Source organism: Myotis yumanensis, unplaced genomic scaffold (genome assembly GCF_028538775.1).
Source record: "Myotis yumanensis isolate MYYU_CA2020_CCGP unplaced genomic scaffold, mMyoYum1.0.hap1 SCAF_2, whole genome shotgun sequence".
NCBI classification, from domain to species: domain Eukaryota; kingdom Metazoa; phylum Chordata; class Mammalia; order Chiroptera; family Vespertilionidae; genus Myotis; species Myotis yumanensis.
The window spans coordinates 168,344,186-168,488,364 of NW_027223753.1; the positions used below are offsets into that span (position 1 = coordinate 168,344,186).

General features: G+C 39.0%; 3 protein-coding genes and 1 pseudogene across 6 annotated transcripts in view; 1 reads left to right on the forward strand and 3 right to left on the reverse strand.

The window, feature by feature from the left end:
* Positions 1-1,816, reverse strand: part of CCDC50 (coiled-coil domain containing 50) — an 85,105-nt gene extending 83,289 nt beyond the window's left edge. The window contains exon 1 of one of the 4 annotated variants that reach the window (XM_070406572.1): positions 1,478-1,816. In XM_070406572.1, the coding sequence (XP_070262673.1) occupies positions 1,478-1,526 (49 nt within the window). In that variant the 5' untranslated portion in view covers positions 1,527-1,816. The remainder of the gene's footprint in view (positions 1-1,477) is intronic. The other 3 variants (XM_070406570.1, XM_070406571.1, XM_070406573.1) reach the window with 3 other exon arrangements.
* Positions 1,817-14,487: 12,671 nt separating this feature from the next.
* Positions 14,488-15,774, reverse strand: LOC139002214 (phagosome assembly factor 1 pseudogene; annotated as a pseudogene).
* Positions 15,775-29,773: 13,999 nt separating this feature from the next.
* UTS2B (urotensin 2B) lies at positions 29,774-37,541 on the forward strand. The gene is given in 4 exon segments (XM_070403775.1): positions 29,774-29,891; positions 31,199-31,230; positions 33,803-33,896; positions 37,486-37,541. Coding segments are annotated over 4 exon segments (300 nt in total).
* A 5,242-nt stretch (positions 37,542-42,783) lies between these two features.
* OSTN (osteocrin) lies at positions 42,784-85,203 on the reverse strand. Its single transcript, XM_070403597.1, has 5 exons — positions 85,121-85,203; positions 70,667-70,765; positions 69,526-69,740; positions 49,897-49,993; positions 42,784-45,484 (listed from the first exon to the last, which is right to left on the reverse strand). The coding sequence occupies exons 2-4, from the start codon at positions 70,763-70,765 to the stop codon at positions 49,909-49,911; spliced, it is 399 nt and encodes a 132-aa protein (XP_070259698.1). The 5' UTR covers positions 85,121-85,203; the 3' UTR covers positions 42,784-45,484; positions 49,897-49,908.
* Between the last annotated feature and the right edge of the window lie 58,976 nt (positions 85,204-144,179).

Here is a 144,179-nt window from a genome sequence, read left to right on the forward strand (position 1 = left end):
TTCACATGTTAAGGTTGTGTTGGAACTTCAGTTGGCATTCTACTCATCACCTGCCCTCAAGGAAGCACTGCACAATAAACAAGGGTCATTTTCCTTACAGCAATGACATAGGACACATACACACAAACAACTCAGACCCAAAAGGCTAAAGACAAGTGAAAATCTCCAAGACTTTCCAAGTGTAGATTTGCCTTTCCTAATCACTCAGGCTAGTCAATGCAGTGAAAACTACATTTACATGTGAATGCCATAATCTTCACCAAAGCCAGGCTGGGAACTAAAGGTTGAAAAATACTACTGTTAAGATTTCAGGCCTAAACTCTAATATCCTTCAGGAACAAGAAGACAGGCCCAGGCCCAGGCCCAGCCCCATTAAAAATCCCACTTAAACCAGCCGCTCGGTCTCCTCCTCGTGTTTGGATCTCTGGAAAACAAAACAGTCAAGCTTTCTTGGGATTTTGGAGTCTGACCCGAACACCCACAAGACCATGGGAGTCAAGTCAAGTTGGCAAAGAAACACGCAGTTTCAAGAAAGCAAAGGCTCTTCTTTTCAACTCCACGTTCCCAGGACACCTCAGGCCACAATGCTCCCTTGAAGTAAATGACAGCCACAACAAAGACAACCTTTGCAAACCCAGATAGCACGCTGGAACTTCTATGCTTCCAAGGGCCAAAGAACAGCCAAAAACCACGAAAGGTTAAGGTGACCCAGCACCCAAGATCTCCATTTTAAAAAAATCCTAGGTGTTGGGGCAGGTGATGAAAACAAGGGAAGTCAAAGGGCTACTTGCTGGTAGCCAGGCCAGACCAGTCCTAATCAAGCTTTATTTTCCTGCACATGAGTGTAGTGAGCCATTAAAAAAAAAATCAAGGTCACCAGTAGGTCCCCCGTTTCCCCTCGCTCAGTGCTTTTTGCCAGAAAATGCTTAGAGCAGCTCCCCATATGCCATGCCAAGGTGGGCAGTGCCAAGCCTAAACTTTTAAACCTTGGGGAAGGTGGGAAAGTCAGCCAGCTAGACGCTGGGCTAGAAAAAGTCAAGAGAAGGAGGGAAAAAGAGTCAAGTTTCAAAACAAAGGCTCCACTGAGAAATGAACGTCAACCCCTTCCCAAGTCCTAGCCTTCCAGCCCGCTAGGCTGGGCCTGGATTTTTAAAAGAACTCAAGACAAGTCGGAGAGACCCAGCTCCTGGCTACCCAGGAAAATATTGGCACAACCACTTGATGAGGGTGGTGCTCTCCACCCCGCCACCCCCATCTCCTCACACAGGAAAACAGCGAGGCTGAGAACCCAAGTGATCTGCCCCAGGTCCCACGGTGGAGCCTAAATTCAAGCCCCTTCCCGGCCGGGGCAGGCCTGCCCCAGGTGGGCGCCAGGCGAGGGCCTCGGGGGGGCCCCCAGGACGACGCCCCTGCCCGCGGGGAACCCTGGCGGCGGGAGGAGAGGGGCCCCGCGCTCGCTTCACGCCCCGGTCCCTACCTTCCTTGACTCCCGGCAGCTTGGACTGGTCGATGCTGACTTCAGCCATGTCGGGCCGGGGTCTCGGCGGCCCCTGGCCACCCGCTTCGCCGCCGCCGCCGGCCCCGAGCGCGGCCCCGCGCGCACCAGCAGCGCCCGACGCGGCGCAAAGTCCGGCCGGCAGCGCGCGCGGCCGGGGAGGAGGGCGAGGGCCGGGCGGGCGCTGGCGACAAAGGCGGAGAGAGACGGGCCCGGCGCCCCCGGCTGCCCCGCCGCAACCACCTGCTCCCACGCCCCCGGCCCGGATTGGCACTAAATCCCCGGCTCCCGGAAATGGACCCGGGCCGTCCAGTACGGCGGGAGAGAGGAGACAGAAAGGCGGGCGGGCGGGCCGGGGTGGGGAGGCGAGGGGAGGGGAGCTGCAGGTCTGAAACCGCAACGGCGAGTGGCTGGCGAGCGGAGCGCGGCTCCCGTGGCCGCCTCCCTGCTGTCTCCTTTGTGCCTTGTGACGCGTCTGAGGCCGGGGGGGAGGGGGGGGGCGGGGGGGGGGCCCCTGCGCCCCCCGTCCCCGGGCCCCGCCTCGCTCCCAACCGAGGGTCGTGTCTTTGGAGGGGGGGCTCCGTGTCCTGGAGGCCTCAGCAGAGGGCCACCCGGGTCACCAGAATAGAATCGTCACTGTCAGCGGTGTGGTCAGCATTCTGGGGCCATTTCCCCAGATGCTTCCTGTGTGCCTCTCTCCGCACCCTTGGCTTCCTGGGATTAGAGGGAAGATAATACACGTGCATTAAAAAAAAAAAAAAAAAATCTCTAATACAACTAGAGAGCAGCTGATAAAAATCTGGGCCAATTCACACCAGCTGGGGGAACTGAGTCATTCATTCATCAAAAACGCAGGAATGTCTACCCAATGTGAAGTTAGGCACGGGAGCTGATAAAACCATGTGTCAGAAACCTCTCCCGTGGCATGTCTCATTGTGACTTTTGTCTCCCGGAAATAGGCAACATCGCCTGTCTGCCATCTCCTGGCAACAGAATGTGCTCTCTCAATGGGAACCCGCCTCAGTGGTGGCTCCTCTCCCAAGCTTGCTTAATCTTAGAACCTCTAGCCTCCACCACTCTTCCTTCCTCTCCCACCCACACACTTGCAGCTAAAGATGGGTGTGTGCGACCAAGACAGGTCAAGCAGAATACCTCCCTATGTTTATTACATGAACTGGGACAGATAAGCATTCTCTTTCCTGTGGGGAAGGTTTGCGCTCACTGCTCACTAATAGGAAGTGAAGCTAAACTGAAGACAGTAATGAAGGTAAGAGAGAGATGAAGATCAGGACCTGTTCTATGATACCACAGTAGCAAGCCAGGAGGTCCCTGGAGCAGCTGGGGTTCCTGCAGTTCCTGGGTTCTGGAACCTACAATTTAAACTAGTAATTTTACTATCTTAAGAGGGTAAAAGTTGATTTTTCTGTCACTCACTTCAGAGTCCCAATATGAGAGGCCACATGGAAGAGATTTTATTTGGACCTGACATTGAAAAAATAAGCAGACCTTAAACTAGCAAAAATGTAGGAGAAGACTTTCTAAGCCAGAGGGTAGCAAACCATGGCCCACAGGTCAAATCCACCCCATTGGATTTGAATGATTGCTTGTCATGTGTTTAACTGGTCATATTTTAAGTGATTATATAGATACAACATAATATTTTCAACTTTGCCACTTAGGTCTCAAAGTCTACAGTATGTATTATTGGACCCTTTTCAGAAAAAGTTTAACAATCCCTGCACTACACAGAAAGAACACCCAGTAAAATGTGTTAATAGGAAAGAGGTAAGACTTTTAAAAGGTACTTTTATGGGGATATTTAAGCCCCCTGCCTTCTAGTGACTATTTTTTTAAACTTCTTGTGATCATAGAGAGTATTGTATTTTCCGTTTCCCTTCTCAAATCCATTGTCCACTTCTCTGTCATGCTTGGCCCTGGGAGGCTCATATTTATGAAAACATGACCAGGGCCTCCTTGCCTTATGGCTTCCTGTTGAGTTCCACGAAGGCAAAGCACTGGCAGAAGATCAAAACAAGGAGGAAAGTGATGTCAACCTATGTATTCCATTCCCCTCCCCCTGATGCTAGGCTAAAAATTTGGCCATACCGTGTTTTGTTTTGTTTTTTTAAATACAATGCCTGTCTAAATGTCTCTCTTCCATGGTTCCAGCTCTCATGGGTCTCTAATATCATTTCCTTCCAGTGCCCTTTCAGGCCTAAAATGGTAATGGCTTTTTACTCTCCCAGCTTCCCTTAACGGTACCCACACCTCTCTAAATAGTCCCTTCATTGTGTTCTTTTCAGTTAAATCATATTGAGTGTGGCTTCTATTTCCTGTCGAGACTCAGACTGATATCATAAGATATGTCAAAGAGTTGCTGCTTTGTTTTCCTAAACATTTGCCCTCATTTCTTATGCTCTCCATAAGATCTTAAGACATATTCACTGATTCATATGATATCTACTTCCCACTCTCCTAAACCCATTCCAATCATACTTTCTGTCCTCACCCCAGTCCAAAGAAGTTGTTTTTATTGGCATTAACAATGACCTCCACGTTGCCAAATTCAGAGGTCAATTCTCAGCCCTTCTCTTACTGGCTAATTATTACCATGTAATAGATATGATCCTACAGGCCTTCTTGAAATGTTTCTCTTTTTTTTGTATTATTGCTTATCTTATTTATCTCTTGAGATGATTGGCTACATTGTTAAAAAGTACCTAAGCCAATGAAAGTTCAATTTGGGGATTTTTTGAACAGTGGTATCTGCCAATTTTTGGAGATATTTATAGACCAGCAATTCCAACCAAAATCTCCCTATCAGTTTATAAAGAAAGTAAGCCTGAAACCAAATATATATATATATATATATATATATATATATATATATATATATATCAACAAGTAGGTATAAAAAACGTGATGAAACCTGCTCTGAAAACTTAATGAAGTCTCAATATCTTATTTTTTATGGGCTCTGACTGTATGGTGCATAAGAGAATCATGCAAACAGAGACTTTATTTTGGAATCATGCTTTGGGCACCATTACAAAAAATAACATATGACTGACATCTAATCAAAACAGATTAGATGTTTTGTGCACCAGAAAATAATAAAAACAATCAAATTACAGAAAATAGTAAAATTACAACTTTAAAGTAATAACACTTTCATGGACACTGGCAGAAAACAAGATTCCTGGGTTAAAGACTAAAGTACTTTATTACTCACAAAAACAGCAGTAGACAGAGCATCAACATTTGTACCAGTTCCCCAAGTCCCAAATCACACAGGATAATGCATACAGGGCCAGGTGATTCTTTCATAGTCAATGAAGTGTGTTATGAGAGAGGAACCTGGTGCTTAGGGATCCCTCTTCTTGACCTTTGCCTGATGGGAGATATTATCTTAAACTGTACTGTAAACAAATCTACCATTTGCTCTGAATGGACATGTTTTCTCTGTCTTCCAAGGTTGTTTTCTAAATAAACATCCTTTGAAAGATAATCAGTCTAGAACAAAAGAAGTCAGTGCTCCTACTCACAAGATATGCTGAAATGTGGGATACCCATTGAGAATTGACTCCCATACTGAATTGGACAAAAAGTAGTAGATTCTGAAAATATGACAAGGCAAAGGGGTTTGGAGAGGGTAGTTAATTGGATAGAGAAGTGGCTAGAAAGATACAAGTTATTTTAACAAGGTTTATTTTTATATGTTTCTCTCAGTAATGAAAATGTTATTTTTTTCTGGTATAGGGAGGACATCTTTCATTTGGGAGTTTGATCTCCTGCTTTTAGGAGGAAAAAGGGGAAGTCAGAGAGTCCTTACTGCACCTACTGTTTGTCAAGTGTCTTTAGATCAAAAATCCTATGTCAAAGTAGCATATTTTGAGGCAGCAATCTTCTGCCATGCTTCAGTACCCTTCAATAAAGCATTGGCATGTAATTTTGCCTCAGGTTTCTTTTTTACTAAAGGACTCAGGGTATAACACAGTGTACTAGATAGGATATGAAGTGCATGTGGAACACAGTCAGCAAGAAGACTGTAGAGATAGGTTGAGGCTAGAGATCATGAACAGATTTCCATGTCAAGCTAAGGATTCAGTGTAAGCTTAGGTTCCAAGAATCAATGTTACTGTATTCACATAGTGTGGTAGGAACAGAATTCTGCATCAATAATGTGACTCAGGTCCTGTCCAGGCATTCATTAGCTAATTAAACTGGGGAGTCAAGGGTTCTGATTCTCTCTTGTCACATAGTTTCTATGAATCTCTTTCATTTAATTAGGTGGGCTGCACTCTTGTTCCTGTCAGGCCTATCTTTCATGTGCGGGGGGGAAAAAAGGTCTGCCAGAGGTGAACCAAAGTGTTTTCAGGGAATTGATTAATGAGAAATCCACAGCAAATCCAAGCATGCAAATTTTCCCTTCTTAGCAGAGGAGACTCCCAAGCAGCTTAAGAATCCCCAAGCAGGTCTTCTGTACTATTATCAATATCACTATGATGCTTTAGGCAAGTTATGAAACTAACATGGACTCTGGTTGCTATTGTATGTTTCTGACAATTTTTTGGAGGGGAAGGTTAAAACAAGAATAGATATGAACTAATAAAATACATGGCAAATACATTATTTGCAAATTGTAAAATGTTCTATGTTCAATCATCATTATGCTCAATTTATATATGAAACCAGTGAGCAAACTCAATATATCACTGAACTTAACTTGTGCTTTGTAGCTTTTGAAGCAATGCAGTCTTTCTTTATCTTATAGGGAAACTGAGGGAAAATATAAGTGACATAAACATACCTACGTTTGGTGAGTTTCTTCTGTACAATGGAGCTTTGAGATTATAAACAAGATGTGAAAATTATATTCACATGGTATTAGAGATGTCTTAATTTGTTTTCTGCAGAGGCACACCTTGAGACAAGGATTCAAGTACAAGTAGTTTATTTGAGAGGAAGACCAGAAGACATTGATGGGGAGAATAGAAGGGAGCCTGGGAAAGGAAACTAGCCAATAGAGTCTGTTATCAAGCAAGTTACCACTGTGGGCAACTGGAGCATAAACTAAACTACTGGGGAACTTGGAGTGACGATGAAGAACACCCTTCAGAGTTGTCCCAGTCAAGGTCAAGGAAGTCAGCATAGTTTTCAAATCACTGTCTTTTATTGCATTATGGATGTTTTAGGGAGCTCTACTAGATTTCCTTTTAAATTCATTATCCAATTTTCTCTTCCACAATACATTTTTCTCCAGTAAAGGATCTGTTACCAAGTTGCATCCAAATGAGTGTGCTCCATCCAATTCTATGTCTGGCTACTCAGAAAACTATAACCCTAAATGACTTGGGTGTGGGTCAAAATCATGTATGTAATATTCCATGGGCAACTGCTTATTGTGCCATTAGCCTGAAATACCATGAAGAACACTGGCTGAGGAGGCAGTAAAGTCAGGACTCACCAATCATCATGACATTCATGAGCAGAGCATCACAGATTGAATTTAGTCATTATAAATTCTGCTAATGGGCTCTTTTCATAATGGAACCCAGCTTCTTGAATGTTATCCCTTATATCACTTAGCTCACTGATGGTCACATCTTTGGGGATAAATAGGTACTTGTGAATTAACTGTGAGATTTTTTTGTGGCTTAACTGTGAGATTTTTAAAAAGGAAATGGAAATGTGTTTCTAGACATAACTCTACAAATTCTTGTCTTAAATTTTCCCTTCCCAGAAAAAATCATTTGTTTAAGGTATGTAAGGGGTACCTGATGGAGATGTCTCACACCAAAGCTATGTATGGAGTTGAATGAATCCCAGCAGCCAACAAAATTGATTATTCCTACACCTGTTAACAAAGCTCCCAGAGGTGCTAAAAATCTGAGTTCATTCTGTTGTAATAGTTAATGGACTCACGAAGAGCTGAGCTAAAAATTCATACCCAGGCAGAGTTACACATTACACAAGTCAGGATAAAAGCTTCATAAATATTGACTCTGCCTAATGGTTTCTGTCAGAAGGGGGGAACAATCTCATTAAGATAATGGTATCTACCTAAAGCATGGCTCTTTGGACTGAGGATCTAGAGATGTATTTTTATCACCAAGAATTTAGTTAATAAAACTAAATTGTTCAATATCTAACTTCATTTATTTCTTAATGTATTGATAACATTGAAGGTTTCTCACAGTGAAATCTTGAAAAATATTATGGCGAGGAATGAAGAAAAATTTGTGGAAGGCACAGTAGTATTGTACATCAACTAGAACTAAGCAAAAAGGATTATATGAAGCAAAGAATGATTGAGCAACTTTATTGTTTTCGTTTAAATGTTTAGGCCATCATATAGAATGAAACAAATTTTCCTGTTGGTTTGACTAAGGCTTATGTAGATTCTTAAATATGTTTGGCCATGCAAAAAAACTTGCTGGAATCCATGTAAAGAAGAGGAAACAAACAAACAAAACAGAGGAAAAAAAAGAGGAAACACTTCAATCAAGAAGAAGGTGACATATTGTGGGTAAGCAATAAGTTACTACTATATATGAAAGAAAAGGAAGTAAAAAACTAGAACACATTTAAAAAAAGTTTACAGAGGTAAAAAAAAAAAAGGATAACCATTTCAAGTTAAACAAAGCAGTGACTTTTTCAAAATTCAAAAAAATTAATTTTTCCTGAGGCTACTGTGGATCTGTTCTTGTACTAGATACTATGTTAGGTGTGAAAATGTATGGCAAGAATTTTGAATTATCTTTTTTAAAAAATGATTATACATGCTACAATGAGAGAACAGTGAGTTATAAGAAAGTGTTCAGCAGAATATTGCCACAGACTGTTCAAGGGAAAAGGATATCAGATATAATTAACCTCAACATCTTACACATTAGAGACAAAAATCCAGAGCTGGCAGTCTGTTATATGGAAGAGACAGAAGGTGTTAATTTTTTTTCTAAAGTAGGTGACCAAAGAACATTTAACTTGGCTGAATAACAATGTAAACATTTCTTTAAGTGCATTATTATGATGAATAATGTTTTCAAAATTAATTTTTATATGAATAGAAAGTGTTTAAATTAGGATAATCAATGGTGGAATAATTATTCACTTTACACACGAACAATGTGGCAGATGCTAAGCTAAATTTTTACATATTATTTCTCCCCACAGACCGGAAAGTATATATTACAATGAAAAATAAGAAATTACTATCCTTGTCCTCAAGAACTCAAATTTAGTGGGAGACCCATACACTGACTTAATTAGTAACAAATATAATGCAACAAATGAAATAATACAACTTATTTATGCTAGAAATATATGGAAGAAGAAGCAACTACTTTCTGCACTTAGGAGAAGATAAAGGAATTCTTATGTGAAGATATAATCTTGGACTTCTGACTTTTTAATGAGGTTTCTAGGTAGACTAAATGAAGGATAGGAATCTTCTAGATAAGAGGATCTATGTGAACAAAGAAATAGTCTCTTGAAAGTATTCTCCTATCTTCACTGCATAAGTGAGGCACAGTCTAACCCAGCTGCCAGGATAAGAGAAAGGGAAAAGCTGAGCTTAGGGTCAGAGAAGAACAAAAAGACTCCAGAGATTAGTTCCTAACAAGAGTAAAGTTGGGAAGATGGCCACACCTAGATGTATTAGTCTATTACCTAGATACTCCCAAGGGAAAACTTTTAGATTAATCTGCAGTCCAAATCCAAAAGGCACACACAAGAAGAAAAGGTGCAGAAGTTATAGGGATTACCACAGAAAAATGCTTTTGGCTCTTGAGTTCCTCAGGAAGAAGCCTTGATTCAGACCCTAAGTGAATAGGCAGGATGCCACCCAGTTTTCTTTTCTGACATCTCTTGGCATCAGTACTGTTCTTCCTCATAGACTGACATTCTTTCTCAAGCACAACAAGCATCATTACAGTTTATTGCCTGATCTATACACACATTAAGTGTTCACATATTATGAGTTAATTTTCCTATTAAATCCAAGTCATATTTGGTTTTCTCTTCACCTCACTTGCTCAATGCCAGTAAATTCCTCTACTTAGGAGGAAAAAAATATGCCAACTTTTGCTTTTTTTGTCTTTTTTTTACTCTGGGCACCAAGACGTTGAATTAGAAATCTCAGTCCTACCTGTTTTAGAGATACTTTCCTTCCACTTTTCTTGAGAAGCCCTCTTCTGCATCTAGAATAGTCAGGAACCTTCTTTCCTTTAACAGGTAGAATTTGAATTGGTCATAATAATGGGAGGAACCCAAGCACAACCAGAAAAACAACTCTATCCTATTTATTTTTTCATTTGTTTAATCATTAGATATTTTGCAAGGAGCTGTTATCGTCCAGGGCCTCTTTTGGTTGATAGGGACATAGTTATGAACAAAGCAACCATAAACCATTGCATGTTGAATCTAATAGTGTAATGCAGACAGACAATGCATAAAAGCACACATAAGCAATTGACTTGAGATTTGGGACATGAGCTCTTCAGGAAATGTACAGGGCAGTGATAGACGGACCCACCCAGTGTGAAAAAATCAGAAGAGATTTTGCTGAGGAAATGACAATTTTAAGTGAGGCTTAAGATGGAGAGAGAGAGAGAGAGAGAGAGAGAGAGAGAGAGAGAGAGAGAAGAGTGGAGTGTGCCTCCCTACAGGTGCAAAGTCCTTGAGGGCAGAAAGTAGCTTCACATTTTTAAAGAACTGTAGCTACAGACAGATAACACAGGACCTTATAAACCATTGTATGACTTTCAATCTTTATCCTAAGTGTAACAGAAAGAGATGAGGGGTTTTAAGTAAGAGTATGTGCAGTTACAAAAGATTACTCTTAAAGCTTCATGGAAAATAGCTCTAAGGAGAGCAACAGTGGGTAAAAAGAAGCTTGGGAATCAGGGCATTTCAGCAGTGCCGATGGTAGCTTCTTGGTCTAGAGAGGTGGCAAGAAAGATAGAAGTGAAAAGATTTGAAAAATATTTGAGGATAATTGAAAGAACTTTGTAATTGGTTGGAAACAATGGGGAGTAAGGGCAAAAAGGGGGTTTCTTGAATGAATAACTGGGTAAATGGCCATGTTACTCAGGTAGTAAACATTAGAAGTGAAGTGAAACATTAGAGTGAAATGAGTGGTTCCATTTTGGGTGTGGTTGAGAAGCTTCTGAGAAATACAGGTAAATACTCAGAAGAAGGGTGAGGACCTAGGGAGTCATTTGGGAATCACTGGCATGATAGTGATCACAGTCATGTATTTCCTAGAAAAGATTAAACATGATATGAAAAGAGAAACTAGAATCAAAACCTAAGAAAGTTCATCTTTTAAAGGTCAGAAGAGGAGGAAATTATAAAAGAAAGTAAAAAAAAAAAAAAAAAAACTTAGCAAAATTGGAAGAAACCAGGGAGTTTTTCAATGAGAAGAGCATGGTCAACCAAAGTGATTCTGCAAAGATAGCCACAAAAATGAGGGCTTGAAAACTGCAGGACAAGATCCAATATCAATTTAGATGCAAAAGCCTTCAATAAAATACTAGCAAAATGAATTTAATAACTTCTTCAAAGGATCATACACCATGACCAAATGAAATTTACCCCAGAAATACAAAGTTTGTTTAACATATAAAAATCAATGTAGTACACCCTATTAACAGAATAAAAAACAAAATAGTATTATCTCAATACATGAGGAAAAGCATTTTATAAAATTTAACACTCTTTTATAATAAAAACACTCAACAAAGTAGGAATTGAAGGGGATTTTATAAACTTGGTAAAGGGCATTTACAAAAAATCCAGAACTAATATCACACCAGAAGGTGAAAGGCTGAAAGCCTTTTTTCCTAAGATCAGAACAAGACAAGTCGCTGTGCCCTCACCATTTCTACTCAACATTGTACTGGAAGCTACACACAGAACAATTAGGCTGAAAAGGCACCCAGACTGGAAAGGAAAGAGTAACATTATATTTATAGATGACATGATCTTCCATATAGAAAATCCTAAGGAACCTGAATACAAACAGAAAACCTTGTTGGAGTTAATAAATGAATTTAATGACATTGCAAGATATAAGATCAACATAAAAAATGTTTTTCATATCCTATTAATGAACAATGCAAAATAAATTAAGAAAGCAATTCCATTTATTATAGCATAAAAGGTAAAAATGCTTAGGAGTAAATTGAACAAAATTAGAGTAACACTTGTTCACCAAAAACTACAAAACAGTTTTGAAACAAATTAAATAATTAGGCAGGCATCCTTTTTCATGAATAGGAAGAGTTAATATTTTCAAAATGGTAGTTTTTCCTAAACCCAGCTAAGTGAATGCAATTCCCATCTAAATCCCAGCTGCCTCTTTTACTGGAAATTAGCAAGTTTATCCTTTATATATGGAAATGCAACAGACCCGAAAAAGCCAAAACAATATTTAAAAAGGACAAAGTTAAAATCTTATACTTCCCAATTCCAAATATTACTATAAAATTACATTAATCTAGAGTGTGGTGCAGTCAGAAAGATAGACAAACTGATCAATACAATAGAATTGAAAATCCATAAATAAAACCTTATCAATTGAGCTATACAAACAAATGGTGCTGAGACACTAAATATCCTCATCTGAAAAAATAAAGTTGGATAACCACCTCAAAGCACATATAAAACTTCATGAAAAATAGATCAAAGGTCTACATTTTAGAGCTAAACAATAAAACTCTAAAAGAAAACATAGGCATAAATCTTCATGATTTTGGATTAGGAAATGGTTTCTTAGATATGGAAATAAAAATACATAAAACAAAAGACAAAATAGATAAATTGGACGTGATCCAAAAAAAACTTCTGTGCTTTAAGGAAGTGCAAATACAATCCAGTGCAAATACAATTCAAACATATGTATGAAAATTATATATCTGATAAGGAACTAGTCTTCAGAATATAAAGAACTCTGACAACAATAAAAAGACAAGTATCCTGTTTATTAAAAATGTCAAGATCTTCCTATATAATACAGAGCTAATATGCTAATTAGACCGAACAGCAAAATGACTGTCTGGACAACCTTCCGGACAACCTTCTGGATAAAGCCAGGGCGGAACTGTGAGGGCAGATCCCTTTGTACGAATTTCATGCATCGAACCTCTAGTATATAATAAAAGTTTAATATGCAAATTGTCCCCTCAACTAGGAGTTCGACCAGGAGTTTGACCAGGAGTTCCACCAGGGGGTGGGGCTGGCCAGCCAGCCAACCCCCATGGCCCCTCCTCCCAGCCGGTCCTGCCCCTACTGGTGGTGGTGGCAAGCAGCTGGGGGAAGGGAGGCCCTGGCAGGCAGCCGACAGCCACTAGGGACCCTACCTGTGCACAAATTATGTGCACTGGACCTCTAGTATTTACATAAACATTTCTACTTTATTTTGACAAATATAATTCAGAATTCTTTTAAATGAAAAAAAAAATCTTGTTCTGGCTTGGCTTTTGGCTTCTTCCTTCTGCCTGCTACTTTCATACACTCATTTAACTATGTTTTAGGAATTCTACTGAGAATTAACAGGGTCAGAGAAAGGTCAAACTATAATTACTCTTTTTTTTTTTTTTTTTTTTTTTTAGTAGAAATGGTGATCCTTTGCTGAGGGCATAGGTTTTTATTGGAGAAGAGGTGTGGGCAGGACATGAGGAAAGTTCCCCCATTCCAGGGGGATGAGATCAGTCCTGGCTGACCCATTAGTGTGCTGTGTGGGGTGTCTCTGGCCAGGCTACAGTCCAAATGGGAAGACACCAGCCAATCACAAAGTCACAAGAGTGCGACACAAGCCTGGATGTAGGCCCAGGAATCACATAGGAACCTGGGGCAGGTCCCTTGCACATTCATCATTAAATTATACAAGATGAGGCTGTTAATGAATTAATTATAAAAGAGTCATATTTACAAAAATCTGTACACACAGTTGAAAAACTCACAAAATTGTCATCTATGTATCACCAGTTGCTAGACCAAAATATTAAAAATGGGATAAGATTATACAATTCACTTCTCAATTCTTTTCAAAAGTTTAATATTTTTAAAGCACATATGCTACTTTCCTTAGCAAGACCCATGAAGAAACTGAGCAGCCCAGCTTTCTTGAGTCCCAAGAGGCCTTGAGCCATGAATAGGCCCAGCCAGGAGACAACTGCCCAGGGTTGGGGCAAGTGAATCAGGCCACAGTGCAGAACAGAATGCTGAAACACAGCAAAGGAGGAAGATGCCTTTGGCTAAAACTTTGACATTAAATAAAAGAGGCAAATAGGGTGGAAACATGCAACCCTGCCAGCCAGGTTGGGGCCTAGTAGGATAGAGGCAACATTGAAGGCTGGCTCCAAGAAGGGTGGGAACCAGGCTTGAACACATACCTGGATGAAAGCAAGCTGTGTTTCAATCAGTTGGATATGTCTACTGGGCCTGACAGAGATCGCATGCAAGAAAGAAACAGGAAGGGCAGTTGGGCCACCCTGGCAACAGCTGGCTCAAGTAACTAAAATGGATGTAATGCAAAAGTTGCAACCAAGTACTATAGACATGCTACCTGCTTGCCTTAAAGGTCATGGGGCAATGTTGGGCCAAAGACAGGGCATTGTCTTTGTCCTGGGTGCCTGTATCCCCAGCCACAGTGTCCCAAGTTTTCCAATGTGTGTGGGATAGGAGAGACAGAACCCTGCCTCCTTAAGTGTTGGTTGAAAGCTCCTGGGTCCAGATATCAAGGCTCAAAGTTTGTGCTTCTTTGTACAGTCTGTGTTCCCTGTTGGCACCACCAGGCTAAAGATGGACAGAAGAATAGCTGAGTCTCTCACCCCATGGCAGAGCACTCAGCCTGAGCTCCATCTCAGAACATCACAACATCCCTTTAACACTGGCAAGGTGTCCAAGAAAACCCACAGGTGTCACATGAAGGCCCCCTGAGCAGGATGTGATGCACAATTCCATGGAAGAACTGGGTGGTGATGTCCCTAGGGAAGCTCTGCTGTTTTCAGATGGGCACCAGGTCTTTTCCCGGGGCGGGGCGGGGGGGGGGGGCATACAGGGTCACCGAATCAATGTGGTTATTTTGCATAACCTCCAAGACCATCAGCTGAAGACCAAAGCAAAATGTGGAGCTAAATGGGTTGGTGTTGTTTGGGGAGGAGGACCTGTGAAGGACAACAGGCTTTTCCATAGGGTGACCCAGGAGCTCCTGGGTGTTGTCTCACTTGCTATAGGTTGTGCATGTTTCTGTCTGACCATCTGCATTTTCTTTCTTTATGGCTATTGGGATCTTGACCTCACAACGGTGATTAATGTTAAAATGATAATGCCCAGGATAATTGATGTGAAGGACAAACTTCTTCACTTTGTGTGTATTTGAGTCAAAGAGGATGTCCACTCTGAGAGTGAAGTCATTTAATATGTAGTCATTGCACTTGGATGGAACTTGTTTAAGAGGGGAAGGAGAATGAATGTTCATCTTGTCTTTTGACTTATAGAACACCTTGTGTGGAGAACCAAGCATGCTAAGAATGTCTTGGCAAGAATCACCAAAATACACTGAATGTTCAAATACCCACATCTTGGCATCTGCTAACAGGCCAGGTCCACAACCTGCAACAAGTAGGCAAAGTCGTAAGCCTTAGGGTCCAGTTCCATCTCAAAGAACATTTATACTCTCAGCATACACAGTGTTCAGGAAACAGCTCGGGGTCATCATGGGAGCCTTGGTCTCGTGTAGGCTGTTTCCACTGTAGATGTTCATTTATTTCACAGTTGCTCTGTGGGGAATCTGGAGAGAAGCCAGACCATGGGCAACATTGGGCTCATACTTGGGTGCCTCTGTCTGCAAGTCTAACTGAAAAGAGGAAGACAGTCCTCTGAAGCTGAGTGGAAGAGCTGCTCAGTGGAGTGGTACACTCCAGGATGGGTTGCATCGAAAGACTGGTCAATCTGCTCCATGGTGGGAGCTATGGCCTGAGAGTTAAAATGTATCCCACAATATTTTAACTTTATTTTAGTCAAATAATATACTTCAATCACCTTAAGTCTCTGATTGAAAGCATCAAACAGTAGTTTGATCCCATCCTCTCTCAGGTTAAGGATGAGGTCATGGCTTAGAGGAGACTGTTCACTGTAGAGAACATGGACATTATGATGATGGGACAGTGCTTCTGAAGAATGGCTACTGCCTGAGCCAGAGAAATTCTCAACATGAATTTCCATTGCTCCTTCCCCAGAGAGCCCTTGGGCACCACCACCAGATCCAGCATTGGATTGGCTTTCTGGCTGGGGCAGAGGGACCAGAGCTCACCTCACCAACAGCCTCCTTAGTAGGGGCAGTGGCAGCAGTGGTAGCATCTCTCTCAATTTTTCTACTTACTGGAAGAAAACAGCTTAAGTGCTTAATAGATCCAAGAAGTAAGTATTCAAATGTATTTGAGGCAGCATGGATTCACTGTATATGGACCCTGGTTATCTGTGCTTTTCTTGTCACTCATTATGAGAGTTAAGATGCAACTGAATCTTAGTGCTATCTGCAAATCTATAATAATAAAAGCATCATAGGCAAATCGACTGAACAACTGAACAGCAGAAAGACCATCCCTACGACCTTCCGGATGACCTTGCTATGACATACTCACACAGGGGGCCTTGTCATGCCCCATGATCACCCCAAAGAGGTAGGCCCAGGCCACCCAGCTGGCAGCGCTGCGGCGGGTGGGCAGGGCCTCCCTCTGCAGGGCGATCAATCTGGGGACCCTGCGATCGATGGCCCCACAGAGGGCCCCACACCGGCCAGCGACGCTGTGGCAGGTGTGTGGGGATGGCCAGCAATCGCCCCACAGAGGGAGGCCCAGGCCAGCCAAGCGATCGCATCCCATGCCTGTCACCCACAGAGGGAGGCAACTGGTGGCAGGGGAGGGGGGGGGGGGCGGCAGTGCCGCACAGATGGCAAGCAGTGGCAGTGGTGGGGGCGGGACCAGCTGCTGGCAGCCCTGGGAAGGAAAGCCCTAATAGGCCCTGACTGCCGGCCAGGTCTAAGGACTCTACCTAGGGGTCCCAGATTGCAAGAGTGCCCAGGCTGGGCTGAGGGATACCCCACTCCCATGCACAGATTTTGTGCTCTGGGCCTCTAGTTGTACTACAACTTGATATTGTCTTCATTTACAAAATTGAAATCTTTATATGCTATAAATGAAATACAGATTAAGTGATCAAAAAGGATTGCTCTTAAATATGTGAAGTTAAAATATTTGTTGTAAATTTTCTTTAAAATTGGGGCATCTGTTATTGAGTTAATATTTTCCAACTCTACTTTTCCCCAATTATGAGCAAAAACAACTTGAGTTAAAAGTGTGCCTTTGCAATTGATTCGATCTAGGTTTCAGTTTGGATCCACCAAATTTTTTTTTTTTTTTTGTGGTAAAAGCTGAAAAAATACACACACACACACACACACACACACACTATAATTGTGAGGGATCGTTGTGAGAATTAAGTAAAATACTAAATATAGAACAAGGCCTGGCATGGGCTAACTGTTCAATAAAAGGTAATAATAACCTTACTATATAATATTACCATGTATACTAAGGGCTCTAGAAACAAATACTCTAACTTCATTATCTGTCTTATACAATCAATATTGAAAATGTGTTTTTAGTTGAACAACTTATTTGGTTATACACTCATGAGAAAAACTTGGTAAAATAATTTTATTATTAAGAAGAAACAAATAAAAGATTTAATAAAAGGTCTTTGCAGGTTTTTTTCCAGAATGGAAATGGTCATGAATAAGGAACTTATTTTTTCAACATTTTTCCAACATCAACTAAAATATAACAGAAAAAAAAAATCAAGACATTGCGTCAGATTTCCTGAAATAAAAGTTTGTGGAACAAAAGTCTTACATGTCATTTTGTTTGGAAATGAGTCATCAGTACCCAACCTTATCAGATAAGGCATCTGAATTATTTTTCCTCCCTTAAAATAACAAATCCCATGAAAATTAGGGCTCCTTGTGCTATTTAATAGCAAAATTAAAAATTGAACAATCATATTTATATATATATATATATTTTAAATTAAGGAACCATGAACTTTAATGTTTTTAAATGTCTTAACTATTGACTCATATTTAACATTACCATGTCATTGGGTAATTTATTCTCATTTCTTCATTTTGGATTATTAGATTTATTATCAATATATTTTATATCTTATTTTTACATTTTCTTTAATATTTGACTTGTAATTATACTATTTTTCATCATATGTATATATTTTTATCTATCAAATGATACTGATTTGTCATTTTCATACTGATAGAATTTTTAAAATAGATTTGAAAAAGCTAATCGGCCGGCGTGACTCAGTAGTTGAGCCATAGACCTGTGAACCAGGGGGTCACAGTTCAATTCCTGGTCATGGCACATGCCCTGGTTGCAGGTTTGATCCCCAGTAGGGGTCATGCAGGAGGCAACTGATGGATGATTCTCATTATTGATGTTTTTATCTCTCTCTCCCTCTCCCTTCCTCTCTGAAATCAATAAAAATATTTATTTTTTAAAAAGCTAATCTAAATAACTTATTAAATAAATAATAAGAGAGCATCAAGGTATATTTAAATGAAGGTTTTGAAACACTGTAGTGTGATAAACTTCGAGGATCAAGTTTCAATGACATTGTTTATTCTTGAATTTTTAGGGTCAATGAAAAATAGGAACATAAAGAACTGCAATTATTCTTTCCACTCGTGTATCTTTAAAACCAGATAACAAATTTAAAAACATTACCTCATTTTTGCCTTTAAATTATCAGAAATTTCAGTTACTATTTATTAAAAATCAAATATGTTTTCACTTATTTTTATTTCAAATCACTCTGATACTTGCAAATAGGGACAGAAGTGATTATGACAGTAATTGCTCTCAAAGTATTTGAAATTTAATAGTGGAGGTAGAAATACAAACACATACTGTAATGAAAGAAAGAGAGGAGAAAGAGATTAAAAAAACTAGATGACTAAAAGGAGCTAGTATCATTTGATTAAAGGCTTGAGAGTGAGAAGGTAAAATGCTGATGTAATAAAGGAGTCCGGTTATACAGAGATATGTCAACAAAGTTCTGCTAGTGAAGAAAGTGAAGGAAATATTTAGAAATTAATACCCGCCCCCCCCAAAAAAATACAGTTTAAAAAAATGGGCAGAAGACCCAAATAGATATTCTTCCAAAGCAGATATAGAGATGGCCAATCTATCTACACTAATAAAAGAGAAACATGCAAATTGGTGTCACTCCGCTACCCATCCCATTGGCTAATCAGGGTGATATGCAAATTAACTGCCAGCCAAGATGGCGGCCGGGAGCCAGGCACCTTGAAACGAACATGAGGCTTGCTTGCTTCAGTGACGAAGGAAGCCAACGTTCCCCGCCTGCCGCTGCCGGCCTCTGAGCTTGCAGTTTGAAACATTGTTAAAAATATAGAAGCTAAAAAAAAACCCAGAAACCTGCTTTCAGCCAGCCTGGCCTCAGAGCTGGAGTTGAAACAGTGTTTCGATTATAGAACCCAAACAAACCAGATACCTGCTTTCAGCAGCCGAGGCCTAAGAGCTGGAGCCAAGCCTCAGAGCTAAAGCTGGCCCAGAATAAAAACAAAAAAAGAAAAAAAGGAGCATTTGGGAGCTTCAGTCACCCACCAGCCTGAAAACAGCCCTCAGCCCCTCACCCAGACTGGCCAGGCACCCCAGTGGAGACCCCCACACTGAAGGGTGTGTGACCAGCTGCAAACAGCCATCATCCCCTCATCCAGGCTGGCCAGGCACCCCAGTGGGGACCCCCACCCTGATCCAGGACACCCTTCAGGGCAAGCCAGCCGGCCCCCACCTGTGCACCAGGCCTCTATCCAATATAGTAAAAGGGTAATATGCCTACCAGCACTGGGATCAGCGGAGCCGTGAGGCCTCCCGGCACCGGGATCAGCATGACAGGGGGCAGTGCCCAAGCCCCCTGATCGCCCTGCAACTCTGTGTGTGACAGGGGGCAGGGCCACAACCTCCCTATCCACCTTGCTCTGTTCGTGACATGGGAAGGCACCCCAACCCCCTGATCAGCCCTGCTCTGTGCCTGATAGGGGGGAGCTCCCCAACCCCCTGATTGCCCTGCGGCTCTGTGTGTGACAGGGTGCAGCGCCCCAACCCGCCTCCCCGCCCCCCCATGGGCCCTGCTCTGTGTGTGACGGGGTAGAGCCATAACCTCCCCATCGGCCCTGCCCTGAGTGTGACAGTGGCAGCACCCCAACCCCCTGATCGGCCCTGCTCTGTGGGTGATAGAGGGTGGCGCCCCAACCGCCCCCCACGGGCCCTACTCTGTATGTGATGGGGTAGAGCCATAACCTCCCGACCCACCCTGCTCTGTGCATGACAGGGGGCGGCGCCCCAACTCCCCAATCGGCCCTGCTCTGAGCCCGACCAGGGGCTGCACCTAGGGATTGGGCCTGCCCTCTGCCACCTGGGAGTAGGCCTAAGCCAGCAGGTTGTTATCTCCCAAGGGGTCCCAGACTGCAATAGGGCACAGGCCGGGCTGAGGGACCTCCCCCTCCCCCGTGTGCACAAAATTTGTGCACCGGGCCTCTAGTATATATATATATAAGCCAAGTGACCAGAATGACCGGAATGACTGGAATGACCAGAATGACTGGTTGCTATGACACACACTGCAGTGGCCAACTGGCCTGATCAGGGCCCCTATCTCCCCCCCGCCTTCAACCTTCCACGGCCCCTCCCCTTGGCTGGCCTGGCCCCTAATCAGCCCCCCTAACCCTGATTGAGGGCAGGCCAGCCAGCCAACTGCCTGTGGCTCTTCTCCTTGGCTGGCCTGGCCTGATTGAACCCCATCAGGGTGGGCTGTCCAGACCCCACCTGTGCACAAATTCATTCACTGATCCTCTAGTAGACATATAAAAAGGTGCTCAATGCCACTAATCATAAGAGAAATGCAAATTAAAGTCACAATGAGCTATCACCTCACACCTGTCAGAATGGTCATCATCAATAAATCAACAAACAAGTGTTGGTGAGAATATGGAGAAAAGGGAATCCATGTACACTGTTAGTGGGATTGTAAATTGGTGTAGTCACAGTGGAAAACAGTATGGAGTTTCCTCCAAAAAATTAAAAATAGATCTGCCATATGACCCTGCAATTCCAATTCTGATTATTTATCCAATGAAACCCAAAATACCAATTCAAAAAGATATATGTACCCTTATGTTCATTGCAGCATTATTTACAATAGACAATTTTTGGAAGAAATATAAGTGTTCATCTATAGTTAAATGGATTAAGATGAAGCAGTGCATATTTACAATGGACTATTAATTAGCCATAAAACTAATGGTAGACTAGAGGGTATTATGCCCAGTGAAATAAGTCAGAGAGAAGCAAATGCCATAGGATTTCACGTATATGTGGAATTAAAAAAAACAAAAAAAAACAAACCCCCCAAAAAATGGACAAACAAAATGGAAACAAACTCATAGATGACAGAGAACAAATCAATGGTTGGCAGATGGAAGGGTGGTCGGGGGGAATGGGTGAAAAGGGTGAAGGGACCAACAAGTACAAACTGGTAGTTACAAAATAGTCACAAGGATGTAAAGTACAACATAAGGAATATTGTCAGTAATATTGTAATAACAAATGGTTCCATATGGATTTATTGGGGGTGATCACTTCATAAGTTATATAAATGTCTAATCACTGTGTTGTACACAGGATAGTAATATAATAGTGCATGTCAACCTTTAATTGAAAAATAAATTAATTTGAAAAGGAAGTCTAATGTGACTGGCCCACAAGGACATGGAGTGAAAAATTGGCCTGTGAAGGAAAAACAAGCTTGAATAGCATGCTACGTAGTTTAGATTTTATCTGGGTAATTTATTAAAGCAATGAGTTAGTGAAAAGTTTAGTCACTGCACCCTTTAACATCATCATGTGCTGCATTTGGAACCAAGACAGTGTTAGAATTAATGCATCTAAAATCTCTTAGGAGAAGTAAATGCCAAGGCTAGAGGTCATTATCACATCTTCAGAGCCATGAAATTGGAATTGAAGATATATTGAAAGACTTTGACTTAAAAAGAAAACCATCATAATTAAAGTAAGTATTAAAGAGAATAATTGACTAGACATTTGCCAACTTTGAATGAATTAGATTTAGTCTTAATTTTTAAAAGTGCTGATTGCAGCAAAATGAAGGCATCCTTCTCCAATATAGTGAGACATTAATGTTCCCATTATCATTCATTTCAAATTTGAGCTCTTCCCAACTCTAATCTATTTGTTTGTTTAAAATGAAGTGATGGTTGCAAATAACATCGCTGTCAGGAAGACCTCCATCTGGCTCTAAATTACTCAAATGAAAGGCATTTTACCTGCCTTGCATGCCCTTAGTCTTAGTTTGAGGTTAAATTACTCTTGAAATCAGGAAGTTAAACAACAAATTATGAAAATCTAACCAAATGATCTACGTTCCTAGCTATTGTTTTATGCGTGTGTATGTGTGCTGAGTGCATGGACAGGCATAGAAATGCCTGCTTTTAGTGAAATGAGCAGGTATGATATATATAGATTAGGTTCTTCCTGTCATTAACTGTGTTTCAAACCCGTCCCTTCTCCCAGTAGTGAATCATGTTGACAGAATGCATTACATTTTATAAGTTTCTGTTCTCTGTTCAGATCATTTGTAGTTGAAGCACACTTGCCACCATTTTAAAGAGCTCTGCAGCATTCCCCAGCCATTCACATATTTATCTTGACCTGGATAACTGCACAGAAACTTCAGTCCTTTAATATGAAAGGTTCTCCTTTTTTCCCCCTTTGATTCAAACTGGTCCCATCTAGCACCCTGACTCATCTGCCTCCTTCTTTGCATGTCTACTCCCTTAATCATTGAGGCCTCAGGACTCAGCATCAAATAATCTTAGAAACAAAGCCTCGGGACTGGTGACCAGGAGAAAGAATTTTAGTCAAAGTAGAGATAACATCTAGGCCTCTGTTGTGTTTCAGCTCCAGGCCCAGAAAAGCAGCAAAATCAGATGAAGCGATACTCTGGTTGACTACGTGGCTGACATCAGGACCAGATGCAGTGATCAACAACTCCTACCCTACAGACCATGGCTAATTCCCTTAGTCGCCATAATTAATGATGTTTACCCTATGTAACCCATCGCCTGGAAACATTGGGGAGCTCACCTATATCAGTGTGGGAGGGGGCCCCTTCCAAAAAATAAGCCATTGTTTCTTAGCTGCAAACCCCTGTTAGTGTCTTATTGGGCTTTGGTGCTCACAGGCAAATGGATCCCTTTAGTCTGGTAATGACACTGGACACAACAGGTCCATTACTGCCTGTTGCCACTAAGCCAATAAGCAGAGACAAGGTTGAATCTTTTTTAAGCATTCATTTGAATTGCCTGCAATAGAAGAGACCATCAGGTATGGCACCTTAAAAAATTGGTCTAACATCTCCCAGCAGTTGGCTTATTATATATGAACTAGGGGCCCAGTGCACGAATTTGTGCACCTTGAAAGGAACTGTGGGCCGTGCGGCTGTGGTAGGCACAGAGGTAGGTCTTGGCCCATCCTCTGCGCCCCTGCCCGGCCGCTCCAGCCACAGTCCCAGGACCCCTGTCTGCCGGCAGCCCTGGTCCCACTGCTGCTGCTCCCATGCGTTGACAGCACTGGTGCCGCTTGCTTGCACCTGCTGACGGCGCAGAGTGATTGGGGCCAGTGCCAGCAGTGGTGTGAGCAGGGCCAGCACTGTCAATGGGTGCAAGCAGTGGCTGCTGGCCCTGATAACCCCTCATGAGCAGGGGGAGTTGGAGAAGCCCTTAGGGGTGATCATGGCCAGCAGCTGCTGCTCACACCCGCTGATGGTGCCCAGTGATTGGGATCAGTGCCAGGCACCAGTAGCAGGTGTGAGCGGCAGCTCCAGCTGAGCGGGACTGCAGTGTGCGGGAGCAAAGAATTTTCAGTAACCACACAGAGGCTCACCCTGATGACAGGAGACTGGTACCCTGCCTTGGTCTGGCACCCCCACTCACCTGCTCCACCATCCTGCCACAGCCAATGCCTGGCATGTTCCACACATGCCCTGGTGGTCAGTACACATCATAGCGACCTGTTGTTTGGTTGTTCTGGTTGTACACTGTTCAGTCTATTTGCATATTAGTCTTTTATTATATAGGATAGGGAAAAAAAGCTACGTGCAGGAGGAAGGGTATAGCAGGATGAGGGCTGCGGGGTATGTGGTCAGTGTGTCTGCTTGCAGAATCTTGAAGTCCAATGACAAGGTAGTTAATCTTTTTATGCTGGCAAACAGTTTATCCCACTCCCAGAATCAGAGAATGGACTGCATTCCTGGGGCAAACTCCCAGAGGCGGTCAGCGTCGCAACACAGCAACCAGGTCAGGTTGATTAAGACAGAACAGTCGTGATTAATAATATCTATTAGCATTACTAGTGCCCTACTATTTCCACCACCCCTATCAGCAACATATTAGCACAGAAGATTTTTAATAGGAACAAGATCCTTTCAACCACTCTTTGCTTTAGACTTCTAACTTTGTTACGCGTAATGGTCATTTAGAATTGGCACATTGATGGCTATATTTTATCCAAGGTACACATATATGAATTTAAAAATCCTTTAGATGTGCCCAGCTGGCATGGCTCAATGGTCATGATTTGATTCCTTGGTCAGGGCACATGCCCAGATTGTGGGCTTGATCCACAGTGTGGGGTATGCAGGAGGCAGCTGATAGATGATTCTCTCTCACATTGGTGTTTCTATCTCTCTCTCCCTCTCTGAAATCAATAAAAAGATACTTTTAAAAAATCCTGCAGGTGAGTAAATTAATCCTAATCTTCATATTTGCATCACTTTGATTTTTCTGCCATTATTGCAATAATGTCTTAAGGCATTGATATAATTCAATCATCAAACATCCCTTTAGTTATTGCTGTTTTCAATTAAAAGTAATCTGTGATGCTGTTCTTCTCAAGTAAATTAACTTTAACCAACATTGTACTAAATTACTTTCAACAACACTTTATTTTTTCTAATCAAATGGCAACTCTTTCTCATGCCTATTCCAGATGGGGGTTGTATAAATAGTAATATAGTCAATCACGCAATCTCTGCATATCCCAAAAGTACATCCTGGGAAAAGAAAAATGAAATTTTAATTCAATGAAATTATTAGTAAACTATTTGTGAAATAAGTGGGGCTCAGAGAAGAACACATCAAGATAGAAAGTTACGTTTGAAGAATTTTGAGGATAATAATACATGGGGAAATCTACCCAGTACATTCAGAAGGATGGTACTAACATCCACATTATGCATTGACTGTGTTTACCAGATTTCTAACATATTTAGGGGACTTATGTAAAATGAAATAATTTAGTCTGTAACATCTATAAATATGTTCCTAGAGAGTTAGAGAAAATACATTTCTGCTCTTGTAATATTATAATTTGTATTTATCTTTATTTAAAATTTTCAGTGCATTCTGTAGTGAAAATTACTCTTAATGTGAGAATCAAGGGAGCTAGATTTAATGCTGGCTTATTAGGCAAACAACCTCATTAAATTTTATGTATTTTTTTATGTTTTAAAAATAGTAAGTTAAAATAGTACTCTCCGATATTCACTCCAGCTTGAACTTCTAGGGCTATCTATCATCCAACTGACTTCCTTGTCAGGAAGAGGGAGCTAACCTTTACTTTGGTCTTATTTGGAAGAACCAAGATAGAATGTCATATTGTTTATAGGACACTGGGTTGGGAAAAGGGATCTAGTTTCTTGCTTTTGGATCTAATACAACTTTACTAGACCATGTTGTCTCAAGTGTGGTTTTAAAAGTCAATGAAAATTAGAGCAGTTCTTTTGGCAGTAGAAGTAAAGCTGTATAAACCCTTGTTATTTATTTATAGACATTCCCTATTAAGAAACAGATTGTCTGAAAAACCTAAATACAAGTCTTGGAATCAATCATTTTGGATTTTATCTAGGGCACTCACATTTTATCTTTGACCAGTCAAAGTCATTGCATTTGGTAGGTCCCTATTGTTTGTTGTTGTTGTTGTTTCAGTAAAATAATGAGACTTTTCAATGTTCTTAACACAGTGTAAGTGTGTGAAGAAAAATGTGGCATTCACAGAGAATTCTGCAAACTTGATATGTTGATTAATGGTAACATTAAATTCTGATTTTTTGTGTATGGGAAATACAGAAAAATCCAACTCTAAAGCATTTTGGTAGATTACAATTAAATTACACCTCTGACCGACCCCAGAATGCCACACATTGAGATGCATACATCACTAGTAACATTTTAGAATGGTTTCTGTCTGGCACCCCCTTGATTTCAGTTTCATTCTATGTACATAGAGAAGATTGAGTTATTAGTTCGGTTATTTTCTGATCTAAATTCTTCAAGACGAGGGTGAACCTCTCTCCATGTACACTTATTTCAAAGCAACTAAATGTTTGACTGATTTTAATCGTTTAACACATTTTTTAAATACTAATTTGTCTATTGACGGACTACAAAGTTGGGGTCATTATTCTTCTATGTGTTAGACAATATGCAAGACAAATGTACAGTTTGCCAACTTTTATTTGTCCAGGCCATAGAAATACATGCCACAGCGAATAACCTTGGAAATGGGCAAATGCCTACCACAAAATGTGGAAGAGCAAATACCTTGACCAAGACAATTGTGGGACTTTTATTTTGTGGTATATTATTGTTTGGGGGCTTTCTGGGTTTCTTTCTGGCAAAATTTCTTGTCTATATCCAGTAAAAAGCTTCATATTAGAATGGCAGGCAAGGAGACAGCTACATCTCAAGTAGTAATGAATCAATATATATTTGTGTGTGTGTGTGTGTGTGTGTGTGTGTGTGTATTTGCAAAAGCAATCACTCTTTGCATCCTTTGTTCTAAAGGTGCATCTAACTCAGGTATTTTTTTTATTCAAATATATCCTTTATCAAGATAGAAATGTATTTAAATACATGTGGTCTTTTTTTTTCAAAGCTATATCTTTTAGAAAACTATTTCAGAGGGGAGAGGGGATGGAGTGACGGAACAAGATTAATCAAAGAACATATATGCATATATTCATAATCCATGGATACATACAATAGTGTTTGGAAGGTCTGGGGTGGGGTGGGCACAGGGTGGAGGGGGGGGAAGAGGGGAAAAGTGGGGGGGCATCTGTAATACTATCTGTAATAAAAAACCTAAAAGTGAAAAGAAGAATAAAAATATTTATTTTCTATTATTTTTCTTAGCCAATATTTTACTTTAAAAACATATACTGATGTTATAAAACATATTTTATTGGATCAAAATAAAGCAGCATATCTATGTGGATCCTGTAAAATCCCCAATAGATTGAATGTTTTCATTTAAATGAAATATACTATTTATCTAAAATAGTTCAAACATTATTTTAAATTAATAAATGTCATGCTTGGTGAAAGAATGGAATCAATAAATGCTGACATTCTGAACTTAAAAAAAGAATTTTTTTTTTCTTTAAATTTCTTGAAAATACTTTTCTTCAGAGATTCCTGTAAAAGATGGTTGTCTTAAAAAAGTAGTGGCAAGAATTTGTGAGGATAGTTATTTAGGTGTAATCACTGGAAACAAAACTATAAGGAAAGGCAAATATATTAACTTGGTTTTTGAAAAATGTTCCACTTAAATATGCAGAGATGTAAACTGGAATTAAGTAAATAAAAGCTTCAAATCTACACTTTCCTAATTATCCTTTCCCTATTCTTATAAATTAAATTCAGGGCAATATATCTGTTTCTCTTATAGAAATTTTTTTTCTAAACCAAATACTCACTATAATCTGGCTATAAATGTACCTTATCTTTTCAATGAAAATATTTTATATTATTATTTAACATTTTAATATACAACTGTAATAAAATTACATTATTGCATAGTCATGTCTTTCTCTTAAAATAAACTGAAGATCTTTGTATAATTGATTTTAAGCAAAAGTTCCACTGATATTCTATTAACATTATAATTACACAACAGAAAAATAATCCCAGGATTTCACAGATAATTTCTATTTCTACTAAGTAAAGGAAATTGAAGAACTGAGTAATAATTAAGTGTGTTTGGTAAATGTAGAAAAATGCTGTCCCCTTTCCCGTGTCATACATTTTCTTCTTTAACAACATTTTTATTACTTTATTAGCCACTTAAGTTCATTAACTGACATTTTGTAGACAAAAATAAATGGTTTAAAGAAAGAATCTATTAAAGTTATGAGCTATTTCTCTAGTTGAAACCACAATATTCTCATTCCTAAACATCAATCTCGCTCATTTAGTGTCTGCCCACACTCTATCAGTTGGTATAAGGAAAGAGAAAAAGAGAGGGAAGAATGATTATATAAAACTAGAGGCCTGGTGCACAAAATTCATGCACGGGGGGTCCCCTCAGTCCAGTCTGCACCCTCTCCAATCTGGGACCCCTTGGGGGATGTCTGACTGCTGGTTTAGGCCTCTCACAATCCTGGACCTCTGTCCCCTAATTGCTCACCTGCCTGCCTGCCTGCCTGGTTGCCCCTAACTACCTCTCTCCCGCTGCTGGCCTGGTTGCCCCTCAATGCCTCTATGTGACAGCCTGATTGCCCCTAACTGTACCCCTTGCCAGCCTGGACACCCCTAACTACCCCCTGCTGCCAGCCAGGTCATCTCCTCCCTGCTGGCCTAGTCGCTCCTAACTGCTCCCACCACTGGCCAGGTCACCCATTACTGCCACCCCTGCCGGCCTGGTTGCCCCCAATGCACCCCTCCACTGGCCTGGTCACCCTAACTGCTCCCCCCTGCTGGCCTGGTCACCCCCAACTGCCCCCCCTTGCCAGCCTGGTTGCCCCTCACAGCCCCCCCTGCCAGCCTGGTAGCCCCACACAGCCTGCTGATCAGTTGTTTGGTTGTCCCTCACTAACCCCCCTGCTGGCCTGGTCGTACACAGCCATCTTGTGAGGGTGTGATGGTTAATTTGCATAATACCTCTTAATTATATAGGATTATGTAATACAAAGGTTTGGTTCTTTTCAGGCCACCTCACAAAAGTTCATTTTGTTTGTAATAAACTATTATTTCAATTGAATTATTTGTTAACTAGAGGCTTGGTGCATGAAATTCATGCACTCGGGGGGTTCCCTCAGCCTGGCCTGTGCCCTCTCGCAGTCCAGGAGTCCTCAGGGGATGTCTGACTGCCAGCTAAGGCCTGCTCCCCATGGGCCTATGCCGACAGTCGGACATCCTTAGCGCTGCCACAGAAGCGGGAGAGGCTACCTCCACCGCCACTGCACCTGCCAGCCATGAGCCCGGCTCAAGCTTCTGGCTGAGTGGTGCTCCCCCTATGGGATTGTACTGATCACCAGGAGGCAGCACCTGCATTGAGTGTCTGCCCCAGTGGCCAGTGCACCTCATAGCTACCAGCCGTTCTGCAGTTCGGTTGATTTGCATATTAGCCTTTTATTACATAGGATAGATATCTTATTGAACATTCATGTTTTATAGCTTGAATAAAGTCTATTGCCCTGCTCTTTACTCCAGAATAAAAATGGTTAGGAAAATTTGAGTGATATTTCTGTTTTTAAAGTGCTGAAAGAGTTTGGTATCTGATCAATGAATGGATTGCGAGGTAAATAGCCCAAGATGGAAAGATCTCCATTTGACAAAAGTACACATCCCACCTCTTCCACAAGGTTTCTTTGCATGGTTTAGGAGCCATCCCCAGAACACAAAATGTCTCATTTAGATGTGTATATAAAGTAAAATCTCCAAGTCTTATGGCATTTATATTTTTCTTTTAAAAATAATTTTCAATTTATAATTTTATGTTAAATACAATAGTAGAGAATTTCAAAACCAGATGAAAAAGAAACAAAGTAAAATTTGACTGCAATTTTACTATCACAGGTAAACTTTAAGATGCAACTTCAGGCATCCTCTCTCTCTCTCTCTCTTTCTCTCTCTCTCTCTCAACCTCTCTTTGAGTGTTTATATACACTCAATGATCTTTAAAACAGCCCATTTATTTACATTATACATCTCTCTCTACACTCCTTTTATTTATGAGCATGCAGATTGATAGTTACCGTAAAACCTATTTCATTAGAAACAATTTCAGTGACACAGATTGAAAATGGAAGTTTCATTACATGAAGTTGATCATTACAGGAAATGAATTATTTCTAGATAAATAGGACACAAATCATGAAGAACTATTGCTGACTCCACTGAATAAAATTTTTGATTTTCAAAGACTGTCCAACATTGGTGAGTTAAGAATAAAGTACAGCTTTTATAAATTAAAAAATAATAGATCTATTCTAGCTTCTGACCTGCTCTTTTCTAAATGTTAACTTATATTAAATAAAATAGTAACTACTTCTTTTATGTTTTATTGAAAGCTTATGTGTTTTTCTTGTTTTATATTCATGCTAAAAATACACTATTAAAAATATTAATGTCCTATTTTGTTCAGTTAGAAGGCCCTAATGGGATCAGAAATCATTAAGTTATAAAATACTTATCTCTACTCATATTTTCTTCTCATATATAAAACCTCCACAGTACAGTTAATATTTATTTATTTTTACTAAATTCATCAAGAATATTATTAAATGCTTCAAATCTGTTTGTAAATTTCCACTAAAGATATCACAAATTAACTGCAGTTTTTTGACAGCTAAATTATCACCCTTTTAAATCAGCTTTTTTTTTTCAATTTTGGAAATTGTTGGATTAGAGCCCATTGAAAAATGAGGGCTACATCAATTGAGATATTTTTTCTTTGGGGAGAGGAGAATCCAATGTATAATTATGCATCAGACTCTTCAAGAAATGACAGATATTGTGGCTTATGACAATATATCACCTTTTCAGGAAACATCTGAATTATTCTTTTAAATGTCTATTCATGGGACAATTTACTGACAAAATAATACCTAAATAAATACTTTTTAAAAATACAGGATTTTAAAACTTAAAGATATGCCCATTGCAGAAAATTAATGAAATTCTGAAAAAGAAAATTCACACTCAAAATGTACAATGCAGAGGGAATTCCTATTAATATTTTTGGGCATTTCCTTCTTGATTAAATTATTTCAATAAGCTTTGTGATCTGCTTTTTCTATTTTTAATTTAATTTATTGGGGTGACATTGGTTAATAAAATCACATAGGTTTCAGGGGTACAGTTCTGTAATACATTATCAGTATATTGCATTGTCTCCTTCCATCACCATTTATTCCCTTTTCCCCTGGTAGTCACTATACTGTTGTCTATTAGGGGTTTTTTGTTGTTGTTGTTTGGTTTTGCTTAATCCCTTCAGAAGAATTTCCCTGTTGTCTATTTTAGAAAAATTTATGTTTAGTGTTAGAAATTAGATATTTTCTCATGACCTAAGTGATTGTATTTCAATATTATAGACATTGAAAAATTATTGGGTACTTTATATTATGAATCTTATAAAAATTAACTTTCCCTTCCACATAAAATCCTGATTATGTGTTCTGCAGTGAATTAAATATTATTTGCAATTTACATTTTCACCTGACAAATGTGTCTTGCGGATATAGAATTGGCTAACAAATTGAAAGAATTTGAGCAGGTGAGAATGTGAAATACTTATGTACTCAGTTTTAATAATAACTATAAGGCAATTTCTTTTAACAGTTTTTAAAATTATCAATACTATAATGTAAAACTTACAGTTGAAGTCATCATGCGATAAAATGTCTAGAAATCTGGATTCTAGTTCTACCTCTCCAATTTCCTAACTATGAGACTGTGGCCAAATTAAAATTCTCTAGACCTAAGTATTATCCTCATTTGTGAAATAGGAGGTTAAAATTAGATTGGTGGTTTTCAAAAGTTATTTTTATTTTAGAAATTGGAAATACAGTTTCCCAAACAAAATTTTATATGGTCACAGAAAATGAAACATATAAAACGTATTTTGCTTGTAACAGCTGGTTCAGGGGCCTGAATTGCTGCCTTCTTGACTTGCATTTGGCCTCCTGACAGGAATCCCTTTAGCAATCCTATTGCCCCACTCCTTGATAATGCTAAGAAGAAAATTTGAAAATCATTGGATTTGATTAGTTCCAAACTCTTTCAAATACCACTGCATGCAAATCCATTAATCTATAAACTGTGTGGCTGTTTGGGAGAAAGATTTATGGCCCTCAGCAAGGACACGGTAGACCAGGCTGAACTCTCCTTTGTAGTTCTGTCATCAGGCCTTTTAGACAGTTGACAAAAAATTCACATGGATTGCATTCTGGGTAGAAACTCTAAGACCTGAAAATATTATTCTCTTCCTGTTAGAAAGGACAAATATTTGAAAAAATCAAAGTATTCACATAACTCTGTGGAGCTCCTTGGAAAAGGACTGCTCATTATCTACACTAATAAAAAAGAAACATGGTAATTAGCGTACGACCGCTACCCTTTTCATTGGCTAATCAGTGAGTATATGCAAATTAACTGTCAGCCAAGATGGCGGCCGGCAGCCAGGCAGCTGGAAGCGAACATGAGGCTTGCTTGCTGCAGTGAAGGAGGACTCCAACGTTCCCCGCCTGCGCTGCCGGCCTCTGAGCTGCAACTCTAAGAAACTTTGTAACAAATATAGAAGCTAAACAAAACCCCGGGATCTCCGAGCTGGAGTTATACATTGTTTCGATTATAGAACGCAAACAAACCAGATATGAAGCCTCAGAGCTAGAGCCAGAGTTAAAGCTGGCCCAGAATAAAATTAAAAAAAAGAGAAAAAAAAGGAGCAGTTGGGAGCTTCAGTCAACAACCGCCAGCCTGAAAGCAGCCCTCAGCCCCTCACCCAGACTGGCCAGGCACCCCAGTGGGGACCCCCACCCTGAAGGGTGTGTGACCAGCTGCAAACAGCCATCATCCCCTCATCCAGGCTGGCCAGGCACCCCAGTGGGGACCCCCACCCTGATCCAGGACACCCTTTAGGGCAAACCAGCCGGCCCCCAGGCCTCTATCCTATATAGTAAAAGGGTAATATGCCTCCCAGCACTGGGATCAGCAGAGCCTCGAGGCCTCCTGGCACTGGATCAGTGTGACAGTTGGCAGCACCCAAACCCCCTGATCGGCCCTGCTCTGTGACAGGGTGCGGCACCCCAACCCCTCCCCCCCCCGTCACAGGCCCTGCTGTGTGTGTGACAGGGTAGAGCCATAACCTCCCCATTGGCCCTGCCCTGAGTGTGACAGTGGTGGCGCCCCAACCCCCTGATCCGCCCTGCTCTGTGTGTGACAGGGGGCGGTGCCCTAACTCCCCTACCGGCCCTACTCTGACTGACAGGGGGGAGCTCCTCAACCCCCTGATCGGCCCTGCTCTGTGCATGACAGGGGGGAGCTCCCCAACCCCCTGATGGGCCCTGCTCTGTTTGTGACAGGGGGGAGCTCCCCAACCCCCTGATTGGCCCTGCTCTGTGCGTGACAGGGGGCGGCACCCCAACTCCCCAATTGGCCCTGCTCTGAGCCCGACCAGGGGCTGCACCTAGGGATTGGGCCTGCCCTCTGCCACCCGGGAGCAGGCCTAAGCCAGCAGGTCATTATCTCCCGAGGGGTCCCAGACTGCGAGAGGGCACAAGTAGGCCTGAGGGACCCCTCCCTTCTCCCCCGAGTGCACAAATTTTTGTGCACCGGGCCTCTAGTAAGTAATATAAAATCAAGTCCAACTACACAAGCTGTGTTTACAGGCTCCCCATGAACCCCTAGAGTGCCGGGGAGCACGATCGTGCTCCTCCTGTCTTTCGCCAAAAGTGCCGGGAGCGCTATCATAATTTTTTTTCCCCTAAACTGCTGTAAAATCAGCAAAAATGCCTTGGCAATTTAGCATAGTTCCTAGGATATTGGTTGGCACTCAAAGGGTTAATTAAACCTAGAGTGGAGTTCTTTCACCCTCACCCTGTTTCTTCTGATTTCTTGTTGAGTCCTGTACCTTTACCAGACAGTCTCTCAATACAAGTTTCCTCTTCTTTCTATTTAATTCTTGTTTTTATTTTCTTATTATTTTTCTTTCCTTTTCAGTTTATTTTTTCTCCTTTCTTTCATATTTTCTTCTCTTTTTCCTGTCTTGATATTTCCTTCCTTTCCTTCAATAGAAACAGCATGGTTGCTATTAAAGACTAATAATGATCATATTTGATTTTTAACAGCTGGAAAAGCTAAAAGAACAACTCATGGAGGCAAAAGTTGTGGAGATGTCCTATACTATATCTGGTCTAGCTTCTTCCCATCCGTATAAACAAGGTCAGTTTTCATTTCAAAGTTTAAAACTAACTTCTAAAAGATTACTTTTGCAATTATTTCCAAGAGAGAAGAAATTAAGCTGACATTTCTTAATCCTGATCAAGATCAAGGCTCATATTTTTTTTAAAAAGATTCCAATGAAAGTGTTCCCCTATGAATGCATCTGAGCTTTGTCATGTTAACAACAGTGGGTGGCAAGGTCATACATTCCAGGTTAAATCGGAAATAGACCCTTATTGTTTAAAATTGTGGCCTACTCTTGCTATTTTGGCTTAAACACTGAAACTAGGAAGATTACAAATAGAAATCATACAGTTTTAAGTCAATTCAGAATTTTAGAGCATTTCATATGAATAAGGACAACCCTCATTGCTTAATGCTTGGACCAAGGCTTGATTCATAACATTTAATTTTAGAAAGACTCATCTGTTGGACGCCTGTAACTTTTCATAACATTTCCTGGGAAATTCTTGTTTCTTGCTGAATTAGTTCTTTTATTTGAAAAAATGTATGTATGTTTCCTCTTTTCATGGGATGAAATAAGATTCCATAAGGCATATTTTATTTTTACTCATTCTTCTCTTCCCAGATTTCACTTCTGTAAAAACTTAGTTTTACAAGGAAAGAGGATGAACTAATATTATTTAAACATTTAGCACATACCAGACATTTTATATTTTAATATTTTAAAATGTGATGGCTAAGCATATAGGCTCTAGAGCTAGACTATCTGGGTTCAAATTTTAACAACTTTGAGATGTCCTACCTATGTGACCTTGAGCAATTATATACCTTCCTATGCTTCTTCTTCTTCTTCTTCTTCTTCTTCTTCTTCTTCTTCTTCTTCTTCTTCTTCTTTGCTCCAAATTCAAATGATAGTAATAATGTTCATGAGAGCACTGGGAGGATTTGATAAGTTAATATATAAAAGGCATTTAAACTAATATCTAACATACTAGTACAGTAAGTAGTATGTAAAAACCTTTTATCATTTTAATCATTATTACTATAACTATGATTTTATTCTCACCATAAACACCATAAGATAGCTATTATGAGGCTTATTTTATAGGTGGGAAAATTACATCCTAGAGGGTTAAATTATATGCTGAAAATAACCCAACTACTAAGTCACTTAGCTAATGCTTGAAGGAGAGTGGTAGAAGATGAACTGAAAGATGGAATGGAGGGAACCTTCAGGCTTTTTAAAATCTCTGCTTTAACTAGGTATCATAGGGAATTCACTGGAAAGTTTTGAGCAAGGGAATAATATGAAAGAAATTTTGATAGAATCATTATTGATGCTTTGTATATAATGTACTATAAAAGATGGGCAAAATGGATGTAGAAAAATCTTTAATGAGGCTACTTTAATAACCCAGATGATAAATGGTGGTAGTTTGGATTAGACTGGCAGTAGTGAATTGATATGTAGGAGTCAGATTCTGGATATGTTTTTGAACAAAAAGTCAACAAAATGCTCTTTAATATTACATAGAGTATTTTAAAAAGGCAGGTTTCAAAAGTGACTCCAAAGTGTTTTTTCTGAGCAACTAGAAAAAAAAGGGCAGTTTCTAGTTACTGAGCCATGTATCGCTGGAGGAAGAGACCGTTTGGTGCTACGGAGGGTCAGAATAGAGATTTATTGGACCTTTCCATAGTCAGTTTAGCCAATATCAGAGGCCTAATATAATAAAGTCTAAACATGAAGTCCAATGCGTGTAATACAACCCTCTTCTATTTTGTCTATATCATCTGGAATGTTGCTATATCTTGCTTGCTCCAATATTGCCAGGACAGAGGAGAGGGAGAGAAGACTCATCCCAATTTTCAACTGCCTCAGTTCACAAATGATAGGCATTACTTTTACTGAAGTCCATTGACCAGAATTAGTCACTTGGGCTGCCACCAAAATATTGGCAAGACAGGCTGGGTGTCTAAATGTTAGGACGTATATATGATACTTGGGAGCACTTCCTTAACCATAGTCAATCCTTTAATCTCCTTTTAAACGTATAGACTCTACTTAACCCATTCTCATTAGAGACAACCCTAAATCCCTTTCTCTGACTTCACCCAGTACAGAACAAGCTCTTTAAGAGATACTGACTAGTCTTTATCAGATACAGTGTGACTCCTCTTCATTCACACACGTGTTAAGGACAAGTTATTCACCCTCCACAAATCCAATAATTGGCAGTGGATCAGGGACAGGATAACCACAATCAATAATCCCATTCATAACTGAAAAGAACCAGAGACACACAACATCTAGAATGCTGACCTTCAGCAGTTCTGAAATCTCACTGAGCAGATATTGTAAAGATCCCCTATCCTACGATGAAAAGAGGTTTCTTGATTAGGGTTGCTAATGTCTAGGAAGAGTCCTTGGCCCATTGTATTGTTTCTGTTGGCTCCACCCTTTCTGAGGGTTTTGCTTTTTCATCACTATTCCCAGACACATTTTATGAACTATATGGGTAATAGTTCCTTCCTGAGGATTGTATGGTTTTCTCAGGTTGCATCCTATTCTTTCTTGCAAAGTTGAAGGTTAGGTTTATTTTGTCTTAAAGTGTCATAGACATTTTTCATTTAGAGTTTCTTTGGCAATGTTGTAATTTTAAAAATTTAGAAAGCTTCCCAACTATTTGCTATCCTCCAAGATTAAAAAACACACAATTTTAATTATTTTGCATCCTCACCCCCAACTTAGAAGCAGTTGCCTTGATACTACCTGGAAAATACCTTAAAGACTACAAAGTCTGATTTTTGCCCTGTGTTCTTTATTCCTACTGATACTTACTAAGCCTCTGTCACTTAGTCATTTTAAATTTCATTTTATAGTGTTTGGGATATAGAAACAGTTAGCTCTTTCAACAGTTCAAGACCTTCTATTTCTGAACTCTATTCCCTTTTTATTTGTTTGCTAAGATACCATTTCCTTCCTACACTCATTAATTTCTTGCAATGCTTTGCTACATGTACCCAACATCAACCTAAAAATACTGCCAATATTCTATTTTCCAACCTTTTCTTCCATGTGTTTAAGAGAAACACAATCTGCATCTGAACTGTAACAGATGTCAGTTGTACCACATATTTTGCTACTTTGTAAAATGTCTCTTCATTTTTCCAGCCAATCATATCCTTTTCTTTGTCTGCCATTAACCAGTTGCTGAGACTGTGCCACAATTTAGGTTCTTCTTAGAGCAGCACCTTACTTCAAGCTATCAAATTGTATTTTGGCATAAATGAGGCAAAGTACATTAATAAAATAACTTTAAAATCTTAGTAATGTTACTTGCTTTAAGATTTATTTTGTGTTTACATGAAGCCTTATTTATGTTAGCCATTTTCCTTCTCTTTGTGCCTACACCACGTGCCCCTGGAGCAGAATAAGAGAAATGGAGACAAGCTCACTTTTAAATGCCAGAATGAGGCACATGATCTTCACCTAACTTAACGGGGTTGGGGAAATACCTGGGACATGTAGAGAGGCACAAAGTTTAGTTGGAGCATCCTATCCCTACCACAGACATTTTGGGCTTATTATGAAATCTCTCTATATAAACCCCTAATATGCAAATAGACCGAACAGCCGAACAACTGAACAACCGAACAACCAGTCACTATGACATGCGCTAACCACCAGGGGTTGCACACAGAACATGGTGGGTGTTGGTAGCAGGCGGCAGAGCGCAGAGCATGGTGGGCATCAGACACGGCCGGAAGTTAGAGCAGGTGAGCAGGGGTGCCAGACCAAGGCGGGGGTGCCGGTCGCTGTCACTGGGGCAAGCCTCTGGTGGTTACTGAAAATTCTTTGCTCCCATGTGCCGTGGTCCCGCCCAGCGCTCACACCTGCTGCTGGTGCTGGCTCTGCTTGCACCCGCTGCCGGTGCCTGAGCCGCTGGTCTTTTGGTGCTGTCAGCTGGTGTGAGAGGTGGCTGCCAGCCCTGATTGCCCCTCAGGGCTTCTCCACCTGCCCCTGCTCCTGAGGAGCGATCAGGGCTGGCAGCCACCACTCACACCCACTGCCGGTGCTGGCACTGGCCCCGCTCACACCCGCAGCCAGCACCAGAGCTGCACTTGCACCTGCTGCTGGCACCCGGCGTCGGTCCTGATTGCTCGGCGCTGTCAGTGGATATGAGTGGTGGCTGCTGGCCCTGATTGCCCCTCAGGGCTTCTCCACCTCCCCCTGCTCCTGAGGGGCAATCGGGGCAGCAGCTGCCGCTTGCACCTGCTGATGAAGCTGGCCCTGCTTGCACCCGCTGCTGGCACCGGCCCCAATCCCGTTGTGCCATCAGTGGGTGTGAGTGGATCCGGCGCTGTCAGCACATGGGAGTAGCAGCAGTGGGAGTGGGGCTGCTGGCAGACAGGGGACTGGGAACCTCAGAGGGAGAAGCTGGGTGGTGGTGCGGAGAGTGGGCCGAGACTGGCGCCTGTGCCCACCTCAGCCTTGTGGCCCACAGTTCCTTTCAAGGTGCATGAATTTGTGCACTGGGCTCCTAGTGTGTAATAAAATCTTCCCCAAAGTGAATTGAATAGACTTTTAAATATATAAGTTTGGCATTTAGGGAAGCAGCCCAGATTGGAAATATAAATTTGGCAGTTATCAGCATATCAATATGATGAGACCACTTAGGGAATGACTCTAGATATAAAAAGAAAGATAACTAAAGCTGAGTCTCAGTTCACTTCACGTTTAAAGATTGGGCAGATAAGAATCAGCAAAGAAGACTGAGTAGGAACAGCTACCAAGAAAGGAGGAGACAAAGAGAGATGCCCCAGAAGTCAAATTTAAAAAAAAAAGCCTGTTTCTAGGAAGAAATCGTTCAACTATATCTGAAGCTATGATAGATCCAGTGAGAGGAGATCTGAGACTTTTCATCTGAACATCAATGAAAAGGTTATTAATGGCTTTGAAAAGAATCGTTTGATGAACTTTTAGTTAAAGAGATATGGTAAAACAATAGGAACTACTGATAATAGACAGCTATTTTGAGGAATTTTGTTCTAAAGGCTAAAAAAAGGGATATTAAGGGATATTAAGATATAAAAAAAGAGGAGTTTGAGGCGGGGGAAAGAAAGCATTTTGTTTGTCTTTAAGCAAGGAGATATTAAAACATATATGTATGTAGTAGGAACAAAATAAATATTTGTGGTGATAAACATGAGCGATATGCCGATTAGGTCACTGAAACAGTCCACATTATATTTGAAGTGTGCTTCTACTGGCACAACTGGAAACTACCATAAATAACAATGTGTGAGGATTAAATGGACCCAGAAATCAAGCTTAAGGCAATAGTAACTTACACTTACTGTGAGATATTGTAATTTGCTTTAATTATTTAATATATAGTTGATAAACACTTGTTAAATTCTTTCATTCATTAAAAACATACCTAACACCTAGTATTATGCTAAAAATAGTATAATGAGTGACCAGACAGACATGTTATGACACTGGAATGACACTAGGCTTTCCTTCACATAAATGTAAATGATAGATAAGCATCGAGGAGCTGGCTCTAATGGTGATATCATTAAGGACAGCTCCCTTCAACCAGGTTTGAAAATTCTCCCAAACTGTATTCCATTGCATACTTAATTGAACTGCTCATGTCACTTAAGTCTTGGATATGATGAGCAGATCTACATTTTTCTGCCAGACGGAACTGTTCAAAGATATCCAAAGGGATGGAAAGCACACTATCAAAAGAAGATTGTATTAAAGAGGCCAAGCTCTTCAGTTTAATGCTGAAAAATAAACTTCTCCTTTCATAGAATTCCAACATGGTTTTGTTTAAAGAAACAAAATGGGTTGAGTGCCTCTTGTAGAAATGAAAATTGACTCTGAGTGCTGCCATAACACTGTGGGTATCATGGTTATGAACACAAGGGTGACAATCTGCAGAGGGAGTTTGGGAGGGAACTGGTAGATATTTATCATTTATTTCAGTGTCTTAACTGTCCTATGAGGTGTGTTGTTTTTTTTCAATTGTTTCATTGTGCATCCCATTAACTAATAGTGAATCCAAGACCCAACTCCCTGAGGTCTTAACTTCACAAACTTTTTAAATTGAAGCTACTGTATGTCAGGCAATTGATTGGAATGAGCCCACAGAAGATTTAATGTGATTTATTAATATATTTGAAGATTAAAATATTGGTTGAATTGGTTTGATTTTTCTGAAACATCATTTTATGACCAGAATGCGAAGACTCCTTGTGAAAAATTACTTAAATATCACCCTGGCTGGTGTGGCTCAGTTGGTTGGAATATCGTCCTGTGCACCAAAAGACTGCAGGCCCAAGTCCCAGCCAGGGCACATACCCAGGTTTTAGGTTCTATCCTTGTTTGGGGCATGTGCTTGAGGCTTGAGGCAACCAATTGATATTTCTCTCTGACAACAATGTTTCTCTCTCTCAAAAATCAATTTTAAAAAATGCAACATTTAAAAAAATTACTTAAAATAATTTGGTGGTTTGCAAACAGAACTTTAAACTGTATTCCTTCTTCTTTCCCTAATAAATAGGAAAACATATATTACTGCTTATTTATGTGACTTCCTTCTGGGATTTCAGTTACTTCCAACTATAAAATAGAGGGGTACATCTAATAGGACAGCCTACTATATTCTCTGAACTGTATTATGTGCATTATAATACATATTACATTATCCTACATAATAAAAGGCTAATATACAAATAGACCAAATGGTGGAACAACCAAACAGCCGAACAACTGGTTGCTATGATGTGCACTGACCACCAGGGGGCGTGTGCAGAACATGGTAGGCATTGGTTGTGGCGGGATGGTGGAGCAGGTGAACGGGGGTGCCAGACCAAGGCAGGGCTCCAGTCGCTGTCATTGGGGTGAGCCTCTGATGGTTACTGAAAATTCTTTTCTTCCTTGCGCCACGGTCCCACATGGTGCTCTCACCTGCTGCCAGCACTGGCCCTGTTTGCACCCACAGCTGGAGCCACTGCTTGCATCCACTGCCGGTGCCCAGCACCGGTCTCAATTACTCAGTGCCATCAAGGGTGTGAGTGGTGGCTGCAGGCCCTGATCATTCCTGAAGGTTTCTCCACCTCCCCCTGCTCCTGAGGGGTGATCAGGGCAGCAGCCACCACTCATACCCGCTAAAGGTGCTGGCCCCACTTGTACCCACTGCTGGTGCTGGCCCCAGTCGCTCTGCACCCTCAGCGGGTGTGAGTGACGCCATCAGCACATGGGAGTGGTGGCAGCGGGAGCAGGGGCCGCAGCGGGAGGGGCCAAGAGGAGGTGCGGAGGACGGGCCGAGACCTACCCCTGTGCCCACTGCAGCCTCGCGGCCCACAGTTCCTTTCAAGGTGCATGAATTTGTGCACTGGGCCCTAGTATATAATAGTGCTGTCCAATAGAACTATATGTGATGATGAGACCATTCTCTAATTTGCACTGCATGTTCTGGCAGTCACTAGCTACAAATCACTATTGAGCTCTTGAAATGTGGCATATGATGGAGAAGTTGAATTTCCAAATTTTATTTAATTCTAATTAGTTGAAAGATCTACATGAGGCTAATAAGTACCAGATTGAATATCCCGTATATAATGCTTTCTCATACTCAAGCACACATAAAATTATTTTATTAAAATCTAATGTTTTACCAAATATCCTCCTAATAAGTAATTTGTTGTTTTATTTTAAGCTAGCTTTTGGAAATACTGTATCTAAAGTTTTTTCTCTGGATGCAAAAACATTAACACTAGAACAAGACATATCTCCTCACTCTATAGCTTAAAGACTGTAGTTATTTCAAGCATAAAGGAACTATGGCATTTATTTTGTGTACTATATCCTTAAGATTTATGTTGTGAACAATGATAAATTCGTTGCACTTTGAATGGCATGGGATTATCAAAATGGCTTTGTAGAGCTAAAATTGAGAGTGCTGTATCTATTGTATGTTTTCCATAAATTCATAGTCCACATATAGTTTTGTCCGCTGATGACTATACTATTAAACTATTAATTAAAATATTTTAAAAAGCATCTTGGGAAATGAAAATAAGTTATATTATCTCAATTTATGTGAAAAATATGCATTAGTGTCCTTTCTTCTTTTCATGATTGTGCTATTATCTCTTTCCTGTGAATTGGGACAGTTATCACTACAACTAAATGAATACATTACTAAGGAGCAGAAATGTATTGTTTATTGGACTCTGAAGAAAGTAGTATTAGATGTCTCAGAGATAGATATGAAGAAAACTTTCTTACAGAACAATGCACTTTTCGGTTTCTTAATTCTCATCTTTGCCTCCTTCACATTATCAGAAACTACTTGGGACTCTCAGCATGTCTAAAAGAGACTAGACTCAGTGTGCTAATAAACAACAAACAAAAACTCATTGGCTTTTCTTTGATTTCCCCTCACCCCCACATTTATACATTAATTTCTCTTGCTTATTTCATCAATGCAAGACTGGGAATTCAACTTTAATTTTGTCTTCCACTCATGCTGGCAGAGAAACTTTATAATTAAAGTTACTTTATAATTAAAGAGTATTAATGACTATAATAGCCTACACATATTCCCTTACTTCATAATATCGAGGAAATGCAGTTTATCTATATAATATTAATTATTTGGTGCTTACAGATAAAACAAAAGACAAAATGAACAGTTGTTTAAAGTAAAAAAAGAAAAAAAATGCATAAAACAGACCAAGTTCAGTAAAATGCTTGTAGTGCCATGCATACACTTGTTAGGAGCCACTCTAATTTACATAAGGATTACTTGCTCAATAATGCCTGAAATGTTCCCATTTATTTACACCAGTTGTGAACACAAATATATGATCATAAAGAAAGACAAGAATATCTTGTTTTCATCATCTCATGTTTATTAACTTTGGAGCAGTTGAACAATATTTAAGCATTTTGAACCCTTTGGGGTAATGTCATTCAAAAAGCATTTGACACTTCTTCCGTTTAGAAGATTCCATTAGGCTGTCATTTAGTAATTGGTTTTAAGACATTTAATTCCCTAAAGCTATCTGGAGATTAAAGGTCGAATTTGCTAAACTTTTTATAGTGTCAGTAAATTTTAAGACAATGTAGCCAGGAATCAATATCCTGTCATTAAAAAATTGATCATGCAATTGATGCGAGAACTCAGAAATCTATATTCACAATTTGCTTTATGAAGCTTCACACAGGAACAAAGAGAAAAAAAGGTAATGTATTTTTGAACCTGAATGAAAAGTCTTTTCTAGTGACTTTTCTGTGAAATATAACTGGATTTAGTAATATACAATACATTGGACAAATAAATGAGATGACTCGTCATATGCCTAACAGAAATTTTGTCTTAATTTTATGCTATGTTAAAAGAATGTCCTATTTTAAACTAGTATGCTGCTGATTTATTTTCTGCTCTGTATAAAGTAGTGGTAAAAATTAAAATATGAAATAATATAGTTGCAAGTGGAGAAAACATTTTTTTCTTCATGGGAGTCTTGTGCATATATTATATTATGAGACAAGTGCATTACATATTAGAATAGAGTATAAATCAATATATTGCGACCTCTTACTTTAATTAAGTTGGATGCCATAAGCATAATTTTGAATTAAAAAAATGAAAGAGATAGAAAATCAATGGATTTAATTCAACTTAAATCTTCACCATGAAAAATATTTAGGTTAAATTAGGTTTGATTACCTTTTGTCAAAGCATGAAGCAGTAGCACCCAGGTGGATTACAAGCTTACAAATACGCAAATGGGAAAAAAAAAAGAAAAGAAAATGCTTCCAAAGAACAGGAAACATTTTACAATTCATCAGAAGGTTAGGGGAAAGTGGGCAAGAGAAATTGTAACTTCTTCTTAAATAATCCTTTCAAATAGCGATTCCTGCAGAATATCTGCCCGTGTAGCACTGCTAACTCTCTCATGCAATTTTATGAAAAACAGAATTGGTGAGCTTTCTCAAAATGCATCTTTCTTTGCTACAGCCTCTCTATCACAATTAAAAGAATAATTCATTCACTGTTTTTCTTAAATTTTAAATTTGAATTTTAGCAGTTGGAAAATTTTCTCTAAATCTAAGGAGTTATATACAAAACCATTCCGTATTCTAAGTACATATGTTCGTTTCTATGTTTCTCTGAGCTTATTTTAGTCTTCAGATTGTACATTTATTCCTTTTTAGTTAAAGAATTAACAACTACCCATTTCTCTCTTCTTCTTTCCATATAAATATATCTTTTCATAGCATTCTTCATTTTATGCTAAAGTAAAACTTTGCTGTCCAGGCCAATTTTTTTTTTTTTTAATTAGGTCTGTTTGGCACTGATTACCGGGGTTTAAGGAAGTGTTTTCAGAGAATTTATAAACTTCTCCTAATAAGCTAAGTCTCTGGACCACAAATAAGTTATATTTGTGTTTTGAAAGCATATCCAATGCACAAACTTTAAATTACAGTAACATCACAGTTATTGCTGAGAATCAAACTTTCCAGACTATCAAACTTTATGCTTTGATAGGTCAATTAAAATAATTTGGATCATTTTAAAGAAATCACTTTCCAATACTTATACTATTTAATGCCTTATTAAACACAGTATATGAAACAGATTAAACAGTTTCTTAGGTGAGTCAGTAACATAAAAAAGATGGATTATTGTACTAATGTTAAAATTTACTGTGCTAAAATTATGTGTATTTAAACCGGCCGCAGACTATACTAATGGTCTACTACTTGATAGTCTTTGACTTCCCCACACTTTCATCTGTTACTTCTGTGAGTAGTTCTCATAATCAGCCACTGCTGCTCTTAATTATCAGTTGTAATTGAGAGAAAAGGAAAGTTATTAGGGGACACAGGATATCCAAGCTTGACAGATGAGTAGTATCCTTCACTTCCTAACTACAAGTCAATATGCTCTGACCTGTGGGTATTTTCTCAGTTCTCTGGGAGACTAAAATTTATGGGCTTAATTATTGCTATTTTTTTTGTTTGCTCAGAGAATTTCTTTTGCTTATTTCTAGAACTAGGGCTAAGTATTATTTGATTGAAAATGACTGAAATTTGAATATAATATGAGAAGGCAAATTTCATAATTATTACCCAAGAAGTTCATAGACAAAGGATAAGAAAAAGTAAAAGCATGAAAGAGAAAACGCACAGCATTGTCTTTTTTTTTTGTTCCCCAATATTGACAGATTGCACCTAAATTTTACAGAAACAAATTAGTCTTCAGTTATTCTTCAACTGCATAAATGTAAAAGGTAAGTGCATATAGAAAGCATTTCACTACGTCGTGTTGTTTGACTATTTCTTAGAAAAATAAAGTTTGTGGCCAAGTAACTATTCCCGAACAACTAAAATGTAAATTAAAAAATACCCATGCATTGAAATGATCTGCATAATTTACTTAAAACTGTAACAACACTGGGATGTGATGGACCTAAGTTCAAGCTTTGGAAAGAATTTGCAGAAGGTCAGTTCCTTCAAAGTTTAATCATTAAGGAGTGTGAAGAACATTTGAAGCATCTTCCGTGTTTCTGTGACATTTCACCCAAGGAAGTCACATCTGCAAAAATGAAAGTTGAAATGGTTAAAGCTAAGAACTCTGAAGATAAGGGGAAATCCACCAACTGCAGTTGAGAAGAGCCAAAACTCTAATTACTTGGTGTTTCATTATTTATTTATGTGGTATATATTCATTGCAAGAACAACATGAAAAATGGTAATTTCTGATTAAATGCATTACAAAGAGCATTTTTAATGTATAAATGAGGTACTTGCGCTCAAGCCATACTTTCTTTGTTTGGGTACCTGCTATAATCTATTTCTTTTAAGATTTCAATCTTGGTTCAAAGGATATTGCTGTGATAAACAAAAGAAAGATAAGAAAAATCTGACTACTACCTTCTGTTTATTGTTATGATAACACATTGATATTTGTTGTACATTTTGCTCTATTTAAAGAACCAACCATATAATGGCATTTAAACATGATAGTTCTGTTAGTTGAGATGTTAACTTGAATGATAGCATGTTAATATTGTTCTAAAATGAAAATTTCCAGTATAATACAGCAACATTTGCCTCACATTATTTCAAGTCTTAAAGCATGTGATGGCACAGGGGAGCACAACTAATGGTCATATTTCTACCAGATTTCATCCAGTAGGAGTCCTGATTTCCATGGCAGAGACTTAGAACTTGCTACTTGCATCTACAGAATTTATGAAACCTAGACAAAATACTTCTCTGAATTTGAGCTGCTTAGAGCTGAGGTCGATTAAAATTTCAAACCTTTGGGCCAATTGATTAATGTTTTGAGGAGAATACTGAGTAAATATTAGGTTATTTTTTTTCCAAACACATATCACGGAAGAGATTAGCCATTTTTTCCTGAAAACTAGATAACACATGAGATGTTTCTAGAGTTGACCTTAAACCAAACAAAACTTTCATGATTAGCACTAGTTTCACTTTTAGTGTGAAGACTTATAGTGAAATGCAGAAGTAAAAACCCAGAAATAAACCTGCTCTAAAAGGGTATACATCTTCTCCCACAAAAGTGAAGCCAAGATTTTTACAAAGTCTGAGATACTGTGTTTGTTTTAGAATTGTATAATCAGTCATGTTAGCATAGCAATGATAATTTAGCATCTACAAGACCATATAGATCAGTGATGGCGAAACTTTTGAGCTCAGCGTGTCAGCATTTTGAAAAACCCTAACTCTGGTGCCGTGTCACATATAGAAATTTTTTGATATTTGCAACCATAGTAAAACAAAGATTTATATTTTTGATATTTATTTTATATATCTAAATGCCATTTAACAAAGAAAAATCAACCAAAAAAAATGAGTTCACGTGTCACCTCTGACACACGTGTCATAGGTTTGCTATCACTGATATAGATCATAAAGAGAATATTGGCCTAGAAGACCAGTGACCTGGTTCTGGATCTTGCTCTACTTGAGGGCCTGTAAAATTTGGGGCAAATCAAAATTTCCTCTCATAGTCTCTGTGTTCTTATTTGTTAATAAATAAATAAATAAATAAATAAATAAAGGATTAAACAAGACTATGTTCTTGAATCTCTATTGACTTAAATTCGTGACTAAGTCATTACATATTATTATAATGACTCAAGTTATCTATTAAAAGATACATGCGTTACATTTTTTATATAATCCAAAAGAACACTGTGACAAAAGAAAATAATGTACCAAAAATAAATTTGAAAGTTGAATGGAAATTAGAAATATATATTTTATGTCTTTCATTTTCATGCACTATAAAACATGAAACTTCACATGAGGAAGTCAAAAAATATCTGAGAAATCTTGGTGATAGTGGTAGGAAATAAAGAATATATATATATAAAAGCCTAAGCTACCATTACAACTGGCCAACCGGCTGATCAGATGACCAGCCAGTAGCTATCACATGCGCTGACCACCAGGGGGCAGACGCTCTGCAGGAGCTGCCCCCTGGTGGTCAGTGGGCTCCCACAGCCAACCTCCCACAGACAGCCAACTTCCCTCGGTCTCTCCCCCTAGCCAGCCAACCTCCTGTGGTCCCTCCCATGGCTGGCCAGGCCGAGGGACCCCATCTGTGCACGAATTCGTGCACTGGGACTCTAGTAGAAATATAATGGTTGAACAGGTGAACTCACATGGTTGATAAAAGGGAAAGGAAGTATGTATGATGTTCAATTCTTTCCTAAACTTAATTTTTTATGATATTACTATCTCAAGACTTTACTAATAAAGACTGTGGTTGTCATAACATTCAACAAAGTCTGTTAAGTGAAGGAGGTAATATACTAATTTGAAGTTTATCCCACAGTGATTCTGTAAACATCATATTAATTCAAGTCCCTCTTCATAGTTTAGTAGCTATCTGGAGTTCGTATAGCCTAAAACTTCATATGAAAATTTATATTAAAAATGAGAGTCTTATAATTTTTTTTTCTTATCATAACCTGTTTTGGTTGAGTTAAGAAATACTAAAATGAATGATAATCAAGGTTGGCTAAGGTAACAGAGTATATATCTAAACCAATCAAACTTAATTATTTTAATCACAGTGTAATATCATTCTCAATACATCAAGAAACTGGAGGATTGTGACTGATTTCAAGGAGTTACTTGATTTTTAATAGCAATTGGCTCCTACTCAAATGTAATGTGGTGATTTTCAACAACCCTGAAGAGTGACCATACTTGGTATATTGCTAGATACAAAGTTCAATGTGATATGTAATGATGGTGCTTTCCAAAAGCAGTGTTCTTGGCAGCATTCAGTAAGTCATCCTGTATTTATAAAAACACACAGTAACCTTATAATTTCATTGATCAATAACCCTACAGAGGAAAAAATATTTTAATTAAGTCATTCTGAAGATAAGAAAATTGAGGTAAAATACTGACTGATTGTGGTTTAGAGCATTTGATGAAGAGGAAAAAAAACTGCAGGATTTAAATTAGGACAGGGTCAGCACTAATGTGCTGCTTCTTGGGCCTCCACGTCGTAAATCTAAGGATTATCTTGAGAAAAGCAAAAAGCTGTTTTCTCTTCTGTGTCTTAAGTTGTCAGAGCAGTTCTAGGTTGTCTTATCTGTTTGGGATTGGAGATGTACCCTCTCTAAGCTCTAATGGGAGAAAATACATAGATGAGATTTTATATTTAACATTTAGTGTTTAAAACATATACAATGTATGATTAAATAAATTGTTTAAGAGAAATATCAGGATTTAAGCTTTCTGGATTTGAATTCTACTTGCATCACTTACTAGCTATTTGTCTTTCCACTTATTTGTATTATAATAATAATAACTAATGATTATTGAGTACTTAATATGTGCCAGGAACTACTCTAAGTGGTTCATGTATATAAATCCATTTACTCCTCAGGACAATGCAATGTAGTAGAAATTATTATAATTCTCATTTTGTGAAGGAGGAATTCAAATTTAAACAAGGTCTCACAGGTAACTGATGAACTGGGATTTAGGTGACCTAGGATTTGACCCACAAAACCTGACTTCCCCAGCTGGCACTTTTACCCCTTTTACTGTCCTACTTCTCAAGATAGCGGAGGTAGTAATAGTATCTACTTTATGGAACAGGATGATTAAATGAATCAATGCATATTTTACACTAAGTACAGGGTTTGACACAGAGTAAATGTTCAGAACTGCATTGAAAGGTATTATCACGTACATGTATTGTTGGTTCAATATCTTCTAGCATCTAATTTAATCTTCACAATACCACTGTGTTATTATCTAAATATATAAGCTATCTATCTATATAAAAGCCTAATATGCAAATTGTCCCCACAGGAGTTCGACCGGCCGGTGGCCGGAATGCCCCGATTGGCCCTGATCTCCAGCCAAGCCTAGGGACCCTCTCTGTGCATGATTTTCATGCACCAGGCCTCTAGTAGAGAAATAAATTATCTTGATGGAAACAAGATAATGAGTAATAGAAGCAGAATTTGGATTATATGTTCTGATTCCATGGCTAATACTCTTTCTGCTATACCATTCTCTCTCCTATGTTTCATGTGATCATAATTCTGGTATTGTTATTTGCAATAAAATGGTGTATGTCACTGGAAAGTGTCTTTTTCATAATAGAGGGATTGCTACCTATTATGTCTACTCTATTTTTGAAGGTAATTTATTATTCTAATTAGAATTTTAACCTTTGCTTATATATTAATATTCAATAAGTATATAGGAGTCTGTGATAATACCTAAATCATTTTCAGGGTGAAGTAGGATATTCTTTGGATTCTTTAATGTCACTTAAATTATTTAGCATCAATATACTAATTGAGTAGAGAAATGTTTGAAAATGAATTTACAAACTAGGAAATCAAAAGAGGGATTTATAAACTAGATGGATCAATTAGCTTATTGTGAAATATAAATCAAAAGTTTGCATGTACTGTTACATATTTAAATTGTACTCACAATTGGAATCAATTAGCCTCTGGAATTTGAAAGCCGATTTCCACCAATCCGATCCATGGGGATACCGAATCGCCTTTTTGGATGATCTACTACTTTCCTGAAACAAACCAAGGAGAGCATTTTTAAGCTAAAGTCCAAGTTGTCAATTGTTACTTTTGTTCTTTTATTTCCTGCAGATCCTGGGGCTTTCTTTGAGAGTTGGAATAACTGATAGTTATCAGTCATCAGCACCCATTCTGTGCCAGACATCTGTGGAAGTAGGTGTTATTACTTCCTTTTTACATCTGAAGAAACTGAGGCTTAGAGAAATTAAGTAAGTTACCCAAAATCAAACAGCCCAGATGAAAAGCTAGGTCTTACCAGCAAACCAATTTGTTTGTTATTCATTCATTTATTATTATTATTATTATTATTATTATTATTTTGTACTTAATTCAGCCTTTTCAGCTGATTCACATGCATCTTCCTTTTTAGGTTGGCCTTTAGTTTTGCTAGTTAATGCAGATAACATTGTAAGTAAGAACTTACACGATGGTCTTTTAGAGACTAGTTTGATCAGTGGATGATAAATCTGGGGTGGGGGGCGGGGGGTAGTGGAGGGTGGAGAATAGTGCTTATCCTTAACCTATCCATACCTCTGCCTCCATTCTTCAGAGTTCCAAAAGACATACCCTCTTAAGTGGTGCCTATTTATTGCACGTCTGGATTTCTTGACATTAAATTAACTATGTATTTTTCAACTTGATAATTTAATGGAAAACATGATCTGTAACTTAGCATAAAAGTAATGGTCAAGAGTTACAAGAAGCTGTGCATATCAGTGTGCTTTAGGTCTTCTGATGTAATTATAAATAATGACTTGAAACAGAGTTTATTCTTGTATTATTATTTATTTTTACTAGAGGCCTGGTGCACGAAATCTGTGCATGGGAGCAGGGTGTCCCTCAGCCCGGCCTGCACCCTCTCCAATCTAGAACCCCTTGGGGGATGTCCGACTTCCAGTTTAAGTCTGAATCCCACAGGAATTGGGCTTAAACTGGCAGTCAGACATCCCTCTCATAATCCAAGACTGCTGACTCCTAACCGCTCGCCTGCCTGCCTGCCTGATTGCCCCTAACTGCTTCTGCCTGCCATCCTGATCGCCCCCTAACTGCTCCCCTGCTGGCCTGATTGACACCTAACTGCTCCCCTGCTGGCCTGATTGCCCCCAACTGCCCTCCCCTGCTGGCCTGATTGCCCCCAACTGCCCTCCCCTGCTGGCCTGGTTGCCCCCAACTGCCCTCCCTTACAGGCCTAGTCCCCCCCCCCCCCCAACTGCCATTCCCTGCAGGCCTGGTTGCCCCCAACTGCCCTCCCCTGCCGACCATCTTGTGACGATGTCACGCAACGCCACCTAGGCTTTTATTATATAGGATTGTATTATTTTCCATATAAACAACTGTAAACCTATGTTTGCCCCACCCTGAATTTTTTTATTATTTTTATTCACATAAGTAAATTTAAAGACTCTTAATCATTTACTTTCCTTGTGGTAGTCAAAATAATGCCCTTCCTCAAGGGATGTCCATGTTGTAATCCACAGAATCTTTAAATATCTCTACATAGCTAAAGGGACATTGCAGATAGAAATAATAAAGGTCTTGAGATAAAAAGATTATCCTGGATAATCTAGGTGGGCTCAATCTAGTCACAGGAGTCCTTAGAGGTGGAAAATGACTGAAGCCGGGTGGGTCAGAGAGTGCAATCTGAGGACTTAATTCACCATTGCTGCCCTGGAAGAAGGAGGAAAGAATCAGGAATCAAGGATTACTGTGGCCTCTAAAAGTTCTTAAAAGAAAACAGGGACTTTAGTCCTATAACCAAAAGAACTTGAATTCTGCCAATGACTGCGTGAGCAGGGAATTAAACACCCCTGAGCCTCCAAGAAGAGCACAGGACCTCTGGACTTCTGGACCCTGCTGGCAGAGCAGGCAAAAGGGAGAGCACAGAGCTGCAGGCAGGAGGAATTTTAGGGGCCACTCATTGACAGGCAATCAATTATGTGGCTGCACCTAGTTGAAAAGAAGACTGAAAAAAAAGTTTTCTCGAATCATATACAGTGACTGGTGAGGATACACTGGACTTCTGACCTACACAATTGTGAGATAATAAATTTCTGCTGTTTTAAATCCAGAGTTTTGTGGTAATTTATTGCCATAGCAATAAAAAATGAATACATATGTCTGTATGATTTAGGGTTGATGGCTAAGTGCAATGTGGTTAATATGTAAAAAAATAAAACAAATAAAAATAAACTGATGTGATTTGATTCTTTTAACCCTTAAATTTCTGCACTGACTACCACATTATAACTCCAGGAGAGGGTAGGATGGAAGCCACCTCAGGCTGGAAGAGAGTGCTCAGGGGAAGTCTCAGACAAGCAGAAAGAGGAAGTAGGAAACCAGCCCCTTCCAGATGGTTAAGGGATGGGCAAGAGAGGAAGGCAATGACACCTGGAAAAAAGGGTAGTGCTTCACATGTGTGCTGACCTCCCAAGGCTCCTGTAACATGAGTGGTGCCCTGAAAATCTTTTTACTTTAAGAGAAATATCATGGTCTCATGCACCACTGTAAATTCAAACATAACATGTATTCATCCGTACTACCAGTGTGTTGTTGTTGGTTTTTTTCAAACATGAAGGTATAATATATGAAAATAGCATTTTTCTTTCTTTACTACAGTTGATCTTTTTCTGCTCAAGTAAATGAGAGGTAGTTGTGGTATGGTGGAAAGCAAATTAAACTCTCTTTTCCCTTCCTTCTGTCTTTGTTCCGTTCTTCCCTTTCCTTCTTTTCCCAGATTTGATCCAAAAAGTATTAGGAGCCAGGAGATGGTAGACTTGGATTCTATCCGACTCTTCTACTTACTGACAGAGTAAGTGTTTGTAAGTCTTTTATCATTCTGAGCTTCTCTTTCCTAAATTCAAATAATACTTGCTCTACCTGTCTTCTGGAGCTGTTTATTCATTTAGCATGCTTGCTTGTTATTTTAATTGTTTTATGCATAACCACATGTAATTTGTCCTCTGCACTGCAGATACTGTGGTGAAGAAAACATATAGTAGTTATGAGAGCTCACATTTTACTTGAGAGAAGCTAAAGAAGTAACACATCTGAAAATATTTGAACTGATTTTACTATTCTTTCCTGTCAGTCTAGTCTAGTGGTTTGTGAACTATTGGTAGCTTATTTTTCTATGAATAAAAGCTTTATAAAAAACAGCAATAACTAAAAAGTAAGTTGAAGAATTATCTCAGTGAAGTAGTACCCACCTTCCCCAAATATGTGGCCCCTGAAAAAACTTCCGGGCACACTGAATGATCCTGAGGGCAGAGTTTGAAAACCACTGGTCAAGTGGACAGAGACCCAGGTCATGAATGCTTTTGTTTTACCAATAGATCTATAATTACTTTGATTCATTTTATCAAATTTGGATTGGTTGCAAATGCCTATAGGTATCTTAAAGTCAAATAAGAAAGACAAATAAAACAGATATGAAAAATCCATTCAGTATTTAAAGTATTTAGCACTAATAGAAAAATGAAAGCAATTATTGCCATAAAGCAGATACACAAAAAATAAAATGATTATAGTTCAGTAAGTTAAATAATTTATCTACAGTCTCCTATCCATTCAGAATTGAAATGGTAAACTAGTATTTTATCTTAAAATTTTTGCTGATATGAAATATATATAGCATATATAGCAGTACTATACTCTATAACATATACACTGACAAGAATTCACAGTGTGTAGAACATAAACGTTAAGATAGAGAAATATTCTTAAGACCAAATGAGAAAACTGTACTTTCTGACTATGTAGTCCCTCTTGTGACAAAATAATGGTATGACACGGCATATATATATATATATATATATATATATATATATATAATCCATTTAACGCAATCCACCTTTTCCATTCTAAACTATTCTGAAAGTAGTTTAAGGATAAATAATATCTATCAAACTAATATAGAAAGAATTGGACTGTTTATTTTAAATATAACTTTAAACTTCACACTAAAATATAGACTTTCTATTCCTAATAGGATTTTCTTAACATTTATATTTTTTATAATTCAATTTCTGAAAATGTTTTACATCCTAAAACAAGTTAGAAAAATTGTACTTAAACCTTTTATTGAGAATCACTTCACACATACAAAAGAGTTTATGAATTTATAAATATTCAGTTTAAAGAAAAATAAAATGAACATCTCTATTGATAGTACCAAATTAAGGAGCAGAATGCAACTAGTACCTTAGAAGTCTCCAATGCTCCCTTCCTCTCATGGCTCAGACCCAGAGGTAATCTGTAGACTGAATTTTGGTCTAATAATTCCCTTGATTTTCCTTATAATCCATACATATTCTTCAAAACTCTCTAGTTGAGATGGTTCTAGAATTGTATTTAAAAGTTATGTATTTAGTCCTGCCAGCATTGCTCAGTGGTTGAGCATTGACCAGAAGGCCATGGTTCATTCCTGGTCAGGGCACATGCCAGGGGATCCCCTGAAAGGGGTATGCAGAAGGCAGCTGCTCAATGATTCTCTCTCATCATTGATGTTTCTATGTAAACAGATTTACATAGATCCCTCTCTCCCTCTTATCCCTCTCCCTTCCCCTCTGAAGTCAATAAAAATATATTAAAAAAATAAAAGGCATGTATTTAGAAGTCTTCTTTACTTTTTTCAGTGAATAATTAGGTTTTGAGATTTGTCTATGTCAACATGCATAATTGCTGTTGCTTTATTTTAATTTGTATAATATTTTATTGTATGAATATATAACAGCTTATTTATACATTCTACAGTGGATGAAATTTTGAGGTATTTTTTGTTTTTATTGTTATGTACTGTTCACCTGAAAATGTTGCTATACAAACCTGTAGTGCACTTAACGATTTCTTTATAGTATAATTTTTTAGTAGAATTGCTAGCTATGTCTACATGTAATTTTATTATATAATGCCAGAACTTTTTTTCAAAAGTTGTGCCAATTTACATATCCAAGAGTAGTGTACGAACATTCCTATTATTTCAAATTTATGCCAATTCTTTTAATATTGTCAACCTCATGCTGTTATAATTGTACCTCCTTGTGGTTTTAGTTTGCCTTCCCTGAATACTAATGAAGTTGCTCACCTCTTCATTTGTGTATTGCCAACTTGAATTTCTTCTTTTGGAAGTGCCTGTTTGTCTGATGCCTGTTTCTTTATTGGTTTGTTTTTCTTTTAAATATTGATTTGTAGAGGGTTTCATATACTGTGCAAATATCCTTTCCCATTTGTGGTTAGTCTTAATTGTATTTTTTATGATACTTTTTAACGTTGTTATTTTAATTTATATATATATTTTTATTTTAATATATTTTATTGATTTTTTACAGAGAGGAAGGGAAAGAGATACAGAGTTAGAAACATCGATGAGAGAGAAACATCGATCAGCTGCCTCCTGCACATCTCCCACTGGGGATGTGCCCACAACCCAGGTACATGCCCTTGACCGGAATCGAACTTGGGACCCTTCAGTCTGCAGGCCGACGTTTTATCCACTGAGGCAAACCGGTTTCGGCGATATATTTTTAAAAATTTTATTGAATTTATTGGAGTGACATCTATTCTAATAAAAGGGTAATATGCTAATTAGACCAGGCATCTTCTGGACATCCATCTGGACGTCCTTCTGGACAAAGTCATGGTGATGGGGGCTGAGGTAGAGTCAGTTAGGGGTGATCAGGCCTGCAGGAGAGGGCAGTTAGCGGTTACCAGGCTGGTAGGAGAGGGCAGTTAGGGGTGATCAGGCTGGCAGGGGAGCAGTTAGGGGCGATCAGGCAGGAAGGCAGAGTGGTTAGGGATGATCAGGCAGGTGAGCAGTTAAGAGCCAGCAGTCTTGGATTGCAAGAGGCCCTAAACCAGCAGTCGGACATCCCCTGAGGGGTCCTGGGTTGGAGAGGGTGCAGGTCGGGCTGAGGGGATGCCCCCCTCCGTGCATGAATTTCGTGTACCAGGCCTCTAGTTTATTAATAAAATTATATGTTTCAGGTGTACAATTCTGTAATACATCATCTAGATACTGTATTATGTGTTTACCACCCCAAGTCAAGTCTCATTCTATCACTCATATATCCCCCCATACCCTCTCCTACCTCCCACCATCCCCCTTTCCTTCTGGTAATCACCATACTCTTATCTCTATGAGATTCTTTTTGCTTATTTGTTTAATCCCATCACTTTCCCCCCCAACCCTCCCAACTCTATCAATATTTTTACATTTTGTTTATTATCTCTACTTCAATGTTGTGAAAATGTTCTCCTATGTTATTCTAAAATCTTTTTTAGATTTGCCTTTCACATTTACCTTCTTAATACTTTTGAAATTATTTTTTATTAATAGGATAAAATAGGGATCAATTCCTTTTTTTGCTTAGTTATAACTAATTATTTATAAATTTTAGGTTTAATTTGTCAAATTTTATGGGAAATCCTTTTTGCAGTTTTACCTGCAATTGTATTGAATCTAAGGTATAAGACAATTTAGAGAGAACTGAAACTTGTATGATATTAAACTTCACTATCCAAGATCATTTACTTAGGTTACCTTTTGCCTTCTTATTCATTTTTATAATTTTCTCCATAAAGACCTTCCATATTTTTTGGATTTGTTGTTGTGATATCATTTAATAATATATTTTAAGTTTTTTAAATAAGGGTCCCTTATGAGGTTAAAAAGAGTTCCCTTCTATTATTAGTTTACTGGTGATTTCGATAATTAGTAGATGTTTAATCTTACTGAATGTTTTTCTTGCATTTATTCATGATATGGTTCTATTTCTTTAATTTGTTACCTCTATTAATTTACTTTCTGGGCCAGTCACTCTTACACTATATTTTTGTGATAAACCCAACATGATAATGGCGTATCCTCTTTTTGATACATTACTGAATTGTTGTCCAGATAATGCTATCCTCAAAAAATTAGTTGAGATTATACCTTCTTTTTTGATTATCCTTTTAATTATTTAAGTACATCATAGTCTGAGAACATGTGCTATATGATAGCCAAGCCTTTAAATATGTTAAGGCTTATTTGTGGTTAGGCACTTTATTAATTTTAATAGGTGTTTCATTTGAACTTAAATACTTTACCCCCTATTAATGGAAACATCACAACTTTTATTGATCTTGCTTTTGAGTTCCAAGAAAGAAAGGTAGAAATTAGGGTGTGGAGAGTGTTCCCTAAAAATATGTAGTCTGTTCTGTTGCTGCATCTTAAAGGGGCAATAAAATGCTTAGTTCCTTTCAAGAAAGGCATGCAGCTTCACCAACACTGAGTAATATGCAAAAGGAGGGGAGGTATGGTAATAATAATGAAAGATGTTCTTTTAAATAGTTTAGTGATTTATATTAGTAAAATGTGAAATTAAATTATTATTCTATAAAGCTTAGATGAATATAGTGGTCAAGCTCCATGAATTCTACCATAATACAGTCTCCTTTCACATTAACCAGGGCTGATCTCTGTAACCAACAGTAAATTGTGGAAATGATGATGTGTGACTTCCCAGCCTAAGCAATAAAAAATACTGCAGCTTCTACCTTGCTTTGTGGGATCACTCACTCTAGGGGAAATCAGCTGCCATTTCCTAAAAACACTTTCACAGTCCTACAGAGAGGTTTATGTGGCCGTGAACTAAGGCCTCCTGCCAACAGCTAGTGAGGAACTGAGACGTCCTGCTGTCAGCCTTGCAAGTGAGCCATTTTTCAAATGGTTGTCCTGAGTCCAGGCACAGCCTGCAGATGACTGCAGCCTTGGCTAACTTTTTCACTGCAACCTTGGGGGAGACCCTGAGTGAGAAGCACCCAGCAAGATTTTTTATAGATTTCTCATGCCCACAAACTGTGTGAGGACATACATGCTTATCATTGTCTTATCCTGGTAAGTTCTGGGCAACTTGTTTGCATAGCAATAGATATTGAATACAGTGAGATTTGAAATGCTCTGGGATTCCACAGGAGAAGAGATTGCACTCATTTTGGGGGTTCCAGGAAAATCTTACAGCACATGTGGAAACAATAAAACAAATAGTGACCCCTGAATCCTGTGATCTTGATGATCATAATTTAAAATTAAATGATGGAATTAAGAAATGACTATAGTTTTTTGAGGAAATGGAACTCCCATTTGACCCTGTGATCCCACTTCTAGGAATATATCCCAAGAAACCAGAAACACCAATCAGAAAGGATATATGCACCCATATGTTCATACCAGCACAATTCACCATAGCTAAGATCTGGAAACAGCCTAAGTGCCCATTCATCATCAGTAGATGAATGGATTAGAAAACTGTGGTACATCTACATGATGGAATACTATGCTGCTGTAAAAAAGAAGGAACTCTTACCATTTGCAACGGCATGGATGGAACTGGAGAGCATTATGCTAAGTGAAATAAGCCAGTCAATGAGGGAAAAATACCACATGATCTCACTCATTCATGGATAATAAAGACCAGTATAAACTTATGAACAATAATAGATACAGAGGCAGAGCTGCCTCAAACAGATTGTCAAACTGCAGCAGGAAGGCCGGGGTGGGTTGAGTGGCAGGAGGGAGGGGGGTAAGAGATCAACCGAAGGACTTGTATGTATGCATATAAGCATAACCAATGGACATAAGACACTGGGGGGTAGGGGAGGCCAGGGGATTGTCAAGGGCGGGGAAAAAAAATAAAGGACACATATGTAATACCCTTTGTAATACTTTAAGCAATAAAACAATTAAAAAAAGAAAGAAAGAAAGATGAAAAAAAAGAAATGACTATAGGCCCTAGCCAGTTTGGCTCTGTGGATAGAGTGTCAGCTTGTGGACTGAAGAGTCCCTGATTTGATTCTAGTCAAGGGCACATGTCCAGGTTTCTGGCTCTATCCGCAGTAGATGGCATGCAGGAGGTAGCCAATTGGTGATCCTCTCTCATCATTAATGTTTCTATAGCTCTCTCCCTCTCCCTTCCTCTCTGAAGTCAATAAAAATTAATAAAATAAAAAAATGACTATAGGAAGACAGGATATATGAGCTTGGAAGGATTGATGGATGAGGACGGACTAAAACGAAGGACTCAGCAAGGCCCTGGAAAGAATGACAAAGTCAACAGGGTCATGTTTAAATTCTAATTCCAGAATGCTGGAATAAGGGACCACATTACATCTGAGTAATGATGTTTTATTTTTTAGGGGCCAATATATATTGTCTTTTGACCTCAAGTCCACATTGAGAAAAACAGAGAAATAAGATATGAATGATCAATGCATAGAAATCAGAATGTCTTTTTGATCAAGCTGAATGTAGAATATGGCTTTAATCTGCACTTACAAGGACTGCCTTACATTTCTTCCCTGGATTAGACAGATTTACACAAGTACTCATAGTTATCCAATAAAAAGAGGAAGAAAGGGGATGGGCTGGACATGCTCAACTCCTCCTCTTACACTGACCTATCATAAAAATACATAATTCTCCTTTGGGAAGGTGCGAATAAGAAGAACTTCAGTCTTCCCCTACCTGAAGTTCCTCTACATGGAAAATATGAGGCTGGAAAAGACAAGATTTAATAAGTGGGATACATTTAGAATGATGAAAGAAGGTGCTACTTCATAAGGAAAAAAATGACTTATGACTTTGGGAATTCTATCTCAAGAGTGATAATTCAATCTTAAAAAAGATTCTATTAAATGTATGATGATGGTGCTGATTAGACATGACATCAGCTTCTAAAGTATTACTCCAAGGAGTGGGCCATATGAACAGGCATTCAGAAACAAACCATGAGCACTGGAATCAAATAATGAGATTTAAATGGTTCAGTGTAAAATAACACAGGCATGGCTAATTTGAAAACTGCTGTAGGGCTATAGAAGAGGGGAGAGAAAATCCCCATTTGCTTGTCTCATAAACCTCTTTGAGGGCCTAATGAAACATCTACCTAGCAAATGGATTTACACAAAAATGCCTTCTGGATTTTTTTTTTTTTTTGAGGGAGAAAGTGGGTAATGCACATTTCAAGAGTCCATATATGGAAACGATGATTGTCTTTTTTGGGGAAAGTTTTAAACCTTTATATATGAGTCAGGGTAGGGAGAAAAGAAAATGGGGCTTTCTCGTTCTGATGTTACATTGAGATGCAGAGAAGCAAGCAAGAGCTGCTATTGTGAAAAAATGGCCTAAGCTCATTTCCCCCAAGCGAGTTTCCTGTGGTACTGCCAGGCCTTTCAGCTAGGAGGAAGGAAGCATGGGAATAGGGCACCACACTCTGAATTCTTTTGCAGTGTTCATCACTCTGAAATGGGGCCAATTTTGAACTAATCTCTTCAGGGATTATCAAATAAGACTTGGAAAGAAATAGCAAAAATCATGAGATACCTATGCTAGCCTTGGCCTGCAGCATTGCTTTACAATGAATCAGAAAGAAAAATGATATGTTAGGACTTTTAACTTTAATCTTTGGGGCTGTCATCAAGAAAGGCAATCATAATTGACAAAGTGAAGTTAGAACTGCTATTCTCAACTTCAGTCTGAACTTCATGTCTGGCTTAGAATTGAAACCCACATATTTTCGAAAAACTTTTTATTCAATGCGTACATTGCAATGAACCTCACTGTTCCTGGATTTGGACAAGGGTCTTCTTCACATAAAACTTTACTTTCTTTATCAGAGCAGCTTATTTAAGTGTAAGTCATTGGACTTAAGAGTTAAGCAGCCTGATATTCTAGGAAGGGAAATAATATTATCTCCCTGAAAATACGCCAATAAAATGAGATAAGATCTTAGGGTGCTGTATGAATTAAATAAAAACTGTACCAGAATGTTAATGTCAGATTCTTTCTACCTCAGTTTTGGTATCTCAGTTTTGGCTGTAACCCAAAAAAGCTGAGGAGAAAAACATAAATAAGTAAAAAGAATGGTATTGCCATTGCCTCTTGCATTCCAAAGTAAAGTTCTAGACTTAAGCAGTATTTGAACAGGAGATTGCTACTTTAATCCAATAAAAGGAATGATGTTGAATAGGTGAAGAAAGAAAATTTCTCTGGACCAGGTTATTGGGGAACAGGAGCATTTTCCCTCCTCTTTCACAGAGAGGAATGGTTTCAAGGAAACCATTCAGAGAGCTTGACATATGCCTGTTGAAGTAATGTAGACCTGATAGAACAGAGTCTATGAAATGAAAAGGCAAGAAGCTGTGAGAATTGGCTATCTTCCAGAGTGAAGAGATGGTTACGTAAAAAACAGCTTCACTGTGACCAGAGTCAAGGGTGTGGGTTTTCTGTAGAGCAGATGCATGTGGGTAGAGTTGGTTTAGGTTAATTATAAAATGAACCTTGCCCAAAGGGCTTTCTGCCAGGGGTTATGTGAAGCAACCTCAGCAGGATGCTGGTGGCGGTGACAACTGAAGACATTAGATGTAGGGTGAGAAGCAAAACTGACCTGCTTAAAGAGAAGCATGGCTGGGGGCAAGTGTATTTCATTTATATCAATGTTTCTAATAAAGTTATGCAATGACCCTACAAAAACACCCTTTGATAAGGAGTCAACATTGAGCATTTAATGAACCCAGAGAGCACTAAAGCCAGGTCATGGTAGTGTCAGTTAACTAACACTTTTCTTTACCTCTTTGCTGCCAATCCCCAACATTGGAGGAGAGAGAAGTAGCTAGGTCACTGTGCTAGGGGAAGAGATGAGGATAAACTGACTGCAACCTCTTCCCACTGCAACTCTCTAGCTTGAAAAGGAGAAACTTTCATATTTGTGGTTTGGGCTAAGCCATAAGAATAATTATTTTAATTACTTAAATATGATTGATTTTCTAATAAAAGCGACCAAAGGGTTATTTATTATTTCAGTGTGACCAGTAGAGCTATATAATACCTGCCTTTGTTTGGATTCGAGAAATAGAAAACAACAACTTCTACTGAAAGGGGTGAATTCTTGTGGTTGGGGGATAAAATTATGTCCTATGGAGTCCTCCTTCTCTCTCAAGTTGGTGGCTATAATAACAATGCTATGGATCAAAGTGCTTATTGACCTGAATCTATAGAATGTGTATATTTGTGCTGGGTATCTTCTATCAGCTCTTCAGAGCCACTCTCAGCTTTTCTCACCTTATTTTCAGTCTGGGAAGCTAACCTCTCTGGGTCACAGAAAAGATCCTGTGCTTTCTGACTTGGTTTGGGGCAGGCAAATGATGACCTTGGCAGGAAAGACTAAAAGGAGAGAGGAAGTAAGGTCAAAATCAATTTCACCTGGTTCCTTCTTTGCAAGATTACTTCCCTCTGACTGAAGGTCACCACTCTGCTCACAGCATCTGACTCTTCAGACAAGTGCCATTCATTATGATTTGCCCATTTTTTTAAATTTTTTTTTATTTTTTTTTTTGGCAAATAATCTTGCTGTGAATAAACCCTTCTCAAATGTCTCTATTTCAAACATACTGCCTGTTTCCTGCAGGAACCCTGGCTGACACAATGACATTACCTGCTTTGCTGATCTCAAAATACTAATGGGAGAATTAAAGTAATAACAGTTGTGAAATGTTTATAGTAATTAAATCCAAGCTCAGCCAGTGTAGCTTAGTTGTAGAGTGTGAACCCATGAACCAAAAGGTACCTGTTTCTCCTGATTCCTGGCAGGGCACGTGCTCAGGTTGCAGGCTCGATCCCCAGGAGGGGTCATGTAGGAGGCAGCCAAACATCTCTCTCATAGATGTTTCTATCTCCCTCTTTCTCTCTCTTCTTTTCTCAATAAAATAAAAACATATAAAAATATTTAAAATTCAGAGATTTAAACAGATTTTATAATTGTTGTTAATGTGTTTATTGCTGCTCAGATTTTTTAAATTTAGCCAGTGGGGACCTCTTGTAATTGGTTTTTAAGTCCCTTTGACCCATCCTTAATTATAGCAAGCTCAGGTATGATAATATATTCAAGCTCAATTTGTACATTTTCTGTCCGAAATATTTCTTGGAGGAGTAAGTGAGAGATGATATTGAGGGATGCCAATCTGGACACTAAGTTTGTTCATTACCCCTGAATTGGTGCTTGTTTAGCAGAACTTTCAATGTGTACAGACTGAAAATTATGAGTTCATGGTGATAGAAATTCAGAAACATGAGTTTATACTAATATGAATGTTTTATGGACAATTTAGAAAATGGGAAATTTAAGTACCAAGAGTTTTTATTTTAACACTAGTAGCCCAGGGCACAAAAATTTGTGTTATTAACAATCTCATGAGTCTCACTTTATTGTAGTTTATAGAGATAATCTTCATTTTTAATAGCTGATAGTAATAGTCCATTGTATGCAATAGTTTATTCAACCAATCTCCTTTTGATGTATGTATTTTGTAGTTACAAATAGTTCCAAAATGAATAGCCTTATGTACATTCTTTTACACACATTTTTGATGGTGAGATTTTTAGAAGCAGGAATGCTGAGCTAAAAGAGAAGTACATATGGAAAATTGCTGGATATTGCCGTATTCACCTCCATGTTGGTTCCATTTTGCATTCTAATCGGCAACAGATGGGGGTGACTTTTCTTCACAGCTTCGCTATTTTTTTTATGGCGTTTTGCCATTTTAACACATAAAAATCAGTATATCAGTAAATTTTAATATATTTTTTCTCATTATGAGAATGGTTGGCATCTTTTCATATGACTGAGTTATTTGTATTTTTTCCATGAACTATTTTTTACTTCATGTTTAATAGCTTTGTTCTTTTTCTCCTCTATTTTTAAAAGCTCTTTGTATATTCAAGATATTAACACTCTTTTTTATATGAGTTGCAAATATTTTCCTGATTTATTCTTTTTTTAAAGCATATTTTATTGATTTTTTTTACAGAGAGGAAGGGAGAGGGATAGAGAGTTAGAAACATCCATGAGAGAGAAATATCAATCAGCTGCCTCTTGCACACCCCCTACTGGGGATGTGCCTGCAACCAAGGTACATGCCCTTGACCGGAATTGAACCTGGGACCCTTCAGTCCGCAGGCTGATGCTCTATTCACTGAGCCAAACCAGTTAGGGATCAATTTTTTTAAATAAATATTCCTTTATATCATTTGCCATGGAAACTTCTTAAGATATGCAGTTAAATTTATTTTTTCCTTAATTATTCTGAAGTTTGCACCAGAATTTGGAAGACTTTACCTATCCTCTCTCTATACAGAACTTCACCAATGTTTTCTTATAGTACCTATAAAAGTTCATCATTTTTTTCTTCTTTTACTTGGGTTTCTGATCCATTTTTGAGACTTGATCATTTTTATCCTTTTTTTTATATCTCCAAATCACTTATTCAAAACATATCCTTTTACTCACTAATATGATATGCTTCTTTTTAAATATCTTATAGTTAGATATATAATTGGGTTTATTGATTGAATTTCTCTTCTGTTTTGTTTTGGTTTATCTATGAGCTGGTAATATGCTATTGTAAAGAAAATAAAATAAATTACTTTAAAATATTTGGTAGGACTCTTCTTTCTTTTTCTTTTATAGGGTTTTGCTGGGTATGCAGTTTTTCAATTCTTTCACATGATTTTTTATGATAACTTCTTAAATGAGGGTATATTTATTGGAATCATGTTGTTTGTAATTTAACTTAGGAAGAGCTGATGTCTTTCTGCTGTTGAGTCTGAACAAAGATGTGTTTCCATTTGTTCAAGTTTATTTTTTGAATTATAGAATTATTTTTTATAGTTTTTTATATGTTCTTTGGACATACTTTGTTATTATTTGTATGTAGGTATTTTCCTATCTTTATGCTATTGTAGATGAGGTATTCTATCTTCTATCTGATTTCTTTTTAAAAAATATTTTTTATTGATTTCAGAGAGAGAAAGAGAGGGAAAGATAGAAACATCAATGATGAGAATCATGGATCAGCTACTTCCTGCACACCCCCTACTGGGGACAGAGCCCACAACTCAGGTATGTATCCTGACCAGGAATCAAACCTTGACCTCTTGGTCCATGGGTCTATGCTCAACCACTGAACCACAGAGGCAAGGCTGATTTCTTTTTGTATATAGAAGGGCTATTAGCTTTATATGTTTACTAGAGGCCCAGTGTACGAATTCGTGCATGAGAGGGCGGGGGAGAGACTGCAGGAAGTTGGCTGCCAGCCCCAAGGAGGAGTTGGCCCTCGGCCCCCCTGCGGAAGGGTCCACTTCCACCTCCACCCACCCCTGATTCCCCATCCCAGTCCAGGAGAGGAAGCGACAGTCACCAGGCTGGTGTGCGCCCCACCACTGCGCAGTTCCCTGACTCCCCCCCCCCCCCCCCACCGCCTCCTTCCCTTGCTGCGGCACCACCACCACCATGGCAGGCAGGCGGCCCCTGGGGTAGGGAGAGGATGGGAGCAAGACAAACCCTTGTGTAGAGGGCTGACTTTCAATAGATTTCAGCGAGGGAGCTGATCTGCTATATACGAAACTCCGACCCAGAAGCAGGTCTCTACAAATGGTTTAGCACCAGGGGCCAATGGGGGCTGGCCGGCCAGTGGGAGGGGCCACAGGAGGTTGGCTGTGGGAGCACAGTGACCACAAGGGGGCAGCTCCTGCCTTGAGTGTTTGTCCCTGGTGATCAGTGGGCATCATAGCGATTGGCCAACCAGTCGTTCTGGTGGTTCTTGTCGTTCAGTCGTAACAGTCGCTTAGACTTTTATATATGTAGATGCACTTCTTTGTATCTATATCCAAAGAGTTTGTCCTTATAGTTTCCATTGAATATCTTGGTTTTTCAACTTTTTATTTGTAAATAAACATAGTTTTAATTCTTACTTTTATAATTATGTGTTTTTTGTTGTTGTCTAAATGCATTTCTAAATTATACTTTATGTAATGGGCATTTCTTTTTGCTCCTTATTTAGTAAAGCTTCCAATATATTTCACCATTGAGTAAAATGCTAACTTTTGAGCTCAGGCACACACTCACACACACACACACACACACACACACACACACACATACACACAACACATCATATCAAGAAAGTATCTGTCATTTCTTATTTTGTTCACTTTAAAAAAATAATGAATAAATGTTAGACTCCATCAAAAACTTTTTCTGACTCTATGGATATAATCACATGTTTTTTCCCCCCCCCCCGTTGCTCTATTAATATGATGGATTCATGAAAGGAATTCCTAATACGAAATTACACAACTTTCCTGGAAGAAAACCCACTGGTTGCCGAAACCGGTTTGGCTCATTGGATAGAGCGTCGGCCTGCAGACTGAAAGGTCCCAGGTTCGATTCCGGTCAAGGGCATGTACCTGGGTTGCGGGCACATCCCCAGTAGGAGATGTGCAGGAGGCAGCTTGTCGATGTTTCTCTCTCATTGATGTTTCTAACTCTCTATCTCTCTCCCTTCCTCTCTGTAAAAAATCAATAAAATATATTTTTAAAAAAAACCCACTGGTTAAGACATATTATATCTTTAAAGTGTTGTGGTATTCTGTTTGTTAACATTTTATTTATGATTTTGTGCATTGATATTAATATATGTCTAAAGTTTCCTTTTAAAAATGTAAGGAGGTCAATATATTTCTTTCAAAAATAAACTTGGAAAGTTTACTTTTTATTATGGTCTAAAATTTAAAATAATATTGAGATTATCTGATAATTTAAGATTTAGTAAAATTCTCCTGTGAATTTATCCATTATTTTCTAGGTCTTCAGTTGAGCAAAGTAATTTTCTATTCTTTTTTTTAAAGAATGTTTTGATGGTTTATTATGGTTATTTTCGACTTGTCATTTCTAATTTTGTGAATCTACATTCTAAGTTTTCTTAATTAGGTTAGGTAGTTGTTTGTCCTTTTGTTACTTTAAGAAAAATAGCTTTATTATATTCTGCAATTTGCATTATAAACTAATTGATTTCAGCTTTTATCATTGTTCATTTCTATCTTCTACTTTTTCTTTTCTTTTTTTAACCTGCTTTTCCTGGCTTACTTTGCTGTTCTTTCTAGATTTTTGCTGTGTAGTGTTAACTTTATTTTTATTACTATACTGGTGATTTTAATCTGGTATTTGTTTTATCTGCCCATAATATTACACTATCATTATTACTAATTTCAATAATAGATGTAAATTATTTTGTATTCCTCTTTGACCCAATGGCTTATTTAATGACATGGTTTAGATGTCATTCTAGGTAAAAGTGCCATCTTGTTTTCTGGTTTTATTATTAAGTTCTACTTTCATTGCATTTCAGTTAGTGAATGCCTTTGTGATACATCTGCTATTTAGAATTTCTTCAGGGTGTTTATCACATCAGATGTGATATATTTTGTGAATATTCCATATGCCCTTAAGAAAAAAATATATTATCTGTTATTGAATTTCAGAGTTCCAGACAGATTTATAAGCTCTGTTTTATGAATTATCCTCTGTATATCTTCTATAAATTTTCAATAGGTAATCTGTCTTGAATTTTTAAAAATGAACCAAAGAAACCTATTATTAATATGTTTCTTTCTATTTCCTAGCATTCTCTTTGAAATATATTTTACACACTTTTTCTTTTTCTTTTTGTGTATAATTTGTCCACTCTTTATTAACCATTCTAAATCTCTTTATTTTTAGTTGTCTCTTATACACAAAAAAGTGTTAAATTTTCCTTTGTCAGCCAATTTGAAAATACTTGTATTTTAACAGTATGCTACATCCATTTACATTTATTGGTATGATCAATAATTTTGGACTTATATTTGAAAAGTAACATTTATATATGTGAATATTTTATATAAAGTTTTTCACTGTGTCCTATTTTATTGTGCTCTCATTCCTATAGGGGAGTTTTAATTTTTATTCTTATGGTTATTTTTATAGTAATATATTTATATAAAAACCTTAATTGCCTTTTTTTAAAAATTTTTGTCTTTTATTCTTTGGTAAAAGATCCATTAAATTTAGTGGCTAATCTTTCTTTTGCTTCTTCTCCATGTCCCTAAGCAAATATTTGTTGTAATATCTTTTATTTCTGTTAATAGCCATGAAGCAATCCCAAACTAATTTTAAATGTTATATGCTCTCACTATTGTCCCTGAAGATACTTTGTTGTATCTATGTTGTCAAATTGCACATAACACATGACACTCTTTTTCTTACAACCATCATTTCATTTTAGTTCTAAAGTTATGCTTGCACCAATTATTATAATAACATTTCTCCAGTCATTTTGGTTGCCTGAAGAAACTCATCTAGTAGCTTCCACTGACATCTTCATGAGAAAAAATATTCCCTAATTTTTATAGTAGTTTATTTTTAGCCTTTATATGTAAAAATTTGTTCAAATGGATATTAAGTCCTTGGTAATTTTCCTTTATATCTTCCATACTGAGCTATGTTAAGTAGATAGAGTATATCTCTAATATAGCCTCTGTATATGACACTTCTTAAATATATTATTATGCTGAAACCTCAATGTAAATTATCTATATATATAAAAGCCTAAGCGAATGGACAACTGAATGACCAAATGACCAGTCGATTGGCTGGTAGCTGTGATGCGCACTGACCACCAAGGGGCAGATAGTCAATGCAGGAGCTTCCCCCTTGGTGGTCAGTGCACTCACAAGGTGAGAGGACCACTCAGCTGACTGACAGGTGTCACACACAGGGCTCAGGCTGGCTGCCGCAGCCTGGAGAGCACAGCGGAGTGGCAGCGAGCCTACTGAGCAGCGGTGGTGGCAGACGCGGCAGGGCTGGGGTAAGCAGAAATGGCAGGCAAGAGTGGCTGGTGGTATTGGACTGCTGGTTTTGGCCTGATCCCCACAGGCTATGCTGAGGGACCCCACTGGTGCATGAATCCATGCACCGGGCCTCCAATATATTTACTATATATATATATATATATATATATATATATATATATATATATACATATATATATATGTATATATATATGTATAACTATAATCTTTATGCAATACATATCCTATCTAATAAAGAGGAAATATGCTAATTGACCCTCATGCTGTTGCAAAGATGGCAGCTCCCACAGCCAATAAGGAGAGAAGATGCTAATTGACTGCCACACCCTCAAAGATGGTGGTGCCCACAGCCACAAGATGGCTGCTCCCAGTCCCCTCAGCCTCACTGGGGTGCCTGCCTCTGGAGTCCCCCAGTCCCCTCAGCCCCCCAGCTGCCCAGAGCTGGCCCAAGGCACAGATAAGCCTCAAATGGTGGCTTCCCAGCCACCCAGGGCCACCCGAGGCTCAGGTAACCAGGCCGGCTGAGGTTTGTGCTGCCAGCAGTGGAAGCAGCAGAGGTGTGATGGGGGCATCACCTTCCCCTGATTGCTGGGTTGCCTGCCACCCCTGAGGGCTCCTGGATTGTGAGAGGGGGCAGGCCCAGTTGAGGGACCCCTGCTCCAGTGTATGAATTTTCATGCACCGGGCCTCTAGTTTTGTATATATGCACATATGCTATTATAAATCCATATTTAAATATTTACACATAACATTTATGTACTGACTTTCAAAATGTTTAGTAGGTGCAAGTGTTCACTTACTTACCTCTGTTTGCCTTTGTGATCCACAGAGCCAGCTGAGAGTCTGTCCAGCGGAGACCCAAAACCAGAGAAGCTCCTTTTCTTCTTGGTTTCAATCACATCATTCTCCAGAGACACAAGTTCATCAAGAAGCATGAGTTTTGCTGCCAGATCAGCTGCTGATTTTTCTTCCCTGGCTGTGGGTGGTGACTGCACATCTCTGATTCCAACATCAAAAGCCTATCGGGCAAGAAAGGTGATTCTATTCACCTCAAACATGTGTAATCATATGCATTTGACTTTTGCTATATTTGTCAGACATGCCTGTCATGAAACTTGATTTCTCATGGAGTTATGATCCAGAGAGATTTTTGAGGATAAAAACATATAGAGGTGAGGTATACCCAACAGAAATTAAAGAAAAACAACACACACACACACACACACACACACACACACTCCTAAACAAAGCTCCATGCCCGCCTCTCAAATTTAGTATATTAATGGATCATTCTTTTGGATTCTTTCCCTGTAACAACTGTATCCTTTATTATCATTCCTATAGCATTTTAGCTATACTTTGATTCTTACAGTCATTACATTTTCCTTTGCATTGGATTTATTACAATATATTTGTAATGCATATTAGATTGTGAGTAATTTGAGGGCAATGACTATGTCTAATTGGTCTTTTATTGGCTCTATTCAATGCCTACCCCAGTATTTTTCTCATAGTTAGTACTCAATAAATTTTTCTCATAGTTAGTACTGATAAATTTTTATGGAATTAATTCAGAAAACACTAAACTTCATGCTGTTTTTTTTCATCACTCAGTCACTTCTTATTGATTCAAGCCCTAAGCATTCACTATATACTGCATTAGACCTAAGGGATACAAAAATGAACAAAATCTAGTAGTCTCTGCCCTCAGGGACTTACACTTCCATCCATGTGATTTATTAACAAATATTATTAATGAGTGTTTACAATGATTCCAAGCTTTCCCAATGACTTTGTTGCCCCATGTAAATTTTTCTGTTTGTTTATTCATCTGTTGCATATAGTGCCCTTTTGTAGTTCATCCAAGTCATAAAAGTATGACATTAATAGAAATGGCTTATATTCATAGACAATATATTTGGTCCCTTAAGCTAGTTCCCATTACCTCAGTTGCTGCATCCACTGACAGCACCTTTCCTGAGCTCCACAGCATCAATGTCACAGCCAGGATAAAATGTGCACTTGCTGACCTCCAGTCCAGCATCTAAGGGTCACATATATCAGGGTTAACATTACTAGTTTGGCATATAAAGATAGGAAACAAAACTCCTATAAAGCATATTATATTCAGGTGATAAACTAAATTATTCAACTTCTACTTTGTAAAACTTAAATAACAGTTAATAGAAGCTGTCAATCTCCCAGAATGAATTCTATCATGGCTTCATTTCCATGGAAATGTAGATTGGAGTTGTACAGCTATAATATTAATTTAATTCAAAGTAACCCCAGTCTGAGAAATCTGTATAATTTTATTCTTGACTGTCTAATCCTGGGATTACAGCCTCATGTACCTAAGAGGAAATGTGTAAAATTGGTCCGGTATGAGAGAATAATCTGGTGAGGTTTGTGTGAACCAAAGAGGATATGCTTTGTGTAAAATAATTTAAATTAAAAATGTCATAGATATCACAAATCCAATAGGAAAATATCTTTAGGTCCTTGATATATATATATATATATATATATATATATATATATCTACACTAATAAAAGAGAAACATGGCAATTAGCGTACGACCGCTACCCTTCCCATTGGCTAATCAGCATATCCTTATGCAAATTAACTGTCAGCCAAGATGGCGGCCGGCAGCCACGCACTGAAGTGAACAGGGAGGCTTGCTTGCTCCAGTGACGGCGGACTCCAACGTTCCCCGCCTGACTTGCCGGCCTCTCAGCTGCAACTCTAAGCAACTATGTTGCAAATATAGAAGCTAAACAAAACCCTAGAAACTGGCTTTCAGTCAGCCGGGCTTCAGCTAGCCAGACCGCAACATTGTATCAAATACAGAAGGTAAAGGCTAGAAACCTGCTTTCAGCAGCAAGGCCTCAGAGCGAAAGCTGGCCCAGAATAGAAAAAAAAAAAAAAGAAAAAAGGAGCGGTTGGGAGCTTCAGTCACCCGCCAGCCTGAAAATGGCCCTCAGCCTCTTAGCCAGACTGGTCAGGCACCCCAGTGGGGATCCCCACCCTGATCCAGGACACCCTTCAGGGCAAACCAGCCGGCCCCCAAAGGGTAATATGCCTCCTGGCACTGGGATCAGCGGAGCAGCGAGGCTCCCGGCACCGGGATCAGCGTGACAGGGGGCAGCGCCCAAACCCCCTGTTCGCCCTGTGGCTCTGTGCGTGACAGAGGGCGGGGCCACAACCTCCCTATCTGCTCTGCTCTGTTAGTGACAGGGGAAGGCCCCCCAACCCCTTGATCGGCCCTGTTCTGTGCCTGATAGGGGGGAGGTCCACAACCCCCTGATCGCCCTGCGGCTCTGTGTGTGACAGGGTATGGCACCCCAACCCCCTGAACGGCCCTGCTCTGTGTGTGACAGGGTGCGGCGCCCCCAGCCCCCCCACAGGCCTTGCTCTGTGTGTGACGGGGTAGAGCCATAACCTCCCCATTGGCCCTGCCCTGAGTGTGACAGGGTACAGTGCCCCAACCCCCTGATCGCCCTGCTCTGTGTATGACAGGGGGCAGTGCCCCAACTCCCCTATCGGCCCTACTCTATGAGTGACAGGGGGGAGCTCCTCAACTCCCTGATCAGCCCTGCTCTGTGCATGACAGGGGGGAGCTCCTCATCCCCCTGATCGACCCTGCTCTGTGTGTGACAGGGTACGGAGCCCCAACCTCCTGATGCGCCCTGTTCTGTGAGTGACAGGGGCAGCGCCCCAACCCCCTGATTGGCCCTGCTCTGTGAGTGACTGGGGGCAGCGCCCCAACCCCCTGATTGGCCCTGCTCTGTGTGTGACAGGAGGTGGCATCGCAACCTCTCCATCCGCCCTGCTCTGTGCATGACAGGGGGCGGCGCCCCAACTCCCCAATCGGCCCTGCTCTGAGCCTGACCAGCGGCTGCACCTAGGGATTGGGTGTGCCCTCTGTGACCCGGGAGCAGGCCTAAGCCAACAGGTCGTTATCTCCCGAGGGGTCCCAGACTGCAAGAGGGCACAGGCCGGGCTGGGGGACCGCCCCCCCTGTGAACAAATTTTTGTGCACCGTGCCTCTAGTGTGTATATATATAAGAAACCCATATACATATATATATATATATATGTATATATAAGCAAAATTTATATCAAAATTGAAAAATTCTGTATGATAAGATACAATAAACAAAATAAAAACAAATTAAAAGTGAAATATAGTTTCAAAGCATATAAAAATCAGTTCTTGGAAAATTTTAATAACTCTGACTAATAAAATTCTACAACTAGACACAAAATTAAGTAACAATGAGCCCAAGTTTATACAGAGACATATATCTGAAAGTTCATACCTCATTGTTTAGAATAGTAATAAATTAGAATCAAACTAGCCTGGCCTATGTAGCTTAGTGATTGAGTGTTGACCTATGAACCAGGAGGTCAGATTCTATTCCTGGTCAGGGCACATGCCCAGGTTTCGGGCTTGATCCCCCAGTAGGGAGTGTGCAGGAGGCAGCCAATTGATGATGTTTCTCTCTCATAGATGTTTCTATCTTTCTCTTCCTCTCCTTCCCTCTCTCTCTAAAAATCATAAAAACATATTTTAAAAAATTAGAATCAACCCAACTAACCTACTGAAGAGAAAATGGTTCATCAACTGAGGTATATTCCTAACATGGACTTAAAGCAAATGACTTAAACATATATGGAACTGCTGTTAAATGACCTAAATATTTCATGGATTTCAAAAATATAGTTTTGGGGAAAATTAGATTTTATAGAACATTACATATAGCATACTACCATTGACCTAAACTGGAAGTACACAAAGTAATTCCACATATTTAGAAATCTATACATATAATTACAGTGTAAACCAACGGAATTTGATTCATGACTATGATTGCCATGGGGGGAGTGAGGAGCAAACAAGATTATGGAGGAAACATAAGGAACTTAGCATACATATGTGTGTCTGTATGGTAAGCACAATGACGTGTCATTTATACATTTATGACTTTTTTACATTAAAAATCAGTATAACATCCAATTAAAGCATATCTATGGTCTATATCAGATCGGCTGGCTGCCAGTTTGGCCACTGGTAATGGGGGAGGGAAGATCACGGGCTGCGAGTTACAAAAGAATAGGCTTGCCTTCGCCACCCTAGTATGGCACTGTGAAGCTCCCAGTCCACCTTTATGAATGAGAAATCTCAGTAAACTCCCATTTCCTTTAAAAAATCATGTGGAGAAAAAAGAAAGGGGTTCTAGGATAGATCTGCATAACTGGATTTGTGTCTCATTTTTGCTTCAGTGTTAGTGTGACCCTGAGTGTGTACCATTTAACCTACTTGAGCTTTATTTTCCATACTTGTGAAGTCAGGAGTAGTTCTCACTTCATAAGAGCTTTGAGAGAGTTGGATTCATTCATGTATAGCCTTTTTATTTCATATAGTATTTATAGTTTATAAGTGAAAGAACATATATGAGATATTACTAAATATGTCTTTAGCAACTATATTCTTTTTGGTAAGACCCAAGATTTTCTTTATGACACTTCCTTAAAATATTGTTACTATGAAACCTCAGTAGATTTTAGTAATAAATGCTATGTTGGAGAAAATAGGCAAATAAGTGTTTTATACAGACAGAGTAGCATCTGTATTAACCATGCATATGTATATACAGACTGAAAACGAAGATAAAATACTTTAGCATTGTCCTTAACATTTATTTGTCAAAGATAATCTTAATTTTCATGTAATGCAGTCTAAACTAGTTCTTCATTATGTCTCCAACTGATCTATTTTGGAATCTTGTCATACACTGTTAGTCACAACTGCGTCTCTGTATTCTACCCTTTCTGGGAACGGACAGTAAATTCTGTGTTCTCTTCCTAAAAAGTTGATATTTGAACTGAGTTTTTTGGTAAGTATAAAAAGAATAAATCATGATTATGTCCCTATATTGAGACAGTAGAAAAATAACAAGAAAGAATGCAACAATCTGGTAAAAATACCATCCAAAAACTGCATTATCTATGCCTTCAAAAAAACCAAGCACTGAATCATATTTTTTTCCTTCTGATTTTGTTATCTCTTTGATTTTCCTGAATGAAAAGGAAGATATATTAAAAACATAACTATTTTAAAAATTAGTTCATATTTCTGGCATCTCCCTCTCTCTTTAAAATAGTTCTCTCATTCAATCAAAGATAAACCACAATTGTGATGTTTTCCTTTCCTCATTTTTTATCATGTTAAAAACAGGTTACAAAGTATAAAATTGCCCAATTTTATAAGCCTTTCCATGTGGATTTCCTCTGACTATTTTTATGCACATTTTCCTAACCTGGTTTCTCCATCTCTGCGATCTTATAAATGGCACAGGATGACTGGTGTTTACCATATTGATGATTATGTCTGAGGCATATATTTTTGTGCTTGGGTGTATATAGGAAAAAAGTCCTAATGTATCATCTTACAGATAACCACATCCTGATTATTTGGATAGGGAGATGTAAAAATACATGCACAGTTTAAATAAACACATTTAATGGTTTAAAGCCATGCTTGTAGCCAGTTAACCAAAAGGCCAAGTTCCTAAATATGGCATTTGGTACACTAACGAAAACAAACACCCTGGCACCTGCCACACAAAAGACATTTGATTAACTAGTTGAAACTTGATTGCTACAAAATTAGAAACAGAGGAAATTATAGGGAGGGAAGGAAAAGACTAGGTTCAGCTCCATTTCCCTATTTTGTTGATAGTGGATAAATATAGCCCATGATTTAAAAATCTGCTCTGCCCATGTATACCCCAGATCACAGAAAAAAACACTCATAGGATGTTCATTGTGTGACTACAGCTAAGTGGAAGTGTTTGCGATTTTTTCAGTACACCAATAGTTTTTGAGTAATATTTGAATATTTCTTTGGGTATGAGGAGCTTCAAGAGATAGTGGGCATGAGATCTGCCTTAAGATATAGTGTGTACTGTGTATGTTCCCCCATGTCCCACAAGGTTCAGGGTTCAGGATCTAGAGGAGGGGCTGCAAGCAAATGAGAGAGACGAGACAAGAGATAATTTGGAAATATTGGGGGGCCAGTTGGGCAAGCCCAACTCAAGGGGAAGGACTTCCACTGATGCCCAGGCCTTGCCAACCTTTTATTCAACTTTTGATACACATAAAGCCCTTCGTCAGGCAGGCAATTGCGGTAGCAGACAGACTATCTTAAAGGTCAGTAAATATTAGAAGGATTTACTCTGTATTTGATCAGGAAAAAGCTTGAGCCCCCATTGTCAGGACTAGACAGTCGGTGCATAACTCTGGCCCTTGCCATGGGTTCAAGGTTCACCAGCGTTCTGGGATCCTTGTTTGCACTTCTCTGTTAGTGCAGACAATGGGCGGCTTCCTGCAGTGTACTTCATTAATTTTTAGCTAATTGGTCTCTAATGTGCATGCATTTTCACTTTTTAGATAATACTGCTGAATAAACAAACATCTTATACTGTGTATCAACTTAACCTTTGCGTCAAAGACGCCGCACATTTAAGAACTTATATCCTGAAGAGATCATCTAATGTGTGCCTGGAGTGGTACTGGAGGGAACAAGGGGGTGAGGTGTGAAATTTGATCATTTAAGTTTGGGAAACAGCATATACTGAATATTCCTTTAGAACGTTGATAGCGCGTGGACATATAAAGCCTTTGGAAGTTTAGTAGTAAAGGAATTGATTTCATCGCATTTAAAACACCATTCCATTAGAATTCTGTTAAAATGAAGAAAGATTTTTTTTATTATTGAGAATCAGTTCTGCAGGGAATCATTGTTACTGTAAAAAAATCTGTTCAGTGAATTGCAGTAGCAAAAGAAAAGACTGAGAATCACTGATCTAAATACAAAAGAACTGGGATGAAGGGAGGTGTTCGAGTGAGAGAGAATTAAGCGAAAAAAGAGAAGCATATTGGCCAGATCTGATCTAATGAACTTTTTAACTAAAAACTTTTTTTAAGCTTCACCTGAGGACATGCTTTTTATTGATTTTAGAGAGAGAAGAGAGAAAGGTCAATGTCAGAGTGAAACATCGATAAGCTGCCTCCTATTCCCTCAACCGGGGTATGTGCCCTGACTGGGAATCAAACCAGCAAACTTTCAGTGTACGGGATGACGCTTCAATCGACTGAGCCACACTGGCCAGGGCTTAACTAAAACCTTTTAAACTATCTACCTTTGAAAGCTGGTGTTGAAAAAAACATATTACTCAGATGATTAAGGAAATTCAATAGTATCTGACTTATAGATAGCAGATTTAACCCACACATTCATAAGAAGACTAAGTTTTGGAGTGCATCTTGATAACTTCCAGAATATTTTCCCTATTTTTTTTTATTGGAAATATTCAAAATATACTCTATTCGCCCCTATTTTCAACAAAAATAAAAAATAAAGGGCTTAATGGTAAAGGACTTAAAGGTAATTTAAATTACTTTTTAATCTTCTCTTCCCACTTTGACAGAGTGTAGGCATTTAAGTGAGATATAATAGGACATGCTATAAATGGTCCCAAGTTCAGACACTAGGCAATGACAATCTATGCCTGTCCACAACACTGCCCACAATCTTCTCACTCTGAAAATGATGGTGGTCTTGCCCAGCTGTGGCTCAGTGGTTGAGCATTGACCCATACACCAAGAGGTCACTGGTTTGATTCCGGGTCAGGGCACATGTCCCAATTTTGGGCTCAATCCCCCTTTTAAATACTTCAAAAATGAAGGCTTTCAGTCAATGACGAGGTATTCAATGTAAGAAAATTACTTCAGTAGGGAGCATGCTGGAGGCAGCCCAATGATGATTCTCATCATTGATATTTCTATCTTTCTTCCCCTCTCACTTCCTCTCTGAAATCAATAAAGACATTTTTAAAAAATGATCTTCTATATAAGGGGCAAATTAGCTTGGACCCTAAGTAAGTCTGTAAAATAGTATGCTCTTCAGTACAACCGTTACCCTGTTCCATAAGTTATACTCACCCAGGCCTTTTTGATATAGAGAAAAGCATTAGGAATAGTAGAAAACAGAGCCTAATTTTTTATTTTAAAAGAGGGCTTAAAAGGGACTATGCTTAACACAAAGTCTGTATGGCTTGTGGTCATAGAAGGAGACCTGACTTAAGATCTCTGAGACTCAGGTACTGCCTTGGCTTGGGGGCTATATCACTGTATGATTTTAAGTTTAAATTTCTTCTGTAGACTGAGTAAAATAACTGACCTATATAGTTGCTTCTAGCTTTTTTTTATAGTCTGTGGGTAAATCTGGCTCCTTTCTGTTCTAAGTGCAGACACTGTAGGTAATGATAAGAGTTGGTGAATATTTAGCTAGAAAAACCTTTGTATTGTCCCTCAAGTCAGCCGTGTCTGTGTATAATATTGCATCTAGGTCTTGACATAAATATGTTCCTCTTGAATATTCTACCCGACAAGAGGACCTCCAAATCATTCATTGTAAGATATCATTTATGCTAAGCAATCCCATTTTATAAATGTATTTTAAGAAAGAAGAAATGCTACCAATTAAATTATGACATGCTATCAAGTATAAGGCATCCTAATTTCAGAAATGTTAAACATACATCAGAATGAATGAAATAGGGTATATCTACTTATTTTCAAATGTTTATTTGTTTTTTTACATTTTTTGTCATTATTCTTGTCATTTTGCTCAATTCTCCCACACTTTCAAAACAAAATTTGTTAGAGCTGAGGTGCCAGACTTCATAATGTGCTGTCATATTCCTCAGAGAAAGAAAAGATAGTATAACATTTAATGTATTATCAGATAAAATTTTAAAATCACATAATTGATATTAAAAATTTTAATGATTTTATTGAATTCTTATTCTACTGCATTTAGAGTTAATAGTCTATGAAGGTAAAATGATCATTTAAAATTTTTCACAATAATCACAAATAATAGTATTAATGGACATACAAATTAGTTGATACAAAATAGGAATTTTTAATAAAAGGAATTTTCAGCTATCTAAAGCCACCAACAATATTGCATATACACTCATATTTTACCCAATGTCACTCAAAAATCCTTTTTTAGATGCACTAATAAGTGCTTACAAATGAAAGTCAGTCAATGAGTAGGTATTCAATATAAGAAAATTACCTCTGTGATGGTTAAGAAAAAACTCAGAATTGTGCTGAAGGATATGTGTCCCTGCTGTCTTATTTATTGGCCTGCTAACCTTGAACAAGATGCATAAACTGTCAAAATTGTCTAATAAAACTCACTTTATGAATCCCCCAAATTTAAATTAATTATAGTTCATTTAAAATTATGTAATTAATTTACAAATAGCATAAATTATTATGGTTTTGCCTTAGGTTTTCCAAATAAGAGCAATACAAATATTTAATTTATATTTAATACATTTACTAAAATATATAAAGATATACGCCATCTGTATAAAAACACTTCATCATTTTTCTTCATATTTTATCACAGGTAAAAACTTTTCAGTGGGAACTCTAAATTGTGCATGAAAACATTCTGTAAACTTTAAGGTAATGTGGAAAGATTAATGACATGGTATAAAAGTCATTATTACTGAGCTGAAGGCAGGTCTTTGAAGCCAATTCCTTCCAGGGAGCATAAAGTGTATGCTCAACAACCATCGAGGGAATTGAGGGGCCTTTATTGAGACAGTCTGCAAAACGTATGTTAAACAACCGAGAGGATGCATTACAATTTGACATTATCCAGACAGTCTTGGTATTTCAATGAATGATGTTTAAACAGGGTGTGAAAGAGAGTTGTTTCTAGTTTCCTTTGATGAGTGGAGCAACCAGGTGCTTGAGACACTCGCTGGAAAGCAGAGGCAAGGATTTTGCGGGCTCTTCTTTATTGGCGTTGCTATTTCACAGCTTTAATGAAACTGGCTCCACCAACAAGGGAACTGAGTGTGGCTGTGGCACTTAGAACTTTACTGGTAGAAGTGAGGAATGAGTTTTAGATCCTTATAAACTCAAATAAGTTTAAAATCACTGAGGATTTCATCCAAGAGCAATTGAATTACAACTTGTAGCCTCTGTCATGACCATATACATCACCTATATCAGCCTCACAAAAATACATCTGAGAAATACACATGGGCTTAGCCCTTTATTTAAAATTCTCTTGCCCTAGCCGGCTTTGCTCAGTGGACAGAGCGTCAGCCTGTAGACTGAAGGGTCCCAGGTTAGATTCTGGCCGAGGGCACATGCCTGGGTTGCAGGCGCGATCCCCAGTAGGGGGTGTGCAGGAGGCAGCCAATCAATGATTCTCTCTCATCATTGATGTTTCTATCCCTCTCTCCTTCTCCCTTCCTCTCTGAAATCAATAAAGAAATATATTTTTAAAAATAAATAAATAAAAGTCTCTTTGTGAAATTTGATATTTTCTGTACATTGTGTGATGGTCATCTTGCTTTATGTGATGAGATGATCCTGAAAGGAAGGCGCAGATTGACACTGGCAAATTTAACATTTCCCGTTTTTATGTTTTAATTAAAATGTCAGGAATGAGTCCTTTTCCATTTCTCATTGCTCTTCAATTGGCAGTAGGAAATTTTCCAAAGCCACAAAGTCGTTTAGGAGAAGAGCCAGAACAACAATTTACGTTTTCAAACACCAAAGTATAAAGCATTTTTCCATCTCCAAAGCAAATTGCTTATAGAGTAAAACATCTGTGGAGGAGGTGTTCCTAATGTGGAAGACACCTGTGCTTTAAAATGACTTTCCTTGAATGATATAAATCAGGAACATGATAATTTATTATGATACGTGTGTTAACTGATTTTATTCTCTTTGGCACCATTTTCATTCTTTTACAGACACTATTGCCTTCCAAAATTGTAAAATTTTGAGGGTTTTTTTTCCCATTTGGAATTTTCAATAATACTACTAGTTGAAAAAATTTAAGAAGGCAGAAACCTACAATGACAGTTTAAAGGAAGATCTCATTATTTAAAAGCCCAGGTATGCATGTTTAGCAAAGTGTTTAGTTGTCAATGTCAACTCTTTCAGGGTAAGAATGATGTTATGTTCACCAGTGTGTCTTAGCACCCAACAGCATACCTGGTATAGAGTCAACCTTATTTTGAATAAATGCATAGAGCAGCCTTATATGGTGGTAAACAGGAATGCAGGGCAGGTATTAACATTCCTGTTTTATTGATATGGAAACTAAAGCTTAGAGAAGATTTGCCCAAGTTTTATTCCTACAGCAATATGTGAGAAAATTCATGCCAAAATCCCAGTATGTCAATTAATGTTTCACATGGCAGATTCTCATTCTAATGAAAGGGACTTGCATCAATATTCCCCAATAATTATCCCAGTACAGTTTAAGATTTCTCCTTATCAAACATCAATTTATGTTGAGATCCATGAATTATTATTGTCACCTAGAAATAGAAAAGAATTTGTATGATTGTATACAACCCTGGTAAGGGCATTTATTGTTTAATTCTAATGTTAAATAAAGGGGAAAAAAAAACATGAATCTTTAAAACTATGGGTAGAAAAAGCTGGAAGAGCTGCACATGACATTCTGCTTGGCCATTTGATATGCAGGCAATTTTTATGTGATAGGAAAAGGCTTTCAAAGGGATAAGTGGATGAATGCAGTTGAATAAGGCATAATAAGCCTCAGGATGATGTGGAACGTCATCACCTCCTTCACCCTTCTGCCCACGTTGTACTTGTATATAATATTTAATTAAATATTGATAAATATTTTAATTATACTAAACTAACAAATATAATCAATGAAAAAACTCCTTAAAATGTAAATGAAGGGACAAAATATAAATTTTATAATAATAACAGGATGCACTTATTAGGTACACACTATATCAGATACCAGGGGCATAAATGCGAGTAAGACACTCTCCCTGTTGCTCACAGCCTGGTGGGGATAGAAACCCCTATCATTGCCCTGCCAGGGATTTCCTCCTCTAACAGCACACTCTTCCTGGAATGTTCCATTTCCTTCAAGCACAATTTTTGTATGTAACTTAAAACCAAAAGCATTTGCAAGTACTCATCTATCTCCTTTTTCTGTCATAACAGTTATGTTCGATCTGTATGGAAAATATTCTAATTATATTGTTTTAATAAATGAACTGACAGAACTTGGGTTTTTTTTTTTTTTAAAAAAACCCTAGCTTCCCAACTTCAGGTAATATGTGGATACTTTCCAGTACAACACAGTGAATAGGTAGAAAGACGTTGGGTGGTCCTTAAGGTACAGAGACTGGGTCTGATTCCTGACTGGGTTACTTAGCTTCTTTGGTTAAATATCTTTATTGGGAAAATGGGGCAAAGACTTACTTTGTAGGCTTATTGTAAGGATGATAAATAATATAGGCAAAGTGATGGGCTCAAAGTAGTTTTTCAATAAATAATAGCTGCCATCCTGATATTGCCTTTGAATATAACAACTCTTCAAAAAATACATATTTTTATGAAAAAAGAAAACCTTTGTTTTCCATGTTCATTTTAAGGAACAAAGTTAGTCTTTGGAATCTAGAACTACAGTCAAGTGAAAAAAAATTAGATTTTTTATAGAAAATAATATTGAGTAGGGGAAGGAAATTTCACTAAAGAGACTTACAAGTGGCAATTGCTCTATTTCATATTGCAGTATATTACACATTGTCATTAACTGCAGCCATAATTGTTCTATTAAAATATTAGCATACAACTATAGAGAATATCATAATGGGAAGGAAAGAAAGGGAAGAAATCTCAGTTACACCCAAAACATAATTATGCTTCAAGCTCTAACGAACAAAAGTGAATATTTAGTTGAATTTTAATATAATTTTATATGAAATTTATTTTTATTCTATAATGCACAATATGTCTTTATTGATCTCACTTTTTAAAAGTCACTCGTTATGTTGTGAAAATCATGGTTTTTACATAGTTTCTGTAATCCTGAGAGTATAGCATAGTCAGGATTGTGTCAGGAAAGCAGAGCCATCATGAGTCTTATGGGAAATAGGGAACTTGCCACCGAAACTACACTTTACAAAGAAAAGGAGTAGCTAGGAAGGGATGGGCTGTGAAGGAAGTCAAGGAAGAGAGCACATCACTTTCCAATCTTCTTAGAGACCTGGCATGGATGGAAGGTCAGAGCTTGCAGGGAAATGCGACCACCAACATGGGGCCCCAAGAAGCCCCGGGAGAGGTCCACGGGAAGCCACAGCTATGACTCGTGGGTCAGCAGCCAGGGTGCCGGTGGTGGGCTGGATGATATTTTAAAAGTGTGTTTTTTCACATGTACAGAGACTTACGTGTCATAGAAATACAGAATTTTAGAAAGAACGGGGGTACTCATTAGAAATTGTCAAGTTTAAACCCTCAATAGATAAAAGAGTGAGGTTCAAAGACAATGAACTTGCCCAAGGGAGAAGATATAAAGGGGAGATATAAAATGGGTGAAGAAGAGGAGAGAGCAGGTGCTTGGTGCTGAGGGCGGAGCTGATGGGACATCCTTAGGGAGAAAGTGTAAGGCTGGGCAACAGCCAGTTCAAGTCAACCAAGAAACTGGCAATTACTGGCAGGTGATGCCAACCACTGCTGCAGAGAGGTACCCTGGGAATTATTTGGAAGAAGGAGAGAAGGGCTCAGCCAAAAAATAAAATGCCTTTATTCTGAGAGATCTTCAAGCACCTGGGAGCTATCCTGGGGAGAGGTATGTCTAGGGCTAGGAGAGAACTTTCACTGAGGGAAAAGGGACCCCTAGGAGGTTGGGTGAAAGCTGGTGAAGTCAGAACTGAGATTAGAAGTATGGTTTCCTAACCAAAGCTTGTGCTCCTCCCATCGCACCATTGAATCTAAACAATAGTTGTCTGGTCGGTAGGGATCAAAGAAGATGAACTATTGGCAAGGAGGTTAATTAGATGATGTCTAAAGATTAGCCCCAAGATCCTGCCATACTGGCTGCTCATTCTATAATGTAGGAAAAAATGCTGATATGGGGGCTAGCCCAGAACATTATTGAGCCCCACTCTATGCTTAAGGCTTGCCTGAATTTGCAAAACTGCATAGTGACAGTGCTGGGGTAATATTTTGGGATTGCTTACTTTGAGTTCTATTCCTTTAAGACAAGCTCAATTAATTTAATTTTATTATACAAATGTTAAAATCATGGAAAGTATTTGAACAAGAAGTTGAAATTATGGCCCCTGTTGTCCCAAACAAACTCTACTAAACAGATGTACTTCTCTTCTTTCTATGATTTGTTACAGAAGAATCAGTTCAAAACCCTGAGAAATGATGAAGAGAACACAAATGTGAACCTTAAATACCTTAAATAATTTACTGAATGAAACCATGGTACAATTAACTTACAAAGAGGAGACTTGAATCCATAACTACTGGAATCTCTATTTAACACAAGTTCTGTGATTGCTGAAGGGTTAAGTGCCAAAGTAAAGAGGAGACACAAAAAATGCCTGATGTTTTTGTGGAGGAAATTAAATATAATCCTATCAAATCCACAGCCTATAGGGGCATTAAAATCATCATAAATCATTGTTGAAATTATTTAATTTCTAGAAAAATAACTCAGAAACAAATAATCACATTTCTAAATGTACAAAATCTATTAATGTAATTTGAAGGAACAGTAGTTTGCATTGCTAAACTGCATTTATGGAATGTACAATGTTTCCACAGAACAAAACCTGAAACAAAATTTTAAATTTGTTCTTAAACAGAACTCAACTACATGTTTCAGATTAACTTTCAATTCAATCATTTAATAGGCAAAGCACTTCAGCAAATACTGAAGAATAAACATGATCTGCCTACTCTAAACTGTTATTAATACCATACTTGCGTATTTGTGTTTCATAAGAAGAAAAACATAGGGTAATTTAGGTTTAAAGAATGTAGAATTTAATTAATTTAGAGATGTTTCTTTGACTCCAATTTTGATATAAATAAAGATAAGAGAAAAATCTTCCTCTCTACCTATTTTTATAAACAGTTCTCTTTTAGACATTAAGATATTTCCTAACACTGGGCATATTTTATGGAAGCAAACTAATACTATTAACATACATACAGAAACAACATTTTGAGTTCCTTTTCTCTTTGTCTTGAAATGGAATATAAACACCAAAAAAATCATGTAATAAATGTGAAATGTCTGAGCAAACAATTAACTCCACCTGAAGTTTGCATTACAAAATTATCTTAGATTTTCTACTCATTTTAGAGATGAAAATATTACCCCCAAAAACATTTCTAATTTTAACAAAATCAAAATATAACCAAAACATTTAAAAGGATGTAAAATTTTAAAATAGCTAAAAGGAGAAAAACCCTAACCTTTTATCAGCTTTTTGTTTAACTTACCTTGTGAAAAGTCAGGAGATTCTAACTTTAGAGTCCTGTCTGTGCAGTTTCTCCCAAACTCAGCCCTGATGGTGAGTTTTCTCTCTGAGTTTTTATAGTCTCAGTTATACACCCCTTACTCCAATCCCTGCCTTTGCTTTCTCTTACATCATTTCTACAGATTTTTCCACTGAACATTTCCCCAAGGCTCTTTTCAATCTCTCTCTCTCTCTGTTTCCTCTTCCTATTCTTTCTCTTCATATTTATTATGCCTATTGCTTTGATCATGGCATTTTACTAAAAAATGGGAGTTGGGGCTCTGGAAAATTTAAGTATACATTTAATATTGTGCATTCAGCCTTACAGCCATCACATCTTCCTGAAGTTTTTGTGCAGCTCAGATAATTACAAACCTTATTTTGGAAATTCATTGTACTAAGATTTGTTTTTTTTAAAAAAATCACTAGGGTATTTCAAACTAAGATTTTGGGAGATTATAATCAGAAACCAAAACTGATTTATTGTTGTATGTTTTGGACCCTTATACTAAAGGATCATGTATGGAAATGGTGAGCAGTTTCAGCTCCATCAGGTGAACAGCGCTGTGTCAGTGGAACTGACAGCTACTTCATAATTAACATCGCTATACTGGGAAGCTGTCACTAACAAACCTAAAAATACTGAACTGCAACATGTGGGCTATAAATGCAGACGTTGTGATCATTCTTATCTTGCTCTTGTTGTCTAGTATTTTAATTTCCTTTTAACCAAAACATTCCCCTGCCTCTGTCTGAAACTTTTCTCCATTCCCGTTTCCTACTATCTCTATATGCAACTTCACATAGACAAATTGCAAAACAGTGTTATTAAGTCCTAAAGGTAGTATGCTAATGTGTTAGATCATTCTTAGCTCATTTGTCTTACCAGCAGGTCCCCATTTGATAGATAAAGAAACCGAGGTTCTATAAACTGAGTGACTTTATGAGATCACACAGCTAGAAGGAGTAGCAGAGCCAGATTTCAAATACAGATCTTAATTTCGTATCCAGTCTTTTCCCACAAGTTCATTCTGTCTCACTATTTAAAAAGCTAGAAGAGAGAATTCAAACCATATTATGTTTTTTGCACAAATAAAAATAAATTTGTTCTTTTTGGTTTTGCTTAAAAAGCCATTTAAAATTCTACTCACCAGTATAGGAACTATTACATGGTTAATTTGGATCTCAATGGGGAACTGACCGGAGCACACTTGAATTGGTGGAACAGTAAAATGCTTCATTTTTATGAAGGGTTTCCAGGGATAACATATGTCTCAACAAGCTTGAAATCTGAGTAGTTGGCAGTGATAGTTCACAAGTCAAGATAAAAATACAGCCTAATTGTGGACTCTTGTTTAGACATTACTGCCATAAAATGATTATGTTAGCTTGAATCCACATGATGGAAAACTCTCAATATAGATTTAACGGATGCATCATAATGCTACCAGAAGCCAATATTCTTGACGTACCTTCCACCCTTATTTGAAACGCCTCCCTCAGCATGCTGACAAGTGATATCTGTGGCTGATTTATTCCAGATCTGTCCCTGCTTAGACAGTCCAAAGATTCCACCCTATTTGTGGATTTTGTTGACCTAATTCAAAAGTTTGACTTAACTGTTCTGCAGCAGCAGAAATAGCAACAGTTTATTCCAGGAACAAAACTATGGTACATTTAAGCCATTGATACAGGGTTCTGCACATTATACACCCCTATGTAAATTACTTATGCATTTGTACATAATAGAGATTTTCTGTTATCATAAAAAAGAGGGTAGAAATGGAACCATGTGAAAAAAAATAGCAAGAGAAACAACAGTGATGAATGGGAGAGACTGAAATGAGAAAGGGAAACAATATTAATGAAAAGTTTTTCCGTTAGTAGAGCATTGTTTCATTCCCATAACAGCCTTGCCAAGAAGGTATCATTATTCATATGCAACAGATAAGAAAATAAAAGCTCAAATATGTGAAATGACTAGCCTAAGTGCTCACAGCTTAAAACGATAGGACTAGGAGTTGTTGCTCCTTCTACCAGTGAGGATTCTGGTAGGAAAAAAATGGTGCATTCAAATTCAGTAATTTGGGGGGAATTTAATGTGGACAGCATGTAGGGGAACCAGAAAGGGTTAAAGGTGATTACAGGGACCCAGAGACAGAGAAGTCTGTATAGAGAAAGTTGGCTGGCAGAAGTCTGACCTTACATTAAGAGACATGTACAGGGGAAGAAAACTTTGAAGTAAACAACCGAGATTTCACTTTGCTTCCTGGATACAATCTCCCGTGGAATTAACTTTGATAAAACCCAACTGACAAAGGGATTAAGGGGGAGAGATAAAAGACCCAGGACATTATTTAACCTCAAAACTGTGCTAAGACCAACGTGACTGCAAGTGCCATTACCTGCATTATTCTCTCATACTTCCTACCATTTTTTTCAAGTCGGGTTTATTGCAATATAATTTATGTCTACAAAATTCACCCTCTTAAGGTGTACAGTTTGATAAGTTTTGACAAGTGTAGAATGTAGCCTCCACTCCAATCAAGATATAGAACATGTCTATAATAACCCCCTTGATCCAAATTTTCTTCATGCCCCTTTACAATCAAACCCCTACCCTACCCCCAGGTCCTGGTAACCACTGATTTGATTTCTGTCCCTATACTTTTGCCTTTTCTAGAAGGTTGTAGAAAATTATATGGTATGCAGTCTTTAGTATCTGGATTCTTTTACTTAGAATAATGTATCTGAGTTCAATGCATGTGGCTAAACATATTAACACCTTGTTTCTTTTTAAGGAGTGTTCTATTGGATGGATGTGCAACTTGCTTACTCGTTCACCAGTTGGTGAACATTTTTTTCCAGTATTTTGGTCATTATGATTAAAGCTGCCATAAACATAAATGTAGAGGTCTTTGAGTGGATATATGTTTTCATCCCATCTTGGCAAAATACATAGATTTGGGATCCCTTGATCATGTGGTAAGCTTATATTGACTTAACTAGAGGCCTGGTGCATAAAATTTGTGTACTGGGTGAGGGGTCCCTCAGCACAGCCTGCCCCCTCTCACATACTGGGAGCCCTCAGGGGATGTCCTACTGACGCTCTCTGTGGGAAACGAGCCTAAGCCACAGTCTGGCCTCCCTCTGAGGTAGGTGACTGGGCTGATCCGGGGAAGGCGCCAGCTCCATCACCCTGCTGCTGCTGCCACTGCTGGCTGCCACAGCCACCAAGGTATTTTCATCAACACGGCATCCAGTCCCTTCACCAAGAAAAAATGACAATTTTTTTAGGCATTTTCAAGATGTGTCTTTCATAGGATATGACATTTCTTTTTTCTTTTTTTTTATCCTCACCTGAGGATATGTTTCCATTGATTTTTAGAGAGCTTAGAAGAGAGAGGGAAAGACAGAGAGAAACATCAATATGAGAGGGACACTTTGATTGATTGCCTCCTGCATCAGCCCTGACCTGGGCCCCAGCCAGGGAGGAACCTGCAACCTAGGTACATGCTCTTGATCAGAATCAAACCCGGACCCTGCGGTCGGCAGGACCAGGCTCTATCCACTGAGCCAAACTAGCTAGGGCAGGATATGACATTTCTTAGCCCATCCAGCAGTGGACCTTCGTTTTTTTCTCCAGGAGTGTGGTGGAAAAACCCTAGATCACCATCTTGAATTCTTATTACTCAAGTTACCAAGAACACTGCGAGTGGCGGTGTATGGGGGCCAATGAGTGGTCAGAAAAGGTGTTTTCTCTGCAGCTCATGCGCAGAGGACCCCTGCATTGTGTACACTGGGCTGGGGGCGTGCTGCCTGCCCAGACACCCTCGCTCCACAGCCAGGGCGCGAGACACTATGGGCGCTGCCATCTTTGTGGCAGAGTGATGGTTAATTTGCATATTACCTGTTATTAGATTAGATAGGAAATAGAAAAAACTGATTTCTAAAATCGCTTTCCCATTTTGCATTCCTACCTGAAATGTGTGGGAGTTCAACATCCTTGCTAGCATTTGACATTGTCATTTTCAAAAATTTAGCCATACTAATAAATGTATACCGGTATTTCACTGTGTTTTAATTTATATTTTCTTAATGATGTTGAGAAACTTTTTGTGTACTTATTTCCCATTTCCTATATCTTTTGATGAAGTGTTTGTTCAAATCTTTTGCTAATATTCAGTTCTGAGAGTTCTTTACATATTCTAGATAGAAGATTTTTGTGACTTGTGTTTTACAAATTTTTTCCACTCTGTGGTATTTTTTTCATTCTCATAATAGTTTATTTTACCGAATAAGCATTTTTAATTTTGATGAAGTACAATTAGCCATTTAACAAAAAATGGATCATGCTTTTTTGTGTCATAGTAAAAAGTCAAAAAATAGTTCCCTCACAAAGTTTGCAAAATGTTCCCCTATGTCTCATTTCTATAAGTTTTTCAAAATTCTTTGGGCTATTTTAGGTCCTTTACATTTCCATATACATTTTAGGATCATCTTATCACTGTACACAAAAGAGCTTGCTGAAATTTTATTGAAATTTCTATAGACCAAGTTAAGGAACATTGACATCTTGACAGTACTGAGTCTTCTTATCTGTGAACATAAAATATTTATTTCTCTTATTTAGATCTTTGATTTCTAGTAACAATATTGTTATTTTCAAAAGCATACAAATCTTGCACATGTTTTGTTAAATTTATCCTTAATTATTTTATACTGTTATAGATGGTTGTTTTAAAATCTAAATTTTTAAACAAACATTCTGAGTTGGTAAAAATAAATATATCATTGTATATTGATCTTGTATTCTGTCATCTTGGTAAACTCATTCATTAGTTCTAGTCAGTTTTTTGTAGATTACACAGTATTTTCTACATATATAAAATCCTCTTATTTGGAATCAAAACTGTTTTGTGTATTTTGTTTCAATTTGTATAGTTCTTATTTGTTTGTAATTGCCTAGTTCCATCAACAGGTTTTCCAGTACAGTACTGAATACAAGTGGAAAGCGAATATCCTTGCCTTGTTCTTGATCTTGGTGTGGGAGGGCATTCATTTTATCACCATTAAATACAATAATGTAGTTTTTGTTTTGTATTTTTTGTTTTTAACATGTTTTTATTGATTTTAGAGAGAGAGTATAAGAGAAGGATAGAAATATAGAAACATCAATGAGAGAGTAACATCAATTGTCTGCCTACTGCATGGCCCCTGCCTGGTAATCGAACCCATGATCTCCTGGTTCATGGGTTGATGCTCAACCACTAAACATTGGCCCAACAATGTAGATATTTATAGATGTCTTGTATTAGGTAGAGGAAGTTCCCTCTTGTTAGTTTTCTCAAAGCTTTTAAAACATCATAAACATTAAATTTGTAAATTAAAAAATATTTTTTCTGCATTTAGTGAGATGATTTTATTTTTAGTCTATTGACATGGTAAATTATAATCTTCCTTTCTAAGATAAAATCCACTTGATCATAATATATTTCCTTTTCTATATTGTTATGAAGAACTAATACTTTTAAGGATCTTTATTTAAGTGGAATATAGGCCTTTTTCTTCATTTAAAATATATTTTTCATATTTTGGTATCAGAGTTACGCTGGTCTAATATAATGATGGGGAAGAATTAGACCCTTGTCTTAGTCCCCTTAGGCTGCTATAACAAAAATACCACAGACTAAGTGGCTTAAACAACAAACATAGTATATAGTAGTTCTCATATTCTGGAGGCTGGGCAGTCCAAGATCAAGGTGCCGGCAGATTTGGTGACTGATGGGGTCAACTAACTGGTCCAGAGATGGTGGTTTTCTCATTGTGTCCTCACAGGACAGGAAAAGTGAGAGAGTTCTTTGGGGCCTATTGCATAAGGGCAGGAATCCAAGTCATGAGAGCTCCACCTTTGTGACCTAATCAACTCTCAAGACCCCCACCTCCTAGCACTATCACATTGGGATGTGGGATTTCAACATTAATTCGGGGGAGCACAAACATCCTATCTATTTTTTTTTTTTCAAAGAATTTGTGTGGAATTTGTATTATTTTCTCCTGGAATAGTTGGTATAATTTACTGATGAAGATACTTATGCTATTAATTGCCTTCATGGGAACGTTTTTAACTAAAACTTCAAATTCTTTTATAGATATAAGGTTAATCATTTTAGCTATTTTTTCAAGTGAATTCTCATAGCTTGCATCTTTCAAATAATAGATCCATTTTATTAAACTATTGAATTAAAGTTATTCTACTCTCTTTTCCTTTTAATATTTGTATGATCTGTAGTGACGTTTCCTATTTCATTACCAATTTTGGTATAATTTTCTTTAAACTTTTTTTCTTTGATCAGTCATTCTAGGATTTTATCAATTTTAATTATCTACTCAAATAATTAGTACTTGGTTTCATTGATTTTTCTCTACTATTTTCATCATTTTATTTTACTGATTCTTTCTATTGTTTCCTTATTTTTTCTGATTTGGAATTAATGTGCTAACCTCTTTTAATGTTATTTTAACATAGATGTTTAGATTATTAATTATAGATATTTATTTTCTTCTAATATAGGCATTTAGTACTACATATTTTCTTCTAAGCATTGCTCTAGCTATATCTTATGCATTTTGATATGCTCTGTTTTCATGTTTTATATACATTGGAATATTTTATAATTTTCTTAAAAATTTTGACTAAATATTATTTGGAAATGTCATTTAATTTTCAAATTTTGGGTAATTTTCTATGTATTTTGCTGTTATTGATTTCTAATTTAATTGCTTTATAGTTAGGAAACATACTTTGTATTTTTTCAGTTATTTTAAATCTGTCAAGATTTATTTAATAATCAACAATATAGTTGCCTACTTTGTTCATTTGGACTTTTAAAATACTGTTCATTCTATTTTTATTAAGTGGAGTGTTCTGTGCATCTTAATGAAATTAAATTGGCTGATAATACTCAAATCTATATTTTAATGGTTTTTGTCTACTTGTTCTCCCAATTACTGAGAAATAACTACAGATGTCTTTAAGAACAACTGTTAATTACTTTATTTCTGCTTTTAATTCTATTAGCATTTTCTTTATTAATATTTAAGCTCTTATATAGCCCTTCATCATTATGCAATTTATCTTTTTATCCCTAATACAATTCCTTGTTTTAAAGTTTACCTTTTCTGATATTAACATGTTTATTATAGCTTTCTTTTGATTATTGTTATTGGCATGGTATATTCCTCCTCCACATTGTTTTAGTTATAATTAATATATACCATTATATTTAAAACTAGAGGCCCAGTGCATGACATTTGTGCAGTGAGGGGGGGTCCCTTAGCCCAGCCTGTGCCCTCTTGCAGTCCAGAATCCCTCAGGGGATATCCACCTGCTGGCTTAGGCCAATGGGGAGCAGGCCTAAGCCAGCAGGCAGACATCCCCCAAGGGGTCCTTAACACTGCCACGAAGGCGGGATAGGATCCCGCCACTGCCAATGCACTGGCCAGTCTTGAGCCTGGCTTCTGGCTGAGTGGTGCTCCCCCTGTGGGAGTGCACTACCACCAGAGGGCAGCTCCTGCACTGAGCATCTGCCCCCTGGTGGTCAGTGTGCATCATAGCGACTGGTCGTTCTGCTGTTCAGTCGATTTGCATATTAGTCTTTTATTATATAGAATTACTATATAGGGTGGGTTCCTATAGAGAGCATAATATTGGTTCTTGCTTCTTCCTCCCAATCTGTTAACCTTAAATTTAAATTGGTGTATTTTGACCATTTGCATTTCATGCAATTATTGATATATTTAAAACTAGCATCTTAAAAGTTTCTTTTTGTTCCATTTGTTCTCTGTTCTATTTCCTCTCATTCTGCCTTTGAATTATTATTTATTTTTAAGATCTTGCTACAGGTTTACAATATGCATTGTTATATTGCTAATCTTCCTTTAAATCATATTTTCCCACTTCACATATAATGTAACAATGTCTCAACAATTTATTTTTATTTTACCCCACTCATATTTTATATTTAGATTATTATTGTCAGGTATTTAAATTTTACCCGTTATAAACCCCATAATTTTTTTCTAGTTTTGATTTGCAGTTATTTTTAATATAATTTTTTAAATTTATAGTTACCTACACTTACCATCACTGATCATGTTCTTTGTGTGTGTGTGCTTAGATATACTTTTCCGTGTAGTACTATTTTCCTTTTGCATAAAAACTTCCTTTAACTTTTTTCAATGTTTTATCTAAACAGTGTTCAATTCACCTTTATTTTTTAGTGTTTGCTCATGATAGAATTCCGAGATAACAGCTTTTCTTCTTTCAGTTTTTAAAGTTAGTGTTCTATTATTTTCTTTTAAATTGCATAGTGTCTGTAGGAAGTCAGCTACAACTGATTTTCTATGATGGGCTTAGTTATAGTTTGTTTTAAAATATTTCTTCTGAGGGTCTCTGAGTTTCTTGGTTGTTTCTTTCATTAATTTTGGGGCGGGGGGAATTGGACATTATCTTTTAAAATTTTGTCCCATTCTCTTTCTTTTTTTCTTTCTGTTACCTCAATTACATGTATGTTAGCTAATCTGATATTATCCCCCACCTTGTGGAAGTTCTGATTTTCTTCGTATTCTTTATTCTCTCTGTATTTCATTTAGAATAGTTTCTAAGTTAGCTTTAAATCATTTATTGTTTCTATTCTGAATCCAGTCACTGATATCATGTTTGGTTTTTAAATTATTTTTATTTTTAGCATATTATAGGCCTAGTTAATGAATGTGGATTTCACTTATGCCTGGGGTTTCTAGGAATTCTAACCTCCCCTGCAGCCTATACATTTACTTTAGAAATTTACTAAAATTTTAAGTTTTTCTTTTCTTAATTACTTGTATGGTGGCCTCCTTTTCCTTAAATGTTCTACCAAAGGTGAAACCATTTGTATGCCCTCCCTCCCCTAAGATAAGCTGTAAACATTTGGAAATTACTATCTCTGATTGTCTACTGACCTCAACTCCCCGATAGGCTTAAAAAATTTATGGTTTTGCATGCCTTGTGAAAGTGGCATTGTCTTGTAACTTAAATGCTAGGTGGAAACACAAATCTCCTTATATTTTTAGGTTTGTTTTATATTATATTTCAATAATCCCTTTCTATTTATGTTTTCTGAAAATATTGTTTTTATTATAATTCCTATTTTGTAGATGTGGAAACTGATTTGAAAGCACTTATATTGTAGAAATAAGATGTAAAGTATGTCTCTCAGCTAAGTTCTACGTTTCCATTGCATTTTTCATCTGTATAAATTATTCCTTTAATAATGGAACTTAGAGGTGTGAGAACTGCGTCCATAAACCTTCTCATGTCTTTCCTTGTATTTATACTGAGGTGAACTCCAGAAGGCTACATTTGCATTTCACCCTGATCTCCCAGGTTAGAAAACTGATTTCTACCTCTGAAGTCTACAGAACTCCTCATGTTGCTCTGGCTTTGCATTGAACTTTTTTGTATTCAATGTTTGGGGTACAATGAACCTATGTAGTTGCTGGGGAAGAGGGGCTTTAGAGCAGACTGGAGGTTTACAGATCACCTTTAAAACAAAGCATAGTAGCTTTCATTTTTATTTTATAGAGCTACAGCCTCAATTAGTCTTGTTGGCCTTATTTCAAAGCATGTTTGCACAGCCACACTATTTGCTAACCCAGATAGAATGCCTTTGCCTTTGATACCTCCACTCTTAATACCCTTCCCCCATTAAGATCACCTGCTGGTTATTTTAAATACAAGATTCTATCTGCTGCTGAAGCCGGTTTGGCTCAGTGGATAGAACGTCCACCTGCGGACTGAAAAGTCCCAGGTTCGATTCCGGTCAAGGGCATGTACCTGGGTTGTGGGCACATCCCCAGTAGGAGATGTGCAGGAGGTGGCTGATCGATGTTTCTCTCTCATCGATGTTTCTGACTCTCTATCTCTCTCCCTTCCTCTCTGTAAAAAATCAATAAAATATATTTTAAAAAAAGATTCTATCTGCTAAATTTTAATGGTTTAAATCATTGACTTTATCAGTTTATGAACATGGAAATTCTGGGGAAACCAAAAGCCACACTAGGAGACCAACTGCCATACATATATATCCTCAATTCCCTCTCACTCTCTCTATCGCTCTACACACACACACACACACACAGGTGCACACACACAAACACCCTCCAGGAAAATATCACTTGCCTACAATGAGGTACTAATCTAATATAATAAAAGAGAAAGATGCAAATTGACCGTACCTCCACTACACCCCAAGCCACACCCACCAGCCAATCAGAGCGACTATATGCAAATTAACCCAACCAAGTTGGCAGCCGGCAGCCATGGAGCTGGAGCAAGCAGGAGGCTTGGTTGCCCAGGCGATGGAAGAAGCCAAGCTTCCCGCCTGCCCTGGCCGGCTGTGGCCTCTGCTCAAGGCAACAAAGTTTCAATTATAGAAGATAAATAAATCCCAGGTAACTGCTTCCAGCCAGCCTCCACTGGGAGCTTGGGTGGCTGGAAGCCATGGCCAGCCTGAAAACAGCCATCAGCCCCTCACCCAGGATGGCCACACCCTCATGGGGTGAGGGTCCCCACTGGGGGCCTTGGCCAGCCTGCAAACAGCCATTAGCAACAGCCATCAGCTCCTCACCCAGGCTGGCAACACCTTCATGGGGTGAGGGTCCCCGCTGGGAGACTTGGTCAGCCTGCAAACAGCCATCAGCCCCTCACCCAGACTGGCCAGGCACCCCAGCAGGACCCCCCATACTGAAGGGTGTGTGGTCAGACTGAAAACAGTCCTCAGTCCCTCACCCTAGCTGGCCAGACACCTAAGTGGGGACCCCCACTCTGAAGGGGCTGTGGCCAGCCTGAAAACATCCATCAGCCCCTCACCCAGGCTGGCCAGGCACCCCAGGGGAGACCCCCACCCTGAAGGGGCTGTGGCCAGCCTGTAAACAGCCATCAGCCCCTTACCCAGGCTGGCCAGGCACCCCAGGGGGGACCCCCACCCTGAAGGGGCTGTGGCCATCCTGAAAACAGCCATCAGCCACTCACCCAGGCAGGCCAGGCACCCCAGCAGGAACCCCCACCCTGATCTGGGACACCCTTCAAGGCAAACTAGCCGGTCCCCACCCATGCACCAGCCTCTATCCTATATAATAAAAGAGTAATATGCAAATTGACCCTAACAGCTGAACAACTGGGAATGACTGGTCACTATGACACACACTGACCACCAGGGGGCAGACGCTCGATGCAGGAGCTGCCCCCTGGTGGTCAGTGCTCTCCCACACGGAGAGCTCTGCTCAGCCACAAGCCAGGCTGATGGCTCTCAGTACAGCAGTGGTGGTGGGAGCCTCTCCCGCCTCCTCAGCAGTGCTAAGGATGTCCGACTGCAGCTTAGGCCCGAGGGCTCCTGGGCTGCCAGAGGGATGTCTGACTGCCAGCTTAGGCCCAATCCCCCAGGAAAGTGGGCCTAAGCCAGCAGGTGGTCATCCCCCAAGGGGTCCCAGATTGTGAGAAGGCACAGGCTGGGCTGAGGGACCCCACTGAATGCTCCAATTTTTGTGCACCAGGCCTCTAGTATAACAATAATAATCTATCAACATATAGCACTTAAAAATCTCTTTATAGTTTATAGTACTGCTATTGTAACTGTTCTCTTGATAAAACAGTATTCATAAAAATAGAGCAACTATTAATAAGATCATTATACAGAAGAAAAAACTGATGTTTAAACAATTATATTATCTGTCCCACTTGATATAGAATAAATTTTGCTGGGTTTGTAAAAGTTGTAGCCCTGCTTTCTGGGAGCCTATATCCTTAATAAAGAAGGAAAAATTAAAATACTAATAACTCCATGATGGTCTCCACATTATGCTGTGCAAAATTTATCCCTCTTTTGCTTTTTGTTTTTCTGTTCCTATTTGCATCATTTTTATAATTTTTTTTTTTCTTAATGGATCACTGATACCCTGGAAAGTTTTCCACCAATTATCATATTAAGTATATTTTTATCTCATGTTGAGTCAGGAACTATTTGTTTTAAGTTAAAGTTATAGGACATTATAGGGGTAGATACTGGATAATAGGAATATTATGTATTAAGTATCTTCTATGAGATAGATATGTTTCCTTACAATCATAATAATCAATAGAATTCATTGAGAATTTACAGTGTGAAAGCATTATTATTAAACCCTCACTTCAAAACAGTGAAAGAGAAATGATAATTACTATTCTCATTTTACAGAACTCAAACTTAGCTAAAATCAGTAAACCAGTGAGTGGCATATCCAAGATTTATCAATTTTTTTTCTCAATTTAAAGCTCATGTGTGTTTTTAAATCCTTATCTGAGAATATGTTTTTATTTATTTTAGAGAGAGAGAGAGAAAAACATTGATGTGAAAGAGAGACATTAATTGGTTGCCTTTGATACAGCCTTGACCAGGGATTGAACCTGAAACCTATTGGTGTATTGACAATGCTCCAACCAACTGAACCACACTGGCTGGATCCAAGCTTTTATCATCTCTCTATCTAGTCCTAGAAACATCTTACAAGGTAGATCTTATCCAAAATTAAATCATGGGGAAACTAGGCTTGGAATATGCTCAAAATCATGCAGGTAAAAATGTGAATTGGGGATTTTGTGCATGAATTTCTTCCCAAAATCTTTTTTTTAAAAACCTTCCTCACCATCATTTTCCACTGTTCTACACCAGTGACACAGAGAAGTCACCCTGACAACTGGGTATCCCTGACATTGCTGGTGTGCATCCATATAGACCATCAATTTCCATCATGGAGGAGTAGTGTCTATGAATTATGTATCCTTTAAATTCATCTCTATGGATTTACACTGGGAAGAATCTCCAGACTTAACAAAGTAAATAAAAACAAGTAAACATGCCATTGTAACTAAGGTAAGTAAACTAGAACCCCTCAAGAAAGTAGGAATGGCACTAACAAGATTATTAAATACTTTAGGGATCTAGTGAAATGAAGCTTTACCTAAAGTAAAACTGGTGCAATCACCTATGACATGGATGCCTAAAAATATTAACAGAATTAGTAAAGATAATGTTTTCCTTTTTTTATTTTTTAAAGTCAATATTTATGTCTAAATGTTTTATTAATTTATTTTTATATAATTAATGTAGTTTTTCTGGGAATATTTTCTTATTCAAATTTTGTTCTCTCACTCTCTCTCTCCCACCCCTTCTCTCTTGTCTCTCACAGGAGCACCCCAACACATACACATGAGCACCACAACACACACACTAGCATTTTTTTATGACTTTGTGCATGATGGGTGAATAAATAGTTGAAGTGAATAGATATAAATTTGCCTTTATGAAGAATCATCATATCCCATAGCCTTCTACAAAACTGGACTTTTGGCTTCCAGCCATGATTTAATCTAGAAATAGTACACAGTTTTTCCTTTACAGATTAGAAGTAAGGTATTCAACAGAACAACGACTCCCAGGTATCATTTGATCTTCCATGGACTAGAGTGGTTGGGACCCAGAAAAGAGACTGCCTCTCCTCTGATCTGTGCTCTTCCTGAACAAGTCTCATATTTTCTAGGCTTCCTGCTCCTCATCTCTGAAATAAGGAGCTTACTCAAAGATCCCTAAGGCCATTTCCAGTTTTTAAGTGTCTTTAACTTTCTAATTTGTATAACTGCTTATTTGAGAATGTGCTACATCCACTGCACTATGGTGTGTTTCATTTCCCTGGATTTTTTTTTCATACCTGGTCCTGAGAAAGTTAAGGTAGAGGATAATGAATTTGTAAGGGATAGCTGCCAATATCCTCAAGTAACTTAAGATCTTACAGAGGAGTAGGTTAATTTGAAACACAATGACAATTCAATGTGATTAGTGCTATACAAATGATATGAAAAACAAAGTTTTATGGAAGCATATTTTAAACATGATTTGAGAGATTTACCTTCTGTTGTAGTATTTTATTTGTCAGGGTGCCTGAACGGTTGCTGACAGATCTCACCCTAACACTAAGTATGTGCACACATGTTTTTTGAATAAGGATGTATCTTACCATACAAAGGCCAAGACTAAAAGAGGCCTTTAAGGTCCACACTATTAAAATCATAAATGAACAAAAGTAACAATTTTTAGACATCTAAGATTCACATCCTCTTTTAGCTTTCACAAATGTAAAAAGAAGTATAAACCAAAGTCCAATCTTAAAATGATCTTACCTACAATTATCACCATGACTTATTTCCTTGAGTAGAAAGCATACATGCTTAGCCTTGCTCCCCTATTATTTCCCAGAATATAAGAAAATGTTTCTTACTCTTCTCATTGTACCTTTGTTTTAGAGTTTGTACTCATCTTGCTCATTACCAAAAATAAACTCCCACTCATTTGTCTGTCAGATTTCTAGAATTCACTGCCTGCTAAAGTGTCACAAAACTATATAACTCTCATTAACATGTAATTAGTTTTAGATCTAATTATAAATGTGGACATGGTAATATGAAGTTGAATATAAAGTTAGAGTTTAACTTTATGCAGAATTGACAAATGAAAGTATGTGGGTGTGTAAGAAGAGCCATCCCCTTCCCAATCTCTCCCACAACACTTTCCAATTTACCCAGTACAACTGTGGGCATAGCTCAGTGGTTGAGCATGGACCTATGAACCAGGAAGCCATGCTTCTGTTCCTGGTCAGGGCACATGCCCAGGTTGCAGGCTCTATCCCCAGAAGTGAACATGTAGGAAGAGGCAGCCAATCAAAGATTATCTTTCATCATTGATGTTTCTATCTCTCTCTCCCTTTCCTTTCCACTCTGAAATCAATAAAAATACATTAAAAAAATTCACCCAGTACAGTCTGAGCAGCACTGGGACACTATTCATCTTGTTCTTATTTTTTACTCATGCTTAAAGTATGTCACAAAATAACAACAAAAATATTTTAAAGTATTATAAGAAAAATCAATTGCATTATTGACATAAAACAAACAAAATGAAGTAAAAATCACTCACAATGGTAAATATTGAATTTTATGGCTAAATTTAAGAGCACTAAATGTGAATTTTAAGATGAAAAGCCACAATTTTTACTATCACCCTATCTGATTTAGTACATCTTAAAAATTAGCTTTTACTTTCTCAAAGGCCTTGTTTTCTCTTCTGTATCAACACACCTTTATTGGGTCACAAAGAAAACTTAGATTCTCCAAATGTTTGTATCTCCTTTGAGAAGAGATTTACTTTTGGGAACCCAGTAGATGGACAAGGTGGACTTAGCTAACACATGAAAACTGAAATAAAAAGGTGGCTTGTTTTCTGGCATACACTGTTCATAGCTGCTGGTATAAAGGGATGAGTACTCTTTCTGCTTTTCTCAGACTCCAGATACTCCTGACTCACAAAACTCTTACCTGGCTTAGGGTTGGCTACTGGGGTCATTCCTACTCCATTTCCGGAACACTTCTAGATCACTTTCCTTTTGTCCATTCCCCAACTTTCTATCCTTAGTTTTCTGGTTTCTCAAATCACTAGTTGCTCACCTCACTATTTGGTTTGTCTATTTTACTTTTTAATTGCCATTGAATTTTAATCTTTGGTGCGTGGTTTCTGGCATCTGCTATCAACGTGAAAGGTCCTCACTTCTGAGCTCTATTTCAGTCCTATGGAACATGTACTAAACAGAATTGCTTTTCACTCATAGTACTCCATCAGCAAGTGCACAAAAATTATTATTCCTCTTTACCAAGATGGAGTGAGATATGTGAAGAAAGTAGAGGGAGGTGGTTGGAAAGAGAAGTATCCACAGATTTGGTGTCAGAAACTTAATTTATTCAGTAAATATTAAAAAAATAGAATTAAGAATTTAGTAATTAGAAAAATGGAATGTAATTATATTATTAATTTATAAACAGAGACACAATTCTTATTTCCTAATGCATAGATCCTATTGAGGGAGAAACTAGGTATGGTTGTTTTCCCTTCCAAGCTTGGTTGCATTTCAGGAACAAATTCAAAACTTTAGCGAAATTTTTATCTTTACCAATTTCACTGCTATTCAGGGATATACTTTTTAGATAAATTATGAAAAATTATTTTATCTTATTATTCAAATTCTGATCATTAATGTGTTTTGATCACATGATAACAATAACTTAAGTTTTCCTAGAATTTAGATTCTAGTTTAGGGACATGTCTTTTTTATACACATTAACTAGTATCTCAATATTTTCCAAATAGAATAGATCCTCAAGGTGATATTTCTAAATTTGTAAGTGATAACATTATTTTAACATCCCTTATTCACCAATAATATACTATTACCCAGAATTAATTTATATGGTCTATTCCCAAACTCCACATAAATATTATTTCTTCTGTAAGTCATTTCCTTTCCACTTAGATTTGTTCTTTCTTCATCTAGAATTTCATAACATAAGCATTTTATTTTTTGTCACTATTAAAACTTCTAGTACATCTCTGATTCTTCCATTAGATTATAATATCCTTCACAATAACAGCAGCATCTAACCACCTTTGTTTCCATCACCACAGTCTATCTTTATACCTGACTTTGTTAGGGAATGGTAATTTCTCCCTTAATTAAGCTGATAAACCGTTTTAACTTTGCCAAGATTACATAGCCTCTTCTGAGATTTCATCTCATGAGCTCTTCTTGGTTATCTGCCAAAATATCATTAGATTTTAAAAATTGTTTTGTTAAAAATATCAGCTCTTGAAAGCTGATTGCTGGTTTATTGTTTCAACTTTATTATTACACTTGGTAAAAAAAATCCATATTAACTGAATTATCTTATCCCTCTATTCTAGCTGTTCACTTATTATACAATGAACTCTGACCAGATTACTATACTAGATATATTCTCCTTAATAGTCCCTGCCCACACACACACACATTCACACACCCCCACATATCTGTAGGCAAATTTTATGTAGAAGGTGTATATCAATACTTATTCTGTAGTGCTGTATGGATTATTACTTTTAATAGTGAATGTAAAGCAAATGAAAATGTTTACTATGTATTCAATACTATCATCATGTGTTTACAACAGTCAATTGAATTTTATAAAATAGATAAAGTTTCGCTAAAGTTTTGAATTTGTTCCTGAATGTTTTGAGGTAGTTGCAATCATTATCATAATTTTTAGGTTGAAGATGTAAGACAAAGTGAAGTTATGTGCCTGGCTCAAATCACACATCCAATACATTTCAGAGATTCTGTTGCACATTGGGAAAATTCTTCTCCCAGACTCAGATAATTTGCACATTGAAAAGTACAGATAATTAATGATTGATCTTTCTCAGAAGTATTTAAAAGTTAAAATAGGACTGCTTTGTGATGTTTCTGAAGACATTTTGATGGTAAGGTTCTGGCAGACAAGGCAGTTCTCAGGAGTTCTTTTAAATACAAAAGAGAACAGTTCTACTCTGTTGTATGTCTATGAACATCTCCTGTCTCAACCAAAAGATGGGCCATACACACTGATACAACTCTTTGAAAAAGCCGTTATAAAAAATGTAAAAGGTTTAATGTGGTAAATATTTCTGTGTCTGAAGCATAATAAAATGCATATATGTATGGTACTGGGGTGAAATATTTTAGAATATAATATCCAGAGGCTGATTGGCTTATTTAAATTAGTAATTTTCTCAATTGTGAAAAATAATTGTTCAGAACTAGGCTGAACAATAAAGGCATAAAGAGGCAAGACATGCTGTTTCTGTGATTGAGAAACTCATTCTGGGAAGAGGGAGAGAAAAACGCATGTTATTCTAACAAGTGCAATGGCCACAGTAAGTTCAGTGGGAGCAGGAAGCAAGTTGCCTCACTGCCTCTGCTTTGGGGAGCACGGGAAGGTTTCATAACGTAGGAGACAACTGAGTTAAGACTTGAAAAGTGTGCAAAAGTACTAAGTGATGAGGAAACACGATGTGCAAAAGCATTTATGGATTGAAGTACATGGTCTAGAAGTATTGTATTTGCACCAAAATATACAATCGTTGGGAACATAACCTCTTAATCCTGGAAATGGAAAATTTTTAAAAATTAATAAATAACAAGATGACTGCCTTATGCGTAAGATAAATTGAACATAGCTTTCCTACCAAGTTCTGACTTAACTCACCTCATGCCTATTATTAGAGCATTTTACCTTAGACCTGTACATTACATGAACTAGTTACTAATCACAACTTGCTTATTTTCATTGAGCTATTAAATGCACTCCATTCTGAAGTAAGGAGATTAGAGAAGTATGAGCTATATGTAGCCAGAAAGACTAAAAACCTCAGTAACGAGACCAGACATTTGCTTATTGGCATAGGTACACTGAAGGATGTCCTCTCCTCACATTGCCAACATGTCAGTATTTTTAACAGATGTTATTAAGACACCACAGTAATGCAGAGATGCATGTAAGCTGAGAGCATAATCACCATGAGAACTGAAGGCTGATGATTTGACTGTGTTGAAATTACTCTGGTGTCCCCTCTAATTTGTCACATGACTTAATGTTTTACTCTGTTATATGGTTTTAAAATCTGGGTTCTCGACGATTCCTTTTTCTTTTTCTTTTCATGAAATGGATGATGATTTGTAAACTGACTCTTCATGTTCCTAAACCACTGAGCATTTTAAAAATTAGTTTCCATGAAATAGACGTGGTTTCAAAGGAAGTCTGGATCAAATAGCTTCTGTTTGGGGACTTTGACTGCCAGGATATCCATTCAAAGAAAGATGGTGATTTCTAAATTATTCCATTTTTACTTTGATATACTCCCTATAACTCTACAGTTTTCTCCATGCTACTCCCCAGGATCTCCCTCCTGTTTGTCTTCAAGATATGTTACCATTAGCAACTGCTATTACTGGCCCTCCTTGTTCTATCAACTATCAAATCTTAGTGTAAAAGTGGAAAAAAACTTGCGAATATAATTATATAAGGAAATATTTTCTGAACTATTTAGTATTGAGACATGAAAAGCAGTGAAGATTTTTTTAAATGATCTTGATTATTTACTGTAAACCAAGACAAAATAATTAACTTTTAATAATATGGATGAACATTGGATTTTCATGTTGCTCTTTTGACTTCTTAATCCATGCAAACTCGAACAACAAACGAATGATAGGCACTATGTGCTTAGGAAATGAGTAGAAAAATCAAAACCAAAGTTCTGCTCTTGAAAAGTTCATCAACTAGATGGAGAGTGAGATACATAAGAAAGGTGGCATTTTACAAGGCTACTAGAAGCATTCACATGATGCAGTGTTAAATCTCAATTTTGGGGGTGGAAACACAAACGTCATTTTTATGTATTAGGGACTCACAGATTTCACCAGAAATGGTCACTAGTGGGTTAAGATATATTTGGTTTAACAGTGGGGACTCATCTGGAATTTCTTTGCATAAGAAACCAGTTTCACAGGAAAGAACTCTGAATAGCAGAGCGGGTTGAGATGTATTAAAAATCAGTTTATATCTCATTGGAAGATAGTTTTTTTCCCCCATCCCTTCTCTTGTGGCCATGCTCTTGAGTCCTAATCAGAGGGGGAAAGAAAAAAGAAAGATCCGAGTCTCTGACTTTCTGTTAAAGTTATACATGGCGTACAGCATCTGTGTAAGTCATGGCGGTGGTGAACATAGAAGTCCTAGTGGGTAACACTCTCCAGCAAATGGGCCAGAATAAATGTAGGGGGATATGTCATGCTTTGGCATGTGTTGGCAACAGCATAGACATCATGTCATCTCCTGCACAGGCAATTTTGGCCTTGGCACTCGACATGCTGGCTGCTTTGGTAATGCCTCTGTGGCTTGTGATGATTTTAGCGTTCTCAGCAGCTATCTTTTTCCCATTTATCTAGAGTGGTGGGGAAGAAAAATGGCAGACAACACATGATCACTGAGATGAATTATTTGTGAACAAATGTATAATATCTTTGGGGAACACAAAGACCTAGGTCGATAGGGTTTGGAGGGATCTAGAGGTACTTACAACACTGAGTAAAAGGAGAACAGAGGTCACTATTTGGTATTGTTATTTTAACACCTAAACCCCATTTTTAATTTCTCCTTTTAGGTTTGATTTTTCTCTAGAGAAAAATTAATTATAACTTACATGATTCCAACTCACTTTTCTATATTTTCTAAACACTACAGTAGTATCCACTTAGATTAGTAGGAAGCAGCTATGTGGTACCTCAAAAATTTAGTCCTTTGCCAGAAAAATGCCTTCACTTTAATCTAATCTTATGAATTGAGTCCATTTTTAAAAGAGTCATATGAGATGTATGCTCTGCAAACTTGTTCTTTCACATGAGTGTCAGTTGCCATCTTCCTGTTCCTCAGCTCCACATCCACCCTTCTCTATGATACTGGGGCCAAATCTTGTGGATCTTGCCAGCTGGTAGAATGTAAGCCGTCATCAAGAAAGGGCACAGGAGTGAAACTACAAGGTGATGGAGGCAGGAAAACTCTTTCCTAGTGAGTCCCAACAGGCCCTCCTCTATTTTATTCAGCAAAGGATGTAACTTCAGTTATAGCCTTGGACTATAACTCCAGAGAATAAAGCAGTTGAAAGTAGCTCAGTGTTAAATAGGCCACGTCTGGCCTCCTCAAAACCTTTGTAATATCAGGCTTCTTCCACAGACCAGCTGCAGGCTGAACTCTGTCAAGTTCCTTGGCCATGCCCAGGCTTATGTGTTTCTGTGGTTGCCAAGCTCATTCCAGCGAGGGTTAAATTTCAGTCTTGGGGACAAGGCCTTTCTCCGAATTCTTAGTTCCTTCATTGTGCGCTCTCTTTCAGGCTGGATGTAGTAGCTTCTATTTTGGTACCTGTTACTCCTGGATCTCAGCAGTTCTCTTCTATTTCTTTTAGTAATTAACTACCTTCTAATATTAAAAATTCTTCATATTCATTTTTTACCTGCTCAAATGACTGATGAAGTTTTATACATATATCTTGATTGGACCCTGATTGATATATCCTATTTTCTATTATGCTTTAAAAACATATTAGTATCCAAAAGACTAATTTAACACTAATTCTAAATAAATAAATAAATAAATATTACTCTTTTACTTTTTTTGTGGTATGATATTATTCTTGTTTTAAAGCCATAGAGTTATAGAAAAAATGTATAGAGTTGAATTGGATACCAAGTTATTCTAAAAAGGTATTTTAATCTGAGGAATTTGTTAGGCAGAGCCTTAGCTATGGAATCAGACTTTGATTATGAACTCTGCCCTTTCCATGTACCCATGGATAAGTCCAGTTTCTCTGTCTAAACTTTATTGTCTTCTTATTCAACATAGAGATATTAAGACTTTATCTTAAAAGTATATCACAATGGCTAGTATTCACAAAATTTAATGCATTCCTAGTTTGTGGAGTATATTATTTTAGGCAGAGGAAACAAGAAAAGGAGAGTTAGGTATAAAGTTTGCTCTCAAGGAAAATAATATTGATTTGGGAATAGAATAGGTACATATGCACAGTTTATATATGGGCCTGAATCACATAGGTATATTATGAAGTCTATTATTTTAGCACTGGTTAAATATTATATTCTTTACATATTTGTTCAAGATTAATTTATAGCAATGCTGACCACTGTGCCAGGGGAGGAATCTAGGCCAAAGAAGAGAAGACAGTTGGTGCTAGATCTAGTCTACCCAATGTAGACAATTTTTTAAAAAAAGAGACTGAGATACTTCATATGTCAAGGTCAAGAACCGCCTATTATCAGTTATCATAGGGGCTTGATAGTAAGTTGATTTCAATTAGAGAAAGTAATGTTTTCTAACATTTTAATTTCTGAATATCTACACTAATAAAAGAGAAACATGGTAATTAGCGTACGACCGCTACCCTTCCCATTGGCTAATCAGTAAATCCTTATGCAAATTAACTGTCAGCCAAGATGGCGGCCGGCAGCCACGCAGCTGGAAGCGAACATGAGGCTTGCTTGCTCCAGTGACTGCAGACTCCAACGTTCCCCGCCTGCCTTGCCGGCCTCTGAGCTGGCAGTTTGAAACATTCTAACAAATATAGGCCGGGATCTCAGAGCTGGAGTTATACATTGTTTCGATTATAGAACCGAAACAAACCAGATACCTGCTCTCAGAGCTAGAGCCAGGGCTAAAGCTGGCCCAGAATAAAATAAAAAAAAGGAGCTGTTGGGAGCTTCAATCAACAACCGCCAGCCTGAAAGCAGCCCTCAGCCCCTCACCCAGACTGGCCAGGCATCCCAGTGGAGACCCCCACCCTGAAGGGTGTGTGACTAGCTGCAAACAGCCATCATCCCCTCATCCAGGCTGGCCAGGCACCCCAGTGGGGACCCCCACCCTGATCCAGGACACCCTTCAGGGCAAACCAGCCGGCCCCCAGGCCTCTATCCTGTATAGTAAAAGGGTAATATGCCTCCCAGCACCGGGATCAGCGGAGCCGCGAGGCCTCCTGGCACCGGATCAGTGTGACAGGGGGCAGCGCCCAAACCCCCTGATCGCCCTGTGGCTCTGTGTGTGACAGGGTGTGGCATCCCAACCCCCTGATCGGCCTTGCTCTGTGTGTGACAGGGTGTGGCGGCCCAACCCACCCCCCCCCCCCCATAGGCCCTGCTCTGTGTGTGACAGGGTAGAGCCATAATCTCCCCATTGGCCCTGCCCTGAGTGTGACAGTGGCTGTGCCCCAACCCCCTGATCGGCCCTGCTCTGTGGGTGATAGAGGGCGGTGCCCTAACACCCCTATCGGCCCTACTCTGTGCGTCACAGGGGGGAGCTCCCCTACCCCCTGATGGGCCCTGTTCTGTGCATGACAGGGGGGAGCTCCCCAACCCCCTGATGGGCCCTGCTCTGTGCATGACAAGGGGGAGCTCCCCAACCCCCTGATGGGCCCTGCTCTGTGCATGACAGGGGGCAGTGCCCAACCCCCTGATTGGCCCTGCTCTGTGCGTGACAGGGGGTGGTGCTGCAACCTCCCCATTGACCCTGCCTTGAGTGTGATAGGGGGCGGTGCCCTAACCCCCCAATCAGCCATACCCTGAGCGTGACTGAGGGTGGCATCGAAACCTCCCAATCCGCCCTGCTCTGTGCATGACAGGGGGCAGCGCCCCAACTCCCCAATTGGCCCTGCTCTGAGCCTGACCAGGGGCTGCACTTAGGGATTGGGCCTGCCATCTGCCACCCAGGAGCAGGCCTAAGCCAGCAGGTCGTTATTTCCCGAGGGGTCCCAGACTGCGAGAGGGCACAGGCCGGGCTGGGGGACCCCCCCTCCCCCCCCCAGTGCACAAATTTTTGTGCACTGGGCCTCTAGTTCTATATAATAAAAGGCTAATACGCAAATAGACTGAACGGGAGAACAACTGAACAACTGAACAACCAATCACTATGACGTGTGCTGACCACTAGGGGGCGCGAACGGAACATGACGGACATTGGCAGCAGGAGGCAGAGCACAGATCATGGCAGGCATCGGCTGTGGTGGGATGGTGGAGCAGGTGAGTGGGGGCACCAGACTAAGGCGGGGCACCGGTCACTGTCATCTGGGTGAGCCTCTAGTGGTTACCGAATATTCTTTCCTTCTGCATGCTGCTGTCCCATCCGGCGCTTGCACCTGCTGCTGGTGCTGGCCCTGCTTGCACCCGCTGACAGCACCAGAGCCACCACTCACACCCGCTGTCGGTGCCTGGTGCTGGCCCCGATCGCTCAGTGCTGTCAGTGGGTGCGAGCAGCAGCTGCCGGCCATAATCGCCCTTCAGGGCTTCTCGACCTCCCCCTGCTCCTGAGGGGCAATCGAAGCTGGCAGCCACCTCTCGCACCCGCTGCCAGCCAGGGCGCCACTCCCACTCACTGCCCGCACCGGAGCCACCGCTTGCACCCCAGGCTGGGACAGGAAACCGGGGGTGGGTGGCGGCAGACACAGTCCCTTTCCCAGGGGGCTGAGGGCTGGCTCTTTCCTCAGGGCTGGCTGTCAACCTCATGTGCTGTGTTGCTCCCCTTCCACCCCCCTACCCTCCCACCCCCGCCGGCTCTGATCGGCCCGCTGCCTGCCTGCCACAGTGGTGGTGCAGCAGTGAGAGAAGGAGGAGGGGGAGAAACAGGGAGCTTCATGGTGGCAGGGTGCCGATGATGGCGGCATTCAGTGTCTGGCATCCATTCCTTCCATGCCCAGCCTGGCGACCATCACCTCCTCTCCGGCCTGGATTGGCCCTGATCACCAGCCAGGTCTAGGGACCCCACCTGTGCATGAATTTCATGCTCCAGGCCTCTATTACATATATAATATAACATTCTCATCCTATCTAATAAAAGAGAAACATGGTAATTAGCCGTAACTCCACTACCCTTCCCATTGGCTAATCATCAAGGTATGCAAATTAACTTCCAGCAAAGATAACGGCCAGCAGCCAGGCAGCTTGAAGCGAACAGGAGGCTTGCTTGCTTCAGTGATGGAGGAAGCCAATGTTCCCCGCCTGCCGCTGCCAGCCTCTGAGCTTGCAGTTTAGGAAATATTGTTACAAATATAGAAGCTAAAAAAAACCAGAAACCTGCTTTCAGTCAGCCGGGATCTCAGAGCTGTAGTTAAAACAGTGTTTCGATTATAAAACCCAAACAAACCAGATACCTGCTTTCAGCAGCCGAGGTCTCAGAGCTGGAGCCAAGCCTCAGACAGAAAGCCGGCTCTCAGTTCCAGTGACAGCCATAGAAGGTAAATAAATCCAAGAATAAAAGAAAAAAAGGACAGGTTGGGAGCTTCAGTTGCCCGCCAGCCTGAAAACGGCCCTCAGCCCCTCACCCAGACTGGCCAGGCACTCCAGTGGGGACCCCCTCCCTGAAGGGGGTGTGACCAGCTTCAAACAGCCATCATCCCCTCATCCAGGCTGGCCAGGCACCCAAGCGGGACCCCCACCCTGATCCGGGACACCCTTCAGGGCAAACCAGCCGGCCCCCACCCGTGCACCAGGCCTCTATCCTATATAGTAAAAGGGTAATATGCCTGCCAGCACCGGGATCAGTGGAGCCGTGAGGCCTCCCAAACCCGGGATCAGCAGAGCAGCGAGGCCTCCTGGCACCGGGATCAGCAGAGCCTCCCATCACTGGGATCAGCAGAGCAGCGAGGCCTCACTGCCCCTGTGTCAAGCAGAGCTCTGAGGCTTCCCAGCACCGGGATCAACGGAGCCACGAGGCCTCCCAGCACTTGGATCAGTGGAGCCATGAGGCCTCCTGGCCCCTGGAGCAGCGTGACAGAGGGCAGAGCCCAAACCCCCTGATCGCCCTGCGACTCTGTGTGTGACAGGGGATGGGGCCACAACCTCCCTATCCGCCCTGCTCTGTTCGTGACAGGGGAAGGCACCCCAACCCCCTGATCGGCCCTGCTCTGTGCCTGATAGGGGGGAGCTCCCCAACCTTCTGATCAGCCCTGCTCTGTGTGTGACAGGGTGTGGTGCCCCAGCCCCCCCATGGGTCCTGCTCTGTGTGTGACGGGGTGGAGCTGCAACCTCCCCATCAGCCCTGCCCTGAGTGTGACAGGGGGGAGTGCCCCAACCCCCTGATTGGCCCTGCTCTGTGGGTGACAGGGGGTGGCACCCCAAATCCCTGATGGGCCCTGCTCTGTGTATGACAGGGGGTGGTGCCCCAACCCCCTGATCAGCCCTGCTCTGTGTGTGACAGTGTACGGAGCCCCAACCCCCCTGATGGGCCCTGCTCTGTGGGTGACAGGGAGCAGCGCCCCAACCTCCTGATCAGCCCAGGCTCTGTGCGTGACAGGGGGTGGCATGGCAACCTCCCCATTGACCCTGCCTTGAGTGTGACAGGGGGTGGCGCCCCAACCCACCAATCAGCCCTGCTCTGAGCCCGACCAGGGGCTGGACCTAGGAATTGGGCCTGCCCTCTGCCACCCGGGAGTGGGCCTAAGCCAGCAGGTCATTATCTCCTGAGGGGTCCCAGACTGTGAGAGGGCACAAGTGGGGCTGAGGGACACCCCACCACCGCCAGTGCACAAATTTTTGTGCACCGGGCCTCTAGTATAATTATAATGTATAATACATATATGAAAAAGAATATAGACAAACATATTTGCAAAGTTCTATTAAGTATCACAAGAAAACACCTATGTAATCATCACCCAGTTCAAGAAAAGGAATATTGCCAGCACCCACTCCCCTTCCTACTCACTGTTTTTTCCCTCTGAATAAATGTAACTATAGTACCAAATTTAATGTGACTTTTTTGTTTTGCCTTTATTAGTCTTCAGTTTTTGAATGTCATACAAATGGAAACATACAGTACATATTATTTTTGACTTAGTTCTTTTATTCAATACTAGAGTTCTGGTGCACAAAAATTTGTGCACTTGGAGGGGAGGAGGTGTCCCTCAGCCTGGCCTGTGCCCTCTTGCAGTCTGGGACCCCTCGGGAGATAACGACCTGTTGGCTTAGGCCTGCTCCCGGGTGGCAGAGGGCAGGCCCAATCCCTAGGTGCAGCCCCTGGTCAGGCTCAGAGCAGGGCCAATTGGGAGTAAGCTAATGGGCCATAATAGTTGAGATGGGAAGAAAAGCAGTATATGGAAAATCTGAGAGGTGAGGTATGGTACCTTTGAGAGTCTTTGTTTAGTCAAACATTGTCAGAGGATAGTATGAGGAGGCATTAGTGGCTCCAGGATGTTAAAGAAGATATATGCAGAGCAATGATCAGTAGAGCCTTTTTGGTCATAGTAATAACATGTTTTATCATAAAGGCAATAAGAGTCTATTGAAACCTTTTCAGCAGAGGAGAGAGGTTGTCTAATAAGTAATTTATAAAGATTACATAGCTTGGTGAAAAATAAATTAGAAGAGAGGTATACTGGATATAATGATAAGATCTACGGAGGGACATGTTAATGATGGACTAGGGTAGTGGAAGTCAAGACACAAAGAAGTGAATTTACTTGAGAGTTATTTAAGAAATAAAATGGCAAGGTGAGGTGATTCATTGGTACAGTAAATATGATGTCACCCAAACCTACTTTTTAGAGAGTGATGCTACTAAGAGCTCTCTTGTCCAAGGTTGCACCCTTTCCTGGGGTGGCCCATGTTCAACGACTATTCAGTGTGGGGATATAAATGTATCTTCGGGAAGTGGAGCTATTTAGGCATCTCTTCATCTTCAGATTTTCATCCCAGGAGATAAGCCATAGTGGCTGAGAGTAAGGAAGGCAGATAATGAATTACAGTTTTGAATAGAAGATTTGAAATCATGAGGGGGTAGAGAGGAATCTTGCCTAGAATATGAAAATGCATTATGATCTCTGAATCCTACTAAAAGGAACCATAATTTTTCACAGGTTTTATGTGAATTCTTGTAAAAATGAGTACTTAAAGGAAGATATCATGGCATGCTTCCTTATTTTAACATAAGACCTAAAATTCAGTTCTTTGTTGAAAATATCTTCCACCCTACCCTCTTAGCCTTTCTTGAGTTGAAAATGTTTCTGCTCAAATTTAACTAGTTACCAGTGATCAAGACAATATTTAATTTCCTTGACAGAAATCTTCTAACAAGAAGAATGCATCCCAAAATAAATGTCTCCGTATAAAAAAAAAGCATCACAGTATAGTGGAAGTTTGAGCTTGCCTTTTAAGGTCAGAGAATATTTTGGCTGCAAAATACATGATCCTCAAATTTAAAACATCTTTCCTTATTAATGATGTGATAAAAAGGGTAATGCAAGATTTGGCACCAAAGGGTTGGCTGCCCTAAAAGCTGATGGAGATTTGAAATGATTTAGGTGCTTCTTTGGATCTACTTTGCAGAGAAATAAACCCATCTTTGCTGCAATGAGAACTGCCCAGTTAGAAAGTTATTGCTGAATAGAAACCTATCTCTGTCACTCATGACTTAGTTTTTATTGACTAGAAAGTAATCATAGACCCAATTTTTTAACTGAGGGGAACAAAATAAGACCTGTGACTGAGAAGACTTTATCTGATTGCATAGATTAGTTTCTGTTTTATTTGAAAAGATATTAGATGCACAGAAGATAGTGGTTGTAAGTATGCGTCAAATAATTTGCTGTCTCCTAAACATCTTTATACTCTAAAATTGTATTCAATATGACTTAAAGGAAACAAGTGTGCCTTCGTAGGCCTAGAGATAGAATTCTTAGAATAAGTTAGGATTGTAAAATTTATTTTCAAATGTATAGCTAATGACTGCTTAATAAGTGCCAGGCATTGTCAGAGCCCTGGACACCTAGCAGTGAGCAGTGCTGCTCTTAAGTCCCTGCCTGCATAGAATTTACAAATAAAAGAACAAATAAATTATGATTTAACATAAACAGCCAAGAAAATAATAAATCAGGAGAAGGGGACTGAGTGATGAGTTTGGGTGGATTTTATATAAGTTAGTGAGAGAATCCCTCTCTAAGGAGATATGTGTGGAGACCTGAATGAAATGATGAACTGAACCATTTAATTGTCTGAGGGAAGAAGTTTTCATGGAGCACTTGATCTGGGCATATTTGAGGAAGAACAATGATTCTACTGGGTGAATGGTAAAGTGACTAAGGAGAGAAAGGGAAGGATATGATGTCATATGGGCAGGCAAGAGCTAGCTCATGTAGGGCCTTGCAGAACCTAGTAAAGAGTAGAATTTATTCTAAATGTGACTGAAGCCAATAGAGAATTTAAGCATAGAAAGGACATGATTTGGTTAATGTTTTAAAAAATCATCTGGTTGGCTCAGTAGATAGAGCATTGGCCTGTGGACTGAAGGGTCCCAGGTTTGATTCTGGTTAAGGACATGTATCTTGGTTGTGGGCACATCCCTAGTAGGGGGTGTGCAGGAGGCAGCTGATCAATGTTTCTCTCTCATCGATGTTTCTAACTCTCTATCCCACTCCCTTCCTCTCTGTAAAAAATCAATAAAATATATATTTAAAAAATTATCCTGTTACTGTTTAGAGAAGAGACTATGAGGGCAAGAAAGGAAGACAAAATGTCTGACAGAAACTGTAAATTGATAATCAAGGTAAGTTGAACAAAATAATTGTTTTATCTAGATAGTGCATATTGCTATCTAATTCTCTTTTAGAATATACAGTTTGGTATAGTCTGCAGATGCCCTTTACTCCTATGTAAGAAAAAAACCCTCAAAATTATATAAAGAAAATTTACCTAGATTTGCCATGTCTTCCCTAACCACTCCTAATTATATTGTGTCCTTTGACCTAAAAACGAGTATGATATAGTGGTCTAGGCTAGGGCACTGGAATCATACTATTTTAGTTATATCCCAGATTTGCTACTTACCACTTATACCTCTTGCCAACTCTGTAACATTTGTCAAGTTGCTTAAGCTTTCTCAGTTTCATTATAACTATAATATCTAATAATAGACAAACATGGTAATTGACTGTACCTTCGCTACACCTCCCATTGGCTAATCAGCGTGATATGCAAATTAACCTCCAACAAAGATGGTGGCTAATTTGCATACTGCAGGCAGGGCGGGACAGCGCCATCCCGCCTGCCCTGCTGCCATCCAGGCCTGCTATCTGCGACGCAGGGTGGCGGGCGTCTGTGTGCGACCTGACCTGGGGTGGTCAGGTGGGGCAGCAGTGATCGGCCGGCCTGCCCGGGCACCCCGTGTGTGACCCGACCCTTGGGGCAGTGCCCCAACCCCCAGATCGGCCCTGCCGTGTGCGTGACCCAGGGAGGCGGGGCAGGTACCAAGGGATCGGGCCTGTCATCTGCCACCTGGGGGTGGGCCTAAGCCAGCAGGTGGTTATCTCCCAAGGGGTCCCAGACTGTGAGAGGGCACAAGTGGGGCTGAGGGACACCCCCACCCCCCCTCCCCTGCCAATGCACAAATTTTTGTGCACCAGACCTCTAGTATTTAATAGCACCCACCTACTAAGGTCATGTTAACAAATAAAAAAATCTATGGAAGTATTTTAACAAATAATCTGATACAGAATATATATGCAATAAACACTGGTTGTGTTCTTATCAACTTTGACCCTGGTAAAGATTTTGCATGTGGCTATTTTCTTAGCTCTACCTGTTTTCATGACTAATATTTGTTTTTAGGAATTTGCATCTAGAAGAATGAAGTATTGAATTAAAAGAAAACTTAGAAGAGACAATAATATTATTGATGGTAATTTGAATAAAGATTTTCTCTAAGATTAAATTTGAGCATATGTGAGTTCATTCATTCATACATTCATTCATTCAAAAAGCACAATGTTGTATACCTGAAACTAATATAATATTGTATGCCAACTATATTAGGCAATACTTATTTTAAAAGTCCATTTATTTCATCAATAATGTTTCAGATTCTACATGAGTTTCATGGGCTGGAAGAAAGTCAGAAAATAAAGAATACGAATATTTTTAAATATTGTTTTCTCATTTCCATGAAGTAATACACTAATCATATGCAAACATCTTTACATTTAGGTATATTTCATTTTATAAAAGAGATAATTTGTTTGTCAAATGAGGCTATACAAATCTGAATATGAATGGCCTTCAATTAGTAGAAATATTAAAAATGAATAAAATTAAAGGGATTTGAAAAACTCAGATATATTTCCTTTGTTTTGCTCTTTAATATCATCTATTCTGGAAAATAGAGCTACATAATTTAAATCTTAATCTAATTCAGCACAGCCATGGGTCATAAACCTGAATACTTTAAGAGATTACTTTAAAAAGGCCCTTCCTTGTGGTGCTACTACTGTGAAACAATTTATTAAATAGTCACAATTTTCTCTGAAAATTTCCATGGACTCTTGTGTTTCAGGTTAAAATAAACTTCTTTTCAGGCTCCTTTATCTTTAAAAACATAAGAATACAGATAGTCTAAACATAAGTACAAAAAAGAAAAAGGGGAGAGATAGGATTAAATGTGTTTACCATTTCAAATTGGTAATTTTCATTTCAATGAATCACAAAAGAAAAAAAATAAAATATAGGTTTATAAGTGACCAAAAATAGTGTCATCTGTTGGTGTTTATTGCTGCGGCTTCCTCTCTACCCCCAAGCCCTTGCTAAAGAAGAAACTGATTTGACTTTGAGTATGTTTGAATCCAAATCAAACTAGGTTATTTGTAGGTTGAATAATTGAATGAAACTAAAATTTAATTTATTTAAGTATAACATGTCAAAAAAATTCTCTGCCTGCCTTCCACATTGCTCAGCATGACATTTTAAACTATAATGCTTGACAGCATAACCCAATAAACTGGAAGATTCAAAGAAGAAGCTGTTTTCTTCTAAGTGTGTTTTTTCCTGTCATTTCCAGTTTCCTTTCATGCTTAAAGGATGCCTGTTGCCCGGCCAGTGTGGCTCGGTGGTTGAGCATTGACCTCTGAGCCAGGAGGTCACGGGGTTTGATTTCCAGTCAGGACACATACTTGGGTTGTGGGCTTGATCCCCCATAAGGGATGTGTAGGAGGCAGCTTATCAATAATTCTCTCTCATCATTGATGTTTCTATCTCTCTCTCCCTCTCCCTTCCTCTCTGAAATCAATAAAATACAATTTTAAAATAAAAAAATAAAAGTATTCCTGTTTACATTTGAATAAGTATACCTAGAAGGCTACCTGATTCCTCTCTTTTCATTTTTTCTTTTCATTTCATACTTAAAATCCATTATTTTAAAACTCTGATTTTTATCAGAATTCAATGATTAAATTGGTTGTTTTTTCATTAACCAGTGAGATTATTACTGATTAAGTATATGTTGAAAATTGTTAACAGTTTTCTTTCAAAGCTTTTATTTATTTTATCCTCTTTAAAGTGAAAAACCAATTTATCTTATTTTTATAAATGATATGCCAGAACTAGAGGTTTACAATCTATGAATGAAACTTTACATTTTGGACAAAAACACATTTTATACAGTGAGACTTAGTATGAACTGGGGTGCAGTTGAAAGAACTCTGGATATGGGAAAGTTGTGTTCTATTCTTAGCTCTGCAGTAAATGTCTGTATATTATCCACTCTCCCACTCTAGGTCTCAGTTTTCTCAAGTAAAAATAGAGAATGGGTCAGATGGTATTTGAATCTATTCTTGCTCTTACTTCTTTGGGTCTGTAAGTTTAGTGTAAATAACCTGTAGAATAAAAGATTAAAATTTAAAAAGATGTTATTGTGTGTACAAGATTTCAAGTTAGGAGGCAATTGCCTGGAACATTTAACACACTGTTTTAGCTATCAAACTAACATGATGAGATTTTCCTGGAATAAAGTCTACCTAAATAAATTTCCAAAGCACTTGATGAGATTCTAATCTCATGTCTATAAATTATTATACAGACCTAAGTGTTTAAAAGTTCAAGTTATTTTTACAAGTTGATTTGACATTCAAAAGTATGTCATACTTACAAGCCAGTCAGCTCAATGGACATCACTATTAACCCCTTTATTCACTGTTCAGACCACCAAACACTTGTACCCAGAATATGACGCTTGACATTGTAAGCCGATTTAGAAACATTTTACTAGTAGAAATAATGACTATCCTGGTGAAGACATAAACATTAAATGGGCTTTCTCATAAAATCACATTCCCGGGTTGACATGTCCTTCTGGCACCCAGAGACCTCTCATATAAACTGACAAGCAAGACTAACTAGGCGTGAGTGATTGTTCCAAAAAGATTTCCAGCCCCAAACATTCCAGCTAATTGAAGAACAAGAACAGGGTAACATTTCTGCTGTTTCTAAAATTACAGCTTTATTGTTTGAAAGCTTATACAGGCTCTGTAATATGTGTCTGGTACAGTCATTTGAAAGTCACCTGAGGGGACAGGAAATAATGAGTACAATACCAGGTACATTTCTGGCTTCTCAAATACAGGATAAAATGATAATAAGGTGAAACAACCTAGAATAGTCTAATTACTGGACCTTTTTCCAAGGAAATTTCCAGTTCATGTTGCCCTAAGTGATAAACAAAAGCAGCATAACTGAATTTAAAAAGTATTACTGCCCTCCACCTGCATAGACTTAGGCAACTGAATGCTGTCCTTTCATTCCTTCCAGGCCATTGTCCTGATGTTTACAGATAACCAACTGATATCTGCATTGCTTATTAGATGGGACTCAAATATTCAAATTTGAGATCCAATTCTATTTATTCATATCTTTCCCTAAATCTCCTCCACGATGACTCTTCCCATTTAGGTCCTTACAAACAAAAGAACTTTTCTAACTTATTTTCTGCCATTAGGAAGAGGCTCTGCTCAATACCTTATAAAAACCATTTGCCTTCACCCTTAAGTCAGGAAGCCACAGTCCTTAAAAACACTTGTATGCATGCATATAAGCATAACCAATGGACACAAGACACTGGGGAGTAGAGGAGGCCGGGGGAAAGTCAAGGAGGAAAATAAAAAGGAGACATATGTACTACTCTTTATAATATTTTAAGCAATAAAACAAAATAAAATAATAAAAATTAAAAAAGACAAAACAAAAAACAGCAGTGTCTTTTCTCTCTGGAGAAAAGGAAAATAATTTCTTTTCTTGAGCTCCTCCTCTGCAGATATAAAATGATGAGAAGAAATTAGAGAAAGATAGAGAAGAGTTTTACAAGCATAGGTCATGATAAATGTAAAGATTATAAGACAAGAGTTCAGAGTAACAAAAGAAATCTACAGAACTGCCAAAACCAGTTTGGCTCAGTGGATAGAGCGTTGGCCTGTGGACTGGAAGGTCCCAGGTTCGATTCCGGTCAAGGGCATGTACCTGGGTTGCGGGCACATCCCCAGTGGGGGGTGTGCAGGAGGCAGCTGGTCGATGTTTCTCTCTCATCGATGTTTCTAGCTCTCTATCTCTCTCCCTTCCTCTCTGTAAGAAATCAATAAAATATATTAAAAAAAAAAAAAAAGAAATCTACAGAACAAGGTAAGTGAGGGGAAAGTTGGAGGGAAATAAGATTGGAGGAGCAGTATACAGGGTCATTTGGGGCCAGTTAGGAGAGTGTAAAGATTCATATTTTAGCCTAATTGAAATGGAAAAATATTGAGGATAGAGAGCAGTGATATAACATTACATCATATTTTTAAAATAACATTAATGCAGTGGGAAATTAATAAGAATAAAACAGTAAAAAACCTTTAAGAGGTTATCATACAAGTACTAAAGAAAAGGGTTGTATGTTCAGAAGACAGAAATGATGGGGCTGAAAAAATTTATAAGCAAAAAATACGTATATATGTTTCTATATATAAAATCATCTTATTATAACATTGGAAAATAGGAAACATAATTAAAGAAAAATAATAGTTTATGAATTATTAAAAGAGAAAACAGATACAATCAGAATGAGATTGGAGAAAACCATAACCCAAAGCACACAAAAGAGAATATTATCTATATCATCTATATCTATCTATATCTATCTATATCTATATTTATATCTATATCTATATCTATATCTATCTATATCTATATTTATATATATATCTATATCTATCTATCATTGATTTCAGAGAGGAAGAGAAAGGGAGAGAGGGAAACATCAATGATGAGAGAGAATCATTGATTGGCTGCCTCCTGCACATCCCCCACTGGGGGTCGAGTCTGTAATCTGGGCATGTGCCCTTGACCAGAATTAAACCCAGGACCTTCAGCCCACAGGCCAAGTTCTATCCACTGAGCCAAACTAGCTAGGGCAAAAGAGAGTACTTTTGAGGAGATAGGTAGTATGGTGTACTCAGGTGAATAAGACATTCAAGAATTTTATAGAATGCTCACTTTAATATTCATTCAGTAAAACTGTAGCAACACAAAACATTGTCTCTACTCTGTGCAAGTATAATTTATTTTGTAAAGTAGCAAAACCTGTTGGGTATTCATAAAAAATCTGTTTATAAAATAATATATATCTATATGGTAGAATAATATAGTATTTTAAGGAACTGAATCACATAAAATAGCTAAATATTAAAATGCAATATTGAGTTAAAAACAAGATGCAAGATAATATCTATTGTAAAATGACAGTTATGTAGATTTAAAATACAAACTATATATTGCTTATGGATACATACCTAGATAAAATTGGTAAAGTGGTTTGAGGTGATATGCACCACTCAGGATAGTGGTAACCTCTGCAAGTAAGGAAAGGACAGACTAAGAAGATTGTAATTAGAAAAGACTTCAAGTCTATCCATAAAATACGACTACAAGAAAATATGACAACATATTTAATGTTTGGTGGGAATATTAATGTTAGTTATACTTTTCTTTGAACTTTTATACATGTATATATTTTTACCTGAAAAAATAGGCTGATTTTGAGAATGGACACAAACTGTTGTCCTCAATGCTTAAAGTCAAACATACAGAAAGCATTAGAGAAAAATTAGAAGAAATATATCATAGATCCTGAAATTCTAACATTAGTCAAATGGAATTTTAAAAGGAGATAATAGAGATAATGTAGGAGAGGAAATCATTAATAGTGAGAAAAAGAAAATAAAGCAGCTGATGATACAAAATGTCAAGTGCCAAGCTTAATAACTGGATTAAGAATGAGAATAGTGAAATTACCAGTAAAGTTCAGGGACTTAAAATGTAAACACAATAAGAGTAAATGGTGACAATAACAATAGTTACCTATCAGAGAAGCAGAATAGCAGTTAAACCATTGCTAAGAGAACATGGAATATTATCTTCAACATTATGAGAGGAATGATTTTGAAATTAGAACCATGCAGTCAAACTAACATCCTAGAGGAAAAGTAAAAGACATTTTCAGAAAATGAAGGGTTGAGAATATTTTAAAAACTTGATTGAAATTATCCTATATAATAAAAGCTTAGTAGGCAAATTGTCCCCTCAACCAGGAGTTTGTCCAGGAGTTTGACCAGTGGCAGGGCCAGCCAGGGGAAGGGAGGGAGGCCCTGGCCAGCAGCGGTGGTGGAGGCAGCAGCAGTTGACCAGGGGAAGGAAAGGAGGCCTCGGCAGTGGCAGGCGGCTGGAGGAAGGGAGGAAGTACCCAGCTGGTAGCCACTAGGGACCCTACCATTGCATGAATTTCATGCACTGGGCCTCTAGTCTATATATATAAAAGCCTAAGCAACTGAACAACTGAATAACCAGAACAACCGGAATGACCGGAATTGGTCACTACTATGATGCGCACTGACCACCAAGGAGATGATGTTCAACAGAGGAGCTGCTCCCTGGTGGTCAGTGTGCTTCCACAGCAAAAGTGCTGCTCAGCTGACCGACCAGTCCTGGTGGCCCATCAGCCCGGTGGCAGCCACTCACTCCCTCAGTAGTCCTGCAGGTCCAATCTCCGGAGAATGGGCCAGGTACCAACTGACCAGCACTGCTGGCACAATCCCGAAAGTGCTGCCAGCCTCCTAGAAGTTGGCCTTGGACAATGTGGCTGCTTCCCCTCCCTGGATGCTCTGCAAGGAAGAAAGGATATACAAGGAGCCACTACAATGGCTCCCAACCACTGGTGTGAACAGCAGTGGGACAGATCCAGATCCCAGGCCAGCAAGGGCATCCTACTGCCCACCCAGAGGGCTGATCGCATCCCAGCCCCCTGCCCCCTCAGGACCCGACCTGTGCACGAATTCGTGCACCAGGCCTCTAGTATTTAAACATTATGACTGAAAAATGCAAACAATATATTTCAAATCATCAGGCATACAAATGTTGAAAAGAAAATTCTATAAATGTTACCAGCATATTTGAAAGAAAAAACAACAACAAAAAATCAAAATCTCCTCCCCTAAAAATTTAGCATATAATTAGGGAAAAGATGACAGAAATAGGATCAATGGATAAGGATCACAATAAATATAAAAGGGTTTTTCTCTGCTTTCAAAAATAGATACTTTCAAAATGGCTGAAATCAAACTAAGAAATTAATAAGCACATAAATACTGTTTTCAAGAGACACTGAAAACAAATCTTTTAAAAAGTTGAAATAGCCAAAACCGGTTTGGCTCAGTGGATAGAGCGTCAGCCTGCGGACTGAAAGGTCCCAGGTTTGATTCCGGTAAAGGGCATGTACCTGGGTTGCGGGCACATCCCCAGTAGGAGATGTGCAGGAGGCAGCTGATCGATGTTTCTCTCTCATCGATGTTTCTAACTCTCTATCTCTCTCCCTTCCTCTCTGTAAAAAATCAATAAAAAATATTTAAAAAAAAAAAAAGTTGAAATAAAGTAAATATATAATATATACCAGGCAAATTCTAATATATTTTTCAAAAAATCTAATAAAATATAGAAACATTAAATGAAGCAAAGAAGATATTCTTACCATATTGTGTAAAAATTATATTTTTTCTGAGTACATTGTTCTTTTAGTTCATTGCTTGCCAGATTTTAAAATATACTGTGTTGCAGATTTTGAATATCTTACCTAATAACAGACAAACATGCAAATTGACCGTATCTTCCCTATGCCACCAAGCCACACCCACCAGCCAAACAGAGCGACTATATGCAAACTAATCCAACCAAGATGGCGGCCGGCAGCCACGGAGCTGGAGCAAGCAGGAAGTTGGTTGCCCTGGCGACGGAAGAAGCCAAGATTCCTGGCCGGCTGCTGCCTCTTCTCAATGCAACAAAGTTTCAATTTTAGAAGGTAAATAAACCCCAGATACTTGCTTCTAGCCACCATGGCCACAGAGCTGGAGTGAATAAAAAAAAACAAAAATGGAAAGGCTGGGAGCTTTGGTCACTGGGGGGCTTGGTCAGTCTGAAAATAGCCATCAGCCCCTCACCCAGGCTGGCCAGGCACCCCAGTGGGGACCCCTACCCTGAAGAGGCTGTGGCCAGCCTGAAAACAGCCATCAACCACTCACCCAGGCTGGCCAAACCCCCATGGGGTGAGGGTCCCTACTGGGGGGTTTGACCAGCCTGCAAACAGCCATCAGCCCCTCACTCAGGCTGGCCAGGCACCCCAGCAAGACCCCCCACCCTGATCCAGGACACCCTTCAGGGCAAACCAGTCGGCCCCCACCCGTGCACCAGACCTCTATCTACACTAATAAAAGAGAAACATGGTAATTAGCATACGACCACTACCCTTCCCATTGGCTAATCAGCATATCCTTATGCAAATTAACTGTCAGCCAAGATGGCGGCCGGCAGCCAGGCAGCTGGAAGTGAACATGAGGCTTGCTTGCTCCAGTGACTGCAGACTCCAATGTTCCCCGCCTAACTTGCCAGCCTATGAGTTGCAACTCTAAGCAACTATGTACTATGTTGCAAATGTAGAAACCAGCTTTCAGCCTGCTGGGATCTCAGAGCTGAAGTTATACATTGTTTCGATTATAGAACGGCAAACAAACCAGCAGCAGAAGCCTCAGAGCTAGAGCCAGAGCTAAAGCTGGCCCAGAATAAAATTTAAAAAAGAGGAAAAAAAGGAGCGGTTGGGAGCTTCAGTCAATAATCGCCAGCCTGAAAGCAGCCCTCAGCCCCTCACCCAGACTGGCCAGGCACCCCAGTGGGGACCCCCACCCTGAAGGGTGTGTGACCAGCTGCAAACGGCCATCATCCCTTCATCCAGGCTGCCCAGGCACCCCAGTGGGGACCCCCACCCTGATCCAGGACACCCTTCAGGGCAAACCAGCCGGCCCCCAGGCCTCTATTCTAAATAGTAAAAGGGTAATATGCCTCTCAGCACCAGGATCAGCGGAGCCGCGAGGCCTCCTGGCACCGGATCAGTGTGACAGGGGGCAGCGCCCAAACCCCCTGATCACCCTGCAGCTCTGTGTGTAACAGGGTGCGGCGTCCCAACCCCCTGATCGCCCTGCAGCTCTGTGCGTGACAGGGGGCAGGGCCACAACCTCCCTATCTGCCCTGCTCTGTTCGTGACAGGGGAAGGCACCCCAACCCCCTGATGGGCCCTGCTCTGTGTGTGACAGGGTGCGGCGCCGCAACCCCCTCCTCCCCCCCCCCATGGGCCCTGCTCTGTGTGTGATGGGGTAGAGCCATAACCTCCCCATCAGCCCTGCCCTGAGTGTGACAGTGGCGGCGCCCCAACCCCCTGATCCGCCCTGCTCTGTGCATGACAGGGGGCAGTGCCCCAACCCCCTGATTGGCCCTGCTCTGTGCATGACAGGGGGTGGTGCCGCAACCTCCCCATCGACCCTGCCTTGAGTGTGACAGGGGGCGGTGCCCCAACCCCCAAATCGGCCCCACCCTGAGTGTGACTGAGGGTGGCATCACAACATCTCGATCTGCCCTGCTCTGTGCATGACAGGGGGCAGCACCCCAACTCCCCAATCAGCCCTGCTCTGAGCCCGACCAGGGGCTGCACCTAGGGATTGGGCCTGCCCTCTGCTACCCAGGAGCAGGCCTAAGCCAGCAGGTCATTATCTCCTGAGGGGTCCCAGACTACGAGAGGGCACAGGCCGGGCTGAGGGACTCCCCCCCCCCCCCCCAGTGCACAAATTTTTGTGCACCGGGCCTCTAGTTCTATATAATAAAAGGGTAATATGCAAATTGACCCTAACAGCAGAAAGACTGGGAATGACTGGTCACTATGACACACACTGACCACCGGGGGGCAGGTGCTCAATGCAGGAGCTGCCCACTGGTGGTCAGTGCGCTCCCACAGTGGGGGCTCTGCTCAGCCACAAGCCAGGCTGACGGCTGCCAGTACAGCGGTGGTGGCAGGAGCCTCTCCTGCCTCCTCAGCAGGACTAACAATGTCCGACTGCAGCTTAGGTCTTCTCCCTGCTGGCAAGTGGACATCCCCCGAGGGCTGCCGGGCTGCCAGAGGGATGTCTAACTGCCAGCTTGGGCCCGATCCCCAAGGGAGTGGGCCTAAGCCAGCAGGTGGACATCCTCCAAGGGGTCCCAGACTGCAAGAGGGCATAGGCCAGGCTGAGGGACCCCTCTCCCCCCGAGTGCATGAATTTTGTGCACCAGGCCTCTAGTAAGTACATAAAGGGTACTTTGTTTAGAGTTTATGTGTGTGCATGTACATGGTTTTAGTGTCTGGATTCTTATAATGAGTTGAGGAGATTTTTATCTACATTTTATGCTTTAGGAAAGTTTATATAACATAGGCGATATTTGTTTCTCTGGGTCAGAATATATTATCATGTTTCTTCTATTTTCAATTCTATAGTCTTTTCTTATATAAAACCTAGAGGCCCGGTGAAAAAAAATTTGTGCACTCGTGGGGGGAAAGGGGGTCCATCAGCCCGGCCTGTGCCCTCTCGCAGTCTGGGACCCCTCGGGAGATAATGACCTGCTGGCTTAGGCCTGCTCCCGGGTGGCAGAGGGCAGGCCCAATCCCTAGGTGCAGCCCCTGGTCGGGCTCTGAACAGGGCCGATGGGGGATTGGGGCACCACCCTGTCACACTCAAGGCAGGGTCGATAGGGAAGTTGTGGCGCCACCCCCTGTCATGCACAGAGCAGGGCAGATAAGGGGGTTGGGGCGCTGCCCCCTGACATGCACAGAGCAGGGACCATCAGGGGGGTTGTGGCTCCGTACCCTGTCACACACAGAGCAGGGCCAATCAGGGGGTTGAGGAGCTCCCCCCTGTCATGCACAGAGCAGGGCGGATCAGGGGGTTGAGGAGCTCCCCCTTGTCACGCACAGAGCAGGGCTGATCAGGGGGTTGAAAAGCTCCCCCCTGTCACTCACAGAGTAGGGCCAATAGGGGAGTTGGGGCACTGCCCCCTGTCACACACAGAGCAGGGGGGACCAGGGGGTAGGGGCGCCGCCCTCTATCACCCACAGAGCAGGGTGGATCAGGGGGTTGGGGTGCCGCCACTGTCACACTCAGGGCAGGGCCAATGGGGAGGTTATGGCTCTACCCCGTCACACACAGAGCAGGGCCCGTGTGGGGGGGGGAGTTGGGGCGCCACACCCTGTCACACACAGAGCAGGGCCGATCAGGGGGTTGGGGCGCCGCCACTGTCATACTCAGGGCAGGGCTGATGGGGAGGTTATGGCTCTACCCCATCACACACAGAGCAGGGCCCATGGGGTGGGGGGAGTTGGGGCGCCGCACCCTGTCACACACAGAGCCGCAGGGCGATCAGGGGGTGGGGGAGCTCCCCCCTATCAGGGACAGAGCAGGGCTGATCAGGGGGTTGGGGTGCCTTCCCCTGTCATGAACAGAGCAGGGCAGATAGGGAGTTTGTGGCCCCGCCCCCTATCACACACAGAGCCACAGGGCGATCAGGGGGTTTGGGCGCTGCCCCCGTCACACTGATCCCGGTGCCGGGAGGCCTCGCGGCTCCGCTGATCCTGGTGCTGGGAGACATATTACCCTTTTACTATATTGGAGAGAGGCCTGGTGCACGAGTGGGGGCTAACTGGTTTGCCCTGAAGTGTGTCCTGGATAAGGGTGGGGGTCCCGCTTGGGTGCCTGGCCAGCCTGGATGAGGGGATGATGGCTGTTTGCAGCTGGTCACACACCCTTCAGGGTAGGGGTCCCCACTGGGGTGCCTGGCCAGTCTGGGTGAGGGGCTGAGGGCCGTTTTCTGGCTGGCGGGTGACTGAAGCTCCCAACCGCTCCTTTTTTTCTTTTTTTTTTTTATTCCAGGCCAGCTTTAGCTCTGAGGCTCCGCTCCAGCTCTGAGGCCTCCGCTGCTGAAATCAGGTTTCTGGCCTTTGTTTAGCTTCTGTATTTGAAACAATGTTGCGGTCCTGCTGGCTGAAGCCTGGCTGACTAAAGCAGGTTTCTGGTGTTTGGTTTAGCTTCTATATTTGTTACAATGTTTCTTAGAGTTGCAGCTCAGAAGCCGGCAAGGCAGGCAGGGAAGCTTGGCTTCCTCCGTCACTGAAGCAAGCAAGCCTCATGTTTGCTTTTAGCTGCCTGGCTGCCGGCCGCCATCTTGGTTGGCAGTTACTTTTCATATCGCCCTGATTAGCCAATGGGAAGGGTAGCGGAGGTATGGCTAATTATCATGTTTCTCTTTTATTAGATAGTTTAGGTCATTTATATATAGATATATGTATACACACATATATAAAAAGAAACAATGTTTATATATTTCTTAAGCATATGTTTTTCTAGATTTTAAATATACCAAAATAAAGTTTAAGAACCAGTTCCTTTTTTTATTTTTATTGATTTTTCTTTTTTCAGAGAAGAAGGAACTGGGATAGAGTTAGAAACATTGATGAGAGAGAAACATAGATCAGCTGCCTCCTGCACACCCCCTACTGGGGATGTGCCTGCAACCAAGGTACATGCCCTTGACTGAAATTGAACCTGGGACCCTTCAGTCTGCAGGCCAATGCTCTATCCACTGAGCCAAACTGGTTAAGGCAGGAACCAGTTTCTTATTTGCCCATTTGAAATGTCTAAAGAATCAGTATTTTAAAGACCCAATTGTGACTATTTTTTTCTTTAGAAATATGAAAGGATGATAATTTACATATTTATTTTATTTTATTTATTGATTGAGGTATTACATATGTGTCCTTATCCTCCCATGTTTTAACTTGCATATTTGTATTTCATTTTTATTTTTGTAGCTTTGGGATTTGGATTTTATATAAACTGATTTATGAAGTCTTTATTCAGGGGGCATTTGATCTCTGCAACTAAATTTTTGTCTTATTGAAGTAAAGTGTTACTTCTTTTGTTGCATGTCTTATTTAGACATTAATTAATAAATGTAAGTTCTAAGTCTATGCTTGTCTTCTAAGTATTCTGGAATTATTGTTATGTAAACCCATCAAAAATTTTTTTTTATATTCTCAGATCATAGCATGCAATCTGGCACATATTGAAGAACAGTGAATATTAGTGATGATAATGATACTCACTAAAATTAGAAATCTAGAGAAAAGAAAGGTCACTGTAGAAGAGATGAGAGTCCAATTCACTAAAATATTAATCCTTGTTCCTGAAAACCTCATATGTGACCTCTTCTAATGTTGGTGGTGCTATTACCTTAAATACTGATATCCGTGAGTATTGTCAAACTTGGTGTTTACTTAAAATCTGCTAATTTATTTTAAAATTATGTATTAGAGCCAATAGCCCTTAGGGGAAGTCAGGAAATCCAACACGTGTGAACTTTTTATGAGTTTGGGTTAGAGAGTATTTGAGAACTCAACAACATCCTGAATACTTCACAACATGGCTTCCAGGATGTGAGCAAGAAGGCTCTTGACTCATCCAGGGACATTTGGCTGCTGCTTAGATGTCCTAATTCCATGCCATGTCCTGTAAAGCCTTTAAAATTTTAATGACAGGAAACAATTACTTTGTTCTTCTTTTCAGAACCTTTTACCAATTGGAACCATAAAAAGAATGTATCACTACTTTAGAGAGGAGATTGATGAAATGGTAGTACAACCTTGGCCTGGGAAACTGAATCTACTGGCACTGCTACCAACACTTGTAAGTGGAAAGGGAACAACATTGGTCTTAGAATTGGAACACATTTGTCCCTGAATTTATCTATATCCTGGGTGATCTTGTGCAAATAGTTTACTTTTCTGAGTTTCTTTTGTTGTTATTTGTTTATATGATATGTGAATACACATCTATATACTACAGTATATATATATATATATATATATATATATATATCACTACTACTACTACTAATAATGATAAAATTTCAGGGTACTAGTTTATTTTCTCTCCTAGATAACTACTGGATTCCAAGTGACTTGACATTACCTATTTTGAAAACTTCATTTATGTACTGGGTACAGTAAAACTTATCCTGCTATTCTTTGGTTGAATAATTGCCAAGAAAAAATTAGATCATTTCTTGGCCTCTTGGCTAAGATCAAGTGTAGGAATTAGAAAACTTAGGGTTTTTGAATATTATAAGAAAAAAATAACATGTGCAATAGAAAAAAAACACACACAAAGCACCCGTCAAACTAAATGCTAGTTCAGATATTGGAATAATTTAAAGATATTAAAAAATAGTGCTGCTCCCTCCCCTATTTCTGGATCTATGAAGATAATATCAATGAAGAGAACAGACTGTGCCACTCAGGGAATGTTTCTTATTTCCTAGGATTATTAATTGGAAGATCCCCAATGTTCAGCATAGGATTATATTGTCCACAATTGGATATTCACAAACAGGGAGGGGTCCTTCTCCGGTTATGATAAATTATAATTGTGCTATAAGTAATTCAAACTGTAGAGATTTAGAAAAACTATAAATCTCCATTAAACAGTATACCTTTAACAAATCTTTTAATCTCTGAGATATATTTTCCCATTTATAAAATAAGAAGATTAGATAATCATTAGATGATCTTTAAATAAAGGGTGTAGTATTCATAGAAAGTATTATTTTGTGAATAAATTTGATCTGGACCATTTGTGATAAGTCAAAATGAGACTGGTAGGGGGAAAGAAGAGGGTAGTTTTTATAAAAGAAGCAGAATATTAAAGTGGATATGAGCATGGTGTTTGTAGAACAGTGAAAATATCTCAACCTGATGAATCATCAAGCTCTATGACTTTGGTCAACAGTTAACAGTTTCCTCTGAAATCTACCATGCAAATGTTTTATTCAAATCCCTTGATGATTTAATTCTCTGCTGGTCTTGGATTAAATCCTAATTCCCAATGAAGACAAGTTTCATTCAGACCTTTGCTGATCCTCGAAACACATCATTTTGGTGCTTTGCAGAGACAAAGACACTGAGCAGCGGTTTTGTTTGGGTTTTGTAATATGACATTTGGTCACTTCACCAGCTTTCACATCTGCTTCCAGTTTGGGATGAAACCACTTAAACCTCATGCACCCACTGAAAGCTGTGGTTTTGTCACACAACATTCTGTCACAAAAATTACATAAGCATATAAACAGAGGAAAAACTTGTTGCCTTTGTTTTAAAGTTTTGGTTTATTCTTCTAAATGCAAATGAAATCAATTCTGAACCAAACAATAACACAATGAAAGCTAAATAAAGTAGACAACAATGTTCCATGCTACTCTTGAAAATCAGCATAGATGTGCTAGCACTCAGTATAGTTGTTTACCTTCTACATGTTGTCCTACTAACATTTTGACCAGCTTCTGTTTTGGGCAACTAGATATTACATTTTATTCCTGAGTTGGAACAATAATATAGCCACTTTTGTTTTTTGATATGTGGATATTCACAGTAACATTTTCGTTCGAGTTTGTCTTTTTTCTTCTTAACATAGTTATCACATTTCATGACATGAAACATACTTTAGAGTTATCAAATATGTCCACCCACTACCGTTGCCATTATTCAATGTGTAACTGGATTTAAAGAGAATCTAAACCCCTGATGATATTGACCAGGCTCAGGTTTTGTTCCTATCCCATAATTGTCAATCACATTCAGTTGGTAAAGTACAATAGTGATGCGGTCAATGTTTTCCAATTGGATTGCTAGACAGGAAGGCTAGTTCTTTTCTATATAACTAGAGGCCAGGTGCACAAAATTCGTGCACTCAAGACGGGGGTCCCTCAGCCCAGCCTATGCCCTTTCGCAGGCCAAGAGCCCTCAGGGGATGTCTGACTGCCAGATCTAAGCTGTCAGTCAGACATCCTTAGCACTGCCTCAGAGGCAGGAGAGGCTCTCGCCATTGCTGCTGCGCTCGCCAGCCATGAGCCCGGCTTCTGGCTGAGCAGCACTCCCCCTGTGGGAGCACACTGACCACCAGGAGGCAGCTCCTGTGTTGATCGTCTGCCCCCTGGTGGTCAGTGTGTGTCATAGCAACTGGTTGTTCTGCAGTTTGGTTGATTTGTGTAGTAGCCTTTTATTATATAGGATGAGCAAATATTGTAACTTCAATCCAGCTATATGTTGTCACTCATCTCATGGAGGATCAAAATGTGACCAAATTAGTTCAGACTCATTCATAAAAAAAAAAATCAGTCACTGTTTTATTTTTATTTATTTATTATTTTTTTCTTTTTTGGTGCCGTGACTTGGATTCGAATCAGTCACTGTTTTAAATGAACACATGTGCATATGCTCATTGCACATAAACACATGCACACTCACAGATGAAACCTCTCAAAGTACACACTTAAACCTTTGAGTGAATCCTTATATTCAGGAAAAAGTCCAAATCCCTTAGCTTGACATTTAAAGTTCTTCATAATTGGCTTCAACTTCTAAGTCTATCCTTATTTTCTGCTGGATCCCCTCTAGCACCCATGCTAAAGTTAATCTAAAACAGCACTATATACTCAAAATGTCATGATCTTTATGCTCCTTAAACTTCAATCTACTCTTCTCTTTACTTAGCATGCCCAGTTTCACCTACTTTACTGAGAAAATTACCACTCATCTTTCAGCTAACAATTTATGGCTTCAATTAAGTTTTTTCTTTATCCCTAATGTTTGCTGGTAGCAGAATCATCAGAATTATTGAATCCATTCTATGTCAACTTAACACCTTGTTCATACCTGTTCGTAGCACTTACTAAATCCGATCAAAATTGTTTATGTATACATCTATCTACCTAGTTTGGTAGATGACACATTCTTGGGACGGTGCATAAAGTTCATGTGCTTGTTTACACTGAAAACAGAATACAACCCAGTCTTTCCTGTTTTTTTTTTTTTTTTCTCTTTTTGCTCTGGATTATGCCAGCAGACTAATTTTTCTCCTGCTTTCAATCTCTACCTACTTCTGGTTACCTTCCATGCTCCTTTCTGATTATTTGTTTCAAAGTATACACACTTTATTTAATGATATCACTTTTAAATGCCCTCCTGCTAATTTAAACAGATTTTTGTCCTGATCTACAATCCATTTAGGGAAATTAACTTCGTTTTTAATCCTACTCATTTAGAGAACTCTTTTAAATCTCCTCTCTCCTTTAATCACTATAGCCACCTTCTTCCTAGCCTCATACTCAGCTGATGCAATTACTCTCCATTTCACTGAGAAGAAAAGAAGAAAAAAGCTATAAAAGAATTTCTATAAGCTTTTACTACCACATTTTCCCACCTGTACATATTAATACCAATACTGTCTGCTTTCCCTATCTACCCATTGGTGCATTGAATACCAACTCTCTTGACCCATCAGATACATCACTTCTACAGTTCTCCTTCTCTTTCCTATCTCATCAGTTTCACTCCTTCATTTCAATCCTGTCAGCAGCATACAATAGACTAACCTATCTCCCATTTTCAGGAAAACCTTTGGTTGATTGCATCTCTTCCAGCTACTGTCCCATTTTTTCCCCACCTTTGACAACACAATTTTTCAGAGGAGTTAACTTTCACCAGTTCATTTCCACATTTTCTCTCTAGGTCCTATTGGTGAGGTTTTATTTATTACCAGTCTACACTAACTGCTCTTGCCAAAGTCACTAGTTACTTCCCAAAGCCAAATCCAATGGCCACTTTTCAGTTCTCTACGTACTTAAAAGTATTTGTCACAGTTGATTACTCTTTCTTTGCTTCATTTAGTTATCAGGACACTAATTCCTTTGGCTCTTCTTTTACTTCCCCACTAGCACGCCTCTTCTTTGCTAGTTCTTTCTCCTCTCCCTGGCCTCTAAATTTTATAGGACTGCAGGGCTCAATTTTAGCCCCCCACCCCCCGCCTTTTTCTCTCTATAGAGTTATGTAGTCACAAGGCATTAAATATTATTATCGCCAAATCACTCCCAAGAAATGAAGGGAGAAACAACAAAGAAACCCTGCTCAATTAATAAGCTCTTGAATGCTGCTCTTAATGAAGGATAAACAAACTAACAGTAGTTATTTGAAAAGTCAAGTAAAACAATAGATTTAAAAAAGAACACGTTTATTTATTTCTTATATGGTGCATATATGGCATGATGAACACAGCAGTGAAAAAGGCAAACCAAGGTCATGCTCTTCATACATCTCATATTCCAGATATATGAACTATGGGTATGGGGCCAGGGGAATAAGAGGGGGAGAAAAGGCTTTCTTCCTTGTTTTTCTAGCCCAGACATTTTCCCTGAACTCTATCTATACCCATGCATTTAGCTGCTTAGTTACAAACCTCAAACTTATTATGTCTACAACTGACATCTGGGTTGTCTAACAAATACTTTTTTTTGGAGTCTTCCTCATCTAACTGGCTTGAGCTAAAATGCATGGTCTCAATTTGACTTCTCTCTTCTCCAATATTTGATCAACTACAAAATCCTATCCGTTCAAAGTATTTCCATGATTTGATCATTCTCATCACTATCTATAACCATCCAACTCCAGGCCACCATCACCTCTTACCTGGATACCTTCAATAGCCTATTTGATTTATCTGCTTTTGTCCCGTCCTCTTTGGCTTTTCTCAACATAATATTCATAGTGCCCCTTGACAATGAAATCAAAAATTTCTACTATTTTGTTCATTGCCCTCCACTGGCTTCCCAACTTCCCAACAAGGTGCAACATGTCTATATTCCCTCTCTCTCTGACCTAATCTCCTGTCACTTTCCAATTCACCCCAATATTTCACTTATATCAGTCTCTATACTTTTTCTTGAACATTCCAAGCATGTTCCCACTTCAGAACATTTCCACTACTATTTTATCTGCTTTAATGACTCTTCCCCAGACCTTCCCTTGATCACTCTCTCATGTCCTTCAGATCTCTGCTGTAATGCCACTTATTAGAGAAGCCTTCCCTGGTCACTCTTTATTAAAGTTTAGCAACTTCAAGCTGCCTTCCCTTCCTCTGTGTTATTTTCCTTCAAAGCACTTATCACCATCTTGTAGTCTGTATTTACTTATTTGTGCATTGTCTGTCTCCCCCTACTGGACTGCTACATAATAAGAACAAGAGTTTTGTAGTTTATTCACCACTCTTCACTGGCAGCTGGATGTTACTACATAGTACTTGCTCAATAAACATTCAGTGAATAAATGAATGAATGAATTAACTTCCCTTCACTGCCTTACATATGTGGACAGTATCAGTAACACTTGGCTAATTGTTGTTTCCTGACTTGATAAAAGGCCCTATATTTTACTTCCTGTCTTAATTCATTTTTCAGCACTCCTCATTTCCCATTTCCACACACTCAACTCATACCTATATTTCAGAGCTCAATTTACACATTGTATTATATGCAAAGATCCTTAGAATATCCAAAAATACTTTAAAATGTAATTACTTGGGGCTTTTAGTATTTTCTCTCCTATCATCCTATAAAGTTTTAGAGAGTAAGTACCAAATATCTCCTCCTGTCTACCTTTTACCCCAAATCCAGACTGTAGGATATAGGAGTTCCTCAATAACTGCTTTTTAAATAAATATAAAAATGAAAGTTTTAGCCAAAGCAATTTCTTCACTGATACTGCTCCTAGGGCATTGGAAACTAAAGAGAAAATAAACAAGTGAGGCTACATCAAAATAAAAAGCTTCTGCACAGCAAAAGAAACCATCAACAAAACAACAAGAAAGCCTACTGCATGGGAGAACATATTTGCCAATGTTATCACCAATAAGGGTTTAATCTCCAACATTTATAGGGAACTCATACAACTTAACAAAAGGAAGATAAACAATCCAATCAAAAAATGGGCAAAGGACCTAAATAGACACTTTTCAAAAGAGAACATTCGGAAAGCCAAGAGACATATGAAAACATGCTCCAAGTCACTAATCATCTGAGAGATGCAAATCAAAACAACAATGAGGTACCATCTCACATCTATCATCAACAAATTAACAAACGACAAGTGCTGGAGAGGATGTGGAGAAAAAGGAACCCTCGTGCACTGCTGGTGGGAATGCAGACTGGTGCAGCCACTATGGAAGACAGTATGGAGTTTCCTCAAAAAGTTAAAAATGGAACTCCCATTTGACCCAGTGATCCCACTCCTAGGAATATATCCCAAGAAACCAGAAACACCAATCAGAAAGGATATATGCACCTATATGTTCATAGCAGCACAATTCACCATAGCTAAGATCTGGAAACAGCCTAAGTGCCAATCAGTAGTTGAATGGATTAGAAAACTGTGGTACATCTATACAATGGAATATTACGCTGCTGTAAAAAAGAAGGAACTCTTACCATTTGCAATAGCATGGATAGAACTGGAGAGCATTATGCTAAGTGAAATAAGCCAGTCAATGAAAGAAAAATACCACATGATCTCACTCATTTATGGATAATAAAGACCATTATAAACTGATGAACAAAAATAGATACAGAGGCAGAGCAGCATCAAACAGACTGTCAAACTACAGCGGCAAGGCTGGGGAGGGTTGGGGAGCAGGAGGGGGGTAAGAGATCAACCGAAGGACTTGTATGCATGCATATAAGCATAACCAATGGACATAAGACACTGGGGGATAGGGGAAGCCGGGGGAATGTCAAGAAGGGGAAAAAAAGGAGACATATATAGTACTCTTTGTAATACTTTAAGCAATAAAACAAAATTTAAAAAATGAAAGTTTCATTTTTACTAATGTATACAAGAGTATACAGAAGTCCTTACAATAGCCTTAAATCAGGATTTTAATAAATAAAATGCAAACCCCTTATATACATTACACAAACTTAAATGATCTTCCTTGAAAGGTCTTTTATGACTTACAAACCCTACAATTTCACTTTGTGGCATCCCCTACCTCAGTCATTTGTTTTACTAGCCTTGATTTCTCTAAAATTTTTGAAACTATTTTCCATCCTAGGCCTTAGCCCTTACTGGTTTTCTGCTTGCATTTTCACATCATCTATTGTTTTGTAAATGGATAACTTAGATATCAGTTCATTTATCAAAGTTTTGTATATGGCTCCCTTCCTTGCCCACCTAAATTAAGGTCCAAGCCTTAATTTCCTCTTTATCAGATCACCCTACTTTTTATCATCATAGCACTTAGCACTATTTGAAATTATGTTTTGAACATTGTTTACTTGTTAATCACATATATTTCATCTTCTTTCTGCTCCTACACCTTGCCTTCCCTAGCCCCGTTACCCATAATTTATATATCTGGAACGTGAGATGTGTGAGGAGCATGAACTTGGTTTGTTTTTTTCACTGTTGTATTCATCATGCCTAAAACTGTGCACTATATAAGAAATAAAATTTCTTATTTTTTAAAAAAGTCCATTGTTTTATTTGACTTTTCAAGTAATGACTATACTGGTTTATTTATCCTTCGTTGATAGCAGCATTCTAGCGTTTATTAATTGAGCAGGGTTTCTTTGTTGCATCTCCCTTCATCTCAGGAATCCATATATCCACATAAAGAAGGAAAGTACACCTTTTGGAGAATGTCTTTTCAGAGAAACACTAACCACAAGAGAAGTCCTGAAACAAATTATAATTGATTCATAAAGTCACCTCTTCACATTTATGAAAGACAACACTTAGCTCCTGAAATAAGCATTTTCCTTCTTACTCATGAAACTATTTTGTGCTGATGAAGCTATATAACATTGGTAATTTCTAAGAAGGAATAGTCTAAAAATAATTCCTCAAATCTCCAAATGAGAGCTAGTCCAGAGTGGGAATATACACAGTAATATTCCAATTTACTAATATTTAAGAACTTTGGTATTTTGTGGCAAATGTGGCTTTCAATACTTTTGTGTGCAAAGATTTATTAAAATCCTTTTTTCATGAGACCAAGAAAAAAAAATCAATATAAACATATAGAATTGACACCATGGAAACAGATTCATGCTGAAGGGTTTTATACTTAGCCGTCTTAATGTTTTTCCATTGTGGTTGACATTTGCTGAAGACAAATGGAAACATCTTGTTTCAACATGAAACTTTCTGGGATCCTCCCAAGCAGGCACAAGGCGCAATCTCTCTTCTTCCTTTTAACTCCAAAGCCATGCCTCTTTGTCTGTCTCTCTATTTTACAATGTGTCACTTTTTACCTTTATCATACTTAGGCCTTATTACTCCTAAATAATTAAATTCTCACTAACTATCCATTTTTAATCACTTCATATTGCCTTCTATAATTTCAAATGCATAGAAAGTGTTCAATAAATGTTTGTGGAATATGTAAATATGATTATTTGTTTATATAATTTGTTTTTAGTCTTTGAGGGTCAAATTTTTTTAAAATTTATCTTTATTGCCCTAACCGGTTTGGCTCAGCGGATAGAGCGTCGGCCTGCAGACTGAAGGGTCCTAGGTTCGATTCTGGTCAAGGGCATGTACCTTGGTTGTGGGCACATCCCCAGTAGGGGGTGTGCAGGAGGCAGCTGATCGATGTTTCTCTCTCATCGATGTTTCAAACTCTCTATCCCTCTCCCTTCCTCTCTGTAAAGAAAATCAATGAAATATATAAAAATAAAATAAAATTTATATTTGTTGAAAGTATTATAGATTTCCCCTCACCCCCATTGGCTCCCTCCATTACCCCCTTTTATCCCCCATCCCCAGGCCTTCACTGCACTATTGTCTGAGTCCATAGAGGGTAAAAATTTTTAAAGGAACAAACTGACAATGATTATTTATTTTCATTGAACTTCTGACTTCCAGAGAAACAAACTTATGCAGAATCATGTAGAACAGTTTTTCAGTTTCCCTTAAGAAGCTGAAATGACTATCTGGCTCTTTATTTGTAAGCTTTTAGTAAATACTATGGGGCATTTAGTATCAATTTATAAACAAACTAGTGGCCCAGTGCACGAAATCTGTGCACATTAAAAGGGAATTAATTAGAGGAAATATTTTAGGGTCCAGGGTGCAGGTAAATGGGATTCCTGGCTGGCAGGCCGCTGACAGCAAGCTGACCAACTGCTGATTCCAGGAGGAATGGGACTCCCTCCTCCCTCCTGTCAGGGTCCAGTTTGAAGGCCGGCCACGGCCAGATTATTTGAGACCCAGAGTTCCACCGCACCCTGGCTGGGGCCCAGAGCTTCCTCCCGCCATGCTGAGATCCATCAAATTTATCCTAACTGCTCCCCCTGCTGGCCTGGTCTCCCTTAACTGCCCCCCTGCTGGCCTGGTCTCCCCTAACTGCCCCTCCACCTGCCTGGTTGCCCCTCACTGCCCCCCCTCCCCACTGACCTGGTCACCCCACACAGCCTTCTGTTTGGTCATTTGGTTGTCCCTCACTCCCCCCCACCTCCGGCCTGGTCACCCCGTGCAGCTTGCTATTTGGTCATCCATCTGGTCGTTTAGGTTGTGACGGCCCCTGGCTTTTTATATATTAAGAAGGTGGAAAGGCCATCAGAATGTATAGATCTCCTTCCTATAATCTACTACAATGCTAGGCAAGATGATTATAATGCATTTAGATGAAGAAGAATAAAGTTTAAATACAGAGAGCTGCCTTACAGACAAGCAGAACACATAGGTCTAGAAATTGAACATTTTAGGGTTTGCCCAGGAATGGAAGGTTGCTTGTTAAGTTTACAGAGGGGGATGAATAAAGAAAAATAGTACATGGCAGTTTGAGAAGGAAGTTGCCGACTGATATAGGCCCCAGATTGATTGATTGATTGATTGATTGAGGTTTTGGGACTAACTTGGTAAGCAATGGGGAGCTCTTGAAAGTTTCAGTAGAGGGCAGTGGCATGATAAAAGCTGTGCTTTAGGGAGAATAACCAGACAAATTATGCTTGATAAGATGGTTAGAGATAGCTAAGGAAGATAAATCTTTTCAAAAGCTGTTAGTGATATTCTAGGTTGTTGTTTTTTTCCTGTGGGAAAAACATAAACTAAAATTTTATTGCTTTTTGACACCTAAAGGGAAAAAGAAGACCAGAAAATGAATGGATTATATATGTGTAATTTTTCTCTGTCTATGTATTCATGCATACACATATTTCTTTGTCAGAAATATTGCTGACTGTTTAGGTTTATAGACTAAAGCATTTGACAGTGTGTCCAATAGATTTCAGGTACAAGTATTGGCATGTTTTGTGCTATTAGGTTGAATGACTCAGAGCCCTGGTTATAAAATCAATTTTAAATTTCATCTAATTTTTTAAGGAACTTCCATTATAAAGGTACTAATAGCAATTGATCTAGATAAACTTTTAACTTAGCATTTTGTTATTATGTCAAATGTGATGTTCATCCTCAGAATAAAAGATTTTCATATATTCTTTGGAGACCCTAATATAAAAGAAAATGGGCTGTAGGCAAGAAGATATATTTCACAATTCAAGTTAATTCTACCATATATATGATGGTAATATTTAAATACCCTCTAGAAATATTAATATATCATAGATAGTTGATTATAGTTATTTTATAGCACACACACACAAAAAACAAACATGGGTACAGAAAAAAGATTTTCTTATTAAACTCTTATTGAGTCACTAGTACATTCTGATTCCTTGCTGAATATAAAGTGTAACTGAAATCAGTAGAAATCTGACTCATTACATTTTTTTCCTTCCTGAAAAGTCATTTCTCTGATGTTTTTACAGCATTGCTGAATTATTCAAACTTCTTGGGTTCAAATCTCTACTACTTTCTGACTCTTGAGTTTAGGCAAGTTACCAAATCTCTCTGTGTATTTGCAGATAATTGGTTAAGTTTACTCAACTATAAAATGGGGGGGGAATAGGATCTTACTTAGGGAGTTGTTATATAAAGGTTAAATTGTTAATACATTAAAAATGCTATAAATAGTGCATGCATATAGTAGGCAGTCAGAAAATATTAGTGATTATTACATTTCATCACTTATTCAAAGAACTTTATAATTAGAATCCCCTTCCCCAAAGTTCCCATGGCATATTAGGTCAATCACTGTTAGAATACTTAAAAAACTGTATTCTAACTATTGGTTGACACACACAGCAGTGTTCCACAATGAACTACAAACTATTTAAGCTTTGTTTATAAATTTTATTTGTAGTGTCTATAAAATCTGGTACATTGGAAGCAGGGGAAGAAAGAAGGAAGGAAGGAAGGAAGGAAGGAAGGAAGGAAGGAAGGAAGGGAGGAAGGAAGGAAGGAAAGAAGAGAAGGAGGGAGGGGGGAAGGGGGGAAGGGTTAAAGATTAGTTAGCCATGGTTTTGTGTCAGTTCACTATTGCTGCATGACCACACACTCAAGGACTTAAGTGCTTGAAAAAACAACATTCATTTTACAGAATAACATTTGCAATTTGGGAAGACATCTTGGGAATAGCTTGTCTCTTCTTGATGTGGCTTCAACTAGCTGAGTTCACTACTTTTAAGATGGCTCATTAATATTTCCAGTAATATGGTATTGACTGTCAGCTGGGACCTCATCCAGGACTAGACAGGACCTTCTTTACATTCCATGAGGATCTTTCTGGGTCTGAGTCGACTTCTTTGAATGTGATGCCCCAAGAGAACCAGGCAGAAACTGCATTAACTCTCATGACCTCGCCTTGGAAGTCAGTTAGCCTTACTTCTGCCATAGTTACAGACTCCCACAGTTCAAAGGGAGGGCATTCAAAGTTACACGGTAAGAAGTGCATGTGGACTGAGAGAGCTCACTGAAATCATTTTTGAAAAATGCAATCTGCCATGCCTATGGTGATGATGATGGTAGTTTCTTGAGGTTTGTAAAATGATAATGGCAATAATGACAGCACAAGACAATTGAGTATCATTGCAAGGAAGTGATAAAGAGATAAAATAATTAAAATTCCATACAGTAAGAAACCCGAGTATAAAATTCCTGGGGATGGTGATAAGAATAATCCCTTCCTCTCCTTTAACCACATGAATTCTACCTTACAGCCATAAACAGTGTTCATACCAGGTGTCTATAGAGTTTTGTTGTATGACAATAAATAAAAATGAATAGCATCAAGGGATTATGACACTACTGATAACCACATTACTTTGCAGATTGCTATGTTCATTCCTATACATTTGTTTTACCTGAATCTCCCCTAAAATAATGAACCAAAGAAACCAACCAAAAAATTAAATAAATGTGAAGAAGGACTTTCATATATTTATGTAACAGGTAAGACAAACAAAATTCCAATTGCTAGTTAAAGAACTAATCTTAGATAAATATATTTTCACTTCCAATCTGCCTCTTTCCACCATACCACTCAAATGTCGTGATCCTCTGTTTATGATTTTAAGACCCCAAATCCTGCACTCTTAATTTAAACAAGTATCTAGATAAATCAAATGCCTCTGATCCTATTGCCAATTTTTCCTAACACTGACCTCTGTGCAACATCAGAGCACGTTTCTCTACAATGGCATTTGTTTCATCCCATTATCATTGGTTGTACATACTTGCTCTGGTGATTGATTGCACTTTCTTGGACATGGAGATGGTTTCTTATCCTTCACTGTGAGATTCTCACAGTAGTAAGCATGGTGATTGGCACACATATTTAGTGAATTGATTTGCTGGAGCTCAAGTTAAAGAGATATTATTTAGTTCAAAAGTTTCAGAGATATAATGTTTTCTAAAACATAAGTATCCATCATATTTATTTCCTCTATTGCATAATAGTTAAGAGCACAGGCATAGGACCAAAATGCCTAGGTTTGTATCTAGACACTGCAGTCTACTAGCTGTGAGACCCTTGGACTGTAAAATGGGGTGGTATTAATAACACTTCCTCATATGCTATGAAGAGTAAAAGCTTAATATTTGTAAAGTTATAGTTAAGCACTATATATTACTGTCATACTGTTGTTTTCTTTTGGCTAATTTAAAAACGTCACAATGTTTCCTATGCAGACTTTACTGATACTTTTCCACAGCAAGAATACTTTTTAAAATAGGCCTCTCTTGAGCCCCCCTTTTTAAAAATTAATATCTACACAGTTATTGTTTCAGGTTGTGAGGGTTCACAAAGGCAGCATATCTCAACAGAATGCTGCTAATTGATGGGAAAATATTTGCATTGAGATGTTGGTTTTAAACTACCTTGTCCTTACAGGACATTCTGCTCTCTCCAAAGTGAAGAATAATAAACTACATGGGACAAATAATTACCTAAACTTTCCACCATTTGCTGTTTTGATTGCTCTCCTTTTGGCTTTTTTTTTTTTTTTTTTTCAGGAAGTATAAGTTTGCAAACTACTTTGGTGATGGCAAGGCTTTCTTTCCCTTGTTTAATGGAGTGTTAAACACAGTCTGAGCTGGAGGCTTTGGAAAAAGATAAATTTTCCATATAAACTAAAAAGGAGAGGCTGGCTCACATTTTGGTGAGGGAAATGATTAGTTCATTCATTCAATCAGGCTTTTAACAAGCATGTTTTGAACCTCTCTTGGGTAAGGGGTTGAGATGATGAATAATAATTATGAAGGCTTTCCTCCTGAAGATTTTGTTTTGATGTAGGAGTTTTTTTTGTTTTATTTTGTTTTCTTTACTTCTCTCATTTTTCCTAGTTGCATATAAATGTATAACTCCTAGGGTCAGACAAAACACTTGAGGAATTCAATATGGTGCAAAGACGGAATAGGGAGTTGTGATAGAGCTATTATGTACTCAACGGTCAATTACCTTACATTATGTAGGGCTACCCACTTGTGACCAATTAGTAATTTATCAGAGTGTTCAGGACTAAAAGAAAACCTAAAGAAATTACTGAGTTTAACCTACAGTACTTTACTTAAAAAAAAAAAACCAGTCTCTATCCTTGGAACACCTCTTCATTCAACCATCTCCCTCCTTACCTACCTTTCCCAGCCCTCTCACTTCCCTCACTCAGAGCCACACACGATGGGATTTGCCTAATTCCTAGTAAGCAGGCCTGTCAGCTGTTACCAGAGTCTCTATCTTTAAAGAACTAAACATCAAACATGTCAGAAAATATTTGATTTACTAGATAATGTTTATTGTCTGAGGGAACATCGAAAATGGGAGAAGGGGGGCTTCCAAGGGACAAAGCCCAAAGCAATAGAGTTCTAGATTACCTACTAAGGACAGTACAGATGCAACAAATATAATTTTGTGGAATATGAAAAGGTGGGTAGAGAGCTGTACTGTTCAGGACAAGAGAAATGCTCTGAGCATTCCACAGAGTGCACCCAGTCAGCTTCTGAAATAAATGGTAATAACCATCTTTGATAAGCATTTAGTATGTAGCAGGAACTGTCCTAAATTTTCAATTGGATTAACTTTTGTATTCCTTGCAAAAATATCTATGAGGTAGGGCTAATATTAAAATCCTCCATTTTACAGAGGAGGAAACTGAATTCCATAGAGTTAAGTAACTTATCCAAAATCATACAGGAAGTAAGAGCAGACTCAGAATTTGAACTTAGGCAATCGGAGTGCAGAGTCTGTGCTCTTCTTGGACACTCAGCAATTCAACTGTCAAATATTTAAAGACTATTAGCTTAAAGATGGCATCCAACTTATTAGCTTATTCTGAATACCAACTTCTATTTTTGCTTTAAGTCTAAGCTGAGACCTTCCCTTCTTTAACAGGTTCTTCCAGGACCCTTTCAGGCTACCTTGGGTGTCCCTTTCATCCTGGCCACAAGATTTAGAACTCAGTGATGTCAGCACTGTGACTTAACTTTTTGAATCCCCAATGCTTGACATAGCTTGGGGAACTAAAGTGGAGATTAAAATGGCATATTTCAGTATGCAGGATATTTAAACCTAAGAAGTAGAGATCCAAAGAACACAGAGTGCAATCTTTTTCTTTTTCATTGTCTGAAGTTTTACCTATGTCTTCTTTTTCCCCGATTGACCTCCCACCATTCCCACCCTGGGCAAGCCCCCACTGCCCCAGTGTCTATGTCCATTGGTTATGCTAATATGCATGCATACAAGTCCTTTGGTTGCTCTCTAACCCCCTCCCTCCCACACACACATATACCCCTCCCCTGTCATTTGTCTCTGGATCTATTTTTGTTCATCAGTTTATGTTGATCATTATATCCCACATATGAGTGAGATCATGTGATATTTATTTTTCTCCAACTGGCTTATTTCACTTAACATAATGCTCTCCAGTTACATCCATGCTGTTGCAAATGGTGAAAGTTCCTTCTTTTTTATAGTGGTGTAGTATTTCATTATGTAGACGTACCACGGTTTTTTAATCCACTCATCTGCTGATGGGCACTTAGGCTGTTTCCAAATCTTAGCTATGGTAAATTGTGCTGCTATGAACATAGGGGCGCATATATCCTTTCT

Bases quoted from the DNA above. Each gene is read 5' to 3' on its own strand.
- OSTN (XM_070403597.1), bottom strand. From the start codon at position 70,765: ATGCTGGACTGGAGGTCAGCAAGTGCACATTTTATCCTGGCTGTGACA. The intron at 69,741-70,666 runs GTAATGGGAACT...CTTGCCCGATAG, and splicing joins CAGTGGATGCAGCAACTGAG to GCTTTTGATGTTGGAATCAG. The intron at 49,994-69,525 runs GTAAGTAAGTGA...GGTTTGTTTCAG, and splicing joins GATCACAAAGGCAAACAGAG to GAAAGTAGTAGATCATCCAA.